Source organism: Amblyraja radiata, chromosome 10 (genome assembly GCF_010909765.2).
Source record: "Amblyraja radiata isolate CabotCenter1 chromosome 10, sAmbRad1.1.pri, whole genome shotgun sequence".
In the NCBI taxonomy this organism is placed as follows: domain Eukaryota; kingdom Metazoa; phylum Chordata; class Chondrichthyes; order Rajiformes; family Rajidae; genus Amblyraja; species Amblyraja radiata.
Window position 1 is genome coordinate 63,283,720 of NC_045965.1, and position 144,179 is coordinate 63,427,898.

Sequence of the window (144,179 nt, forward strand, 5' to 3'; positions counted from 1 at the left end):
ATGCCCCCTGTCCCACTTAGGAAACCTGAACGGAAACCTCTGGAGACTTTGCGCCCCGCCCAAGCTTTCCGTGCGGTTCCCGGAGGTTGCAGGTGGTTGCCGGAGGTTGCAGGTAGTTGAAGCAGGTAGGGAGACCGACAAAAACCTCCGGGAACCGCACGGAAACCTTGGGTGGGGCGCAAAGTCTCCAGAGGTTTCCGTTCAGGTTTCCTAAGTGGGACAGGGGCATAAATGTCCAGCACATGTAGTGTGTAGGATAGTGCTAGTGCATGGGGTGATCGCTGGTAGGCATGGACTCGTTGGGCTTGAGGGCCTGTTTCCATGCTGTATCTCTGAAGTTTAAAGTCCACGTCACTTTATCGTGCATCTGTACACCGTGGATGGCTCGACAGCAATCATTTTTTGCCTTTTGGTTGACCGATAAGCGCGCAACAAAAGCTTTTCACTGACCCTCGGTACTGGTGACAATAACTAAACTAGTCTAAAGATTCGCAACCTGAACACAAATATCCTGGGACTCCATACCTTGCATCTTGTTACTCTTAATGAATGATAGACACAAAGATGTGTAGGAAGGAACTGCAGATGCTGGTTTACACCTAAGATAGACACAAAGTGCTGGAGTAACTCAGCGGGACAGGCAGCATCTCTGGAGAAAAGGAATAGGTGATCTTTTGGGTCGAGTCCCTTCTTCGGACTGAGTCTGGAGTCTGATGAGGGTGTTGACCCGAAACGTCACATCTTCCTTCTCCCCAGAGATGCTGCCTGAGCCGCTGTGTTACTCCAGCACTTTGTGTCTATTTTAGCTGTAAACCAGCATCTGCAGTTCCTTCCTGCACATCTTAATGCTTGTTCCCTTTATATTAGGGGATCTCATTCGGAAAGATATTAAGATGCAAACCTGGAAGCTGAAATCTGACTGGATAAAATGTTACATTGAAAAAGCAACTCTTTTAACACAAAAGAAGTAATTGTTGTAACTGGGCGGCACGCAGCGGTAGAGTTGCTGCCTCGCAGCGCCAGCGACCCTGGTTCGATCCTGACTACGGGTGCTGTCTGTGCGGAGTTTGCACGTTCTCCCCGTGACCTGCGTGGGCTTTCTCCGGGATCTTCGGTTTCCTCCCACACTCCAAAGACGTACAGGTTAATTGGCTTGGTATAAATGTGAAATTGACCATCTTGTGTGTGTAGGGTAGTGTTAATGTGCGGGGGGGGTCGCTGGTCGGCGCGGACTCGAGTTCCAAAGGGTTTGTTTCCGCGCTGCGTCAATAAAAACTAAGGCTTGGAGTTATACAGCTCAGCAAGGAGCGTGTTGGCCCAACTTGCTAATGCCGAACAAGGCCATTAAACAAAAATCGAAGGGAATCCACGTGGAACGGAAGACTAGGTGTGGGATTTGTAAGTTACCTGTGTTTTTTCCACCACCCACTCTATCCCAATGAAGCCCACCCCATAGTAAAGCTCTAAATAAATTATGGTCACAACCCATCAACGTCATTGGCAACTCGTCCGAGCGGTCTATCTTCTCCCATCTCCTGTTGGTTGTCCATCTTCCGTCAGATTTATTTGAGGTACTCAAAGCAGCAGGGCACGTTCTTAAATAATCTGTAGTACTCCTTCTGAATCTGCCAGGGAAAATGAAATAAAACCATGTTAGCAGACAATAGACAATAGACAATGGGAGTAGGCATATATATACATGCCTAAAAATGCCTACATATATACATGCCTAAAATATATATGCGTGTGTGTGTGTTTGTGTGTATATATACATGCCTAAAATATGTATGTGTGTATATATATATGTGTGTATATATATGTGTGTATATATATGTGTGTATATATATGTGTATATATATGTGTGTATATATATGTGTGTATATATGTGTGTATATATATGTGTATATATATGTGTGTATATATATGTGTGTATATATATGTGTGTATATATGTGTGTATATATATGTGTGTATATATGTGTGTGTATATATATGTGTGTATATATATGTGTGTATATATATGTATGTATACATATGTGTGTATATATATGTGTGTATATATATGTGTGTATATATATGTGTGTATATATATGTGTGTATATATATGTGTGTATATATATGTGTATATATATATGTGTGTATATATATGTGTGTATATATATGTGTGTATATATATGTGTGTATATATATGTGTGTATATATATGTGTGTATATATATGTGTGTATATATATGTGTGTATATATATGTGTGTATATATGTGTGTGTATATGTCAGGTCAAGTTAAGTCGAGTCAATTTTATTTCTATATCACATTTTAAAACAACTCTCGTTGACCAAAGTGCTTTACATCAGTGCAGGTACTAACGTGCTACATACAGTGGTACATAGATCGAACAATACATACATAAATACATACATACAGCGCTCCCTCAGAGGACCTCAACAAACGCTTGGGAGTAGAAATAAGTTTTAAGTCTAGACTTAAAGGAGTCGATGGAGGGGGCAGTTCTGATGAGAAGAGGGATGCTGTTCCACAGTCTAGATCTATATATATACATACACACACACGTATATATTTTAGGCATGTGTATATATATATAGACACACACACACACACACACACACACACACACACACACACACACACACACACACACACACACACACACACACACACACACAGAGACACGCACCTGCACACATATGTGTATGTGTGTATAAGTGTGTGTCTGTGTCTATATTCATATTATATATATGTGTGTGTATGTGTGTTGTGTGTGTCTGAGTGTGTGTATATAAATATATATATAAGAAACAGACAAATAAATAAATATATGAGAATTAATATAATATTTATATCAATTAATAATATAATTATTTAATTGTTCTTTTTCTGGACATATGACAGTAAAGCACTCTTGACTCTTGACTCTAGATCGACATTAAGATGTGCAACTGGAAAGCAAGGTCAGAGAGGCCCATGCTGGCCGGTGCGGGCAAGTTGGGCCGAAGGGCCTGTTTCCACGCTGTATCACTCTACGACTCTACGAGGGGACATGCGGAATTGTAATATCTGGGGATCCACAATGGGCATGGGAAGGGTTAATGAATTGCCAACCGTCTAAACGTAGACGGTTGCAATTCCCACTTGTGTTGGAGTGACCTGCACTGACAAAGATTAAACAAGGCACAGAGTGGAGAGAATATTGATAGCATTGATTAAAGGGATCGCATCAAAAAGTAATGATTGCAGGATCAACGTGTCGCGTGCTTGTGAACTTTGACCTTGGCCCACTGAGGATGGTGAACCAGTAATTGATTATCTCCTCTCCACAGCATTAAAAGAGGATTGTTGACAAGCTCGGTTACAGTGACACTTTTGTCCGAATCAATAAAACCTTAAACAACAGCAGAATGTATATTAAGTGCCAAAGTCCATCAGGAAATCCTTGCTAAACAAGATGCATAATTTACTCAGAATGGTGCCAGAAAGATGATTTCAAATCTATTTACTGTTCAGTTCCATTCCGGCCTTCTCTCTCCCTCAGGGGCTGTCCCACTGCGGTGACCTAATTGGCGAGTTTAGAAGAGTTCAGGAAAGTTTAGGGGCTGTCCCACTTGGGCGACATAATTGGCGAGTTTAGAAGAGTTTAGAAGAGTTTGAAAAAATGACATGTTGGAGAACGAGGGGACCACTCTCGAGCATGAAGGAGAGTTATGAAGACCTCCTGTGACCTCGTGTCGACCATGCTGCGAGTATGAGTCGAGAGCAAACTCACCAGAACTCGCGGATTAGGTCGTCCAAGTGGGACGGGCCCTTTTGAAAAAGTGTCATTTTGAAGACCTCCTTCGACTATGTTGAAGACTAGCTACGACTAGCTTTGGAAAAATTGGACACCGAATGGTGGAGAGTGAAGACAACCTCTTTCGATCTCCCTACGACTATGATGAAGATTATCTACGACTACCTTTGATTACCTACGACTAACATGCCGACCTACTACGACCTAGTTTGACTAAACCTACGAGTAAAAAATATATAGATTTTTTCCATGGCGACCTTTTTTTACTCGCGGGCATTTTTCAACATGTTGAAAAATACACCGCGACCGAGCTGAGGCCTCGAGTACGCGGGGACTACTCTCGAGCATGAAGGAGAGTAACGCAGACCTCCTAGGACCTTGTGTCGACCATGCTGCGAGCATGAGTTGAGGGCAAACTCTTCAAAACTTGCCAATTAGGTTGCCGCAGTGGGACAGCCCCTTAAGAACACAATTAGCTCAGATTAATCGCATGCAATGAATCTTTAGGAAGACATAATTCAAGGGGGAGCACAACTAGTAGAGCTGGTATTTCACGGTTCCAACTCTCCAGATTTCAGGGTCTGAAGAAGGGTTCCGACCCGAAACGTCACCTATTCCCTCTCCGCACAGATGCTCATGTTGGGGCTCATGCTGCTGAACTCCCCGCGGTGAGCCCTGTCATCTGACCTCAGTCAGGCCTACGACAACAAACAGAGACAGCAGCAGTCGCCGCAGCTTGGCGCCAACCCGGAGCATGCGCCCTTTTTTAGGGCGGGCACCTACGGATGTCGAAAGCGGATGGCATCGCCGCGCTGCAGACTTCTGCTGCCTCAAACGCAAGAAGGAGAAGAAGAAGCAGAAGAGATGTTGCCTGACCCACTCAATTACTCCAGCTTTTGGTGTCTATCTCCCAGGCTCAATCCTGAGCTGCCCCGGTGCTGCCTGCATGAAGTTTGCACGTTCTCCCCCTGTGACCGAGTGGGTTTCCACCAGGTGCTCTGGTTTCCTCCCACACCCCAGGGAACTTGCAGGTCAATTGGCTGCTGTAACTAGCCTTGTGTGGTGGAATCTGGGAGGAGTCGACGTACATGTGAAGTGAATATATTGGAATTAGGGTAAATGAGTGCTTAAGACCGCACTCCAAAGATGTGCAGGTTCGTAGGCTGATTGGCATGGTATGAATGTAAATCGTCTCTAGTGTGTGTAGGATAGCGTTAGTGTGCGGGGATCGCTGGCCGGCGCGCACTCGGTGGGCTGAGAACGGTCTGTTTCCACGTTGTATCTCTTAATGCAGGGGTGGGGAATCTGCGGCCTTCTAGGCCATTAAGTGCGGCCTTTTGAATGAATCCAAATTTTGTAGAACAAATCCTTTTATTTTTATTAGTATGTTTTTGTTCATCTTTTATGATTTTTATTTTAATCTTAAAATGAACGTATTTAAAATACCAGAGGGTAAAAGAAGATTCAATGAAATAATCCTCCCGGACTGACGGCCACAATTAAAACATTAGTAAGTCATGAGGGCTATTTTAACAAAATAATGTACATTTTGAAGTATATCTAATTAAAGTTTCTTGGATGCGGCCTTATTAGATTACAGCTAACTTAATGTGGCTTTCCAGCATGAAGAGGTTCCCCGCCCCTGTCTTAACGGAAGCATCCTTCCACAACCAGAGAGCAGTGCTGAACTACTATCTACCTCTTTGGTGACGCTCGGACTATCCTTGATCAGACTTTGCTGGCTTTACCTTGCGCTGAATGTTATTCCCTTATCATGTATCTGTACACTGTAAATGGCTCGATTGTAATCACGTATTGTCTTTCCGCTGACTGGTTAGCACGCAACAAAGGCTTTTCACTGTACCTCGGCACACGTGACAATAAACTAAACCAAACTGAACTAATCTAAACTTGTTTGCTGAAATTTGCTGTGGAAGACTGCGGGAGGGAACAAGTCACAAACAAATAAGCCAGCAACTAAAACTTCATTATTGACAACATCAGGGCCCGAGCTATCTCAGAGTCTCACGGTTCCTGGGGTAATAATGCTAATGCTTGTATATACTTTGAATAGCAATGTAATTAGAAAGCTATTTATTTCCAATTATCAGGTGGTCGTTGGAATATAAAGCGATATGTCAGCATGTAATAAAGATGTTGCTATGATACTATTCACAGTGCTAATTATGCAGATCGTTAACAATATTCCAGCTATTTAACTTAGACGCAAGATTTGCAATATCTCACGAGTTGTATCAAAATGTGGAATTTAAAAAAAAACAGATCACCACCTTTTTGTTTTGTTGTGTAATGAAACTTGGAAAATGGAATCCGGGGAGAGACACAGGGAACTGATGGTGGAACCTTGTATAGAACACACAGTGCTGGAGGAACTCAAAGTGTCAATAGTCAATAGACAATAGACAATAGGTGCAGGAGTTCGCGCCAGCACCGCCATTCACTGTAATCATGGCTGATCATCCACAATCAGTATCCCGTTCTTGCCTTCTCCTCATATCCCCTGACTCCGCTATCTTTAAGAGCCCTTTCTTACTCTCTCTGAAAGCATCCAGTGAATTGGCCTCCATTGCCTTCTGAGGCAGAGAATTCCACAGATTTCGCAACTCTCTGGGTGAAAAAGTTTTTCCTCATCTCCGTTCTAAATGGCTTGCCCCTTATTCTTTAACTGTGGCCCCTGGTTCTGGACTCCCCCAACATCGGGAACAGAACTCCCCCAACATCGGGTCAGGCAGCACCTCCGACTCTGAAGAAGGGTCCCAACTTTAAATGTGTTGGAAGGAACTGCAGCTGCTGGTTTAAACCAAAGATAGGCACAAAATGCTGGAGTAACTCAGCGAGGGCAGGCAGCATCTCTGGAGAGACGAAATGGGTGAGGTTTTGGGTCGAGACCCTTCTTCAGACCCAACTTTAAATCTCGCCCATCCATGTCCTCCAAAGATGCTGCTGGTCATAGAGTGATACAGCGTGGAAACTGGCTCCTCAGGCCATCCTTGCCCACGTTGACTAACATGTTCCATCTACACTAATTCACCTGCCTGCATTTAGCCCATATCGCTCTAAACCTGCCCTGTCCACGAGCCTACTGGTTCTTAATTGTTGTGATAGCACCTGCCTCAACTACCATTTCCGGCACCTCGTTCCATACATCCACCATCTTCTTTGTAAAAAACAAGTTACCCCTCAGGTTCCCATTAAATCTCCCCCCCCCTCCTCTCCCCCTCACCTTAAACCTACATCCTCTGGTTCTCGATGTCCCCAATTCTGGGCAAGAGACTCTGCCTGCTTACCCGATCTATTCCTCTCATGATTCTATGTTTCCCATATTGGTCGCTTCAGCCACAAGCGATGCTGCTCTAGCCGAGGTTTGGAGCAAGCGGCCAACTACTAGGATGCATCATCCATGGCCAGTCATGACCGAGGGGGACCTACGACAGGTTTATTCTATCTCACCAACCAAATGGAACATCCACCCCCGCGTCATTTGACAAGCTCTTTGTTCGGAGATTTGAAACTTACCTTCTTTGAAAGGACGCAGAGGAATATAAAGATGAACATCCCTTGGAAGGCATTGGAGATGGTGAAGAGGTACGCTGTCACCAGGGACCCCTTGATAATGTGCAGCACGCCTAAGGTCCAGGTGGCACCGAGGAGGAAGAGCAAGGCCAGAGCACCCCGGGCGCATGACCTGCAAGGGACAGAGAGATAGCATTACTTCACTGCAGGCGCAAGGAACTGCAGATGCCGCCATCTTGCGTAGAACACAGAGTGCTGGAGTAACTCAGCGGGTCAGGCAGCATCGGTCACTGGGCGACACAGCGGTAGATTTGCTGCCATACAGTGCCAGGCACCCGGGTTCGATCCCGACTACGGGTGCTGTCTGTACGGAGTTTGTACGCTCTCCCCGTGTCCTGCGTGGGTTTTCTCCGGGATCTCCGGTTTCCTCCCACACTCCAAAGGCGTATAGACTTATAGGTTAATTGGCTTGGGTATAATTGTAAATTGTCCCTAGTGTGTGTAGGATAGTGTTAGCGTGCGGGGATCGCTGGTCGGCGCGGACTCGGTGGGCCAAAGGGCCTGTTTCCACGCTGTGTCTCTAAACTAAACTAATCTAAACTAAATTTCTGGACGACATGGATAGGTGGCGTTTTGGGTCGGGACCCTTCTGTCGGGACATCGATATGTGATGTTTCGGGTTTGGACCAGTCTGGAGAACAACTGACTCGAAATGTTACCTATCCACGTTCTCCAGGGATGCTGCCTGACCCGCTGAGTTACTCCAGCACTCTGTGAAACATCACATATCCATGTTCTCCAGAGATGCTGCCTGACCCGCTGAGTTACTCCAGCACTATGTGAAACGTCACCTATCCGTGTTATCCGGAGATGCTGCCTGACCTGCTGAGTTACTCCAGCACTCTGTGAAACGTCACCGATCCATGTTCTCCAGAGATGCTGCCTGACCCGCTGGGTTACTCCAGCACTTGGCGTTCTACTCATTAGTTCACCATCCATGCCGAGCTAGACAACGTCTACAAGTAACGTGCTCCCAGAACGTGAAGTCACAGGTTTTAGTTTTTCTTTAGTTTGTGCTACAGCATGGAAACAGGCCCTTCAGCCACTGACTCCTAGCTGATCATCGATCACCTGTACACCAGTCCTATGGCATCCCATTTTTGCATCCTACAGGGCCTGTCGCACTTGGCGATTTTTTTCGGCGACTGCCGGCGTCATTGACTGACGTATCAGGGTCGCCGAAAGATTTCATAAATTCCATAAATTCACAACTCTCTGGGTGAAAAAGTTTTTTCTCACCTCAGTCTTAAATGACCTCCCCTTTTCTTAGAATAAAGGGGAGGTCATTTAAGACTGAGGTGAGAAAAAACTTTTCACCCAGGGAGTTGTGAATTTGTGGAATTCCTTGCCACAGAGGGCAGTGGAGGCCAAGTCAGTCACTGGATGGATTTAAGAGAGAGTTCGATAGAGCTCTAGGGGCTAGTGGAGTCAAGGGATATGGGGAGAAGGCAGGCACGGGTTACTGATTGGGGACGATCAGCCATGATCACAATGAATGGCGGTGCTGGCTCGAAGGGCCGAATGGCCTCCTCCTGCACCTATGATTCTATGTTTCTATTTCGTACATTTCAAAATCCAGCGACGACAAAAAAATGTTGCGGCACTTGAGGGAACGCCGCGCGTCGATACGTCATCGCGCCGTGACTTTTTCGGTGACCTGATATGTCAGTCAATGATGCCGACAGTTGCCGAAAAAAATCGGCAAGTGGGACAGCCCCTTAAATGTTAGGGGCAGTTTACAGAAGCCAATTAACCTACAAACCTGTACGTCTTTAGGATGTGGGAGGAAACAGGAACACACGGAGAAATCCCACGCGGTCACGGGGAGAACGTGCAAACTCTGCACAGACAGCCCCCGTGGTCAGGGTTGATGTTGGGTCTCTGGCGCTGTGAGGCGGCAGCTCTACCTTTGGTAGATAGGGTGGTGAAGAAACCATTTAGTGCATTGGCCTTCATCAGTCAGGGAAGTGTCTAGAGACTGGGACATTATGTAACAGCTGTGCTAAGTGTTGATGAGGAAAGATGTCATTAAGCTGGAACGAATACAGAGAAGGTTTACAAGAATGTTGCCAGGATTTCAGGACCTGATCTACAAGGAGAGGCTGGGCAGCATAGTACTTTATTCCTTGGAGAGCAAGAGGCTGAGTCTAGATTAGTTTACATATACAGCGAGGAAACAGGCCCTTCGGCCCACCGAGTCCTCACCGACCAGCGATCCCCGCACATTAACACTATACGCGCTGGGGACAATTTACATGTATACCAAGCCAATTTACCTACAAACCTGCACGTCTTTGGAGTGTGGGAGGAAATTGAAGATCTCAGCGAAAACCCACGCAGGTCACGGGGAGAGCGTTCAAACTCCGTTCAAAGAGCACCCGTAGACAGGAACGAACGCGGGTGTCTGGCGCTGTGAGGCAGCAACACCACCATTGGTAGATAGTGTGGTGAAGAAGACTTTCGGTACATTGGATCGAACGGAGGTCTCTGGCGCTGTAAGGCAGCAACTCTACTGCTGCGCCACCGTGCCGCCCCAGGTGTAGGGAATAGATAGGATAAATGCACTCAAGGGCCGGTCCCACTTGCCGATTTTTTCGGCGGCTGCCGGCATCATTGACTGACGTATCAGGTCACCGAAAAATTCGCTGTGTGATACGGCGTGACGACGTATCGACGCGCGGTGTTTTTTTCAAGTGCCGCAACGTTTATTTTTGTCGTCACTGGATTTTGAAATGTTCAACATCTTTTGGTGACTCTGATATGACGCCGGCAATCGCCGAAAAAATCGCCAAGTGGGACACAGGCCCTTCAGTCTTTTACCAAGAGTAAGGGAATCATGAACATATCAGTTCCACCACAGCACCTCGTCTTAAAGAAAGACCAGGAGAAGTGGCACTGTTCTCAGGCTGTTCTCAACCCAAAACGTCGCCTATTCCTCTTCTCCATAGATGCTGCTTGGCCCGTTGAGTTAGTCGGGCACTTTTTTGTCTATCAGCGCCTGCAGTTCCTTCCTACACCAGTGGCACTGTGTTTAATCCACCCGCCAGCTGCCTGCTTACTTAGGAGGTGGTTTTAGTTGAATTACAGTGCTGTCACTTCTGCTGCAGGGGCAATTTATCACTTGTAATTAATGAGCTTTCAGCGTTTGCAGGTTTACAGATCTGTGTCCTCACTTGTTCTATTTGGATGGCAGTCACGTCAAGTTCATTGGCATATGTGCACAGGCACGGCGGCGCAGCGGTAGAGTTGCTGCCTTGCAGCGCCACCGACCCGGGTTCCATCCCGACCACGGGCGCTGTCTGTACGGACTTCGTACGTTCTCCCCGCGATTTTCTCCGGGATTTTTAGCTTTAGAGATACAGCGCAGAAACAGGTCCACAGAGGCCACGTTGGCCACACTAACACTACCCTACACACACTAGGGACATACTACATTTACACCAAGCCAATTAACCTACAACCCTGTGCGTCTTTGGAGTGTGGGAGGAAACCGCAGATCTCGGAGAAAAACCCACGCGGGCACGGGAAGAACGTGCAAACTCTGTGCAGACAGCACCCGTAGTTGGGATAGAAGCCGGGTCTTCAATCCCAACCAGGGGCCACGGTTTAAGAATGAGGGGTAAGCCATTTAGAACGGAGACGAGGAAACACTTTTTCTCACAGAGAGTGGTGAGTCTGCGGAATTCTCTGCCTCAGAGGGCGGTGGAGGCAGGTTCTCTGGATGCTTTCAAGAGAGAGCTAGATAGGGCTCTTAGAAATAGCGGAGTCAGGGGATATGGGGAGAAGGCAGGAACGGGGTACTGATTGGGGATGATCAGCCATGATCACATTGAATGGCGGTGCTGGCTCGAAGGGCCAAATGGCCTACTCCTGCACCTATTGTCTATTGTCTATGGCGCTGTAGGGCAGCAACTCAACCGCCCCCAATCTCCGAATCTACGGTTTCCTTCCACATTCCTAAATGTACAGGTTTGTAGGTTATTTGACTTGATATAATTGTAAATTGTCCCTAGTGTGTGTAGGATAGCGTTAGCATGCGGGGATCGTTGGCTGGCATGGACTCGGTGGGCCGAAGGGCCTGTTTCCGTACTGTGTCTCTCAACTAAGGTAAACTTAAGGTACAGGGACAACAAAAGTCTTGCAGCAGCTGCAGCTTCCCAGGCACATAGACTTGGACAACACATGCACAGTTCATACAAAAATTACACACATTTTATCAGACAGCAAAAAGAAAAAAGAGTGCATATAATCACTTTGTGTAAAGCATTATTATAATAATAAGTGTTGTCCATAAGTTATAGGAGCAGAATTAGGCCATTCGGCCCATCAAGTCGACTCCGCCATTCGATCATGGCTGATCTTTCTTTCCCTCTCAACTCCATTCTCCTGCCTTCTCCCTATAACCTGTACTGATCTTCTTACATGAGAGGTTTAAGAAAGAATTGCAGATGCTGGATAAATCGAAGGTAGACAAAAATGTGCCTGTGCGTGACTTTGTTTAACGTGGGGAGACTGGTGCACAGAGAGCCACCACACGGTCCTTGACGGATCTGGGTCATGATCCAGTGGCATGGAGTCCAAGACGACCGGAGACCCTTTTCTGCTGCAGCCTTCATCCAACCGCCTTCCCAGCCGTTGTGACGCTCCACTAAGGTCAGCCATCGTCCTCCGCCTGTTCCACCGTTGAGGTCTTGGTTGGATTGCTCTTTGTCAGAGACCTCCTCCTCGACCAGGAGCATAGCTCCAGACGGCATCGCTCTCAGGTTCTCAGGACCACACAAGCTCTTCCACCACGGCAAGAGAAGTTCCTACACCTACTGTATTGTGAAGCCTCATCTACTTCCAATGCTTGTTTAAATACAATACACGTTAAAATATATCTCTATGCAGCAAAAAGTCTGAAGAAGGGGTTTCGGCCTGAAACGTTGCCTATTTCCTTCGCTCCATAGATGCTGCCGCAACCGCTGAGTTTCTCCTGCACTTTTGTCAACCTACAAGTTTCAATATTACTTGATAGGGAAAAGAAGCTGGATGTTTGCCAATGATAAAGTAATCGCGAGTTTAATTAATTAAACACATTTTCGTTGACGTCTAGCGTAGGAAGGAAGGGTCTCGACCCGAAACATCACCCATTGCTTCTCTCCAGAGACGTTGCTGAGTTACTCCAGCATTTTGTGTCTATCTTCATTTCGGTCTAGGCTAATTATTGCCACATCTAGTGAAGTAAAAGTGAAAAGCTTTGTTTTGCATGCTATCCAAACAGATCAGGTATATGAAGCTAGACAAAAATGCTGGAGAAACTCAGCGGGTGAGGCAGCATCTATGGAGCGAAGGAATAGGTGACGTTTCGGGTCGAGACCATTCTTCAGACCGATATGGAGGTGGGGGGGGGGGGGGGGTGGAAGAAGAAAGGAAGTAGGTGGAGACCAGTTGGCTGTGGGAGAGCTGGGAAGGGGAGGGGAAGGAGGGAGAAAGCAGGGACTACCTGAAATTGGATGTTCATACCGCTGGGGTGTAAACTGCCCAAGTGAAATATGAGGTGCTGCTCCTCCAATTTACGGTGGGGCTCACTCTGGCCATGGAGGAGGCCCAGGAAAGAAAGGTTGGATTCGGAATGGGAGGGGGAGTTGAAGTGCTGAGCCACCGGGAGATCAGGTTGATCAGGTTGCTTTCCTGTTTTTGCAACCAAATGTGAGGTTATCAAAGTGAATGGCCTACTCCTGCACCTATTTTCTATGTATCTATGTTAGGGTGAACCGAGTGGAGGTGTTGGGCGAAGCGATCGCCGAGCCTGCGCTTGGTCTCACCGATGTAGAGCAGCTGACACCTAGAGCAGCGGATGTAATAGATGAGGTTGGAGGAGGTGCAGGTGAACCTCTGCCCCACCTGGAAAGACTGCTTGGGTCCTTGGATGGAGGCGAGGGGGGGGGAGGTAAAGCGGCAAGTGTAGCATTTCCTGCGGTTGCAAAGGAAAGTGTCCGGGGTGGGGGTGGTTTGGGTGGGAAGGGACGAATTGACCAGGGAGTTACGGAGGGAGCGGTCTCTGCGGATATACTATGAATACAATCAAGCAAACTCAAGTACAATCGGTAGAGCATAGGGGAAGATACAGGGCGCAGAATAATGTTCTCAGCATTGTAGCGCACCAGTTCCACAGACAAAGTCCAAAGTCCGCAATGAGGTAGAGGTGAATCGGACAGTACCGCTAGCTTACGGAGGGACTGTTCAGAAGCCTGACAATGGAGGGGAAGAATATTGCAACTTAGTTTAAATGGACAATTTCAGATTTTTAACCTTACCTAATATTTTCGTAGCAACTCACTTCCGGTTTCAACATGGAGGTGTGCCGGAAGACCTTGTAAATAATGACTCCAAATGCCAGGAGATTGACCTGAGAAATAAGCATAGATAAAGTAAGACAGATGACTGAGAGAGGGTTGAAGACATGAGGGAGAAAGACGGTTAGACGGGCGGTATGATGCCAAGCCCAACTCTTATCTTCCTGCACCTAATCCATGTCCCGCCATTCCTTGCATATCCATGTGGCTATCTAAAGGTTTCTGAAACGCCACTATTGTATCTGCCTCCACTACCATCATAGAGTCATAGTCATAGAGGGAAACAGGCCCTTCGGCCCAACTTGCCCACACCGCCCAACATGTCCCAGCTACACTAGTCCCACCTGCCCGCATTTGGTCCATATCCCTCCAAACCTGTCCTATCCATGTACCTATCTAACTGCTTCTTAAATGTTGGGATGGTCCCAGCCTCAACTACCTCCTCTGGCAGCTTGTTCCGTACACCCACCACCCTTTGTGTGGAAAAGTTACCCCTCAGATTCCTATTAAATCCTTTCCCCTTCACCTTAAACCTATGTCCTCTGGTCCTCGATTCACATATGGGCAAGAGACTCTGTGCATCTACCCGATCTATTCCCGCTGAGTTACTACAGCAATTTGTGTGTATCTTATGGATGCAGACACCGGCCCAAGTCACCATGCCGACCAGGATGCCCCATCTAAACTCGTTCCACATGTCCACGTTTGTCCCAATTCCCTCAACACCTTTCCTATCCATGTACCAGTCCTTTAGAGTGTCTTTAAAAAGTTATTGTAGTACCTGGCAACCTGTGTCTCTCAGGTTCATAGTTAATCTTTTCCTCTCACCTGAACGACTGTGCATCCAGGGGTGGAAATCCCAGGGGGGGGGGGGGGGCAGGGGGGACACGTCCCCCTCTGTTCTGAGAGGTAGGGGACATCCCCCCCAGGTTTTTGTAATCCGGATTTTAAAATCTCCGCTCTCCGCGAGACAGTGGGGGTGGGACATTGAAGGCGCCGATTGGACAAGAGAGACGTCGGTCAGCAGGCAATGGGGGCGGAACATGATGATTCAGCGCGATGATTGGGGGAGGGAGACGTGCCAAAACACTCTCGGCACAGACCTGCGCCTCATCCGCAGCCAGGATCGATCCCGGCTCACCGGCGCTGCCCCCCCCCCCCCCACCCGAGTGCCCCCCCCCCCCCCTTCACTGGCGGCCAGAGAGGTCGGGAGTCAGATGGGAGCTGTACCCCCAGTTCCACAGCCAGCACAGACAAGCAGCGCTAAACCCAGCTCAACTTTGCCTGTCCCGCCAGGTTAACCTAGACTGGACTTGCGGGAAATATGGCCCAGGCCCACAGCCAGCGTGGAGAAGCAGCGCTGGTATCCCGTCAGTCCAGGCAGGGCTGTAGGTTAACCCGGCGAGACAGACAGAGTTGAGCTGCATTTAGCGCTGGATTGAGCCTCCGAAGCCTTGCGCGTGTGTGCGTGAGTGTGTGTGCGGCCGGCAAAAAATTGTGTCCCCCCTGTCCCCCGGTCCCCTCCACATTTTGATTTCCGTGCCTGAGTGCATCTACCATTCTTGTTCCATCTATGTACCAATATATCCTCTTTCTTGTCCCGGGTGGCACGGTGGCACGGTGGCGCAGCGGTAGAGGTGTGAAGCACGGTGGTGCCTCAACTCTGCCACTGCACCCGTGGTCGGGGTTCGACCCCGACCACGGGTGCTGTCTGTTCGGAGTTTGGACGTTCACCACGTGACCGCGTGGGTTTTCTTCGAAATCTGATATCCTCTCACACTCCAAAGACGTGCAGGTTTGTAGGTTAATTGACTTGGTATAAATGTAAATTGTCCCTAGTGTGTGCAGGATAGTGTTAGTGTGCGGGGATCGCTGGGCGGCGCGCAATCAATGGACGGAAGGGCCTGTTTCCGCGCTGTATCTCTAAACTAAACCAAATTAAACCTCCGATTTTCCCAGCATCTGCAGTTCTTTCTTAAAAAATGCTGCCTCACCCACTGAGTTTCTCCAGCATTTTTGTCTACCATTGATTTTTCCAGCATCTGCAGTTCTTTCTTTAACTGCTTGCACTGGCCCTAAATCACAGGCTACTTCCAATAGACAATAGACAATAGGTGCAGGAGTAGGCCATTTGGCCCTTCGAGCCAGCACCGCCATTCAATGTGATCATGGTTGATCATCCCCAATCAGTACCCCTTTCCTGCCTTCTCCCTATATCCCCTGACTCCACTATCTTTAAGAGCCCTATCTAGCTCTCTCTTGAAAGTATCCAGAGAACCGGCCTCCACCGCCCTCTGAGGCAGAGAATTCCACAGACTCACAACTTGCGTTATTCTGCAATCCCCCACCCTGGAAAAAGACTTTCACCCTCTCTATCCTCTGATCCTTGATTCACCAACCCTGGGCAAGAGACTTTGTGCATCTACCCGATCTATTCCCCTCATGATTTTATACACCTCTATAAGATCACCCCTCAGCCTCCTGCGCTCCAAGGAATAAAGTCCCAGCCTGCCCAATATCCCCTTATAGCTCAGATCCACGAGTCCTTACAACATCCTTGTAAACAAGGATGTATTTCAGCATGAATCTGGTGGACTGAAGTGCCCTATTTTTATCGACCCTGACTCTATGCATCGCATCTCCGGCTCGTAAGACTCATAGAACATAGAACAGCACAAAGGTAGACAAGAAATGCTGGAGTAACTCAGCGAGTGAGGCAGCATCTCTGGAGAAAAGGAATGGGCGACGTTTCGGGGTCGAGACCCTTCTTCAGACTGATGTCAGGGGAGGGGGCGGGACAGAGATAGAATGTAGTCGGAGACAGTGAGAATAATGGGAGAACTGGGAAGGGGGAGCGGATGGAGAGAGAGAGAGAAAGCAAGGGCTACCTGAAGTTAGAGAACAGTACAACACAACAGTAGGCCCTTTGGTCCACAATGTCTCTGCCAGTCATGATGCCAAAACCAACTCTTATTCCAAGGGTCTGAAGAAGGGTTTTGACCCCTAACATCACCTATTCCTTTCCTCCAGAGATGCTGTCTGACCCACTGAGTTACTCCAGCCTTTTGTGTCTATCTTCAGTTTAAACCAGCACCTGCAGTTCCTTCCTGCACTCTTATTCCAAGGAGTTATCTTAATATAACTCCCTCTCACTGCTCCCCTGCGATTCTGGCCTTGATTTGCCCTTTTCACACCATTCATTCTTTTGTTCTCTATACCTTTTCATACCTCAGCTTTCCCTCTCCCCTGGCACTCAGTCTGAAGAAAGATCTCCACCCACAAGATTACCTATTTCTTTTCTCCAAAGATGTTCATAGGTTCATCAGTGATAGGAGAAGAATTAGGCCATTTGGCCCATCAAGTCTACTCCACCATTCAATCATGGCTGATCTATCTTCCCCCCCTCAACCCCTATTCTCCTGCCTTCCCCCCCATAAGCCCTGACACCCGTACCAATCAAGAACCTATCTATCTTCTACCTTTAAAAATATCTATTGACTAGGCCTCCGCAGCCTTTGGCCCGACCTGCTGAGTTACTCCAGCATTTTGTGTCTATGAATGAATGAATAAGTTTATTGGCCAAGTATTCACATACAAGGAATTTGCCTTGGTGCTCCGCCCGCAAGTGACAACATGACATACAGTGGCAGTTAGGAATGACACATAAAACATTAAACATTAATAATAAAACATTATCGATTAAACATGTGAATTAAATAAAATACCAGAGCAAAAGGAGGCTACAGATTTTTGGTTATTGAGTAGAGCTACTGCTGGTGGGGAAAAGCTGTTTTTACGTCTGGCTGTGGGAGCTTTGACAGTCCGGAGTCGCCTTCCAGAGGGAAGTGATTCAAAGAGTTTGTGGCCAGGGTGAGAGGGGTCAGAGATGATCTTACCCGCTCGCTTCCTGGCCCTTGCAGTGTACAGTTCGTCAATGGGGGAAAGGTTGCAGCTGATAACCTATCAACCCATATCTGCCTGCACCTGGTCCATATCCCTCCATTCCCTGCATAACTATGAGTGTGTGATGGCAATTTCTTCCTTTTACAATGTCCCACTTTCCGTTACCATGACTACACAGATAAAAAGAACAGATCATCCAGCCGCTATCATGAAACAGTACCGTAGCCACTTTCGCTTGCATTGGCAAAGGAAGAAATTGCCATTACATTTGGGATCTGGGGGTCCTTGTTCATCAGTCAATGAAAGTAAGCATGCAGGTACAGCAGGCAGTGAAGAAAGCGAATGGCATGTTGGCCTTCATAACAAGAGGAGTTGAGATTAGGAGCAAAGAGGTCCTTCTGTAGTTGTACAGAGCCCTAGTGAGACCACACCTGGAGTATTGTGTGCAGTTTTGGTCCCCTAATTTGAGGAAGGACATTCTTGCTATTGAGGGAGTGCAGCGTAGGTTCACGAGGTTAATTCCCGGGATGGCGGGACTGTCATATGCTGAGAGAATCTCTGGAACTCCCTGCCACAGAGGGTAGTCGAGGCCAGTTCATTGGCTATATTTAAGAGGGAGTTAGATGTGGCCCTTGTGGCTAAGGGGATCAGAGGGTATGGAGAGAAGGCAGGTACGGGATACTGAGTTGGATGATCAGCCATGATCATATTGAATGGCGGTGCAGGCTCGAAGGGCCGAATGGCCTACTCCTGCACCTAATTTCTATGTTTCTATGTAGAATGGAGCGGCTGGGCTTGTATACTCTGGAATTTAGAAGGATGAGAGGGAATCTTATTGAAACATATAAGATTATTAAGGGATTGGACATGCTAGAGGCAGGAAACATGTTCCCGATGTTGGGGGAGTTCAGAACCAAGGGCCACAGTTTAAGAATAAGGGGTAAGCAATTTAGAACGGAGACGAGGCAACACTTTTACACGCAGAGAGTTGTGAGTCTGTGGAATTCTCTGCCTCAGAGGGTGGTGGAGGCCGGTTCTCTGGATACTTTCAAGAGAGAGCTAGATAGGGCTCTTAAAGATTGGGGAATCAGGGGATATGATGAGAAGGCAGGAACGGGGTACTGATTGGGGATCACATTGAATGGCGGTGCTGGCTCGAAGGGCCGAATGGCCTACTCCTGCACCTATTGTCTATTGCCTATTTAAGTGAGAACTGTGTCTCTCCACCCCTGTGCCTGGTCTGGTCTGGTCTGGTCACTTCCTGTCCGATATGATATATGTCACACCCATCTATGCATCTAATGTCCGCCCCCAAGTGTTGAAACTAATACTGCTAGAAATATCTAGACAAAATTATGTGATATGCCCACAGTAGCTAGCTTTAGCATAAATGGCTCCTAAAATGTGCTTGTCCAAAAGTCTCTCGTATCTGCTCCAACCACCAGCCCCCAGTAGCCATGGTGGTACAGCACAGTAACAAATTCTTTAATAGGAATCTGAGGGGTAGCTTTTTCACACTCAGGACGGTGCGTGTATGGAACGAGCCCGCCAGAGGAGGTCGTTGAGGCAGGGACTATTCCGACGTTTAAGAAAGAGTTAGTCAGGTACATGGATAGTAGACACAAAATGGCTGGAGTAACTCAGTGGGACAGGTGGCATCTCTGGAGAGAAGGAATGGGCGACGTTTCGGGTCGAGACCCTTCTTCAGACTGACATCAGGGGAGGGGGCGGGGCAAAGATAGAATGTTGCAGTGAGAGAGGATGTTGCTGGGCTGTCATCGGAGAGAAGAGGACATGGATAGACAATAGGCAATAGGTGCAGGAGGAGGCCATTCGGCCCTTCGAGCCAGCACCGCCATTCATTGTGATCATGGCTGATCGTCCCCTATCAATAACCCGTGCCTGCCTTCTCCCCATATACCTTGACTCCCCTAGCCCCTAGAGCTCTATCTAACTCTCTCTTAAATCCATCCAGTGATTTGGCCTCCACTGCCCTCTATGGCAGGGAATTCCACAAATTCACAACTCTCTGGGAGAAAAAGTTTTTTCTCACTTCAGTCTTAAATGACTTCCCCTTTATTCTAAGACTGTGGCCCCTGGTTCTGGACTCGCCCAACATAGGGAACATTTTTCCTGCATCTAGCTTGTCCATTCCATTTATAATTTTATATGTTTTTATAAGATACTCCCATCATCCTTCTAAACTCCAGTGAATACAAGCCTAGTATTTTCAATCTTTCCTCATATGGCAGTCCCGCCATCCCAGGGATCAATCTCGTGAACCTACGCTGCACTGCCTCAATCGCAAGGATGTCCTTCCTCAAATTAGGAGACCAAAACTGTACACAATGCTCTAGATGTGGTCTCACCAGAGCCCTATACAACTGCAGAAGGACCTCTCTACTCCTATACTGAAATCCTCTTGTTATGAAGATTTGAGTTACCATGCAGCCATGCGAATGAAAAGAACACAACACACGATAACATGAACATCCCCCACACAGCGGATTCAACGTTTCCCACTGTGAGGGAAGGCAGTAAAGTTCAGTCATCTTCCTCTTTGTTCACCCGTGGCCGGGGCCTCACTCTATGACTCTAACCCAACCATGTCGCACCAAGTTGCCTGCCTGAGCTAGCTCTAGGATTTGTTACCCTGCATGCTGTCTTGTTTCCGAGCTGTGCATCGTCCATTCCCCCTACACAGGCGCCTTAATGCCGAGCAAGTTAGCAGCACGTTTTACGGAGGAGAACTTTAGCAATCTTTAACAGTAATCGAGGCCATTAAAGATGAATTGGTGAAGTCGTCCAAGGGCGATCATTGCTGAACACCAGCACAATAAGTAAGGCAGCCGCCAATTAAGGAGACGACACAAAGCCCGACGAGCCGATCAGTACCACGCCGTCGACTCAGGACTCCACTCAAATAAAAAGTTACACAATCCTCCTTATAAAACCATTATTCAGAGTAATTTGTCTCATAACACCGGGCAATCCACCTTGAATTCGGATTCCATTATGAAGGAAATTGTCGGCTGTTCATTAGTTATCTGAACAAATTGCAGCTGGATCTAAGGACGGGCGATTATTTGTGGTCACCAGGGCCTTCGGATTGCACTGTGCAAATGTTCGACACATTCGCGGGCAATTATTCCAACAGGGGCGCGCGGCATTAAAATCTCTGTCTCAGCGTAATTAACAAAAATCACGAGAGTAATACAGATAATAGCTCTTCGTAGAATGCAAAGTACTTTTCATAGTGATGAAAGATCTTTCAGGGATAGAGGCAGCAGCGTCTTTGCTTCTAACCATTGAAGGATCTTAAAAAACAAAAATCTAATGATTAGCAACAGCATAAAATGTGTGTCAGAGGAATAATCACAAGCGCTCCAAACAGCTGCTGCATCTTCCAGTACCTTTTATCTCCAAGTACACACTCCGATTCCAGGGCTTAGAGTCATAGAGTTGTACAGTGTGGAAACAGGCCCTCTCATCTCAAACTGAACCATCCTACCACAACTAGAGAGCTGTCCTGAACTGATATCTACCTCATTGGAGACCCTCGGACTATCTTTGATAGACAATAGACAATAGGTGCAGGATTAGGTCATTCGGCCCTTCGAGCCAGCACCTGCCATTCAATGTGATCATGGCTGATCATCCCCAATCACTACCCGTTCTGCCTTCTCCCCATATCCCCTGACTCCGCTATCTTTAAGAGCCCTATTTAGCTCTCTCTTGAAAGCATCCAGAGAATTGGCCTCCACCGCCCTCTGAGGCAGAGAACTCCACAGACTCACAACTCTCTGTGTGAAAAGGTGTTTCTAAGTTCTAAATGGCTTACCCCTTATTCTTAAACTGTGGCCCCTGGTTCTGGACTCCCCCAACATAACAGTATTCGCGTTATTCCCTTATCATGTATCTGTACACCGTGGATGGCTCGATTGTAATCATGTGTTGTCTTTCCGTTGGCTGGTTAGCACGCAACAAAAGCTTTTCACTGTATCACTGTACCACGGCTGGGCTTGTACACTCTGTAGTTTAGGATGAGAGGGGATCTTATTGAAATATATAAGATTATTAAGGGTTTGGACACGCTAGAGGCAGGAAGCATGTTCCCGATGTTGGGGGAGTCCAGAACCAGGGGCCACAGTTTAAGAATAAGGGGTAAGCCGTTTAGAATGGAAATGAGGAAACACTTTTTCACACAGAGAGTTATGAGTCTGTGGAAATCTCTGCCTCAGAGGGCGGTGGAGGCCAGTTCTCTGGATACTTTCAAGAGAGAGCTAGATAGGGCTCTTAAAGATAGCGGAGTAAGGGGATATGGGGAGAAGGCAGAAACGGGGTACTGATTGGGGATAATCAGCCATGATCACATTGAATGGCGGTGCTGGCTCGAAGGGCCGAATGGCCTACTCCTGCACCTGTTGTCTATTGGTACACGTGACAATAAACTAAACTATACCAAACTATACTAAACTTAACTTAAACCTATGTCCTCTGGTATTTGATTTTGAAGAATGTGATATTTCCATCCTGCGGAAAAAATTCCAGACTATCTACCCGATCCATGCCTGTCGTAGATAGAGAGTTATAGAGCTCAAGGGAAATGATAGGGAAGGAATTCAATTGGATGACTCTTTCTGTCCTTGCCCGCCTTCCACTCCCTCCCTTCCTATCCCCCCTCTATTGTTCCATTTGCATCCACTCCCTACACACTAGGGGCAATCTAAAGAGGGTCAATTAACCTACAAACCCGCACGTCTTTGGGATGTGGGAGGAAACCGGAGCACCCGGAGGAAACCCTCGAGGTCGCAGGCAGAACATGCAAACTCTGTACAGACAGCACCCGAGCTCGGGATCAAACCTGGGTCTCTGGCGCTGTGAGGCAGCAGTTTAGTTTAGTTTCGAGATACTGAGCGGAAACAGGCCCTTCGGCCCACCGAGTTTGCGCCGACCTGCGATCCCCGCACGCTAACACTATCATACACACATTAGGGACAATTTACATTTATACCAAGCCAATTAACCTACAAACCGGTACGTCTTTGGAGTGTGGGAGAAACATAGAAACATAGAAAATAGGTGCAGGAGGAGGCCATTCATTGTGATCATGGCTGATCGTCCCCAATCAATAACCCGTGCCTGCCTTCTCCCCATATCCCTTGACTCCACTAGCCCCTAGAGCTCTATCTCACTCTCTCTTAAATCCATCCAGTGACTTGGCCTCCACTGCCCTCTGTGGCAGGGAAGTCCACAAATTCACAACTCTCTGGGTGAAAAGGTTTTTTCTCACCTCAGTCTTAAATGACCTCCCCTTTATTCTAAGACTGTGGCCCCTGGTTCTGGACTCGCCCAACATTGGGAACATTTTTCCTGCATCTAGCTTGTCCAGTCTTTTTTATAATTTTATAAGTTTCGATAAGATCGCCCCTCATGAGATCCCGGGGAATACCCACGCGGGTCACGGTGAGAACGTGCAAACTCCGTACAGACAGCACCCGAGGTTGTGATCAAACCCGGGTCTCCGGCACTGTAAGGCAGCAACTCTACCGCTGCGCCACCTTGCCGGACCAGCCGAACCCCCTTCTCTGCTTCTAAATCACAAATGAAGGGACTTTGGGAGCGCCGCGTTCCCATCTGTGACGGGATGAATTTAGCCGCGCTAAGTAAGAATTTCCCAGCTGCGGTTCAGGTCCGTTGCCGAGGACTAGTAAACACAGTTGACTTTTGATGAGCTGGCAAAGCAGCCCTTGTCTGCAACGATCTACAATGGAGGAGAAGCGAGAGACATACGTTCCCACTGCATGAATATGGATGGTTCCAGCTGAAACGTGTCAGGAGCTCCCACTAATTGTGGCTTCACATGACAGAGCCAAAAGTGCCAAGTATTTTTTTTCTTTGCTAGGTGTTCGTACGGAAGGTGCCACTTATGGTTGTCGAAGCAAGCTAATTATCACAGTGAGACTTCGCTTAAAAAGTCCTCCCGAGCTTCTTCTAAGTGCCATTAAAACGGCGGCATCAAAACTTGCCCATCATAGAGTCATCCAATGTGGAGACAGACCCTTCGGTCCATCTTTCCCATGCTGACAAAGGTGCCCCATCTATACTAGTCCCGCCTACCCGCATCTGACCCATATCCCTCTAAATCTTGGATCGACGTAAAATGGTGGGGTTGTGCGGCACGGTGGCGCAGCGATAGAGCTACTGCCTTACAGCGCCAGGGACCCGGGTTCGATCCTGACTACGGGTGCTGTCTGTGTGGAGCTTGCACGTTCTCCCCTAAATGGGTTTTCTCCGAGATCTTCAGTTTCCTCCCACACTCCAAAGACGGTTGTAGGTTAATTGGCTTGGCATAAATATAGATTCTCCCTAGTGTGTGTACATAGTGATATTGTGCGGAGATTGCTGGTCGGCGCAGACAGGGTGGACTGACGGGCCTGTTTCCGCGCTGTATATCTAAACCGAACTAAACTAAAGTTGGGATGTTTCAGAAAGAACTGGAGTTGCACGAAAAATCGAAGGTAGACAAAAATGCCGGAGAAACTCAGCGTGCGATGCATCCTACTATCAAAGTTGGGAGGTCATGTTGCAGTTGTAAAAGACATCGAGGAGGCCACATTGACAGTATTGTGTTCAGTTTGGTCATCCTGTAATACAGGGAAGATGTTGTTAAGCTGGAAAATGTGCGGAGATCTCACAAGGACGGTGCCTGGACTCGAGCGTCTGAGCTACAGCGAGAGACTGGGCAAGTTGGGACTTTATTCCTTGTTGCGCAGGAGGATGAGGGGTGATATTGTACAAGATCATGAGGTTCAAACGTATCATGCACATTACCCCTTTAAATTGAAAGAGATCTGTTGACTTCTAAGGCAAGCTGCTTTTTTAAGTAGTAATTTTAATATCAATGCTGGTCCTGTGATATTCTTAGTGGAATGCAATATAGCCTTTATTTGCTTGACATAAACTCATTCTGCACGAGTTATTTCGTTGTGTTCCACATATTATCTAGGCAGGCATTGAGATGATCGTTCAATCAGCAGATGTTTTGTCCAGAATGATGCCTCATCTAGCACAGCCTTGATTTAATTATAGTTTCGCTCAGGGGATTAAGACTTCCATAAATTTTCAGTAAACAAGAACAGGGACTGCGGAGCTTGCAATGTTTCAAGAGTTTTCTATTTTCTTTTCTGATTCCAATCCAATCCACAGAGGGTGGTGGAGGCCAAGTCAGTGGATATTTTAAAGGCGGAGCTTTCATGATTAGAACTGGTGTCAGGGGTTACGAGGGAAAGATAGATCAGCCATGATTGAATGGCGGAGTAGACTCAATGGGCCGAATGGCCTAATCCTACTCCTATAACTCATGAACAGTCAGCGTGGCATGGTGGTGCGACCTCATAATGCCAGAGACCCGAGTGCTGCCTGTGTGGAGTTTGCATGTTCTCCATAGTGAACAAGTGGCTTCCCTTTGGGTGCTCTGGTTTCCTCCCACATCTCTAAGACGTTACGAGGTAGAGATGAGGTAAAGGATAAGAAAATGTTTTGTAAGAATTACGAACACAAGAGTTTGGGGAGAAGGCAAGAGATTGGGGTTAGGAGGGAGAGATAGATCAGCCACGATTGAATGACGGAGTAGACCATTCAGCATCCTGGGCCATACAGCTCACCCCCTCCATGACACACTGATCAACCTGAGGAGCACCTTCAGCAACAGACTGGTTCCACCAATATAACCATATAACCATATAACAATTACAGCACGGAAACAGGCCATCTCGGCCCTACAAGTCCGTGCCGAACACGTATTCTCCCCTAGTCCCATCTACCTGCACTCAGACCATAACCCTCCATTCCATTCCCGTCCATATACCTATCCAATTTATTTTTAAATGATAAAATCGAACCTGCCTCCACCACTTCCACTGGAAGCTCATTCCACACAGCTACCACTCTCTGAGTAAAGAAGTTCCCCCTCATGTTACCCCTAAACTTCTGTCCCTTAATTCTGAAGTCATGTCCTCTTGTTTGAATCTTCCCTACTCTCAATGGGAAAAGCTTGTCCACGTCAACTCTGTCTATCCTTCTCATCATTTTAAAGACCTTTAACAAGTCCCCCCTTAACCTTCTGCGCTCCAGAGAATAAAGACCTAACTTATTCAACCTTTCTCTGTAACTTAGTTGCTGAAACCCAGGCAACATTCTAGTAAATCTCCTCTGTACTCTCTCTATTTTGTTGACATCCTTCCTATAATTGGGCGACCAAAATTGTACACCATACTCCAGAATTGGCCTCACCAATGCATTGTACAATTTTAACATTACATCCCAACTTCTATACTCAAGATGGTAAGACCAAGATGCAGCTCAGAACGCCACAGGAGATCCTTCTTCACTGTGGCTATCAAACTGTACAACTCCCCCCCCTTCTGTCGTGGGGTAGACTGAGATTGATTGCCCACCCCCCCCCCCCCCTAGCCCAGCCCCTTCCCAATCTTTGCACATCCCCAATCCTGGACCTTCCACTCGTCACTTTAATTTCATGTCTCATGTACCTTGTTTTATGACTGTCGGCAGGACAATTTGTCTCCTGGGATAAATAAAGTTCTATTGTATTGTATCGTATCGAATGGCCTAATTCTGTTCCTGTCACTTACGAACTTATGAAGATAAAGAATTTCACTGTGTTTTAAAGCCCTGTCCCACGGTACGAGTTCATTCCAAGAGCTCCCCCGAGTTTAAAAAAAATCAAACTCGTGGTAAGCACGGAGAATGAACGTAGCGGGTACGTCGGAGCTCGGGGACGTCTCTCAGTGGCTCGTAACGCTATGATCTGTTTTTACAAAATGTTAAATGGTCAGCTCGACATAGATTACAAGACCTACACCAAACCCAAACCAATTAGGAGCAGACGAGGGCATTCGATCCAATTTGTGATCCCAGCTACCAAGACAGATGTGGACAGCAATTCGTTCTTCCCACGCACAATTAAAGCATGGAATAATCTCCACCCAACTATAGTTACCCAACCGGACACAACTACATTTAAAGTAGCTCTTTCTTCCCAATAACCCTTTCTGGCTTAAGTCCTCCCTCCACCACCTCCAGTTTAAATTCCATTTGGAATATTTTGGAGGACCAAGAAACCAAGACCCAAGAACGGCAGGTACTCGGGAAGACTCGCTAACGGCAGGTAAGCACGGGAAGACTCGTGAAGATTTTTCAACATGATGACAAATGTCCACGAGAGCCCCGAGTACCGACGAGCGGCCATTACCGTAAATCTCCGAGTTCGAATCAGGGCAAACTCGGGGAGAGCTCTTGGAATGAACTCGTACCTTGGGACAGGGCTTTTAGCACTTCGCACATCTGACCATAAAAGCACCATCGAACCACTGAGGTGTGCGATTGGGATAACATAGAACTAGTGTAAATAGAGTGATACATTGTGGAAACAGGCCCTTTGGCCCGACTTGCCCACACCGACCAACAATGTCCCAGCTACACTAGTCCCGCCTGCCTGCGCTTGGTCCATATCCCATCCAAACCTGTCCTATCCATGCACCTGTCTAATTGTTTCTTAAACTATGGAATACCCCCGGCTTCAACTAATTCCTCTGGTAGCTCGTTCCATACACCCACCGCCTTTTGTGTGAAAAAGTTACCCCTCAGATTCCTATTAAATCTTTTCCCCCTCACCTTGAACCTATGTCCTCTGGTCCTCGATTCCCCTACTCTGGGCAAGAGACTCTACCCGATCTATTCCTCTCATGATTTTGTACACCTCTGTAAGATCACCCCTCATCAAATGGGTGATCGATGGTCGGCATGGACTCAGTGGGCCGAAGGGCCAGTTTCCATGCTGTCTCTTACAATCAATCATGTGCTGTATCTTTCAATCATTTAGATTTCTGCTTGTTAAAGGAACCAAGGGATATGGTGATTGGGGAAAACAATGGTGTTAGAAACATAGAAACATAGAAAATAGGTGCAGGAGTAGGCCATTCGTCCCTTCGAGCCTGCACCGCCATTCAATATGATCATGGCTGATCATCCAACTCAGTATCCTGTACCTGCCTTCTCTCCATACCCCCTGATCCTTTTAGCCACAAGGGCCACATTTAACTCCCTCTTAAATATAGCCAATGAACTGGCCTCAACTACCTTCTGTGGCAGAGAGTTCCAGAGATTCACCACTCTCTGTGTGAAAAATGTTTTTCTCATCTCGGTCCTAAAGGATTTCCCCTTTATCCTTAAACTGTGACCGCTTGTCCTGGACTTCCCCAACATCGGGAACAATCTTCCTGCATCTAGCCTGTCCAACCCCTTAAGAATTTTGTAAGTTTCTATAAGATCCCCCCTCAATCTTCTAAATTCTAGCGAGTACAAGCTAAGTCTATCCAATCTTTCTTCATATGAAAGCCCTGACATCCCAGGAATCAGTCTGGTGAACCTTCTCTGTACTTTGAGGTATATCTAACATGATCTTGTCGAATGGTGGAGCAGGCAACATTTCATCATTTGATCCACTCCTGAATCTATTTATTTTATTAAATTGTTACCAGCTCTGTTGAACAGAGCATGTGCAGTCCACCCATCTTCCCTCCGGCACCTTAACAGTATCACAGAGACTTCCGACATGTAGCGTGGAGTCAGGCCCTTCGGCCCACCGAGTCCGCGCCGACCATTGATCACCTCATCCGTACACTAGCCTTATCCTACACATTAGGGATAATTTACCAGAGGGCCAATTAACCTACAAACCCGCATGTCTTTGGGATATGAGAGGAAATACATTGTCACAGAAGGCTGTGGTGACCAAGTCATTGTGAATTTTTTTTAAGGCGTAGATTGATAGATTCTTAATTGGTATGGGTGTTAGGGGTTATCGGGGAGAAGGAGTTGAGAGGGAGAGATAGATCAGCCATGATTGAATGGTGGAGTAGACTCGATGGGCCGAATGGCCTAATTCTGCTCCTATGACTTATGACCGTATGAATTTATGAAACCGGAGCCATCAGTAGAAACCCACGTGGTCACAGGGAAAACATGCAAACTCCTCACAGACAGACAGTACTCAAGGTCAGGATTGAATCTGGGCCTCTGGCGCAGTAAAGATGGTAGGTCTAAGGGGTTGTAGACCAAGCTTGGAGAGGCATGGAGCCTAGTTTTATTCATATTTCTAATCATCTTGTGTTCAGCGTGTTGTGTTCACAACCTAAAAGGCATCCATTATTAACCTCTCAACCAAGCAAAACAAAGGTCGTCTGACTTCTGACCTTTGACCTGCTGCCCTTGAGAATGTCGTCATCGGGCAGGAAAAGGCCGATGGGCATGAAGCGTTTCCTAGCAACGACGTTTGGGCCGACAACAGTGGCGCAGTGGCAGAGTTGCTGCCCTACAGCGCAAGACACGTGGGTTCGATCCCGACTACGGGCGCTGTCTGTACGGAATTTGTACGTTCTCCCCGTGACCCGCGTGGGTTTTCTCCGAGAACTTCGGCTTCCTCCCACACTCCAAAGACGTGCAGGTTTGTAAGTTAATTGGCTTGGCATAAATGTAAAAAATTGTCCCCAGTGTGTGTAGGATAGTGTTAAGGGCCTGTGTCCCACTTGGCGATTTCAGCGACCGCCGGCTTCATATCAGGGTGGCCAAAAGATTTTGAAATTTTCGAAATCCAGTGGCGAGAAAAAAAATGTCGCAACACTTGAAAAAACACCGCACGTCAAATACGTCATTACGCATCGTCACGCCGCAAATTTTTCAGTGACCTGATACGTCAGTCGATGACTCCGGCAGTCGCCGAAAAAATCACCAAGTCCGACAGGCCCTTTAATGTGCGGGTCGGTGTGGACTCAGTGGGCCGAAGAGCCTGTTTCCACACAGTATCTATAAACTAAACTAAACTAAGCTCTTGCAACAGGATTACATGGAAGCAACACACACACACAAAAAGGCAAGTTGTTTCCAAGGCAACCTTCTTTTATCTGCTTGTGGCACTTTGTCATTTTGATGGAACATGTCATTACATGAACTGAAGAGATCAGCTCAAAGTTACTATTGAGCCCAAGAGAATAAGTGGGTCAAAAGAACCTTTTCTCCAGCTATTAAGCTGGAAGGGTACAGAGATGATTTACGAGGATGTTGCCAGGACTCGAGGGGCCTGAGCTATAGGGAGAGGTTGAGCAGGCTGGGACTCTATTCCTTTCATAAGATCATAAGTGATAGGAGTAGAATTAGGCCATTCGGCCCATCAAGTCTACTCCGCCATTCAATCATGGCTGATCTAGCTCTCCCTCACAACCCCATTCTCCTGCCTTCTCCCCATAACCTCGGAAACCCGTACTAATCAAGAATCTATCTGTCTCTGCCTTAAATATATCCACTGACTTGGCCTCCACAGCCATCTGCGCCAGCCTTCTTTGGAGCGCAGGAGGATGAGGGGCGATCTTATAGGGATGTACAAAATCATGAGAGGAATAGACACTAGAGTCTTTGCCCAATGTAGGGGAATCGAGAACCAGAGGACATAGTTTTAAGATGAAAGGGGAAAGATCTAGTGTGGATGGAACATGTTAGTTTAATTTAGTCTAGAGATACAGCACGGAAACAGGCCATTCGGCCCACCGAGTCCACACCAGCCAGCGATCCCAGCACATTTATACTACCTTACACACACTAGGGACAATTTACACTTATACCAAGCAAATCAATCTTTAAACCTGTACCTCTTTGGAGTGTGGGAGAAAACCGAAGATCTCGGGGAAAACCCACACGGTCACGGGGAGAACGCACAAACTCCGTACAGACAAGAACCCAAGTCTCTGGCGCTGTACGCGCTGTAAGGCAGCAACATTACCGCTGTGCCACCGTGCCGCCTGATGTTTAGTGGGTGTGGACAAGTTGGGACGATGGGCCTGTTTCCACACTGTATGATTCTATGACCTTTATTGGTTTTCAGTGGGTGTTATTTCTCAGAGAAGGAGCAGCATGAACGATCTGAGCGTGGGGGGGAACCGGAGCACCCGGGGAAAACCCACGCGGTCACAGGGAGAACATGCAACGCACGTACAGACAGCACCGGTAGTCTGGATCGAACCCGTGTCTCTGGCGCTGTGAGGCAGCAACTCAAGTCAAGTCAAGTTTATTCGTCACATACACATAGAAACATAGAAAATAGGTGCAGGAGTAGGCCATTCGGCCCTTCGAGCCTGCACCGCCATTCAATATGATCATGGCTGATCATCCAACTCAGTATCCTGTACCTGCCTTCTCTCCATACCCCCTGATCCCTTTAGCCACAAGGGCCACATCTAACTCCCTCTTAAATATAGCCAATGAACTGGCCTCAACTACCTTCTGCGGGAGAGAATTCCAGAGATTCACCACTCTCTGTGTGAAAAAAGGTTTTCCTCATCTCGGTCCTAAAAGATTTCCCCCTTATCCTTAAACTGTGACCCCTTGTTCTGGACTTCCCCAACATCGGGAACAATCTTCCTGCATCTAGCCTGTCCAACCCCTTAAGATTAGGAGACCAAAACTGTACACATTACTTCAGGTGTGGTCTCACCAAGACCCTGTACAACTGCACTAGAACCTCCCTGCTCCTATACTCAAATCCTTTTGCTATGAATGCTAACATACCATTCGCCTTCTTCACTGCCTGCTGCACCTGCATGCCTACTTTTAATGACTGGTGTACCATGACACCCAGGTCTCGTTGCATCTCCCCCTTTCCTAATCGGCCACCATTCAGATAATAATCTACTTTCCTGTTTTTGCCACCAAAGTGGATAACCTCACATTTATCCGCATTATACTGCATCTGCCATGCATTTGCCCACTCACCCAGCCTATCCAAGTCACCTTGCAGCCTCCTAGCATCCTCCTCACAGCTAACACTGCCCCCCAGCTTCGTGTCATCCGCAAACTTGGAGATGTTGCATTCAATTCCCTCGTCCAAATCGTAAATAGCTAGGGTCCCAGAACTGAGCCTTGCGGTACCCCACTAGTCACTGCCTGCCATTGTGAAAAGGACCCGTTTACCTCCTACTCTTTGCTTCCTGTCTGCCAGCCAGTTCTCTATCCACATCAATACTGAACCCCCAATACCGTGTGCTTTAAGTTTGTATAGTAATCTCTTATGTGGGACCTTGTCGAAAGCCTTCTGAAAGTCCAGATATAACACATCCACTGGTTCTCACTTATCCTCGAAAAATTCTTTAAGATTCGTCAGACATGATTTACCTTTCATAAATCCATGCTGACTTTGTCCAATGATTTCACCACTTTCCAAATGTGATGCTATCCTATCTTTAATAACTGATTCTAGCAGTTTCCCCACTACCGACGTTAGACTAACTGGTCTGTAATTCCCCGTTTTCTCTCTCCCTCCCTTTTTAAAAAGTGGTGTTACATTAGCTACCCTCCAATCCTCAGGAACTACTCCAGAATCTAAAGAGTTTTGAAAAATTATCACTAATGCACCAACTATTTCTGGGGCTACTTCCTTAAGTACTCTGGGATGCAGCCTATCTGGCCCTGGGGATTTATTGGCCTTTAATCCATTCAATTTACCTAACACCACTTCCCGGCTAACCTGGATTTCACTCAGTTCCTCCATCTCATTTGACCCCCGGTCCCCTGCTATTTCCGGCAGATTATTGATGTCTTCCTTGGTGAAGACAGAACCAAAGTAGTTATTCAATTGGTCTGCCATGTCCTTGTTCCCCATGATCAATTCACTCGTTTCTGACTGCAAGGGACCTACATTTGTTTTAACGCATACATTTGTTTTACACATACGAGATGTGCAGTGAAATGAAAAGAAATGAAAAGTGGCAATGCTCGCGGTCTTTGTGCAAAAAGACAAACAAACAACCAACCAAACAAACTACAAACAGAATGGAACAGAGTCACATAATCATTTTCATATTAAATATTGTGGGCGGAAGGAAAAAGGGAAAAAAACAGCAGTTTTAAAAAAAGCAGTATGGTGCCGTAAAGTTAGTCCCTGGTGACTTTACTGTGCCACTCTACTGCTTTTTTAAAAAATTGCTGTTTTAATCTATCGCTGCACCACCGTGCCACACCGTGAAAATTAGAATATAAACAAATGGATTCTATAAAACGTCAGTATATGGAAAGTTCAAACTTACTAAAATGATCAAACAGGCCGGCCCGATGAAACTCCAGATGAAGTTGTTTTCTGTGCTGAGCCAGCAGCTGCGGGAGAGAACCAATGGGGAAAGATGCCTTGTGAGAAAATAATCCCAACAATTCCCAGCCAACAGCTCTCCCCCTCCCTCAAGTCTTGGCCCACTCGGGAAAGCAGTGATCCATTCATTCCCCTCTTGAAGTCGAGCTTCAAACTTATCCCAGTGACGAGCGGAGTTCCGCAGGGATCGATGCTCTTCACGTTGTATGTTGATGCGTTGGACGAGGGGATTGAAGGCTTTGTCAACAAGTTTGCGGATGATACCAAAACAGGGGGAAGGGCTATGCAGTGCAGAGAGAGCAGGGTCTCTGCAGAAGGGCTTGGACAGGTTGGGAGAGTGGGCAGAGAAACATAGAAACATAGAAAATAGGTGCAGGAGGAGGCCATTCGGCCCTACCAGCCAGCACCGCCATTCAATATAATCATGGCTGATCATCCAAAATCAGTACCCTGTGCCTGCCTTCTCCCCATATCCCTTGATTCCGCTAGTCCCAAGAGCTAAATCTAACTCTCTCTTGAAAACATCCAGTGAATTGGCCTGCACTGCCTTTTTTCCCCCCATATCACTTGATTCCCTTAGCCCTAAGAGCTAAATCTAAATCTAAATCTGTGGCAGGTGGAATATAGTATAGCAAAGTGTGGAGTCATGCATTTTGGTAGTAGGAATAAAGGCGTAGACTATTTTCAAAATGCAGTGAGAATCCAGAAATCGGAGGTGCCAAGGGACTTGGGAGTGCTGGCGCAGGATTCCCAAAAAGTTACTCTGCAAGTCGAATCGATAGTAAAGAAAGCAAAGTCAATGCTAGCATTTATTTCAATAGGGATTGTACACAAAAACAGGGATGTAATGCTGAGGCTCTATAAGGCGCTGGTCAGGCCGCATTTGGAATATTGTGAGTAATTTTGGGCCCCATATCTGAGGAAGGATGTGCTGGCTCTGGAGTGGGTCCAGAGAAGGTTTACATGAATGATCCCAGGAATGAGTGGGTTAACCTATGATAGGCGTTTGTCGGCGCTGGGCCTGTGCTCGCTGCAGTTTAGAAGAATGAGGGGTGACCTCATTGAAACATACAGAATAGTGAAAGACTTGGATAGAGTGGATGTGGAGAGGATGTTTCCACTAATGGGAGGGTCTAGGACCAGAGGTCACTGCCTCAGAATTAAAGGACATTCTTTTAGAAATGAGATGAGGTGGAATTTCTTTAGTCAGAGGGTGGTGAATCTGTGGAATTCTTTGCCACAGATGGCTGTGGAGGCCAAGTTAGTTGATATTTTTTAGGCAGAGATAGATAGATTCTTGATTAGTACGGGTGTCAGAGGTTATGGGGAGAAGGCAGGAGAAGGGGGTTAGGAGGGAGAGATAGATCAGCCATGATTGAATGGCAGAGTAGACTTGACGGGCCGAATGGCCTAAATCTACTCCTATCACTATGACCTTATGACCTCATTGTGTCGACAGCATTATGGAATCGTGGCACGGAATGACACTTGACTACTTTTATACCCCTCTGTAAGAACGTCCTTCAGCCCAACTTGCCCACACCGACCAATATATCCCATCTACATTGGTCCCACATGCCTGTGTTTGGCCCAAATGCCTCTAAACCTGTCCTATCCATGTACCCGTGTCTCTTAAACATCGTGATTGTACCTGCAACAACTACCTCCTCCGGCAGCTCATTCCATACACCCACCACCCTTTGTGTAAAAAAGTTACCATTCGGTTTCCTATTAAATCTTTCCACTCCCCTCATCTTAATTGTATGTCCACTGGTTCTCGATTCCCCTACTCTGGGGAAGACACTCTGTGCGTCCACCCGATCGATTCCTCTCATAGATAGGCACAAAGTGCTGAAGTAACTCAAGGGGTTAGGCAGCATCTCTGGAGAGAAAGGATGGGTGGAGTTTCGGGTAGGGACCCTTCCCCAAGTCTATTCCTCTCATGATCTTCCACACCTCTATATGATCAATGCTCATCCTCCTCCAGTGTAGGCAACACCATATTCGCCATGTGTGAAGATATTCACGGGAACTTTTGTTTTATTACGCACCATTTTGAAGGTTTTTTTTTTCAGTTTCGAGATACAGCGAGGAAACAGACCCTTTGGCCCATCAAGTCCACGCCGACCAGTGATGCTACACTAATGCTATCCTGCACACACTAGGGACAATTTACAATTTTACCGAAGCCAATTAGCCTACAAATCTGTGCGTCTTTGGAGTGTGGGAGGAAACCGGAGCACCCGGAGAAAATCCACGCAGGCCACAAGGAGAACCTACAAACTCCATTTCAGACAAGCACCCGTGGTCGGGATCGAACACGGGCCCCTGGTGCGGTAAGGCCTCAACTCTAACGCTGCTCCACCGTGTAAGACAGATGGAACCAAACTGATGGAAACCTCCGAGAAAATCACCTGCACGGTAAAGGAGCTCAATGCCATTGGCGCATTGTCATGGCAACCCCCCCAATGGGCACTTACATCTTATCGGTGCCGTAGTACTTGTACCCGAGCAGGGCCGAGATCCCCACGACGACGGAAGGGCTGCCGTAGCCGAAGATGTAGAAGTTCCGGTGCAGGAAGCCCTTGTTGTAGATGACCCCAACCACGATGAGGTAGAGGTGGATGCCCTCGATGCACATCCAGGCAAATGCAGCCAGGAAAAAGTAATGGAGTAGTCCCGCCACAATGGAGCAGAGGAGCTGGAGGGGGGTTGGGGTGGATGGGTGGTTGCGGCAGGTGGTTGGGTTGCATGTTTGATAGGATGGTTGGGGTGGGCGGTTGGCATGGATGGTTGTGATAGGTGGTTGGAATGTTTGGGTGGTTGAGTAGGATGGTTGGGTTTGATGGGTGGATGGATGGGTGGTTGACATGGATGGTTGGGTCAGGGGGTTGGAGTGTTTGGGTGGGGTGTTGGGTAATTTGGACGGGTGGGTGACATGAATGGTATGGAAAAGATGGGATGGGATGGGTGGTTGGCATGGGTGGTATGGGATAGATGGGATGGGATGGGTGGTTGGCATGGGTGATATGGGATAGATGGGATGGGATGGGTGGTTGGCATGGGTGGTATGGGATAGATGGGATGGGATGGGGGATTGGCATGGGTGATATGGGATAGATGGGATAGGATGGGGGGTTGGCATGGGTGGTATGGGATAGATGGGATAGGATGGGGGGTTGGCATGGGTGGTATGGGATAGATGGGATGGGATGGGTGGTTGGCATGGGTGGTATGGGATAGAGGGGATAGGATGGGGGATTGGCATGGGTGGTATGGGATAGATGGGATGGGATGGGGAATTGGCATGGGTGGTATGGGATAGATGGGATAGGATGGGGGATTGGCATGGGTGATATGGGATAGATGGGATGGGATGGGGGATTGGCATGGGTGGTATGGGATAGATGGGATGGGATGGGTGGTTGGCATGGGTGATATGGGATAGATGGGATAGGATGGGGGATTGGCATGGGTGATATGGGATAGATGGGATGGGATGGGGGATTGGCATGGGTGATATGGGATAGATGGGATGGGTGATTGGGAACAGGGTAGGGGTGGTGCAGAGAATAGACAAAACATTGGATTTTAAAGATAATAATCACATCCTCCACAAAACCCAAACACCAGGAGTGGCTAGAAGTCGAAAATAATAGACCCGGATTTGATCCTGACTACGGGTGCCGTCTGAACGGAGTTGGTACATTCTCCCCATCACCATAGAAACATAGAAAATAGGTGCAGGAGTAGGCCATTCGGCCCTTCGAGCCTGCACCGCCATTCAATATGATCATGGCTGATCATCCAACTCAGTATCCTGTACCTGCCTTCTCTCCATACCCTCTGATCCCTTTAGCCACAAGGGCCACATCTAACTCCCTCTTAAATATAGCCAATGAACTGGCCTCAACTACCTTCTGTGGCAAAGAATTCCAGAGATTCACCACTCTCTGTGTGAAAAAAGTTTTCCTCATCTCGGTCCTAAAAGATTTCCCCCTTATCCTTAAACTGTGACCCCTTGTTCTGGACTTCCCCAACATCGGGAACAATCCTCCAGCATCTAGCCAGTCCAACTCCATGTGGCTACTCTCCGAGATCTTCGGTTTCCTCCCACACTCCAAAAACGTCCAGGCTTGGTAAAATTGTAAATTGTCCCTCATGTGTGTGTAGGATAGTGTTATGTGCGGGGATCGCTGGTCGGTGTGAACTCGGTGGGCCGACGGGCCTGTTTCCGTGCTGTATCTCTAAACTAAACTAAACTAAACTAAACTAAACTAAAAATAGTGAATATTGGAAGCACTCAGCTGGGCAGAGTGGAGAGAGACTTAGGGTTAGTGTTTCTGGTCGATAATCTTTTGGTTTAATTTAGAGATATAGCATGGTTCCAGGCCCTTCGGCCCACTGAGTCTATCCTGGGCACGGGACAATTTACAGAAGCCATTTCATCTGCACTCTCGACATACAGTGTGGAAACAGGCCCTTCGGCCCACCGAATCCGTGCCGACCATGCACTAGTTCTATGCCACACACAAGGGACAATTTACAGAAGCCAATTAACCTACAAACCTGCACGTCTTTGGAGTGTGGGAGGAAACCGGAGCACCCGGAGAAAACCCACACCGTCACTGGGAGAACTACAAACTCTGTACAGACAGCGCCTGTGGTCAGGATCAAAGGACCCGGGTGGGTCTCTGGCGCTGTGAGGCAGCAACTCTACCGCTGCACCACCGTGCCGACCCACGGCGCGTTGCGGGTGAGGGCGGAGTCGGTGTGAACGTACACAGCTTACCTTGTTAGTGTTCACGTTAATCCCAGTAAGGAACAACAGCTCCGCTATAAAGAGGCTGAAGCAGAGATTCTTGTGAATGGTTGTTCTGGTGCTTTGAATCTCGCTGAAGAAGCAGAAAGTAAAGATGCACATTGACAAGCAGATCAAGGACACGATGATTCCCAGCTGGCTGATCCGAGTCAGGATATTATTATGTAGAACATCCTGCAAGGGATTAAGTGACAAGAGCTGTACTTGCAGTGTTGTGACATGCACAGATGAGACAAACAGCTACGGCTTGGTCATAGGATCACGCAGCAGGGAAAGAGGCCCTTCGGCCCATCACATCCATGCCGACTAAGGTGCTCCCATCTACGCTAGTCCCATTTACCAGCAATTAGATCATATAGAATTGTAGAGTCATTCAACACGGAAACAAGCCCTTCGGCCCAACTTGTCCACGCTGACCAAGATGCCCCATCTAAGGTATTCCAGCATTTGGATCGCAAGGAGTCATACAGCACAGAAACAGATCCTTCAGTCCAACCCGCCCATGCTGACCAAGGTGCCCCATCTACCAGCATTTGGATCGTACAGAGTCAGGCAGCACAGGAAACAGGCCCTTTGGCCCAACTCACCCATGCTGACCAAGATGCCCCATTTAAGCTATCCCTCTAACCCTTTCCCACCCATTATCTCCTATCAGCGTAGGTTCACAAGGTTAATTCCCAGGATGGCGGGACCGTCATACGCTGAGAAAATGGATTGGCTGGGCTTGTATACTCTGGAGTTTAGAAGGATAAGAGGGCATCTTACTGAAACATATAAGATTATTAGAGGCAGGAAACATCTTCCAGATGTTGGGGGAGTCCAGAACCAGGGGCCATAGTTTAAGAATAAGGGGTAAGCCATTTAGAACTGAGACGAGGAAACACTTTTTCATGCAGAGAGTTGTGAATCTGTGGAATTCTCTGCCTGTGGAGGCCAATTTTCTGGATAGTTTCAAGAGAGAGTTAGATAGAGCTCTTAAAGATAGGGGAGTCAGGGGATATGGGGAGAAGGCAGGAACGGGGTACTGATTGGGGATGATCAGCCATGATCACAGTAAATGGCGGTGCTGGCTCGAAGGGCCAAATGGCCTACTCCTGCACCTATTGTCTATTGTCTATTGTCTATTGGAAGTAGCCTGTGATTTAGGGCCATTGCAAGCAGTTAGTTTAATTTGTTTAAGAAGGAACTGTAGATTCAAGAGAGAGCTAGATGGGGCTCTTAAAGATAGCGGAGTCAGGGGATATGGGGAGAAGGCAGGAATGGGGTACTGATTGTGGATGATCAGCCATGATCCCATTGAATGGCGGTGCTGGCTCGATGGGCCGAATGGGCTACTCCAGCACCTATTGTCTATATGCTATCCATGACGGAGCAATGGATGGTGCATCCTTGTTCCTCTCCCATCCATGTACTAAGTGCTTTGGGGAAAAAGCATTGTCGGAGGAACTTAATGGGTCAGGCAGCATCTGTGGAGGGGAATGGGCAGAGGATGTTAGCGGCCGGGACCCTTCCCCATAAGGTCTCCGACACTGTAGATCCTCCCAAAGGATTGGACATGCTAGATAGGGCTCTTAAAGATAGCGGAGTCAGGGGATATGGGGAGAAGGCAGGAACGGGGTACTGTTTGGAGCCATGATCACGCTGAATGGCGGTGCTGGCTCGAGCGGCCGAATGGCCTACTCCTGCACCTATTGTCTATTGTCTATTGTCTATAAGCCATGATTGAATGGCGGAGTAGACTCGATGGGCCGAATGGCCTAATACTCCTATAACTTGTGACCGTGAACTTTGGAATGGTGCATCATATATAAATGATCATATTAAATGACGGTGCTGGCTCGACGGGCCGAATGGCCTACTCCTGCACCTATTGTCTGTCGGTAGACAAAAGTGCTGGAGAAACTCAGCGGGCGCAGCAGCATTTATGGAGCGAAGGAAATAGGCAACGTTTCGGGCCGAAACACCTTCTTCAGACCTTATGCACCTATTGTCTATTGTCTATTGTCTATTGATGTAAGTGTCGACACGTCAATGTCGAGCCAAATAACATGAAATGACCAAGAGATTGGCAATGGGCGAGAATTTAAGTAGTGCCTTTGAGAAATATCATGGAGGGAACACTAAGTGCCTGAGACAGGGTGTTTCAGCTGGATGGAAGGGGTGGTCCCAGTCTTCCAACCTGTCAAATGTTGGCATTGGAGGTGGATGTAATGACACGCTTGGTGCAGTCGATGATAACGTTACTGGTATTGTATACGTGTAGTTTGTGAAATAAAAAATACTTCTGGAGAGTAGCAACAGGAATGATGGTGTATAGATCTGTCAGATGGTCGTAAAGTTGGCTGTAATATGGAGGAGGAGTTCCCCCATATATCCCCCATCCCCCACTCTCTCTCGCTCTCTCCCTCCCTCTCGGGGCCCACCCTCCCTTCCTTCCGCTCGGCGGCTAATCACAGCGCGTCGTTCACTGCCCCATATCTCGACTGTGATTGTGCGGCCGTTGAGCGGAGGGGGGGGGAAGGGAGTGTTGTGGGGGGGGGGGGGGCAGTCGGTTTCCGCCGCGGCTGCTCGTGGTTTCACCGTGCGCTCGTTCTGAGATTCTGGATGTCGGAGGTTCTCAGAAGAAGAGCAAAATACGCCTGCGGGCCGGATAATTTCGGGTTATGAAGCATGTCCGGCCAAAAAAATGGAGGGGGTGCAGCCCCCCCCCGCCCCCCCCCCCCCGGTTCCGCGGCCCATGCGAGTGTCATCCGCTCCACACCCACTCTATCCAGGCTCAATGGATAGCGTGTGCGTTTTAACCGCCCGTGATGATGTTCACCGCTTCACCGACACTTACTTTCATCGGGGTAGAGGACATCAAGACCGCAAAGTTGGTCAGATGGTTGCAACGGCAGGAGGTGTGCGTGGCATTGTAATGGAGTCTCTCGCAACCTCCAGTGTCCCACTCCCCTTCCATGCTGAGAGCTGAGTAATTCCAAAACACACAGACAGATTCCTCCTTCTTCACAGGCTAGGGTGGAGAGAAGGAATGAAAAGAGACAGAATGTCACTCAGTGACATAGAAACATAGACACTAGGTGCAGGAGGAGGCCATTCGGCCCTTCGAGCCAGCACCGACATTCACTGTGATCATGGCTGATCGTCCCCAATCAATAACCCGTGCCTGCCTTCTCCCCCTATCCCTTGACTCCACTAGCCCCTAAAGCTCTATCTAACTCCCTTTTAAATCCATCCAGTGACTTGGCCTCCACTGCCCTCTGTGGCAGGGCATTCCACAAATTCACAACTCTCTGGGTGAAAATGTTTTCTCTCAACTCAGTCTTAAATGACCTCCCCTTTATTCTAAAACTGTGGCCCCTGGTTATAGACTTGCCCAACATTGGGAACATTTTTCCTGCATCCAGCTTGTCCAGTCCTTTTATAATTTTATATGTTTCTATAAGAATCCCCCTCATCCTTCTAAACTCCAGTGAATACAAGCCTAGTCTTTTCAATCTTTCCTCATATGACAGTCCCGCCATCCCAGGGATCAATCTCGTAAAGGACACACAAGTTCTGGAGTCATAGCTCAGCAAGTCTACTGCCTCAGAAGGCAGTGGAGGCCAATTCTCTGGATGCCTTCAAGAAAGAGTTGGATAGAGCTCTTAAAGATAGCGGAGTCAGGGGATATGGGGAGAAGGCAGGAACGGGGTACTGATTGTTAACCATAACTATATAACAATTACAGCACGGAAACAGGCCATCTCGGCCCTACAAGTCCGTGCCGAACAATTATTTTCCCCTAGTCCCATCTACCTGCACTCAGACCATAACCCTCCATTCCTTTCCCATCCATATCCCTATCCAATTTATTTTTAAACGATAAAATCGAACCTGCCTCCACCGCTTTCACTGGAAGCTCATTCCACACAGCTACCACTCTCTGAGTAAAGAAGTTCCCCCTCATGTTACCCCTAAACTTCTGTCCCTTAATTCTGAAGTCATGCCCTCTTGTTTGAATCTTCCCTACTCTCAATGAGAAAAGCTTATCCACGTCAACTCTGTCTATCCCTCTCATCATTTTAAAGACCACTATCAAGTCCCCCCTTAACCTTCTGCGCTCCAGAGAATAAAGACCTAACTTGTTCAACCTTTCTCTGTAACTTAGTTGCTGAAACCCAGGCAACATTCAACATCCATTGTTGATGGATGATCAGCCATGATCACAGTGAATGGTGGTGCTGGTGGTGCTGGTGGTGCTTGGGCCAAAGGGCCTACTCCTGCACCTATTGTCTATTGTCTACTCCGCTATTCAATCATGGGCCATCTATCTCTCCCTCTCAACACCATTCTCCTGCCTTCGTCCCATAACCCCAAGAAGACAAGAACCATAGGGTCTTACAGCATGGAAACAAGCCCTTCAGCCCAACATGTCCCATCTATACTAGTCCCACCTGCCCACGTTTGGCCCATATCCCTCCACACCTGTCCTATCCATGTACCTGTCTAAATGTTTTTTCAACTTTAATACGGTTCCTGCCTCAATTGCCTCCTCTGGCAGCTCGTTCCAGACACCCACCACGCTATGTGTAAAAAACAATGTTACTCTTCAGGTTCCCCCCCCCCCTCACCAAAAAGCTATCTCCCCTGGATGTCGATTCTCCTACTCTGGGCAACTCAGCGGGTCAGGCAGCATCTCTGGAGGACATGGACAGGTGACGTTCTGGGTCGGGACCCTTCTTTAGACTGATACCTCAGCTCGGTGAAAGAATGCTGACAAGTTTCCCATCTCCTGGGTACCGTGATCCTTAACCTGTGAAATGCCCAGCGCTCAACCCTTTGTGCCTCTGTTACGGGCAATTACACTGGCCAACTGAGTCCCCGCCGACCATTGATCACCCGTTCACTCCAGTTCGACGTTATTCCCACTTTCACATCCCCTCCCTACACACTAGGGGGCAATTCACAGCAGCCAAAACACCTGCAAACCTGCACGTCTTCGGGATGTGGGAGGAAACCGGAGCACCCGGAGGAAACCCACGAGGTTCCTGCCCATACGAACGTGATGATCCAGTGTGGAGGAAGGAACCGCAGAGGTGCTGGTTTACACCGAAGTTGGACGCAGAAAGCTGGACTAGCTCAACGGGGATGGGCAGCATCTCCGGAGAGAAGGAATGGGTGACGTAAAGGGGTGTCGACCCGAAACGTCACCCGTTCTTTCTCTCCAGTTGTTGCCTGTCCCACGTGACAAACCAGAATGGCTCTGGAATCAAGGGTGATGGAAAATGAGTGGAGCACCTGTAGTATTATCTGGTTTGTTTGGATTGCATGTGAAGCAATGCTATTCATTGTACCGCGGCACACAAGACAACAATGCTATTCACTGTACCTCGATACACACAACAACAATGCTATTCACTGTACCTTGGTACAAAAAACAACAATGCTATTCACTGTACCTCGGTACACAAGACAACAATGCTATCCACTGCATCTCGGTACACACAACAATAATAACCTTAAACACACACATCTGTTCCTATGCTGCACTATTCTGTTCTATGTTTAGTTTTAGTATTAGAGATCCAGCATGGAAACAGGCCCTTCGGCCCCCTGAGTCCGTGCCGACCAGTGATCCCTGCACATTAACACTGCCCTAAACACACTACGGCCAATTTTAACAATTATACCAAGCCAATTAACCGACAAACCTGCACGTCTTTGGAGTGTGGGAGGAAACTGGAGAAAACCCACACAGGTCACGGGGACAACGTACAAACTCCGTACAGACAGCACCCGTGGTCAGGATCGAACCCGGGTCTCTGGCGCTGTGAGGCAGCAACTCTACCGCTGCGCCACCGATAGTCCATCAAATATTTTTTAGCTGGGTGGTTTACTCAGACTGTATTCCATCAGATTTTGTACAGAAAGCAAAGATCAAGGAGGACATTAGATTTGGCGGTGACGGTCAAGATCCAAGATGGCGCTGTTGCCATGGAGACCAGGAGTGAGTGGGTTAACCACTGATAGGCATTTGCTGGCACTGGGCCTGTGCTCACTGGAGTTTAGAAGAATGAGGGGGGACCTCATTGAAACTTACAGAATAGTAAAAGGCTTGGATAGAGTGGATGTGGAGAGGATGTTTCCACTAGTGGGAGAGTCTAGGACCAGAGGTCACAGCCTCAGAATTAATGGACGTTCTTCAGGAAGATGAGGAGGAATTTTGTTATTCATTGAGTGGTGAATCTGTGGAATTCTTTGCCATAGAGGGCTGTGGAGGCCAAGTCAATGGATATTTTTAAGACAGAGATAGATAAATTCTTGATTAGTGCAGGTGTCAGAGGTTATGGGGAGAAGGCAGGAGAATGGGGTTAGGAAGGAGAGATAGATCAGCCATGATTGAATGGTGGAGTAGACTTGATGGGTCAAATGGCCTAATTCTACTCCTATTTCTTATGACCTTTGCCCGCTGATCCCCGTCGTGGATCTGCTATCATTCATTACAATCGCTCCATTCTTTTTCATCTTTATTTCAACAGCCTATCTGTGCACTGTGGACGGCTCGATTGTAATCATGTTTCTCTCTTTCCGCAGACTGGTTAGCGCGCAACAAAAGCTTTCCACTGTACCTCGATACACGTGACGGTAAACAATAAACGGGTGGCAATGTGGCGCAGCGGTAGAGTTGCTGCCTTACAACGCTTACAGCGCCAGAGACCCGGGTTCGATCCTGACTGCGGGCGCTTTCTGCACGCAGTTTGTCTGTTCTCCCCGTGACTTGCGTGGGTTTTCTCCGAGATCTTCCGTTTCCTCCCACACTCTAAAGATGTACAGTGAGGCCCAGCGCAAATTGGAAGAACAGCACCTCATATTTCGCTAGGGTGGTTCACACCCCATTGATTTCTCCAATTTCCGATAGCCCTTGCTTTCTCCCTCCTTCCCCTCCCCCTTCCTACATCTCCTACTAGTCCTACTGTCTCCGCCTACTTTCTTTCTTTATCCCGCCCCACCCCACCGACATCAGTCTGAAGAAGGGTCTCGACCCGAAACGTCACCCATTCCTTCTCTCCATAGATGCTGCCTCACCCGCTGAGTTACTCCAGCATTTTTGTCCACCATCAGTCTGAAGAAGGGTCTCGACCCGAAACGTCACCCATTCATATAACCATGTAACCATATAACAATTACAGCACGGAAAACAGGCCATCTCGACCCTTCAAGTCCGTGCTGAACACTTATTTTCCCCTACTCCCATCTACCTGCACTCAGACCATAACCCTCCATTCCTTTCCCGTCCATATACCTATCCAATTTATTTTTAAATGATAAAATCGAACCTGCCTCCACCACTTCACATTCCACACAGCTACCACTCTCTGAGTAAAGAAGTTACCCCTAATGTTACCCCTAAACTTCTGTCCCTTAATTCTCAAGTTCCTCAAGTCCCCATAGATGCTGCCTCACCCGCTGAGTTACTCCAGCATTTTGAGTCTATGAGGTTTGTAGATTAACTGGCTTGGTATAAATGTAAATTGTCCCTAGTGGAGGATAGTGTTAGTGTGCGGGGATCGCTGGTCAGCGAGGACTCGGTGGGCCGAAGGGCCTGTTACCGCACTGTATCTCTAACCTTAACTTAACTAAACTAAACTAATGCGTCTGTTCCTATGCTGCATTGTGTTCTGCTCTATGTTCCACGTTGAACTGGCATCCTCTCCATTACATTATAAAGCCACTGACCTCCAAATGCCTCAGTGTGAATGTGATGTGGTCCATGCGGTAGAGGGTTGGAGGGTTTGCTCTGATCGCCACGGCAACGATGGGCGAGTTCAAGGCGTATTCCTTCCGAGCCGCTGTCCCGTTCACCTCCCTCTCCCGCGAGCTGTTGGAGGCATCCAGCAGCGAGCCAATACTATCGTACTGAAGGAAAATGATTGCAACAGTCCCTAATGACACACAGAAACATTTTCAGTGGGTAGCTCCGACAAACAAGACACAAATTCATTCTCATTTCATCCCCCCCCCTCCCACCCAACTGTGAAAACACACCCACGCCTCTACTTGCTACGAAGGCTTGGGACATTCGACGTGTCCCCAACAACTCTCACCAACATCTACAGATGCGCCGTCTAAAGCATTTTATCGTGATGCATCGCAGCACGGTTTGGGAACAGCTCCGTCCAAGACCCGCAAGAAATTGCAGCGAATTCTGGACGCAGCCCAGACCGTCACACAAACCAACCTCCCTTCCATTGACTCCATCTACACCTCACGCTGCCTCGGCAAGGCCAGCAGCACAATCAAGGACCAGTCTCACCCTGGCCACACCCTCTCCCATCGGGCAAAAGGCACAGAAGTGTGAAAATGCACACCTCCAGATTCAGGAACAGTTTCTTCCCAGCTGTTATCAGGCAACGGAAGCATCGGCCACAAACAGAGAGCGGTCCTGAACTACTATCTACCTCATTGGTGAACTATCTGGGCCTTTCATTCTTCTTCTTGATACAGGGGACGATAATAAGGCTATACCTAAACCTACTTACCATTAGAGACGGATCTATCTGCCTTCCGTTGGGAAATGCGTATATGATTATGCTCCAAATTCGCTTGAGTTTGAAGTTGCTCATCTTGACTTAGATCAAAAGTGTACAGTTTGAGGGCTGGGGAATCAGGAAAACATGTTATTAATAAGTCATGAATCAGTAAAGCTCAGCCTGTGTAGACACTTCTAAATATAAACACACACACACATCCCACACCCATCAGCACAAATATAACAGGACCCAGTAAATATTCACAGGCCGCGCTGCGCGTGGAGAATGATGCAGAATTTAAAGAACTAAGATTGATAGTTCTGCATGTTTTGCATTTCCCAACAGTTGAGCCGTTAGTCAAGGCGGTCGGTGGAATACCGTCAACTAGGGACGGCACGGTGGCGCAGCGCCAGGGACCCCGGTTCGATCCTGACCACGGGTGCTGTCTGTACGGAGTTTGCACATTCTCCCCATGACCTGCGCGGGTTTATTCCAGCTGCTCCGGTTTCCTTCTACACTACAAAGACTTGCAGGTTTGTAGGTTAATCAGATTTGAATCGTGTCTGGTTCTATTGCCAGGATAGAACTAGATAATAGACAATAGACAATAGATAATAGACAATAGGTGCAGGAGTAGGCCATTCGGCCCTTCGAGCCAACACCGCCATTCAATGTGATCATGGCTGATCGTCCACAATCAGTACCCCGTTCCTGCCCTTTAAGTATAAGGGGTAAGCCATTTAGAACGGAGACGAGGAAACACTTTTTCACACAGAGAGTTGTGAGTCTGTGGAATTCTCTGCCTCAGAGGGCGGTGGAGGCTGGTTCTCTGGATGCTTTCAAGAGAGAGCTACATAGGGCTCTTAAAGATAGTGGAGTCAGGGAATATGGGGAGAAGGCAGGAACGGGGCACTGATTGGGGATGATCAGTCATGATCACATTGAATGGCGGTGCTGGCTCGAAGGGTCGAATGGCCTACTCCTGCACCTATTGTCTATTGTCTATTGCCTCTAAGGCAGCAATTCTACCGCTGCGCCACTGTGCGGCTCCGGTTTCCTCCCACACTCCAAAGCCGTACAGGTTTGTAGGTTAATTGGCTTCGGTAAAATTGTCAATTGTCTCCAGTGTTTAGGATAGCGTTAGTATGCGGGGTGATCGCTGGCCAGTGCGGACTCGGTGGGCCGGAAGGCCTGTTTCCGCGCTGTAGTGAAATTTAAATGGATACGGCAAAGGGCATAGGGCAGGTGGGACTAGCGTCGATGTGGCATCTTGGTCGGCATGGACAGGTTGGGCCGAAGGGCCTGTTTCTGTGCTGTATGACTCTATGACTATAAATTGTGATGGTTCTCATTTCTTGCTGCAGTTCGCTGTTCATTTTTACCACCCTGTTTACAGGAGCTGCCTAAGTTTGAGTCTGTCGTTGGTATAAACCAGCATCTGCAGTTCCTTCCTACATATTTTGTATCCTCCGTTATTTGCTTTAGCATCTGATTTCCAGTTATTACCTCTGCAAATCAGCTGCCATGGGGGTTTATTTACAGTGCTTGGAAATTATATGATCCGTTTCTCTCTCGAATTGATTCAAACTATTTGCTTTTAAAAGCGTAGTACGTGTCCGCCCACAGACCTACATTTCCATTTTTTCTGTGTATCAATGGCATTTTTATCCCCTTGGAAATATTTTTATTTTAATCATTTGCAAACTGAAATGTCCCACTGTTGCAGAAATATTGTCAGTCAAAATGCTGCCAGCAGCCACTCGATTGCAGAGTTTTGTCTACGATCCAGGTTTGGAGAACCTGCTTGATGAGGCAGAGGGACAGACAGATGGAAGGATTTTGTTCAGATTTAAAGCCCTGTCCCACGGTGCGAGTTAATTCCAAGAGCTCTCCCGAGTTTAAAAAAAAATCAAACTCGTGGCAAGCACGGAGAATGAACGTAGCGGGTACGTCGGAGCTCGGGGACGTCTCTCAGCGGCTCGTAGTGCTAACGGCAGGTACTCGGGAAGACCCGTTAACGGCAGGTAAGCACGGGAAGACTCGTGAAGATTTTTCAACACGATGAAAAATGTCCACGAGAGCCCCGAGTACCGACGAGCGGCCATTACCGTAAATCTCCGAGTTCGAATCAGGGCAAACTCGGGAGAGCTCTTGGAATGAACTTGTACCGTGGGACAGGGCTTTTAGTCCGGTTGAGTTTGCAGCGTGGAAACAAACAGGCCCTTTCCGCCCACCGTCCAACCATCACCCCCGTACACTAGGTCTATCCCACGCGCTTGGGACAATTTACAGAAGCCAATAAACCTGCAAACCTGCACGTCTTTGGAGTGCGGGAAGAAACCGGAGGACCCGAGGAAAACCCACGCAGGTCACGGGGAGAACTTACAAACTCCGTACAGACAGCACCTGTGGTCAGGAAGGTTCGACCAGCCCCAACCAGGGGTTTGATTGCCCGGCGCGGGGGATCTGACATCCCCCCCCCCGATGCAGGAGCTTGATCGCCCTGACCACAGGAGGGCCTGACAGACGGCTACGGGAGCCAAGATCGTCCCGTCAGCGGAAGGCCTGAGGCCTCCGAACGCGGAAGAACAAAGAAGAGAAGAGATTGAACTTTTTTTCGCCTTCCATCACAGTAATCATCCCCAATCAGTACCCCGTTCCTGCCCTCTCCCCATATCCCCTGACTCCGTTATCTTTAAGAGCCCTATCTAGCTCTCTCTTGAAAGTATCCAGAGAACCGGCCTCCACCGCCCTCTGAGGCAGAGAATTCCACAGACTCACAACTCTCTGTGAGAAAAAGTGTTTCCTCGTCTCCGTTCTAAATGGCTTACCCCTTATTCTTGAACTGTGGCCCCTGGTTCTGGACTCCCCCAACATCGGGAACATGTTTCCTGCCTCTAGCGTGTCCAAACCCTAAATAATCTTATTTGAATAAGATTCCCTCTCATCCTTCTAAACTCCAGAGTGTATAAGCCCAGCCGCTCCATTCTCTCAGCATATGACAGTCCCACCACCCCGTGAATTAACCTTGTAAACCTACGCTGCACTCCCTCAATAGCAGGAATGTCCTTCCTCAAATTAGGGGACCAAAACTGCACACATTTTTCCAGGTATGGTCTCACAAGGGCCCTGTACAACTGCAGTAGGACCTCTTTGCTCCTATACTCAAACCCGCACATCTTTGGGACGAGAGAGGAAACACACAGTGTCACAGGCAGGAAGTGAAAACTCCACAAGGGCAGCATCTGAGTCAGGACTGAAGCTGGGTCTCTGGTGCTGTGAGGGAGGGGCACTACCAGCTGTGCCACCGTGCCACCCACATATAGACCTACAGCAGTACAGGGCAATGTTTACCTCCCAACCAATATCGCGATAAAAACAGATGCACTTGCTCATCATCCGCTTGCTTCTCCTGCGCTTGCTGTCATTGTTCTTACTTTGTCCCCCATAAAAATACCTTGCTGGCAGCAAAACAGTTCCGGGAATATCTTAAATTGCCAAAAGATGCCGAATGAATGAAATCTTCCCATTGTCGAAACAAAAACAAAAAAAATTGCTGTGCTGTATCAAGTCCCCATACTGGCGTAGACCTGCTGGGAGTGACAGCCTTAAAATAAAATATATATCAGCTAACTTGAAGCATTCAAGTTACAAAACTAACAAAATTCTTAGAGGGTTGGACAGACGAGATGCAGGAAGATTGTTCCCGATGTTGGGGAAGTCCAGGACAAGGGGGTCACAGTGTAAGGATAAGGGGGGGAAATCCTTTAGGACCGAGATGAGAAAAATATTTTTCACACAGAGAGTGGTGAATCTGTTGAATTCTCTGCCACAGAAGGTAGTTGCGGACAGTTCATTTGCTATATTTAAGAGGGAGTTAGATGTGGCCATTGTGGCTAAAGGGGATCAGGGGGTATGGAGAGAAGGCAGGTACAGGATACTGAGTTGGATGATCAGCCATGATCATATTGAATGGCGGTGCAGGCTCGAAGGGCCGAATGGCCTACTCCTGCATCTATTTTCTATGTTTCTATGTTTCTATTCTTTCGAGTGTTGTAACTTTAGTAGGTGTAACCACTGATGGATTGAATTGATTCGTTTAGTTTAGAGATACAGCGCGGCAAACAGGCCCTTCGGCCCACCGAGTCCGCACCGACCAGCGATCCCCACACGTTAACACTGTCCTACAGTAAGGGCAATTTTTACATTTTTACACCAAGCCAATTAACCTACAAACCTGCATGTCTTTGGAGTGTGGGAGAAAACCGAAGTTCTCGGAGAAAAACCCACGCGGGTCACGGGGAGAACGTACGAACTGCGTACTGTTGGCAGTCGGGATCGAACCCGGGTCTCCGGAGCTGTGAGCATTGTCAGTCAGCAACTCTACCGCTGCGCCTGATCGATGGTGTCCGACTAGGAAAAGGGGAGATGCAGCGAGACCTGGGTGTCATGGTACACCAGTCATTGAAAGTGGGCATGCAGGTGCAGCAGGCAGTGAAGAAAGCAAATGGTATGTTAGCTTTCATAGCAAAAGGATTTGAGTATAGGAGCAGGGAGGTTCTACTGCAGTTGTACAGGGTCTTGGTGAGACCACACCTGGAGTATTGCGTACAGTTTTGGTCTCCAAATCTGAGGAAGGACATTATTGCCATAGAGGGAGTGCAGAGAAGGTTCACCAGACTGATTCCTGGGATGTCAGGACTGTCTTATGAAGAAAGACTGGATAGACTTGGTTTATACTCTCTAGAATTTAGGAGATTGAGAGGGGATCTTATAGAAACTTACAAAATTCTTAAGGGGTTGGACAGGCTAGATGCAGGAAGATTGCTCCCGATGTTGGGGAAGTCCAGGACAAGAGGTCACAGCTTAAGGATAAGGGGGAAATCCTTTAAAACCGAGATGAGAAGAACTTTTTTCACACAGAGAGTGGTGAATCTCTGGAACTCTCTGCCACAGAGGGTAGTCGAGGCCAGTTCATTGGCTATATTTAAGAGGGAGTTAGATGTGGCCCTTGTGGCTAAGGGGATCAGAGGGTATGGAGAGAAGGCAGGTATGGGATACTGAGTTGGATGATCAGCCATGATCATATTGAATGGCGGTGCAGGCTCGAAGGGCCGAATGGCCTACTCCTGCACCTAATTTCTATGTTTCTATTCAAGGATACTGCATGGAAAAGGCCCTTCGGCCTATCGAGTCCACGTCGATCATCAATCACCCGTTCATAGAGTCACAGAGTGATACAATGTGGAAACAAGACCTATGGCCCAACTTGCCCACACCGACCAACATGCCTCATCTTCACTAGTCCCTCCTGCTTGCATGGAGATGTTGGGAGAATGGTTTGTTTCTGTGCTATGTACCTTGATGACTCTGTGGCATGTTGGCCTTCATAACAAGAGGAGTTGAGTATAGGAGCAAAGAGGTCCTTCTGCAGTTGTACAGGGCCCTAGTGAGACCACACCTGGAGTATTGTGTGCCGTTTTTGGTCTCCAAATTAGAGGAAGGACATTTTTGCTATTGAGGGAGTGCCGCGTAGGTTCACGAAGTTAATTCCTGGGATGGCGGGATTGTCAAATGCTGAGAGAATGGAGCGGCTGGGCTTGTACACTCTGGAATTTAGAAAGGTGAGAGGGTATCTTATTGAAACATATAAGATTATTAAGGGTTTGCACATGCTAGAAGCAGGAAACATGATCCAGATGTTGGGGGAGTCCAGAACCGGGGGCCACAGTTTAAGAATAAGGGGTAAGTAATTTAGAACGGAGACGAGGAAATATTTTTTCTCACAGAGAGTTGTGAGTGTGGAATTCTCTGCCTCAGAGAGCAGTGGAGGCCGGTTCTCTAGATACTTTCAAGAGAGAGCTAGATAGGGCTCTTAAAGATAACGGAGTCAGAAGATACGGGGAGAAGGCAGGAACGGGGTACTGATTGTGGATGATCATCCATGGTTACATTGAATGGCGGTGCTGGCTCGAAGGGCCGAACGGCCTACTCCTGCACCTATTGCCTAGTGTCTATTGGGTTGGTGGGTTTATTGGCCGTTGTGAATTGATTTTCAACGTTGTAATTTTTGGCGGCCTGCAACGAACTATGACGGGTGCCGGCAGTCGCCGAAAAGTCGCGTAAGTGGGACAGGTCCATAACGTAGAACTAGTGTGCAGGGTGATCGTTGGTCGGCCCGGTCTTGGTGGGACAAATGGCCTGTTTCCACGCTGTGTCGCTAAAACTAAAACTAGTTTCAGGGCAGTCACGGTGGCGCAGCGGTAGAGTTGCTGCCTTACAGCGCTTGCGGCACTGCGGACCCGGGTTCGATCCCGACCATGGGCGCTGTCTGCACGGGGTTTGTACGTTCTCCCCGTGACCTGCGTGGGTTTTCTCCGAGATCTTCGGTTTCCTCCCACACTCCAAAGACGTACAGGTTTGTAGGTTAATTGGCTTGGTACAAATGTAAAATTGACCCTAGTGTGTGTGGGTGCAGGATAGTGTCTCAGTTTGCGGGGACTGCTGGACTAGGTGGGCCGAAGGGCCTGTTTTCGCGCTGTGTATCGAAACTAAGACACAGAACTCACCAACGTCAGTCTCTTTGAACTCCAGCTCCGTGGTTCTCCTCAAATGTTGGGAGATGCTGATGGCTGATGTCTCCATCATGTGCAGCAACTTTGTGGCACTTCTCCTCCTCTCGTCCTCCGCGATTTCACTCCACACCACCATCTCGCTCGGCTTTAAAAGATTGTTCACTGTTTTCACAATGGCCTAGAACGTTCGTGTGGGGAAAAATGAGTTGGACTTTCAACACAGAACATAGCATGTTATCCCATTCCCACACTGACCTTTCTGTCCTGGGCCTCCTCCACTGTCAGAGTGAGGCCCAGCTCAAAATGGAGGAACAGCACCTCATATTTCGCTTTGGCAGCTTACAGCCCAGTGGTATGAACATTGACTTCTCTAACTTCAAGTAGCCCTTGCTTTCCCTCTCTCTCCATACCTCCCCCATCCTCCTTCTCCTACTAGTTTCAATGTCCTCCTGATTAGACAATAGACAATAGACAATAGGTGCAGGAATAGGCCATTTGGCCCTTCGAGCCAGCACCGCCATTCACTGTGATCATGGCTGATCATCCCCAATCAGTACCCTGTTCCTGCCTTCTCCCCATATCCCCTGACTGCTATTTTTATAATTAAATTTTTATGTAATATAATTTTTATGATTAAATATTGCCTACTATTCGCCTCGTTGTCACTTTCCCCTCAGTCGACAATGATCCACTCTACATTTTCCTTAATCCACGTCCCCTTTGATCTCTCATTTTCACTCCTTTACACACACCATAGCCTTCCATATCTCTATGTCTCCCTCTACCCTGCCTCTTAGTCTGAAGAAGGGTCTCGACCAGAAATGTCACCCATTCCTTCTCTCCAGAGATGTTGCCTGTCCCACTGAGTTACTCCAGCAATTTGTGTCTATCTTTGTTTTAAAGCAGCATCTGCAGTTCCTTCCTGAACATAACGTATTAAAAATTCTGTATTCATGAGGATCTGCATATAGAAACATAGAAATTAGGTGCAGGAGTAGGCCATTCGGCCCTTCGAGCCTGCACCGCCATTCAATATGATCATGGCTGATCATCCAACTCAGTATCCCGTACCTGCCTTCTCTCCATACCCTCTGATCCCCTTAGCCACAAGGGCCACATCTAACTCCCTCTTAAATATAGCCAATGAACTGGCCTCGACTACCCTCTGTGGCAGGGAGTTCCAGAGATTCACCACTCTCTGTGTGAAAAAAGTTCTTCTCATCTCGGTTTTAAAGGATTTCCCCCTTATCCTTAAGCTGTGACCCCTTGTCCTGGACTTCCCCAACATCGGGAGCAATCTTCCTGCATCTAGCCTGTCCAACCCTTTAAGAATTTTGTAAGTTTCTATAAGATCCCCTCTCAATCTCCTAAATTCTAGAGAGTATAAACCAAGTCTATCCAGTCTTTCTTCATTAGACAGTCCTGACATCCCAGGAATCAGTCTGGTGAACCTTCTCTGCACTCCCTCTATGGCAATAATGTCCTTCCTCAGATTTGGAGACCAAAACTGTACGCAATACTCCAGGTGTGGTCTCACCAAGACCCTGTACAACTGCAGTAGAACCTCCCTGCTCCTATACTCAAATCCTTTTGCTATGAAAGCTAACATACCATTCGCTTTCTTCACTGCCTGCTGCACCTGCATGCCCACTTTCAATGACTGGTGTACCATGACACCCAGGTCTCGCTGCATCTCCCCTTTTCCTAGTCGGCCACCATTTAGATAATAGTCTGCTTTCCTGTTTTTGCCACCAAAATGGATAACCTCACATTTATCCACATTATACTGCATCTGCCAAACATTTGCCCACTCACCCAACCTATCCAAGTGCTGGTTTACAAAAAAAACTCTTGAGGTCTCTAAACTAAACTAAACTAAACTAAACTAAACTAAACTAAACTAAACTAAACTAAACTAAACTAAACTAAACTAAACTAAACTAAACTAAACTAAACTAAACTAAACCAGACTAAACCAGACTAGACTAAACTAATCTAAACTAAACTAAAAAGATGGAATTCTAAACACTCTTGTCTGGCTCCAGCACTTTTTATTCAATGCAAGATTCCAGCAGTTCCTTGTATCTCGAAAAAAGACACAAAGTGCTGGAGTAACTCAGCGAGTCAGGCAACATCTCTAGAGTACATGATTTCTCCCCTCCACTCCCCCAAGACCTCCAGATTCAGGGACAGTTTCTTCCCAACTGTTATCAGGCAACTGAACCATCCTACCAACAACCAGAGAGCAGTCCTGAACTACTATCTACCTCATTGGTGACCATCGGACTATCCTTGATCGGACTTTGCTGGCTTTACATTGCACTAAACATTATCCCCTTATCATGTATCTGTACACTGTAAGTTGCTCGATTGTAATCATGTATTGTCTTTCTGCTGACTGGTTAGCACGCAACAAAAGCTTCAAACTGTACCTCGGTACACGTGACAATAAACTAAACAAAACTAAGCTAAATTCCTTCCTCTGGCTTCACAATTCACAACTCTTCAAATTAGACCATAGAGTCTACTTTACTCCAGAGATGCTGTGTCGCCCACTGAATAACTCCAGCATTTTGTGTCTACCTTTGCAACTCTTCAATCCTGTTATCCATCTTTATCCAACCTGATGCCTATCAAACCCCTGAGATATCTGGAAGAGAAGAAGGGTCCCGGCACGAAATTTTGCCCGTCCTTTTCCTCGAGAGACCCTGCCTGACCCGTTGAGTTACTCTAGCACTTTGCGTCTACCTTTGTCATCGGGAGAATATTGTCCATTTGGAATAACGTACGTTGATGGTGACGTTGGCAGCTGCGGTTGGATTGGGTAGGCTCTCGTTGATTGCACTAAGTGACGGTGCAGACTTGGAGAGGACTTCGACGTACAGAAGCAGATCGGTGGCGGTCAGACCTCCCGTGGTGTTCTTGGCCATCTCCTCCAGGGCCATCTGCGGTTCACTGAAGCTGCTCAGCTGTCAAAAGCCACCAGATTACAAAATAACATTAAAAAAAAAACAGCACGGAGTCAGAGACATGAAGTGGATGCGGAGAGGACGTTCACACTAGCGGGAGAGTCTAGGACCAGAGGGCGCAGCCTCAGAATTCAAGGACGTTCCTTTACGAAGGAGATGAGGAGGAATTTCTTCACCAGAGGGTGGTGAATCTGTGGGATTCATTGCCACAGAAGGGTGCGGAGGCCAAGTTAATGGATATATTTTCAAGGCAGAGACTGATAGATTCTTGATTAGTGAGTAGTACGGGTGTCAGGGGTTGCTGGGCAAATAGACAATAGGAAATTGGTGCAGGAGTAGGCCATTCAGCCCTTTGAGCCAGTACCGTCATTCAATGTGATCATGGCTGATCATCCACAATCAGTACCCCGTTCCTGCCTTCTCCCTAAAGGGAGGAGAATGCAGTTAGGAGGGCGAGATTGATCAGCCATGATTGAATGGCGGAGTAGACTTGATGGGCCGAGTGGCCTATTTCTGCTCCTGGAACTTATGAACTTATGAGCATGAACGAGATTCTCTCTCATCCGCTTCCATCCCACTAATGTTTGCATCCAGCACATGATCCCTTGTCATTTTCACCAACTGCAGTGGGATCCCACCACCAGCAGAAAGACAATACATGATTACAATCGATACATGATAAGGGAATAACATTTAGTGCAAAGTAAAGCCAGCAAGGTCCGATCACGGATAGTCTGAGAGTCATCAAAGGGGTATAGACCAGCGCTGAACTACTATCTACCTCATTGGTGACCCTTGGACTATCCTTTGATCGGACTTAGCTGGCTTTACCTTGTACTAAACGTTATTCCCTTATCACGTATCTATACAATTGTAATCATGTATTGTCTTTCTGCTGACTGGTTAGCACGCAACAAAAGCTTTTCAACGTATCTCGGCCGGTGCTCGTGACAATAAACCAAACTGAACTAAAAAAAAACGAAACTAAAGAGGAAGGAATATTTTCCTCCCTTTGTTTCTTGATCTTGATCTCTTGTCTCCTTGCACAACCAATATTACCTGTTGCAAAGTGTCATTAATCCTCTTGGACAGGCAGTCGCTGATTAAGTAGCAGGGCATCACCGAGATCCCTGTAAATGGAGCAGGAGATAAATATAATCAAACACCCGGCTAACATTTGTACAGTTTAATTTCATAATCAACCATCTCTTTATCTCCGACATCAAGGCCATTCCACTGGCTCCGCGCCAACATCTTGACAACTGATAGCAAATTAATTACCTGTCGTATAATCTAATATATTTTTATTACTGACTTGGAACTTTTACCCTGTAAAGTTTCCGCTTCATTAATATATTGGAGCAAGACTCTTTTCCTTCTTCTTGCGTAAGGCGCGCACAGCCTAAAGGGGCTGTCCCACTGCAGGCGACCTAATTGGCGAGTTTAGAAGAGTTTGAAAAAGTGTCATGTAGAAGACCTCCTTCGACCTCCTTCGACTATGTTGAAGACTAGCTACGACTAACTTCGGGAAAATTGGTACACCGAATAGTGGGGAGTGAAGACGACCTCCTTCGATCTCCTTCAACCTCCCTTCGATTATTTTGAAGACTATCTACAACTACCTTCGACTACCCTCGATTACCTACGACTAACATGCCGACCTACTACGACCTACTTCGACTAAACCTACGAGTAAAAATCGTATGGCTTTTTTCCATGGCGACCTTTTTTTACTCGCGGGCATTTTTCAGCATGGTGAAAAATACGGCGCGACCTAGCTGAGGCCTCGACTACGCGGGGACTACTCTCGAGCATGAAGGAGAGTTACAAAGACCTCCTAGGACCTTGTGTCAACCGTGCTGCGAGTATGTGTCGAGGGGAAGCTCGGCAGAACTCGCAGATTAGGTCGCCACAGTGAGACGGCCCCTTAAAGTTGATGTTATTTGACCTTATTTGATTGCGCACGCCAGGTTGATTGCATTCGTCGAAACAGGGCGGACCACGTGAAGGTTGCAATCTCCCACCCCAGCAACACTGTGTCGATAGTGACTCTCAGTATTAGTAAAGGAACACTGAAGATAGACGCAAGAGGCTGGAGCAGCTCAGTGGGTCAAGCAGCATCTCTGGAGAACATGGACAGGCAACGATTCCGGAGGGGGCCCTTCTTCAGTTTAGTTTAGTTTGTTTTATTTATTTAATGTCACCTGTACAGTGTAAAGCTTTTGCTGCGTGCTAACCAGTCAGCGGAAAGACATGATTACAATTTGGAAGACTGAGGGGGGAACCTCATTGAAACATACAGAATAGTGAAAGGCTTCGATAGAGTGGATGTGGAGAGGATGTTTCCACTAGTGGGAGAGTCTAGAACTAGAGATCATAGTCTCAGAAATCAAAGGACGTTATTTTAGGAAGGAGACGAGGAGAAAATGTATTTTGTCAGAGGGTGGTGAATCTGTGGAATTCTTTGCCACAGAAGGCTGCAGTGGCCAAGTCAAGGGCCTGTTCCACTTGGGCGTCATTTGCGCGTGAAGATTTTGTACATCACAAAATCCTGGGGCTCCGCGCGCGACACTGCCTACGTCACCACACACCATCGTGACGCATAAATGATGCCGCGTAAAATACACGCAAATGACGCCCAAATGGGACAGGCCATTTAGTTGATATTTTTAAGGCAGAGACAGATGTCAGAGGTTATGGGGAGAAGGCAGGGGAATGGGGTTAGGAGGGAGAGATAGATCAGCCATGATTGAATGGCGGAGTAAACTTGAAGGGCCGAATGGCCTAATTCTACAATTATTCTTTATGGCCTTATGACAATCGAGCCATTCACAGAGTACAGATACATGATAAAGGGAATAACGTGAATAACCTTTAGTGCGAGGAATAACCGATTATGGTGGGGTGGGATTGGCGGGAAGCTGGAAGAGAGGAGAGGATGGGACAAAGCCTGCTGAGTGATAGGTGGACACAGGTGAGGGAAGGTTGAGAGGTAGATAATTGGACAAAAGCCGGAGATGAAAAGACAAAATCTGTGAGATACAAATGGAAGAAGTGGCAATTGTCAAGCCAAGGCCGAAGGGGAGGGGGTTGGGAGAAATATAGCAAAGGGAAAAGGTGGGAGAAGAGGGGGTTGTAGGTTAGATATAGAGTCATGGAGTGATACAGCGTGGAAACAGGCCCAACTTGCCCACACCGGCCAACATGTCCCAGCTACACTAGTCCCACCTGCCCGTGTTTGGCCCATATCCCTCCAAACCTGCCCTATCCATGTACCTGTCTAACTGTTTCTTAAATGTTGGGACAGTCCCAGCCTCAACCACCTCCTCTGGCAGCTCGTTCCATACACCCACCGCCCCTTGTGTGTGTTGGCATTCATGTGCCTTTTTATATTTGCACTGTGCCATTGCATCCATCGAGAATATTTTCTTTAAAGCAAGTTTAAGTTCTCGTTTTATCTTGTTTGCTCGCTGTCCCCTTCGAGGCAGCGAACATCTTTTACTTGCTAACACAGTTCCCATGACACAACGTTGGTGGAAATATTGGCAATGCCAGGATCCATTAGGATAATTGTTTCAGAATTCAACCGTGCAATCTGCAGTCTCCAGTTCAATAGCTGGACACTTTAATTTAGTTTAGATTAGAGATACAGTGCGGAAACAGGCCCTTCGGCCCATCGAGTCCGCACCGACCAGCGATCCCCGCACATTAACATTATTCCACACACACCGGGGAGAATTTGCTTTTTTTTTTTCATACCAAGCCAATTAACCTGCAAACTTGTACGTCTTTGGAGTTTCCTCCCACACTCCAAAATGTTTTGTAGGTTCCATCAGTCTGAAGACGGCCTGAAACGTTGCCTATTTCCTTCGCTCCATAGATGCTGCTGCACCCGCTGAGTTTCTCCAGCATTTTTGTGTACCTTCGATTTTCCAGCTTCTGCAGTCCCTTCTTAAACACAAATGTTTTGTAGGTTAATTGGCTTGGTATAAATGTAAATTGTCCCGAGTGTGTGTAGTTTACTTTAGTTTAGAGATACAGCGTGGATCAAGGCCCTTCGGCCCACCGAGCCCACACCGACCGGGGATCCCCGCACAACAACACTATCCTACACACACCAGGGACAAATTTTACATTTACCAAGCCAATCAACCTACAAACCTGCACGTCTTTGGAGTGTGGGAGGAAACGGAAGATCTCGGAGAAAACCCACGCAGGTCACGGGGAGAACGTGCAAACTCCGTACAGACAGCGCCCGTAGTCGGGATTGAACCCGGGTCTCTGGCGCTGTAAGCGCTGTAAGCCACTCGATACTTCCAGCATTTTGTGTCAGGAATAATTTAGTCACGTTTAATACTTTTATACTTATTATAGTGTCTCCTATTGTTGTGACTGAGTAATTTGCTGGCCATTTGGGCAGGTAGTTAAAAGATATTTTTTATGAGTCGACAGAGACAGATTTCTGATCCAGTGCTAGTGAACCGACTGAGTCTTAACGGCACTGCCTGTGGTTTTATGGTTATCTAATGTTTAATTTTTATTGATTTTTAATTCCCCAACTACCACAATGGGATTCAATCTTATTCACCCGGATTTCTACAATATAATTTCTGTTTCATTAGTGCTGCCGGTGACTCAGGTAGGAAATGGAACCAATATGCAGACAGAGAATTCAGTTTCTAGCTTAGTTTAGCTTAGAGATTCCGGAGAGATATAGAGGTGGATGCGGGGAGGATGTTTCCACCAGTGGGAGAGTGCAGGAATAGAGGCCGCATCCTCAGAATTAAAGGACGTTCTTTTCGCAAGGAGATGGCGAGGAATTTCTTTAGTCAGAGGGTGGTGAATCTGTGGAATTCTTTGCCACAGAGGGGTGGGAGATTGCAACCTTCACATAGTCCGCCCTATTTTTTTTTTTTTTTTTTTAATTAAAATATTTTTATTAAAAGCATATGTACAAATAGTAATAAACGCCAAATTGGTTACAGAGTTCTTACATAGCTTCGATTTTTAAAGTTTTTTTTCAAGTAAAGAAATAAAGAAAGAAAGAGATAAGATAAACTATAAACTAATAGAAAGAAAGAAAGGAGATTACAAATATAAAGATTAAGGAGAAAGAACCAGGAGACATTGAGAATAGTTGTTCATCCAACCCCAAACTCTAGTTTTGATTTTAATTTTGTGTTAAACCAGTTTACTTTTTTAAAAATTCAATAAACGGAGACCATATTAAAAAAAAAAAAAAATAGTTCTTGTTTGTCACTTAAGACAAATCTTATTTTTTCCAAATGCATTTCCGTAATCCACATTTTAATTGTGGGGGTTGCTGTTTTTTTTCCAAAATGTAAATATTAATTTTTTCGCAGTTATTAAACCTGTCTGCCCTGTTTCGATGAATGCAATCAACCTGGCGTGCACAATCAAATTAGATCAAATAGAACAAGTTGTCCTACAACTTTAGGCTGTGCACACCATACGCCCCAAGAAGGAGATGCTCGCCACAGACGGCTGTGGAGGCCACGTCAATTATATTTTTAAGGCATTGACAGATATATTCTTGATTAGTACGGGTGTCAGGGGTTATGGGGAGAAGGCTGGAGAATGGGGTTAAGAAGGAGAGATAGATCAGCCATAGAAACATAGAAACATAGAAACATAGAAAATAGGTGCAGGAGTAGGCCATTCGGCCCTTTGAGCCTACATCGAAGGGCCGAATAGCCTACTCCTGCACCTATTTTCTATGTTTCTATGTTTCTATGGCTGATCTATCTCTCCTCCATGATTTAGTGGCAGAGTATTGATGGGCTGAATGGCCTAATTCTGCTCCTATCACATGACCTGATGAACATGACAGACATTCTCTCTCATCCCCTTTCATCTCGCTAATGTTCGCATCCAGTTTCGCCAACTGCAATGGGACCCCTCCACCAGTCACATCTACCCCTCCCTGCCCCAACCAGTCTTCAACAGGGACCGCTCTCTTCAAGACTTCCTTCACTCTCACTGTCTCCGTGCTGTTCAGAGGCATAGAGTCACAGAGTGATCCAGCGTTGAAACAGGCCCTTCGGCCCAACTTGCCCACACCGGCCAACATGTCCCATGTGCAGTTCCTTGCTCCAAAGAAGCGGAGCCCGAGCCGTCCTTACCATGGCAGGTGGTCCCGTCGTTGGGGGTGAACACCTGCTTCCCATGCGACGACTGGTAGCCCTGGACGCAGGTGCAGTAGTAACTCCCGAAGGTGTTGGTGCAGGTCGCATTCTGCCCGCAGGTCAGAGTGGCATTCTGGCACTCGTCATCATCTGTGGTGGAGAGCAAAAACAGAATGACCCCCTCGGCAAGGCCAACACTGGGAAGAGAGAACTTAAACGAGGATACACCATGACCTTGCTGCCTTACCATGTTAGAAGCATAGAAACATAGAAAATAGGTGCGGGAGGAGGCCGTTCGGCCCTTCGAGCCAGCACCGCCATTCATTGTGATCATGGCTGATCGTCCCCTATCAATAACCCGTGCCTGCCTTCTCCCCATATCCCTTGAGTCCACTAGCCCCTAGAGCTCTATCTAACTCTCTCTTAAATCCATCCAGTGACTTGGCCTCCACTGCCCTCTGTGACAGGGAATTCCACAAATTCACAACTCTCTGGGTGAAAACGTTTTTTCTCACCTCAGTCTTAAATGGCCTCCCCTCTATTCTATTTCTTTGCACCAAACTTGATGCCAAGACCACCACTAACCCAATAGACAATAGACAACAGGTGCAGGAGTAGGCCATTCGGCCCTTCGAGCCAGCACCGCCATTCAATGTGATCATGGCTGATCATCCACAATCATTACCCCGTTCCTGCCTTCTCCCCATATCCCTTGACTCCGCTGTGTTTAAGAGCCCTATCTAACCCTCTCTTGAAAGCATCCAGAGAATTGGCCTCCACTGCCTTCTGAGGCAGAGAATTCAACAGATTCACAACTCTCTGGGTGAAAAAGATTTTCCTCATCTCAGTTCTAAATGGCCTACACCTTATTCTTAAATCCAGTTTAGGGAGTAACCGCGGAGGCTTGTTTAAACCGAAGATAGACACGAAATGCTGGAGTAACTCAGTGGGAGAGGCAGCATCTCTGGAGAGAAGGAATGGGTGACGTTTCGGGCCGAGACCCCAAATCTGAGTCAACTGGCGAACAACAACTAGAGAACTGTCCTGAGCTACTACCTACCTCACTGGAGACCCTCGGACTATCTTTAATCGGACATAAGCTTACCTTGCTCTAAACATTATTCCCTCTATCATGTATCTGTACACTGTGGACGGCTCGATTGTAATCATGTATAGTCTTTCCGCTGACTTGTTAGCACGCAATAAAAGCTCTTCACTGTACCTCGGTACACGTGACAATAAACTAAATATCTGTGGAATTCTCTACCACAGAAGGTAGTTGAGGCCAGTTCATTGACTATATTTAAGAGGGAGTTAGATGTGGCCCTTGTGGCTAAAGGGATCAGGGGGTATGGAGAGAAGGCAGGTACAGGATACTGAGTTGGATGATCAGCCATGATCATATTGAATGGCGGCGCAGGATCGAAGGGCCAAATGGCCTACTCCTGCACCTATTTTCTATGTTTCTATGTTTAAACTAAACTATTTTTAGGTAGACAAAAATGCTGGAGAAACTCAGCGGGTGAGGCAGCATCTATGGAGCGAAGGAATAGGTGACGTTTCGGGTCACCCGAAACGTCACCTATTCCTTCGCTCCATAGATGCTGCCCGTCCCGCTGAGTTACTCCAGCATTTTGTGGCTAATCCAGTTTAGTTTATTACGATCACAGGCACCACAGTACAGTGAAAGCTTTTTTGTCCAGTCAGCAAAAAAAACGACACATGATTACAATCAGGTCGTCCACAGGATAAAGGGTATAATGGTTAGTTGAAGATAAAGTCCGATTAAAGATGATTCAATGTTTTCCAACGAGGTGGATAGGAGGTCAGGACAGCTCTCCATCTGGTGAGAGAATGGTTCAGTTTACTTAGAAACATAGAAACATAGAAAATAGGTGCAGGAGTAGGCCATTCGGCCCTTCGAGCCTGCACCGCCATTCAATATGATCATGGTTGATCATCCAACTCAGTATCCTGTACCTGCCTTCTCTCCATACCCTCTGATACCTTTAGCCACAAGGGCCACATCTAACTCCCTCTTAAATATAGCCAATGAACTGGCCTCAACTACCTTCTGTGGCAGAGAATTCCAGAGATTCACCACTCTCTGTGTAAAAAATGTTTTTCTCATCTCAGCCCTAAAAGATTTCCCCCTTATCCTTAAACTGTGACCCCTTGTTCTGGACTTCCCCAACATCGGGAACAATCTTCCTGCATCTAGCCTGTCCAACCCCTTAAAAATTTTGTAAGTTTCTATAAGATCCCCCCTCAATCTTCTAAATTCTAGCGAGTACAAGTCGAGCCTATCCAGTCTTTCTTCATATGAAAGTCCTGACATCCCAGGAATCAGTCTGGTGAACCTTCTCTGTACTCCCTCTATGGCAAGAATGTCCTTCCTCAGATTAGGAGACCAAAACTGTACGCAATACAGCTTGATAACAGCTGTGCAAGGAAGTGTCCCTGAATCTGGAGGTGTGCGTTTATATACTTGATGGGAGATGCCTGATGGGAGAGGGGAGAAGAGGGAGTGACCGGGGTGAGACTACACTGTGATTATGCTAGGTACACAAAAATGTTGGAGAAACTCAGCGGGTGCAGCAGCGTCTATGGAGCGAAGGAAATAGGCAACGTTTCGGGCCGAAACCCTTCTTCAGACTCTGCTGGCCTTGCCGAGGCGGCGTGAAGTTCTACCTAGGGTCCGTATTCCATCCATTCACTGCATATCCACGTGCCTGTCCAAACATCCCATGCACGCCACTATCGTATATCTGCCTGAACCACCACCCCTGGCAGCGCGTTCCAGGTACTCGTTACTAGGGACAATTTACACTTTATGAAAGCCAATTAACCTACAAACCTGCAGGTCTTTGGAGTGTGGGAGGAATCCGGAGCACACGGAGAAAACCCACGCAGGTCACGGGGAGAAGGTACAAATTCCGTACAGACAGCACCCGTAGCCAGGATCGAACCTGGGTCTCTTGCGCTGTAAGGCAACAACCCTACCGCTGCGCCACCTGCTTACTCAGCAACCTCTGTGTAAAAGAAATTGCCCCACATATCTCCTTTATTAAATTTAAATTCCTAGAAATATTACATTAAAAACAGGAACTTTTTGAGGGAGAGATTTCTATGTTTTCACTCTCCTTCATGCACTGGTTTGAAACCTTCCCTTGAAGGCCTTGTTTAGTTTAGTTTAGTTTAGTTTAGTTTAGTTTAGTTTAGTTTAGTTTAGTTTAGTTTAGTTTAGTTTAGTTTAGTTTAGTTTAGTTTAGTTTAGTTTAGTTTAGTTTAGAGATACAGCACGGAAACAGGCCCTTCGGCCCACCGAGTCCATACTGACCAGCGATCCCCTCACGCTAACACTATCCTACACACACTAGGGACAATTTTACATGTATACCAAGACAATTACATAGAAACATAGAAACATAGAAAATAGGTGCAGGAGTAGGTCATTCGGCCCTTCGAGCCTGCACCGCCACTCAATGTGATCATGGCTTATCATCCAACTCAGTATCCTGTACCTGCCTTCTCTCCATACCCCCTGATCCCTTTAGCCACAAGGGCCACATCTAACTCCCTCTTAAATATAGCCAATGAACTGGCCTCAACTACCTTCTGTGGCAGAGAGTTCCACAGATTCACCACTCTCTGTGTGAAAAATGTTTTTCTCATCTCGGTCCTAAAAGATTTCCCCTTTATCCTTAAACTGTGACCCCTTGTTCTGGACTTCCCCAACATCGGGAACAATCTTCCTGCATCTAGCCTGTCCAACCCCTTAAGCATTTTGAAAGTAATAATTTGTAGTTACAACAAGTAACAGGTTGTAACAATTAACCTACAAACTTGCACGTCTTTGGAGTGTGGGAGGAAACCGAAGTTCTCGGAGAAAACCCACGCAGGTCACGGGGAGAACGTACAAACTCCGTACGGACAGCACCCGTAGTCGGGATCAAACCCGGGTCTCCGGCGCTGCGAGGCAGCAACTCTACCGCTGCGCCACCGTGCCAGTGTTTGGACATTGAGGCTGGGCCCCACTTGTACTGGACTCCCACCTCAACAGAGGAAAAAAAAACCTGGCAAATCCTTTGCTCTTTTGAAACCCATTAATTAAATCTCATCCTGATGTTCCCACTCTCAAGGATGCAGGTCCTTACATTGAATTCTTTGGCCCTGGCACAGAATCATTTTGTCGAATGGGCTAACACATCTTGCGCGACCAATATGTTTCAAAGCTGTGTACTTTTACCTATTATGAACGATAGCCGTGAATCTTTCATTTTGTGTTCAGTGTGTGTTCATTTTCAAGGGCATAATGGGCAAGGTGAACCATCCACAGTGTCAGAGAGCCTTTCTTTGGGAATTCTAAGTAACCTTATTGAGGTAATGTACGTCGAAAATTGTATGGTTGAATGGCAGGTGGCTGAATCTAACGTGCTAAATTCGATATAAAACCTTGATTTTCTTTCCATGTGTGTGGTTCAGCTGCTACTTAATCACTTCAGCTAATTTAACTCTTTCTGAAACCATTTTTTTCAATAGAGCAGCAATATTGAGGGCGCCACGGTGGCGCAGCGGTAGAGTTGCTGCCTCACAGCGCCAGAGACCCGGGCTTGATCCTGACAACGGTTGCTGTCTGTAAGGAGTTTACACGTTCTCCTCGAGGACCCACGGGTTTTCTCCGGGTGCCCCGGTTTCCTCCCGCACTCTAAGGACGTGCAAGTTTGTAAGTCAAATGGTCTCGGCAAAGACGGTAAATTGTCCCTAGTGTGTGTAGGATAGTGTTGGTGTGCGGGGATTATTGGTCGGCACGGAATCGGTGGGCCGACGGGCTTGTTTCCACGCTGTATCTCGAAACTAAACTAAACTAGACAATAACTGTATATGTGACATTTCGGGTCGAGACCTTTCATCAGACTCGACCCGAAAGGTCACCTATTCCTTTTCTCCATCTGCCGGACCTGTTGAGTTACTCCAGCATTTTGTGTATATCATCAGTGAAAATATTCAACTGCAGTTCAATTAAACAACAACTGTGCTCAATATCATGGGTTGCCCATCAAGTCCCTTCCATTGACTCCATCTACACCTCACGCTGCCTCGGCAAGGCCAGCAGCACAATCAAAGACCAGTCGCACCCTGGCCACTCCCTCTTCTCCCCTCTCCCATTGGGAAAAGGTACAGAAGTGTGAAAACGCACACCTCCAGATTCAGGGACAGTTTCTTCCCGGCTGTTATCAGGCAACTGAACCATCCTGCCACAACCAGAGAGCAGTCCTGAACTACTATCTACCTCATTGGTGACCCTAGGACTATCTTTGATTGGACTTTGCTGGCTTTGCCTTGCACTAAACGTTATTCACATATCATGTATCTGTACACTGTGAATAGCTCGATTGTAACCATGTATCGTCTTTCCGCTGACTGGTTAGCACGCAACAAAAGCTTTTCACTGTACCTCGGTACATGTGACAACATACTAAACTGCAGATAATTGAAGCAAACTGAACCAAAACAAACCAAACCCAACCCAACTCAACTCAACCCCAACCCCAACCCAACCCAACCCAACCCAACTCAACCCAACCCAACCCAACTCAACCCAAACCAACCCAACCCAACCTCAACTCAACCCCAACCCAACCCAACCTCAACCCAACCCAACCTCAACCCAACCCAACCTCAACCCAACCCAACCTCAACCCAACCCAACCCCAACCCAACCCCAACCCCAACCCCAACCCCAACCCCAACCCAACCCAACCCAACCCAACTCGGGTATGGTCTTAGCCAAAGCCAGGAGATGGCAGTGGGTGGCCCTGTGCCAGATGTGGGCACTGGACAGAGATGGGAGCGGCCCTGTGACTTCTGCCCCACCTCTACTTTCCTGATACGTTGGTACGTGAGGCCCTCAGAAGCTGTGGAAGGCCGGCAAACAAGGTTTAGCTTCGTTTAGTTCAGAGATAGAGCGCAGAAACAGGCCCTTCGGCCCATCGTGTCCACTCCGTCCAGCGATCCCCGCACACTAACACTACCCTACACACATTAGTTACAATTTTACATTTACACCAAGTCAATGAACCTGCAAACCTGTACGTCATTGGAGTGTGGGAGGAAATTGAAGATCTCAGAGAAAAACCCAGACAGGTCACGGGGAGAACGTACAAACTCCGTACCGACAGCACCGGTAGTCAGGATCGAACCCGGGTCTCTGGCGCTGTGATGCAGCAACTCTGCCACTGCGCCACCGTGCCGCCCTTATCGAGGTGGGGCCCTTTATCAAACACACCGCCCCCATTTCATTCAGCACGAGTGTGCCACACACCATCCATAATGATGACTATTGTCCTGCTGAGTTTCACCGTCGGTATAACTCCCCACAGCCAACAATGGACCATTGTGGACTCCACCATTCATTGATCATCGTTGCTGGCTTTGATTTGTCCTTTTGCATATAACATATAACCATATAACAATTACAGCACGGAAACAGGCCATCTCGGCCCTACAAGTCCGTGCCGAACAATTTTTTTCCCTTAGTCCCACCTGCCTGCACTCATACCATAACCCTCCATTCCCTTCTCATCCATATGCCTATCCAATTTATTCTTAAATGATACCAACGAACCTGCCGCCACCACTTCCACTGGAAGCTCATTCCACACCGCTACCACTCTCTGAGTAAAGAAGTTACCCCTCATGTTACCCCTAAACTTCTGTCCCTTAATTCTGAAGTCATGTCCTCTTGTTTGAATCTTCCCTATTCTCAAAGGGAAAAGCTTGATCACATCAACTCTGTCTATCCCTCTCATCATTTTAAAGACCTCTATCAAGTCCCCCCTTAACCTTCTGCGCTCCAGAGAATAAAGACCTAACTTATTCAACCTATCTCTGTAACTCATATCTCAAATTCATTTCTTCTACCTTTTCATATCTCTCCCCAGACTCTCAATCTGAAGAAAAGTCACCCATTCCTTCTCTCCAGAGGTGCTGCCTAACCCGCCGAGTTACTCCAGCATTTTTGCGTCTATGGTCGGAGTGAACCAGCACCTGCGGTTCCTTCCTACAGATCCATGATTTGTATATCCATAATCAGTGGTTAAACATGTGCAGCAGATGGTGTTGTGTTAAAGGAGTGGGGGGAAGGAAGTACAACATGAAAGGCTGGGGAGATGTTTAGCAAGCAGCCCCAGCCAAAGTACACATCGGGCAAACGCAGGCAGGATGTATCTGTGCACATGATGGGGATGTCCTGTGACTTCTCCCCTCAACTGGATTTGTTTTTCTCTCACAGTCTTTCCTCGTCCCACCCCTGTCATTCCATTCTCTCCCCGCTCCCGCCCAGCCGACCGTACGGAATCTTGAAAGCGCGCACCACCAGACTCGGGACACAAAATTGCTGGAGTAACTCAGCGGCTCAGGGGGCAGCATCTCTGGAGAGGAGGAACAGGTGACCTTTTCGGGTACCTTCCCCTGCCGTCGACTCCATCCACACCCCGCGCTGCCTCGGCAAGGCCAGCAGCATAATCAAGGACCAGTCGCACCCCGGCCACTCCCTCTGCTCCCCCTCTCCCATCGGGCAAGAGGGACGGAAGTGCGAAGACACACACCTCCAGATTCAGGGACAGTTTCTTCCCAGCTGTTATCAGGCAACTGAACCACCCTCACCACCCGTAGTCATGTTCAAACCCGGGTCTCTGGAGCTGTGAGGCAGCAACTCTACTGCTGCTCCACAGTGCCGCCCTATCTTGTGAAAATCTATATTTTTCTAATCTGACGCCAACGTTGTTTTTGTTGCCCTGATTGTGAGAAGCTTCAAGAGGCACGAATACGGTCATAAGGTCTTTAGTGATAAGAGCAGAATTGGGCCATTCAATAGACAATAGACAATAGACAATAGGTGCAGTTTTAAGCCATTCGGCCCTTCGAACCAGCACCACCATTCAATGTGATCATGGCTGATCATCCCCAATCAGTACCCCGTTCCTGCCTTCTCCCCATATCCCCTGACTCCGCTATTTTTAAGAGCCCTATCTAACTCTCTCTTGAAAGCATCCAGAGAACCTGCCTCCACCGCCCTCTGAGGCAGAGAATTCCACAGACTCACCACTGTCTGTGAGAAAAAGTGTTTCCTCGTCCATGTTCTAAATGGCTTACCCCTTATTCTTAAACTGTGGCCCCTGGTTCTGGACTCCCCCAACATCGGGAACATGTTTCCTGCCTCTAGCGTGTCCAATTCGGCCATTCGGCCCATCAAGTCTACTCCGTCATTCAATCATGGCTGATCTATCTCTCCCTCCTAACCCCATTCTCGTGCCTTCTCCCCATAACCCCTGACACCCGTACTAATCAAGAATCTATCTACCTCTGCCTCAAAAATATCCACCGACTTAGGCCTCCACAGCCTTCTGTGGCAATGAATTCCACAGATCCACCACCCTCTGACTAAAGAATTTCCTCCTCATCTCCTTCCTAAAGGAACGTCCTTTAATTCTGAGGCTGTGACTTCCGGTGCTAGACTCTCCCACTAGTGGAAACATCCTCCCCACATCAATGATATCAACGGCAAACCGTCAAGTAAACAGGACTTTGATCCAGGCATAATATCCCTTGAACAAATAGCTGAGTTACGTGCTGATGGACACAACTTTAGACAGAGGGCTTGATGAATGTTGACCACAACTGACGTTTCTCCCTGATGGTTATCTTCCACTGTGTTCCATTAAACATTATTTACCAAAAACCAGCAATTTGGACTTAGATCAAACCATCCTAAAAAAAAGATATTTCAGAAGGAACTGCAGATGCTGGTTAACACCGAATATAGACGCAAAATGCTGGAATAACTCAGCGGGACAAGCAATAGACAATAGGTGCAGGAGGAGGCTATTCGGCCCTTCGAGCCAGCACCGCCATTCAATGTGATCATGGCTGATCATCCCCAATCAGTACCCCGTTTACCCCGTTCCTGCCTTCTCTCCATATCCCTTAAATTCACTATCCCTAAGAGCTCTATCTAATAGCCCTGCCCCACGGTACGAGTTCATTCCAAGAGCTGTCCCGAGTTAAAAAAAAATCAAACTCGTGGTAAGCACGGAGAATGAATGTAGCGGGTACGTCGGAGCTCGGGGACGTCTCTTAGCGGCTCGTAACGCTAACGGCAGGTACTCGGGAAGACTCGCTAACGGCAGGTAAGCTCGGGAAGACTCGTGAAGATTTTTCAACATATTGAAAAATGTCCACGAGAGCCCCGAGTACCAACGAGTGGCCATTACCGTAAATCTCCGAGTTCGAATCAGGGCAAACTCGGGAGAACTCTTTGAATGAACTTGTACCATGGGACAGGGCTTTCACTCTCTCTTGAAAGCATCCAGAGAACCAGCCTCCACTGCCCTCTAAGGCAAAGAATTCCACACACTCACCACTCTCTGTGTGAAAACGTTTTTTCCTCAACTCCATTCTAAATGGCTTACCCCTTATTCTTAAACTGTGGCCCCTGGTTCCGGATTCCCCCAACATTGGGAACATATTTCCTGCCTCTAGTGTGTCCAAACCCTTAATAATCTTATATGTATCAATAGGCACCATCTCTGGAGAAAAGGAATAGATGATGTTTCGGGTCGAGACCCTTCATCAGACGGAAATCAGAGTGAGAATGAGATCCTAAAATAAAATTTGGTTTAGTTTATAGTCACGTGTACCAAGGTACAGTAAAAAGCTTTTATTGCGTATTAACCAGTCAGCGGAAAGCCAATGCATGGTTACTATCCGAGCCATACACAGTGTACAGATACATGATGGAGGGAATAATGTTTAGAACAAGATAAAGTTATGTCCGATTAAAGATAGTCCGAGGGTCTCCAATGAGGTAGATAGTAGCTCAGGACTGTTCTCCAGTTGTTGATAGGATGGTTCAGTTGCCTGATAACAGCTGGGAAGAAACTGTCCCTGAATCTGGAGGTGTGCGTTTTCACATTTCTATACTTTTTGCCCGATGGAAGAGGGGGAGAAGAGGGAGTGACAGGAGTGCGACTGGTCCTTGATTATGCTGCTGGCCTTGCCGAGGCAGCGTGAGGTATAAATGGAGTCAATGGAAGGGAGGATGGATTTTGTGTGACGGTCTGGGCTGCGTCCACAATTTGCTGCAATCTCTTGCGGTCTTGGATGAAGCTGTTCCCAAACCGTGCTGTGATGCATCCCGATGAAATGCTTTCTACGGCGCATCTGTAGAAGTTGGTGAGAGTTGTAGGGGGGACATGCCGAACTTCCTAAGCCTTCTGAGGAAGTGGAGGCATTGGTGTACTTTCATGGTCGTTGCTTCAACATGGGTGGTCCAGGAGAAGTTGTTGGTGATCAAGCTTTTCCCTTTGAGAATAGGGAAGATTCAAACAAGAGGACATGACTTCAGAATTAAGGGACAGAAGTTTAGGGGTAACATGAGGGGGAACTTCTTTACTCAGAGAGTGGTAGCGGTGTGGAATGAGCTTCCAGTGGAAGTGGTGGCGGCAGGTTCGTTGGTATCATTTAAAAATAAATTGGATAGGCATATGGATGAGAAGGGAATGGAGGGTTATGGTATGAGTGCAGGCAGGTGGGACTAAGGGAAAAAAGTTGTTCGGCACGGACTTGTAGGGCCGAGATGGCCTGTTTCCGTGCTGTAATTGTTATATGGTTATATGGTTATATGATATTGACTCCTAGGATGTGGTGATTTAACTGCTATGTAACTGTGGCCCTAACATCTGCGTGGGCTTGTCCTGCTCTTGAATGAGGAACAAACGATTCACGATACTCAACGATGACTTTAAACACATTTCTATTAGAAATCTCTGTTCTATCTTGGAAACCCAAATGATCCCGAGGCGCTGCTTCAGGGATGAGCAACTGAGTTATTCCTGGAAATTATCTCTCAATCAACTTCACTAATATAGACATCTGGCCATTTATCACATTGTAGTTTGTGGAAGCTTTGGAGTGCAGCTGCTAATGTTCTTGCATTTTAACAGCACCAAGAATACTTCGAAGATAGTCACAAAGTGCTGGAGTAACTCAGCGGGCCAGGCAGCGTCACGGGAGAGAAGGAATTGGTGACGTTTCGGGTCGAGACCCTCCATCAGACTGAGTGCCGGGGGAGGGGTGAATCTAGAGGTGTGGGAAGGCGCAGAACAAATCAGAGCCGGCACCGATGACTCAGGACCGGTGGAGCCCACAATGGTCCGTTGTTCGCTGGGGGCAAACAAAGTGATGCACACAGTGAAATGAGCAAGAGGACCGCCAAGACGGGCGGTCACAGTGGTGCGATGGTAGAGTTGCTGCCTTAAAGCGAATGCAGCACCGGAGTCCCGGGTTCGATAGCACCGTCTGTACGGAGTTTGTACCTTCTCCCCGTGACCTGCGTGGGTTTTCTCCGAGATCTTCGGTTTCCTCCCACACTCCAAAGACGTACAGGTTTGTAGGTTCATTGGCTTGGTAAATGTTAAAAAAAATTGTGACTAGTGGATCGCTGGTCGGTCCGTGCAGATATCTCTTGGTTTCCTGGTCCTCCAAAATATTCCAAATGGAATTTAAACTGGAGGTGGGTCTAAAGTAAACTAAAAGCAGACTAGGATGGGAGAGAGGGGATGGGAGAGAGGGGATGCAAGGGTTACTTGTAGTTAGAGAAATCAATATTCATGCAGCTTGGTTGTAAGCTGCCGAAGCGATATATGAGGTATGAGGCATCAATCGTAGACTAAGCGTAGGTTGGGCGATCGTTTCGCCGAACACCTCCGCTCAGTCCGCAATAACCTACCTGAACTCCCGGTGGCTCAGCACTTCAACTCCCCCTCCCATTCCCAATCCGACCTCTCTGTCCTGGGTCTCCTCCATTGCCAGAGTGAGCAACAGCGGAAATTGGAGGAACAGCACCTCATATTCCGTCTGGGGTCCTTGCGCCCTCATGGCATTAACATTGAATTCTCCCAATTTTGCTAGCCCTTGCTGTTTCCTCCCCTTCCTTAACCCTCTAGCTGTCTCCTCCCACCCTCCCATCCGCCCACCCTCGGGCTCCTCCTCCTCCTCCCCTTTTCCTTCTTCTTCCCCCCCACCCCCCATCAGTCTGAAGAAGGGTTTCGGCCCGAAACGTCGCCTATTTCCTTCGCTCCATAGATGCTGCTGCACCCGCTGAGTTTCCCCAGCAATTTTGTGTACCATCAATACTTAGTTGGGTTTAGTTTTATGCCCCTGTCCCACTTAGGAAACCTGAACGGAAACCTCTGGAGACTTTGCGCCCCACCCAAGGTTTCCGTGCGGTTCCCGGAGGTTGCAGGTGGTTGCCGGAGGTTGCAGGTAGTGGAAGCAGGTAGGGAGACTGACAAAAACCTCCGGGAACCGCACATAAACCTTGGGTGGGGCGTCTCCAGAGGTTTCCGTTCAGGTTTCCTAAGTGGGACAGGGGCGTAAGGATTGTATCATAGTTGTATAGTAGTTTATTACATGTTTGTATTGTATTATGGTGGTGGGTTCTGGCTTGTTTTATTGTAGTGTAATATTATTTTTTAATAATTGAATAAATTTATATTAAAAAAAAAAAAAAAATAGAGGTAACCAATCTACCTACAAACACATACAGGTTTGTACAAACTGAGTGGGTTTTCTCAGGGATCTCTGGTTTCCTTCCACACTCCAAAGACGTTGTAAGTTAATTGGCTTTGGTAAAATTGTAAAGCTTCCCTATTGTGTAGGATGGAGCTAGTGTACAGGATGGTCGGAGTGGACTCGAAGGGCCGAAGGGCCTGTTTCTGCGCTGTATCACTAAAGACTGAAATAATTGGGCTTGTGAGAGCTTGCTGAGTGATAACTAGCCTACGTTAAAATAGAAAACGCAACATGTACTCCTGAACAGATTAGCGTGTAAGAAGGAACTGCAGATGCTGGTTTAAACCGAAGATAAACATGAAGATAGTCTGAAGAAGGGTCTCGACCCGAAACGTCACCCGTTCCTTCTCTCCAGAGATGCTGCCTGCCTGTCCTGCTGAGTAACTCCAGCTTAACAGATTGGTTTCTTCTTAGTGTAGAGATACAGCACGGAAACGGGCCCTTCGGCCCAACGAGTCCGCACATTAACATTATCCTACACGCATTCGGGACAATTTACGATTACCCTACAATCCTGTACGTCTTTGGAGTGCGGGAGGAAACCGAAGGTCTCGGAGAAAACCCACGCAGGTCACGGGGAGAACGTACAAACTCCGCACAGACAGCGCCCACGGTCAGGATCGAACCTGGGTCTCGGGCGCTGTGAGGCAGCAACTTTACCACTGCACCACCATGCCCCCCCCCCCCCCCCCACCCATTTATTGTTAATTGTCACGTGTACCGAGGTACAGTGGAAAGCTTTTGTTGCGTGCTAACCAGTCAGCAGAAAGACAAAACATGATTACCATCGAGCCGTCCACAATCTGCTGTTGAAATAAAGGTGAAAAAGAATGGAGCGATTGTAATGAAAGATAGCAGATCCACGACAGGGATCAGCGGGCAAAGAGTCGCCCTGGCAACAGCGCCATCTTGGATCTTGAACACCACCAAATCTAACGTCTCTGGCGCTGTGAGGCAGCAACTCCACCGCTGCGCCATCGTGCCGCCCAATCCGCCACAGTTCAGATAAAGGTCTAATCTTCCTTCTGTCCCTCCTTTCACAAACTCCCATCTTCCTTTCTGCACATTCTGTGGGATAAATCTGGCTGATATGAAGCAGCTACGGACTGAGTCTTTAGTTTAGAGATTGAGCGCGGAACCAGGGCCTTTGGCCCACCGAGTCCGTGCCGACCAGCAATCCCCACACTTTACCCCTAATGAAACATAGAAACATAGAAACATAGAAAATAGGAGTAGGCCATTCGGCCCTACGAGCCTGCACCGCCATTCAATATGATCATGGCTGATCATCCAACTCGGTATCCTGTACCTGCTTTCTCTCCATACCCCTGATCCCTTTAGCCACATCTAACTCCCTCTTAAATATAGCCAATGATCTGGCCTCAACTACATTCTGTGGCAGAGAATTCCAGAGATTCACCACTCTCTGTGTAAAAAATGTTTTTCTCATCTCAGTCCTAAAAGATTTCCCCCTTATCCTTAAACTGTGACCCCTTGTTCCCCCAACATCGGAAACAAACTTCCTGCATCTAGCCTGTCCAACCCCTTAAGAATTTTGTAACATTTAAGATTATTAAGTGTTTGGACACGCTAGAGGCAGGAAACATGTTCCCGATGTTGGGGGAGTCCAGAACCAGGGGCCACAGTTTAAGAATAAGGGGTTAGCCATTTAGAACGGAGATGAAGAAAAACTTTTTCACACAGAGAGTTGTGAGTCTGTAGAATTCTCTGCCTCAGAGGGCGGTGGAGGCCAATTCTCTGGATGCTTTCAAGAGAGAGTTAGATAGAGCTCTTAAAGATAGCGGAGTCAGGGGATATGGGGAGAAGGCAGGAACGGGGTACTGAGTGGGGATGATCTGACATGATCACATTGAATGGCTGGTGCTGGTTCGAAGGGCCGAATGGCCTACTCCTGCACCTATTGTCTATTGTCTATTGTTTATTGCCTACATGCACTAGGGACAATTTAAACTTATCCCAAGCCAATTAACCTACCAACCTGTACGTCTTTGGAGTGTGGGAGGAAACCGGAGAACCGGGGGAACAACTTGTACACGGGTCACGGGGAGAAGGTACAAACTCCGTACAGACAGCACCCGTAGTCGGGATCGAAGCCGGGCCTCTGGCGCTGTGAGGCAGCAACTCTACCGCTGAGCCAGCGTGAAGCCCCAGTCGACAGCCTCCCTGGGTCTTGGCAAGTTGCTGCTCTATTGTTGTCCCTGGGAGGCGGCCAGTTCCCCACACAATGTCCGTCCGCATCACAAACAACTGTGTCTGCATGTGTGGCAGCCAAGAACGAGGAGTGCTGACCATTGAGGTGACCCTTTCAAACATAGGAAAGATATGCTTGTATGTATAAATAGCCAGGGACTCTGGAAGAGAGACTCGTTGGCAGTGGGGAATCGTGGGGGATGGTTGAGTTTAGTTTGGAGACAAACGGCGTGGAAGCAGGCCCTTCGGCCCATCGACTAAGTGTCGACCAGCATTCCCCCACACAATATATTTATGTAGCACATTTTTAGTCAACTTGCATTGACCCCAAAGTGCTTCACATAATTACATCCACACACACAGGCAAAGGTGGGTGAAGTGTCTTGCCCAAGGACACACACAGGCAAAGGTGGGTGAAGTGTCTTGCCCAAGGACACAACGACAGTATGCACTCCAAGCGGGATTCGAACCAGCTACCTTCCGGTTGCCAGCCGAACACTTAGCCCATTGTGCCATCTGTCGTCCCAATAACACCAACTAGGGTGAAGAAGGGTCTCGGCCCTGAAACGTTACCCCTTCCTACTCTCCAGAGAGGCTAGGCTGCCTGTCCCGCTGAAGTTACTCCAGCATTTTGTGTCTATTTTCACACTGGGGAACTGCACGGAAACAGGCCCTTCGGCCCACCGAGTCCGCACCGACCAGCGATCCCCGCACACTAACATTATCCTACACACACTCGGGACAATTTGCATTTACACCAAGCCAATGAACCTACAAACCTGAACATCTTTGGAGCGCGGGAGGAAACTGAAGATCTCGGAGAAAACCCGAGCAGGTCACGGGGAGAACGTACAAACTCCGGACAGACAAGACATGCTTCCTCGAGGTTGTCTCTTAGTTTTTAGTTTTAGTTTTAGCGAAACAGCATGGAAACAGGCCCTTCGGCCCAGCGAGTCCATGCCGACCATCGATCACCAGGGGAGAAAGCGAGAGATTGGGGTTAAGAGGGAGAGTTCGATCAGCCATGATTGAATGATGGAATGGGCTTGATGGGCCGAATGGCCAAATTCTGTTCCTACTACACATGAACGTATGGTCCCATTCACACGCTTCAAAGGATTTACAAAAGTACTGGGCACAGTGGCGCAGCTAGTAGAGTTACTGCCTCACAGTGGAGGAGACCTGGGTTCGATCCTGACCACAGGTGCTGTCTGCATGGAGTTTGTACGTTCTCCCTGTGACTGCGTGGGTATTCCTCCGGGTGCTCGGGTTTCAGTTCAGAGACACAACATGGAAACAGGCTCTTAGGCCCACTGAGTCCACGCTAGGGTTGCCAACTGTCCCGTATTAGCCGGGACATCCTGTATATTGGTCTAAATTGGTTCTTGTCCCGTATTTGACCGCTACTACTCGGGTCGAGGGGACTGTCGGGTTGGAGCGCCGCGTCCGGCCCTGCCTCACCCATCCTGATGTAGTGCAGCCCATGGAGTGCAGCAGCAGCAGCAGCAGCAGCAGCGGCTCCTCGCCCGTGGCCCCGTCCGTCGGCAGTCCGGCCAGCTGTCCGACCTTCGGACCTTCGCTTACCGCCAACACCACCACCACCCCTCCTTCTCACGGCCGATCATCGGCTCACGAGTTGGATGGGGCGCCGGACTAGCCCGCTGGCTGGGCTTTGTGTGCAGTCCAGCACCCGGGCCAACTCATCATTCACCCAGCCACGGCCGAGTCGGTCAACGAATTGCTGTTGGGAATTTGTCCCGTATTTTGACCTTTTGTCCCTTATTTAGGAGTGAGAAAGTTGACAACCCTAATTCCTACTGTCTTACTGAACCAGACCCTGGTCTAACAAACCAGCCCTCCAAGTCCTATTTTAGTTTTCCTTTTTAGTTTAGAAATACAGAGTCCCTTTGGCCCACCGAGACCTCGCCGACCAGCGATCCCCGCACACTTACACTATCCTACACACACTATAAGGGCAATATTTTTTTTGTACATTCATACCAAGCCAATTAACCTATAAACCTGTACGTCTTTGGGGCGTGGGAGGAAACTGAAGATCTCGGAGAAAACCCACGCGGGTCGCGGGGAGAACGTACAAACTCCGTGCAGACAAGCTCCCGCAGTCAGGATGGAACCCGGGTCTCTGGCGCCGTAAGGCAACAACTCTACCTCCGCGCCACCCTGCCGCCTGTTCTTGTTTTCCAACCTATCTCACGGCCGTCCCGTAAACAGCAGAGCCGAACTCTCTGCAGCTACACAAAATCTCCTTTGACAGGCATTGCAGAAAGGATATTATTCAAGCTCCGCGTTCCAAAACAAATTGGTCGCTTCCTTCCACTCTGGTGATTGCGGGTCCCGATTAGCCATTGGGAGGTAGGGTGAGAGGTTCAAGGGGAAGAGAGGCACAAGGTCTCGGAACAAGTTACAAGCCAATTAACCTGGTCAAGGCACAATCCACTCCACCCTGCATGCCTGAAGGGAGGTGCACTGAGGAGATTCATTAAAGGTAGGGCCTGCACAATGGTTGGATCAAGTGTGACCTATTCCCACTCTGGTGTTATGGATTCTGACAGCTGTAAACTTTGGTTTAATTGAGTTCAGTTTAGTTTGGTTTAGTTGCGTTCAGTTTAGTTTAGTTTAGTTTAGTTTAGTTTGGTTTAGAGATACAGCACACAAACAGGCCCTTCGGCCCACCGAGTCCCCCCCGACCAGCGATCCCCTCACACAAAGACTACTCTACACTATGGACAATTTTACATTTACACCAAGCCAGTTAACCTACAAACCTGCACGTCTTTGGAGTGTGGGTGGTAACTGAAGGTCTCAGACAAAACCCACGCGGGTCAAGGGGAGAACGTGCAAACTCCGTACAGACAGCGCCCGTAGTTAGGATCGAAACCGGTTCTCTAGCGCTGTGAGGCAGCAACTCTACCGCTGCGCCACCATGACTGCCGACTGCGAATTTGTAAACTGAGTTGGGTTTGTATTTGGCGGCACAGTCGTGGGTGGACAAAGAGTATAGAAGGGGGGCTGAGAACGCGGTGTTGAGGAATTATCGTGGAGGGTGATTTGTCATCTATCATCACTGTTTGTGGTCTGTTGGTCAGGAAGTTGTAGGTTCCGTTACAGGGTGACCGTCATCCATAGTGTACAGATACAGGATAAAGGTATCTCAGCTGGCTCCGTTCCTACCTTTCCAACAGATCCCACTTCATCTCTCTCCACAACCACACCTCTGCTACAGCCACAGTCACTCAAGGCGTTCCCCAAGGCTCCGTACTCGGCCCCCTCCTCTTCATCATCTACATCCTCCCCCTTGGTCAGATACTCCGCCACTTCAACCTGGACTTCCACTGTTACGCCGATGACACCCAGATCTATCCTCGGCACCAAATCCCCCCACAACCCCCCCCCCCCCCCCCTGCTCTCCCATATCAACTCCTGTCTGTCAGCTATAAAAACCTGGATGCAACATAATTCCTCAAACTCAACAGCGATAAGACAGAATTCCTCCTCATAGGCTCCAAAGCCACACTCAGCAAAATCAATAACCCCACTCTCACCATCGACGGCACCACTGTCTCCCCATCTCCCAAGGCCCGCAACCTTGGCGTGATCTTTGATTCCACCCTCTCCCTTGAGCATCACATCCGCCATGTCATTAAAACCTCCTTCTTTCATCTACGCAACATCGCCAAACTCAGACCCTCTCTCACACCGCCCGCTGCTGAAAGACTCATCCATGCCTTCATCTCCTCCCGACTGGACTATTGCAACTCATTTCTCCTTGGCATCAGCTCCACCTACATCAACCGACTCCAACTGGTCCAGAACGCAGCCGCCCAACTCATCACCCACACCAAATCCTGGCATCACATCACTCCAGTCCTCAAACAACTTCACTGGCTTCCCATCTCCCACCGGATCACCTACAAAATCCTGATCCTCACCTACAAAGCCCTCCACCATCTGGCCCCCCCATATCTCACTGACCTCCTCTCCCCCTACCAACCCTCATGGTCCCTCAGAACCACATCAGCCGGTCTCCTCTCCATCCACAAGTCCAACCTCTGCAGTTTTGGGGACAGAGCCTTCTCCAGGGCAGCTCCCAGGCTCTGGAACTCCCTCCCCCAACTGATCCGCAATTCCGTGTCCCTAACCATCTTCCAGTCCCGCCTCAAGACCCATCTCTTCACCTCTGCCTATCCTTAGCCCCACGTCCCCCTCCCTTTTCATCTGTGCATTAATTGCCTCATATTGTGTTTTGAATTGAATTCTGTCTTTACTTTGTGTACTAGTCATGTCTCTACTATTTATTTCATTCCCCTTACATGTTTTTCCTCTAACTGCTAAATTTTTGTAAGGTGTCCTTGAGACTCTTGAAAGGCGCCCATAAATAAAATTTATTATTATTATTATTAAAGGGCACAGCAAGGGGACGTTTCCGGTCAAGACCAGAATCTGCAGTCTAGTTTAGTTTTAATCATAATCATAGTCATAGTCATACCTTATTAGCCAAGTATGGAAGTCTGTGGAATTCTCTGCCTCAGAAGGTGGCAGAGGCCGGCTCTCTGGATACTTTCAAGAGAGAGCTAGATAGGGCTCTTAAAGATAGCGGATATGGGGAAAAGGCAGGAACGGGCTACTGATTGGAGATCGGGTCGGGGGCCTTGAGCCTTCCGTTGACGGGACGATCTTGACTCCAGTAGCCGGCGGCGGGGCTCCTAGTCGGGGCGATCAAGCTCCTGCATCGGGGGATGTCAGCTCCCCCGCGCCGGCGATCGGACCCCGGGTCGGGGCTAGTCGAACGTCGTGCGGTTTTGGAGCTCCCGACTCAGTCTCTCCGAGATTGCGAGCTCCTTGGTGTTAAAGTCCGCGGGCCGTGGTTGGAGCGTTGATCCCAGGCAAGGAATCGGCCCCGATGGTAAGTCCACAGCCCCGCAGTGGGGCTCGAAGTCAGTCCCGAGCGATGCCGCCAGCTCCATGATGTTAGGCCGCAGAGCGACCGGAGATACGATCCGGAAAACAATCGCATCTCCGGCAAGGTAGGAGATTTTAAAACGTTTCCCCCGATCCCCTCCCCCACCCCCCACATAAAATAAACCAGAGAACATTAACACAAACTTTTAAAACATACTAAAAATAATTTAAAAGACGAAAGGCGAAACAGATTTCACACAGAGAGTGGTGAATCTCTGGAACTCTCTGCCACAGAAGGTAGTTGAGGCCAGTTCATTGGCTATAGTTAAGAGGGAGTTAGATGTGGCCCTTGTGGTATGGAGAGAAGGCAGGTACAAGATACTGAGTTGGATGATCAGCCATGATCATATTGAATGGCGGTGCAGGCTCGAAGGGCCGAATGGCCTACTCCTGCACCTATATTTTATGTTTCTATGTTTCTATGAAAGGACAGACAGACTGTTGGCGAGGCTGCCATCGCGGCGCCACCTGGTGGAACATAGATTAGCGATACAGAGTGGAAACAGGCCCTTTGGCCCACCAGCGATCACCCTTACACTAGTTTTATCTAACAAACTAGGAACAATTTTTACTGATGCCAATTAGCCAACAAACCCGCACGTCTTTGGAGTGTGGGAGGAAACTGGAGCAGGAAAAATGTTCCCGATGTTGGGGGAGTCCAGAACCAGGGGTCACAGTTTAAGAATAAGGGTTTGGCCATTTAGGACTGAGATGAGGAAACATTTTTTCACCCAGAGAGTTGTGAATCTGGAGAATTCTCCGCCACAGAAGGCGGTGGAGGCCAATTCACTGGATGTTTTCAACATAGAGTTAGATATGGCTCTTAGGGCTGACAGAATCAAGGATTATGGGGAGAAAGCAGGAAGTGGGTACTGATTTTGGATGATCAGCCATGATCATATTGAATGGCGGTGCTGGCTCGAAGGGCCGCATGGCCTACTCCTGCACCTATTTTCCATGTTTTTATGTTTTCATGTTTCACCCGAAGAAAACCCAGGCAGGTCACGAGGGAAACGTACAAACTCCGTACATATGACAGGATGGAACCTGGGTCTTCTTGCTATTGAGGGAGTGGAGCGTAGGTTCACAAGGTTAATTCCGGGGATGGCGGGACTGTCGTATGCTGAGAGAATGGAGCGGCTGGGCTTGTATACTCTGGAGTTTAGAAGGATGAGAGGTTATCTCATTGAAACATATAAGCTTATTAAAGGTTTGGACACGCTAGAGGCAGGAAACATGTTCCCGATGTTGGGGGAGTCCATAACCAGGGTCCACACAGTTTAAGAATAAGGGGTAAGCCATTTAGAACGGAGATGAGGAAACGCTTTTTCACACAGAGAGAGTTGTGAGTCTGTGGAATTCTCTGCCTCAGAGGGTGGTGCAGGCCGGTTCTCTGGATACTTTCAAGAGAGAGCTAGATAGGGCTCTTGAAGATAGTGGAGTCAGGGGTTATGGGGAGAAGGCAGGAACTGATTGTGGATGATCAGCCATGATCACATTGAATGGCGGTGCTGGCCCGAAGGGTTGAATGACCTACTCCTGCACCTATTGTCTATTGTCCATTGTCTGGCGCTGTGAGGCAGCAATTCTACGCTGCGCCACCGTGCTTCGTCTGTGGAAGCCTCTTCGCCACCCGTGTTAAACCGTGAGAGGCGCAACTGCGGAGTGACGTGACCTACCTTCGCAGTATTTCACTCCGTCACCCGTGAAACCAGCATTGCAGTAGCAGCCGAGCTTGCCCGCCACCTGCTTGCATGTGGCGTTCTTGTGACATTCGTTGCCCTTGCACCTTGCGTCGGCGTGTGGTCCGGGACTCAGCGAGAAGGAGCAGAGGTCCAGCAGACTGGACAGCCACACTGCAGTGGACCAACAGGGGGGGAGAAAGAAACGCTGATGAACAACACAGGACATACTTTCGTTTCGCTGGACTCCTCCGCTCGTTCCACCAAACCCGATCTCCCAAAAACTTACATTCCTCCCCCCCCCCCCTCCCATTCCCACACTGACCTCTCTGTCCTGGGCCTCCTCCACTGTCAGAGTGAGGCCCAGCGCAAAATGGAGGAACAGCACCTCATATTTCGCTTGGGCAGCTTACACCCCAGCGGTATGAACATTGACTTCTCTAACTTCAAGTAGCCCTTACATTCCCTCTCTCTCCATCCCCTCCCCTTCCCAGTTCTCCCACCAGTCTGACTGTCTCCGACTACGTTTTATCTCCGTTTGCTGTGTTGTTACCTTCATATTTTACCTTTAATTTAGTTCAGTTTATTATCACAAAAGCTTGTCTCAACAAAAGCTTTCCACTGTGCCTCGACACACGTGACAATAAACTAAACTGAACTGAACTGTGTAACTGTCTTACAATTACAAGACAATTAACCGACAAACCTGTACGTTTTTGGAGCGTGGGAGGAAACGGGAGCACCCGGAGAAAACCCACGCAGGTCACGGGGAGAACGCTTAGTTTAGTTGAGTTTAGTTTATTGTCACGTGTACCGAGGCACGGTGAAAAGCTTTTTGTCACGTGCTAACTAGCCAGCGGGAAGACAAAGAAGAAGGGTTTCGGCCCGAAACGTCGCCTATTTCCTTCGCTCCATAGATGCTGCTGCACCCGCTGAGTTTCCCCAGCAATTTTGTGTACCAGCGGGAAGACAATACCTGATTACAATCGAGCCATTCGCAGTGTACAGATACATGATAAGGGAATAACGTTTAGTGCCAGGTAAAGCCAGCCAAGTCCGATCAAAGCCGTGGATAGTAGATCAGAACTGATCTATAGTTGCGACAAAGAACCTATAGCGGAGCAAGATAGACCACTCCTGCTAAATGCAATGGGCTGATGTGTAGTACGCAACGGAGCGGAACGTGGGCCTTTTTTTCATCCATTTCCGTAACCCGACCCGACCCGACTCCCAGTGTAATCAACGTTGTGGGGGAACAGTTTGTGTTAATAAATTAAAATTCTGAAAATGAGGAGAAGATTTTTACCAAATAACTTTTATTTTCACGAGGATGTTTCCGTAACCGGCTTCCGTCTCCGACTTAGTATCCTATGGGATCTTTGGTGCGGAGGCGGAAGCTGGTTATGGAAATGGGGCCGAAAATTACCCATGAATCTGCCCATGACCGTACTACGTCTTTTCCGTCGAGTGATCTATCTCGCTCGCTACATAGAAACATAGAAAATAGGTGCAGGAGGAGGCCATTCGGCCCTTCGAGCCAGCACCGCCATTCATTGTGATCATGGCTGATCGTTCCCTATCAATAACCCGTGCCTGCCTTCTCCCCATATCCCTTGATTCCACCAGCCCCTAGAGCTCTATCTAACTCTCTCTTAAATCCATCCAGTGACTTGGCCTCCAGTGCCCTCCGTGGCAGGGAATTCCATAAATTCACAACTCTCTGGGTGAAAAGGTTTTTTCTCACCTCAGTCTTAAATGACCTCCCCTTTACTCTAAGACTGTAGCCCCTGGTTCTGGACTCGCCCAACATTGGGAACATTTTTCCTGCATCTAGCTTGTCCAGTCCTTTTATAATTTTAAATGTTTCTATAAGATATCCCCTCATCCTTCTAAACTCAAGTGAATACAAGCCTAGTCTTTTCAATCTTTCCTCATATGACAGTCCCGCCATCCCAGGGATCAATCTCGTGAACCTACGCTGCACTGCCTCAATCACAAGGATGTCCTTCCTCAAATTAGGAGACCAAAACTGTACACAATACTCGAGATGTGGTCTTACCAGAGCCCTGTACAACTGCAGAAGAACCTCTTTAATCCTATACTGAAATCCTCTTGTTATGAAGGCCAACATTCCATTAGCTTTCTTCACTGCCTGCTGTACCTGCACGCCAACTTTTAGTGACCGGTGTACAAGGATCTTTGGTTGTGGAGGATGGTTCAGTTGCCTGATAACAGCTCCAATGGGTCAAAGTTTTACAGACAAGATTGAGGTATATTGGTCAAACATGAGTAAATGGGAATAGATTAGATGGAGTGTCTTGGTCGGCATGGACGAGTTGTTTGAAGGGCCTGTTGATGTTCCCCTCCATATTTTAGAAATGTCGGCCACTTCTTCCACACAGTCATACAGCACATTTTAGTTTTAGTTTAGAGGCACAGCTCGGGAACAGGCGCTTCCAGCCATTGAGTCCACGCCGACCCAGCTATCCCCCCCCCTGTACACTCATTCTAGCCTACGCTCCAGGGACGATTTACAGAATCCAATTCACATGCATGTGTGGGAGGAAACCGGAGCACCCGGAGAAAACCCACATGGTTACAGGGAGAAAGTACAGCACAAACTCTGTACACGCAGAACCTGGGGTCAGGATCGAACCCGGGTCTCTGGCACTGTAAGGTGGCAACTCTACCGATGCACCACGGGAAAAGGCCCTTCGGCCCATCTCATCCATGCCAGTCAAGATGCCCCATCTAAGCTTTTCACTACTCCCATTTACCTCTGTTTGACCCATATACCTCTTCATCTTTTCTATTGCACCTGAGTTTGACTTGAATCAGATATGATTGTATTTATGTACAGTAATATCTGATCTGATTAGATAGGCAGCATGTTCCGTTGACAGTACATAGGGCAATGAGACTGAAGAAAGGTCTCGACCTTTCCAGCAGCTCCATTCTCTCAGCATATGACAGTCCCGCCATCCCGGGAATTAACCTTGTGAACCTACGCTGCACTCCCTCAATAGGAAGAATGTCCTTCCTCAAACAAAATCACCTCTTAACATAGGAAGGGAATTGAACGATCTGCCTCAGAGGGCGGTGGAGGCAGGTTCTCTGAATGCTTTCAAGGGAGAGCTAGATAGGGCTCTTAAAAATAGCAGAGTCAGGGGATATGGGGAGATGGCAGGAACGGGGTACTGATTGGGGATGATCAGCCAAGGTCACATTCAATGGCGGTGCTGGCTCGAAGGGCCAAATGGCCTACACCTGCACCTATTGTCTATTGTCTATTGTCTAACTAACAATTAGGCACAAAGATAACATAATAAGCAAAAAAATAATAATTAAAAGAGCCTAATAATATTGCAAATGCCTAATGCCCTTAGTGTACCCAAAACATTTTGTAGTTCATTGTTTAGTAAAGGGCCTGTCCCACTTTCCCGAGTTAACTCACAAATTCCTACGGACTCGTTACGAACATTCTGCGAGTTTGAAAACTCGGGAGAATTTGTGAATAACTCGGGAAAGTGGGACAGGCCCTTTAGTATTTGTAGTGTTCAAGAGCCTGATTGTTGTTTGGAAGTAGCCCCCCTTGAAGCTGGATCTTCCGAGCTTCCTGGAGTCCTGGAACATGGAGTTTCCTGACTCCTGTACCTTCTTCCCGATGGCAGGAGTGAAATGAGAGCGTGGCCAGGGTGGTGTGGGTCTGTGAAGATGCTGGCTGTCTTTCTGAGGCAGCGACTCCTGCAGATTAGTTTGGTGTAACTTTGTCGGCCCTCTTGATGTGGTGAATAATTGCATACCGTGCAAGCAAAGAATTTCACTGTGACAATAAAATATTCGTTCATTCATTGGAGATAAAGAGCGGAAACAGGCCCTCCGAATCCGTGCCGACCAGCGACCTCCGCACACTAGTACTATCTTACACACCAGGGAGACAAAAAAAAGCCGGAGAAACTCAGTGGTAGCAGTAACTGAGTCTCTCCATCTTTTCCATCATCTGCAGTTCTTTCTTAAACATCTTACACACCGGGGACATTTTGCAATCGTACCAAAGCCAATTAACCTACAAAACCTGCACATGTTTGGAGGAAACCGGAGCACCCGTTGAAAACCCACTCAGGTCACGGGGAGGACGTACAAACTCCGTACAGGCAGCGCCCGTGGTCGGGATCGAACCCGGGTCTCTGGCGCTGTAAGGCAGCGACTCTACCCACTGAGCCACCGTGCCGTCCCACGTATTTTTGTTGGTGGGGAGGTCAGTACCCATGATGGGGCGGGGTGGCACAACCCACACGCTCGTTTTAACAGTCCCGCCCGCAAAATGCTGCATGCGATGATTTTGTTTTTGCATTGGCAGCAGAGATAGACAAAGTAACTTAGCCTTACAGATAAATAAAGGTGCCACTAAAATTACTTTATCATTTGATGTTTAACTCCAGCAGTGATTGCCGCAGAGGAGTGCGTCACCAGGGAGGGGAATCTTTCTAATCACTAGAACATTATAAACATGACTGCAGGATTTCCTGCCACCTTTGTTTTCAAGCTAAGCTGCAAAGCCACATTTCCAGATTCCCGCGGGTTGCTATAATAGAATCGCGGAGTCCAAGAGCACGGGCAGTATCGGTGGGGGGTGGGGGAGTGGGGGGGGGGGGGGGGGGGGGGGAGTTGGGGAGGGAACTTGACCCACTGTAGCTGTGTTCAAAAGGGTTAGTCGTAGTTCTTTCCACACATTGCATCTCATAGAATCATAGAAACATCGGGACAGGAGTAGGCCATTTGGCCCTTCGAGCCAGCACCGCCATTCAATATGATCATGGCTGATCATCCCCAATCAGTACCCCGTTCCTGTGTTCTCCCTACATGCCTTGATTCCGTTAGCCCTAATAGCTATATCTAACTCTCTCTCTAATGCATCCCGTGAATTGGCCTCCACTGCCTTCCGTGGCAGAGAGAGGGAACTTGAGATGGGGAGGGAACTTGACCCAACGTAACAGTGTTACAAAAGGGTTAGTTGTAGCTATTTCCACACATTACATCTCCACCTTACTTGTCCACTACATTTCCAAATCCAACCCAAAAACAACTATTGAATCTGATCCCCACTCAAAAGCTTTTCACTGTACCTCGGTACACGTGACATTAACAATACACTAAACTAAAGGACCCATCCTACCACAACCAGAGAGCAGTCCTGAACTACTATCAACCTGTTCAAAAGGGAACTGCAGATGCTGGAATATCGAAGGTACACAAAATTGCTGGGGAAACTCAGCGGGTGCAGCAGCATCTATGGAGCGAAGGAAATAGGCGACGTTTCGGGCCGAAACCCTTCTTCAGACCTATCAACCTAATTGGTGACCCTTGGACTATCCTTGATCGGACTTTGCTGGCTTACAAGCCCTGTCCCACTGTACGAGTTCATTCAAGCGCTCTCCCGAGTTAAGAAAAATAATCAAACTCGTGGTAAGCACGTAGAATGTATGTAGCGGGTACGTCGGAGCGCGGGGACGTCTCTTAGCGGCTCGTAACGCTAACGGCAGGTACTCGGGAAATGCGGTAAGCTCGGGAAGACTCGTGAAGATTTTTCAACATGTTGAAAAATGTCCACGAGAGCCCCGAGTACCTACGAGCGGCCATTACCGTAATTCTCCCAGTTCGAATCAGGGCAAACTCGGGAGAACTCTTGAATGAACTCGTACAGTGCAACAGGGGTTTTACCTTGCGCTAAACGTTATTCCCGTATCATGTATCTGTACACTGTAAATGGCTCGATTGTAATCACGTATTGTCTTTCCGCTGACTGGTTAGCACACGACAAAAGCTTTTCACTGTACCTCGGTACACGTGACAATAAAGTAAAGACAACAAATCACTGGGTACAGATTAACAATATCCCCCTCATCTTCCCTCTCAATCTTTGTCCAGTTATCTTAAATTTGTGGAGACCTATTGCCTTCATTTTCTGAATTGTGAAAAAATAATTCGCAAGGGCGGCACGGTGGCGCAGCGGTAGAGTTGCTGCCTCACAGCAACAGAGACCCAGGTTCGATCCTGACTGCAGGCGCTGTGTGCAGAGTTTGTACGTTCTCCCCGTAACCTTGTGGGATTTTTCTAGCAGCTCCGATTTCCTCCCACACTCCAAAGTAGTGCGGGTTTGTAGGCTAATTGACTTCTGTAAAGTGTTGGTTAGAACTAGTTTCGAGTTTAGTGTTTACAGTGCAGAAACAGGCCCTTCAGCCCACCAAATTTAAGTCTTCCTTTCCCTGTTGAAGTAACAGCATTGAAGCTAACAGATAGATTAAATGCTAAATAAGTGACTGTTCCCTTCCAATTACCAAGCACTTTAACTCCCCCTCCTATTCCCACACTGACCTTTCTGTCCTGGGCCTCCTCCACTGTCGGAGTGAGGCCCAGCGCAAATTGGAGGAGCAGCACCTAATCTTTCCCTTGGGCAGCTTACACCCCAGCGGTATGAACATTGATTACTCTAATTTCAAGTACCCCTTGCTTTCCCTCGCTCTACATCCCTCCCCCACCCATGTCGTACCAGCTTCAAAGTCGTCTTGTTGAGTCTCATTGTCTGTAACTAGTTTTCACCTAGCTCACAGTGAACAATGGCCCGTTGCCTCTATCATCGTTACTTTTTTGCATATATTTCATTCATTTGTTCTACATCTCTCTACATCACTGTCTATATCTTTCCCTCCCCCCCCCCCCCTCCCCCCCGACTCTCAGTCTGTAGAAGGGTCTCGACCCGAAACGTCGCCTATCCCTTTTCTCCAGAGATGATGTCTGACCTGTTGAATTACTCCAGCTTTTTGTGTCTATCTTCAGAAAACTTCCACTGACATTTCTGGGCCCCATTAAGTGGAGCAAAAAGGAAATAACTTAACAGTCCTTAATAGAAACAAGGAAAGGCTTTACAAAACAGCGATTATCTACATACACACACGCACATACACACACACCACACACACACACACACACACACACACACACGCACACACGCACACTCGCACATGTACACACACACACCACACACACACACACACACACCACACCACACACACCACACACACACCACACACACACACACACACATGTACACACACACCACACACACGTACACACACACACACACACACACACACACACACACACCACACACACACACACATACACACACACACACACACACACACACCCACACACACCCACACCGCACACACCACACACACACACACACACACACACACACACCACCACCACACCACACACACACCACACACACTTACACACCACACACACCACACACACACACACACACACACACACACACACACACACACACACACACACACACACACACACACACACACACACACACACACACACACACAGACAGACACACACACACACACACACACACACACACACACATACACACAGACACACACACACACACACACACACACACACACAGACACACACACGCGCACACACCCACTCACACACGCACACAGACACACACAAACACAGACAGACAGACACATACACACACACACACACACACACACGCACACACACACTCACACACAGACAGACAAACAAACACACACACACACACACAGACAAACAGACAGACAAACACACATATATATATATTTTCTGATCGATATAGAAAATAAACAGACAACTATATAGACAATAGTGTTGCAAAGTAAAAAAAGAATGTCCTCAAGTATATAGTTCGGAGTCTATTTGGAGGTTGTAGTGTTTAATAGCCTGATGGCTGCAGGGAAGAAGCTGTTCCTGAACCTGGATGTTACAGTTTTCAGGCTCCTGTACCTTCTTCCCGATGGCAGGGGTGAAATAAGATGGTGTCCAGTGGTGGGGAGGTTTAGAGGATAAATTCTGCAATCGAGGCTTTGCAGCGCTGACCAATGGTGGGGTGACTGAGAAATATATAATATATCGGGCTGCCATACTGGAGCACAGCAAACACAACGAAACGTGTTGGAAGGAACTGCAGATGCTGGTTTACACCGAAGACAGACACAAAATGCTGGAGTAACTCTGCGGGTCAGGCAGCATCTCTGGAGAGAAAGAATGGGTGACGTTTTGGGTTGAGGCCCTTTTTTCAGACGGAGAGTCAGGGGAAAGGGAAACTGGAGATATGGAAGGGTACAAAAAGCGCATGTAAGGTGTGAAAAGGTCAGATCAAAGCAAACGATGCTCCGGGAATGGCTCATTGTTGGCTGAAGGGGAAGCTGACAACGAGGCATACAAAGAGTAAAATTAATCAGGAGGACAGTGAAACTAGTCGTCGAACTAGGGTGGGGGAGGGACGGAGAGAGAGGGGAAGCAAGGGTTACTTGAAGGTCTGGAATTCAATATTCATGCTGCTGGGTTGTAAGTTAATTGTCTTGTTAAAACTGTAAATTGGTAAAATCAGATGACGGTTTCAACCGAAGATAGACACAAAATGCTGGAGTAACTCAGCGGGATGGGCAGCACCTCTGGAGAGAAGGAACGGGTGACGTTTCGGGTCAAGACCCTTCTTCAGACTGAGAGTTTGAAGTGCCCTTCTCTTCCATCAGTCTCACCTCAGCACTCCTAAGCTGAGGTAGAAACATAAACACATGGAAAATAGTGCAGGAGTAGGCCATTCGGCCCCTTCGAGCCAGCACCGCCATTCAATATGATCATGTCTGATCATCCAAAATAAGTACCTCGTTCCTGCTTTCTCCCCATATCCCTTGATTCCTTTAGCCCTAAGAGCTGCATATATCTAACTCTCTCTTGAAAATGTCCAGTTAATTGGCCTCCACTGCCCTCTGTGGCAGAGAATTCCACAGATTCACAACTCTCTGGGTGAAAAAGTTTTTCCTCATCTCAGTCCTTGGAAAATAGTTTTTCCTCATCTCAATCCCTGGGAAAAGATTTTCCTTATCTCAGTCCTTGGGAAAAAGTTTTTCCTCATCTCAATCCCTGGGAAAAGATTTTCCTTATCCTCAGTCCTTGGAAAAGAGTTTTTCCTCATCTCAATCCCTGGGAAAAGATTTTCCTTATCCTCAGTCCTTGGGAAAAAGTTTTTCCTCATCTCAGTCCGGGCGAGGAACAGCAGAACAACGGGACAACATCTCAATGAACAACAGGGTCGGGCCCGTTTGTTAAAGGCAGTCGGTGGAAGGGTTACACAGGGTGAAATGTCCCGCTAACCCTCACTCACCGCACAGTAGAATGCACTTCATGGAGCCTCCAGCCAGCAGGCAGTCCTGTGCTCACAGTCGGGTCGTGCAGGCTCAGTTCTCTCGCTTCCCGGGCAAGCGTTGGTTTCCTGAGGATCTGAGATCACTGCATCCTGCCCGGCCTCAGCAATCCACGCAGCAGGAAAAATGTTCCCCATGTTGGGGGGGGGGGGGGGGGGGGGGGGGGGAGAGTCCAGAACCAGTGCATTCTTGCGATTGAGGGAATGCAGCGTAGGTTCACCAGGTTAATTTCCGGGATTGCAGGACTGACATACGATGAAAGAATGGATATTCTGGGCTTGTGTTCACTGGAATTTAGAAGGATGAGAGGATATCTTATTGCAACATATCACATATTTAAAGGATTGGACAGGCTAGATGCAGGAAAAATGGTCCCGATGTTGGGGGAGTCCAGAACCAGGGTCACACAGTTTAAGAATAAGGGGTAGGCCGTTTAGGACTGAGATGAAGACAAACCTTTTCACCCAGAGAGTTGTGAATCTGTGGAATTCTCTGCCACAGAAGGCAGTGGAGGCCAATTCGCTGGATGTATTCAAGAAAGAGTTAAGGGCCTGTCCCACTTGGCCATCATTTACGCGACAGGCCAGTAGCGACTGACGCGCGACTGTCACGCACGTCTTCATGCGTCCGCACAGCCGTCTGGACCGCGTGACGTCATTTGAATAACCAGAATGATGTGTCGGAAGGAACTGCAGATAGATGCTGGTTTAAATTGAAGATAGACACAAAATGCAGGAGTAACTCAGCGGGACCGGCAGCATCTCCGGAGAGAAGGAATGGGTGATGTTTCAGTCTGAAGAAGGGTCTCGACCCGAAACGTCACCCATTCGACTCGAAACGTCACCCTGTCCCACTTGGCCGTCATTTACGCGACAGGCCGGTGGCGCGCGAAGATTTCGTACAGGATGAAATCCTGGCCGCGCCGCGCGATGCCGCGCGCAACTCCACGCTACCCACACGCTACCAGGTCGCGTAAATGGCGCGCAAATGACGACCAAGTGGGACAGGCCCTTTAGATTTAGCTCTTAGGGCTAACGGAAACAGGGGATATGGGGGAAAAGCAGGAACGGGGTACTGATTTTGGTTGATCAGCCATGACCATATTGAATGGCGGTGCTGGCTCAATAGACAATAGGTGCAGGAGTAGGCCATTCGGCCCTTCGAGCCAGCACCGCCATTCACTATGATCATAACTGATCATCCACAACTTAACCCCGTTCCTGCCTTCTCCCCATATCCCTTGACTCGAAGGGCCGAATGGCCTACTCCTGCACCTATTATATATGTTTCTATGTTTCTAATCCACGCAGATGAAGGGGCCTTACATCTCCTCCCAGATATTCACAACAACGCTGGGGTGAAAATTAAATGACCTCAATGCAGGGAAGGAATCTAACTAATGATATTGATGCAATTTTGCCACAGGTAACATTTGAATTGATCGAGCGATACAGCATGAAAACAGGCCCTTCGGCCCATTGAGTCCATGGTGACCATCGATCACCCGCTCACTCTCTATATAAGAACTTGCCCTGCATGACTACTTTAACCTTTGTCCCTCTCACCTCTGAAGCTGCGCCCTCTCGCCTTTGACATTTCCACCCTGGGCAAAATGATTCTGACTGCCTAACCTATCTACTGCCACATAATTTTATACACCTCTATCAGGTCTCCCTTCAATCATCATCCGTCCAGGGAAAATAACACAAGTCTGACCAACCTCTCCTTGTTGCTAACACTACCTAACCCAGGCAGCATTCTAGTTTAAAAAAGACACAAAGTGCTGGAGTAACTCGGCGGGTCAGGCAGCATCTCCGGAGAACATGGATAGGTGATAGGTGGCGTTTCCGGGTAGGGACCCTTCTTCAGGCTGACTGGGCAAAGTATTCTAGTAAACCTGTTCTGCAACATCTTCAAAGCATCCTCATATATTCACAAGTCATCGGAGCGGAATTAGGCCATTCAGCCCATACAGTTTACTCCGCCATTCAATCATGGCTGATCTATCTTTCCATCTCAACCCCATTCTCCTGCCTTCTCCCCGTCACCTTTGACACCCGTACGGTCAGAGGTAACTCAGCGGGACGGGCAGCATCTCTGGAGAGAAGGAATGGGTGATGTTTTGAAGAAGGAGTCTCGACCAGAAACGTCACCCATTCCTTCACTCCCGAGATGCTGCCTGTCCCGCTGAGTTACTCCAGCTTTTTGTGTCTATCAAAGGAAGGGAGGTTGGTTTGTGTGATGGTCTGGGCTGCTTCTTCAATACCATATTTCTCGGGTTTAATTTCCCCAGCTGCCATTGCAGGATTTAAATCCACTTCTGCAGCTCAAGTTAACCAGCAACATATCACAGTGCCACTAAGTTCAAGAATCGAGAGTATATTAATGATTTGGACGAGGGAATTGAATGCAACATCTCCAAGTTTGCGGATGACACGAAGCTGGGGGGAGGATGCTAGGAGGCTGCAAGGTGACTTGGATAGGCTAGGTGAGTGGGCAAATGCATGGCAGATGCAGTATAATGTGGATAAATGTGAAATTATCCACTTTGGTGGCAAAAACAGGAAAGTAGACTATTATCTGAATGGTGGCCGATTAGGAAAAAGGGAGATGCAACGAGACCTGGGTGTCATGGTACACCAGTCATTGAAAGTAAGCATGCAGGTGCAGCAGGCAGTGAAGAAAGCGAATGGTATGTTAGCATTCATAGCAAAAGGATTTGAGTATAGGAGCAGGGAGGTTCTACTGCAGTTGTACAGGGTCTTGGTGAGACCACACCTGGAGTATTGCGTGCAGTTTTGGTTTCCTAATCTAAGGAAAGACATTCTTGCCATAGAGGGAGTACAGAGAAGGTTCACCAGACTGATTCCTGGGATGTCAGGACTTTCATATGAAGAAAGACTGGATAGACTGGGCTTGTACTCGCTAGAATTTAGAAGATTGAGGTGGGATCTTATAGAAACTTACAAAATTCTTAAGGGGTTGGACAGGCTAGATGCAGGAAGATTGTTCCCGATGTTGGGGAAGTCCAGAACAAGGGGTCACAGTTTAAGGATAAGGGGGAAATCTTTTAGGACCGAGATGAGGAAAACATTTTTCACACAGAGAGTGGTGAATCTGTGGAATTCTCTGCCACAGAAGGTAGTTGAGGCCAGTTCATTGGCTATATTTAAGAGGGAGTTAGATGTGGCCCTTGTGGCTAAAGGGATCAGGGGGTATGGAGAGAAGGCAGGTACAGGATACTGAGTTGGATGATCAGCCATGATCATATTGAATGGCGGTGCAGGCTCGAAGGACCTACTCCTGCACCTATTTTCTATGTTTCTATGTATTTTATTGACATATGTACCAAAAACAGGACCATGTAAATTTTAACTTTCAGCCACACACCAGGTTTGTAAACACAGACCTCATACATAACAGAAATATATTAAATAAATTAAAATTAGGGGCGGCAAGGTGGCGTGGCGGTAGAGTTGCTGCTATACAGCGCCGGAGACCCGGGTTCGATCCCGACTACAGGCGCTGTCTGTACGGAGTTTGTACGTTCTCCCCGTGCCCCGCGTGGGTTTTCTCTGAGATCTTCGGTTTCCTCCCACACTCCAAAGACATACAGGCTTGTATGTGAATCGGCTTGGTGTCAATGTAAATTGTCCCTCGCGTGTGTGGGATAGTGTCAGTGTGCGGGGATCGCTGGTCGGCGCGGACTCGGTGGGCCGAAGGGCCTGTTTCAGTGCTGTATCGCTAAAACCAAAACTAAAACGAAATGACTGATGAACGTATGAATTTATTTGCCCCAAAATTGCATCGACCCTCAATCCTGTAATCAATAATAGACAATAGACTATAGAGGTGCAGGAGTAGGCCAATCGGCCCTTCAAGCCAGCACCGCCATTCAATGTGACCATGGCTGATCATCCACAATCAGTACCCCGTTCCTGCCTTCTCCCCATATCCCCTGACTCCGCTATCTTTAAGAGCCCTATCTAGCTCTCTCTTGAAAGCATCCAGAGAACCGGCCTCCACCGCCCTCTGAGGCAGAGAATTCAACAGACTCACCACTCTCTGTGAGAAAAAGTGTTTCCTCATCTCCGTTCTAAATAGCTTACCCCTTATTCTTAAACTGTGGCCCCTGGTTCTGGACACCCCCAACATCGGGAACATGTTTCCTGCTACCTGTTCAACCCGCAGCCCCTTTGCCTTCCCCCTCCCTGGGGCTGGTTCCTCTCTGTACGTTGGCTTCCTGTCCCACCTTTAGCTTTGTGTCAAAGATTGCGAACAGGAGCTTTCCATCAGGTTAATGCCGCCACGACATTGTTGTTCGGACACCGGCTCCAGCCCGGAACGGCGGGGCCGATTGAAAAGGGAAAACAATGGCAGGGAAGGGCTCCGTGCTGGGACGCATGAAGTCAGGCGCTTTGATCTGAGGAGGAAAAGTGAAACCAACCTCTCTGTGTTCTCCGCTGGAAGACCAGAGTCCGGTGGAGGAGAGAATGGCTTGAATGTTCCCCGTTCGCACGCGGGCGGCTAAAGGGCCTGTCCCACCTGGAGATTTTATTCCGCGACTGCCGGCGTCATTGACTGACGTATCGGGGTCGTGGATATTTCAAAATCCAGTGGCGACAACAAAAAATGTCGCGACACTCGAGGAAACGCCGCGCGTTAGTATGTCGTCACGCCGCGATTTTTTCGGTGACCTGAAACGTCAGTCAATGGTGCCGGCAGTCGCCGAAAAAAACGCCAAGTGGGACAGGCCCTTAAGTTAGCGAGGGTTACAGGGAATGTTTAGCGTTAACAGCGGGGTGAGGAGCATGTGGGCAAACCAGTTCAGTTCAGTTTATTGCCGCGTGTACCGAGGTACAGTGAAAAGCTTTTGTTGCGCGCTAATCAGTCAGCGGAAAGACAACACATGATTACAATCCAGCCGTTTACAGTGTACAGATACATGATAAGGGAATAACGTTTAGTGCAAGGTAAAGCCAGCAAAGTCCGATCAAGGATAGTCCGAGGGTCACCAATGAGGTAGATAGTAGTTCAGGACTGATCTCTGGTTGTGGTAGAATGAGGGTTCTTTACAATGGTGGAACATGACCCAGAGTAGCACTTCCATTTGAGGCCTTTGACCAGACTATTAATGGTTCACTTTGCTGGTTTTCATCTGTCATCGATGTGTCTCTTCTACCTATTCTCTCCCACTCTCCCTCCCTAATTTTTCTCACTCCCTCTCTCTCTTGTACATTCTGGAGTTTAGAAGGATGAGTGGGGGCCTCATTGAAACATATAAGATTGTTAAGGGTTTGGACACGTTAGAGGCAGGAAACATGTTCCCGATGTCGGGGGAGTCCAGAACCAGGGGCCACAGTTCAAGAATAAGGGGTAAGCCATTTAGAACGGAGGCGAGGAAACACTTTTTCTCACAGAGAGTGGTGAGTCTGTGGAATTCTCTGCCTCAGAGGGCGGTGGAGGCCGGTTCTCTGGATACTTTCACGAGAGAGCTAGATAGGGCTCTTAAAAATAGCGGAGTCAGGGGACATGGGGAGTAGGTAGGAACGGGGTGCTGATTGGAGATGATCAGCCATGATCACATTGAACGGCGGTGCTGGCTCGAAGGGCCAAATGGCCTACTCCTGCACCTATTGTCTATTGTCTATTGTCTCCCCCACCCTCTCTCTCCCTTTCTCCCAACCCCTCCCTTACTACTCTCTCTCTCCCTCTATCCCTCTAGTCTGAAGAAGGGTCTCTGCCCGAAACGTCACCCATTCCTTCCCTCCAGAGAGGCTGCCTGTCCCGCTGAGCTACTCCAGCATTGTGTGTCTACCTTCGGTTTAAACCAGCATCTGCAGTTCCTTCCCTGCACATCATTCTGAGCCGATGTGTTTTATTACACTTTTGAATACATTGTGTTATCTTTCGATTGTGACAGATATATTCCCTTCAAGGCCCTTGTTACACGTTTCACTTGAGCCGTGGGCATCCATTAAATCTCCGACTCGATTTTCGTTTGATTCCCTTCCATCAGCACAGCAATAGGTGTAAGTGTGATTATTTGACGCCGCTATTGAGGTGAACGATCAGGAACTGCGCGGCAAATCACTCTGCATGTTCCTAATCAGTATTTCACCAGAGGCGTTTTTGTTTATCTCGGTAAGTGGCGCCCTCGCCGACATGAATGACAGCTTTGATCCAGACTGCAACTGGGTTAGACGTGACGGGGATGCATTTTGCTCTGCGAAATACGCACCTTTACCCGACTCTGACTTGTCCTGGCATGTAATAATAATAATGGATGGGATTTATATAGCGCCTTTCTAATACTCAAGGCACTTTACATCGCATTATTCATTCACTCCTCAGTTACACTCGGTGGTGGTAAGCTACTTCTGTAGCCACAGCTGCCCTGGGGCAGACTGACGGAAGCGTGGCTGCCAATCTGCGCCTACGGCCCCTCCGACCACCACCAATCACTCACACACATTCACACACAGGCAAAGGTGGGTGAAGTGTCTTGCCCAAGGACACAACGACAGTATGCACTCCAAGCGGGATTCGAACCGGCTACCTTCCGGTCGCCAGCCGAACACTTAGCCCATTGTGCCATCTGTCGTCCCTAGAACAGGCAACGATAAGGCAGAGAGACTGGTCTGAGCATTGCATCCCCCCCCTTGCTTGGGGACCTCCAAAACTCTTTCTCCTCCCCCTCCCCTTTCTTCCCCCAACCCTCTCCTCCTTTCCTGGCCCCCCTCTCGCCTCTCCTTCACCTCCCCTTTCATTCAAGAGTCAAGAGAGGCAAGAGAGTTTATTGTCATGTGGACAATGACATTCTTACTTGCTGCAGCACGACAGAATATGTAAACATAGTACATATCGGGGGAAGAAAAAAGTTCAGTGTGTGTATATACACATGCACGCCTCCCCAATAAATAACAAATATCGTGCAACAACAATAATAATAATAGTCTGTTATTGTTCAGAGCTTATTTGTTGTATTGTTTAATAGCCTGATGGCTGGGGAAGAACCCCCCTCCACTTACCCCCTCTCTCCCCCTCCCCTTTCCCTCCTCCCCTCTTCTCTGCCCTGCCCTCCCCTTTCACTCCCCCCTCTTCCCTGCCCTCCACTCCCCTTTCTACCCACACCCCCCTCCTCTTTCTCCCCCCCTCCCCTTTCCCTCGCCCCCACATCAGTCTGAAGAAGGGTGTCAACCCGAAACGTCACCTATTTCCTTCGCTCCATTGATGCTGCCTCACCCGCTGAGTTTCTCCAGCATTTTTGTCTGCCTCCTATCTCTCTAATAGTTTTTTCTATTTTTCTTTCAGGGCCCCCCCACAACCTCCAACCTGTCCCTATAGCTCACGCCTTCTCATCAAGGAAGCATTCTGGTAAACCTCTCTGCACCCTCTCTAAAACCCCCATATCTCTCCTGCAATGGGGGCGACCAGAACTATGGGCGGTCACAGTGGCGCAGCGGTAGAGTTGTTGCCTTACAGCGAATGCAGCACTGGAGACCTGGGTTCAATCCCGACTACGGGCGCTGTCTGTACGGGGTTTGTACGTTCTCCCCGTGACCTGCGTGGGTTTTCTCCGAGATCTTCGGTTTCCACCCACACTCCAAAGACGTACAGGTTTGTAGGTTAATTGGCTTGGTGTAAATGAAAAATTGACCCTAGTGGGTGTAGGATAGTGTTAATGTCGGAGGATCGCTGGTCGGCACGGACCCGGTAGGCCGAAGGGCCTGTTTCCGCTCTGTATCTCTGAACTAAGTAAGTAAGTAAGTGCGTAAGTAAGTTTATTGGCCAAGTATTCACATACAAGGAATTTGCCTTGGTGCTCCGCCCACAAGTAACAACATGACATACAGTGACAGTTACTAAACTAAACTAAACTAAACTAAACTGCATGCAACACTCCAGGTGCGGCCAAACCAAACTCCGTAATAAAATTGTTTCCTGACTTCTTGACTCTTCTACTCAATGGCCCATACCGATGAAGGCAAGCATATCGCACGCCTTCTTTACAAGTCTATCTACCTTCGTGAGACACAAAATACTGGAGTAACTGAGGAGTCTGAAGAAGGATTTTGACCCGTATCATCACCTATTCCTTTTCTCCAGGGATGCTGCCTGACCCGCTGAGTTACTCCAGCATTTTGTGTCCATCAGCGGTAGAGTTGCTGCCTCACAGCACCGGAGACCCAGGTTTGATCCAGACCACGGGCGCTGTCGGCAGGAAGATTGCACGTTCTCCCTGTGACCTGCGTGGGTTTTCTCCAAGAGCACAGGTTCCCTCCCACACTACAAAGACGTACAAGTTTGTAGGTTAATTGGTTTCAGTAAAATTGTCCCTAGTGGGTGTAGGATAGTGTTAGTGTATGGGGGGGGGGGGGGGGGGGGAAATCGCTGGTCGGCGTGGACTCGGTGGGCTGAAGGGCCTATTTCCGCGCTGTATCACTCTAAAACAAAAATAGAACTCAGATATGTAAGGTAGACAAAAATGCTGGAGAAACTCAGCGGGTGAGGCAGCATCTATGGAGCGAAGGAATAGGTGACATTTCGGGTTGAAGCCCTTCTTCAGACATGTGCAATGGATGGTGAGCACAAAACTACTCCCGTTCCTTGTGTCAGCAGAAAAAGCTTATTGGTTGCTTACTTCACATGCTTTGTCACTTCATCAGTCAGAGTATTGAGTATAGAAGTTGGGAGGTCATGTTGCAGTTGTATAAGACATTGGTGAGGCTGCATTTTGAATATTGTGTTCAGTTCTGGGCTCCATGTCAAGCTGGAAAGGGTTCAGAGAAGATTTACGAGGATATTGCCAAGGCTCGAGAGTCTGAGCTGTTGGGAGAGGTTGAGCCAGGGCCGGCGTTAAGCCGATTTGACCGATTGCTCCCAATTGGGCCCCGCGCCTAATGGAGGCCCCGCACTAATGTTCAGTATTTCGTACGGAAATACGAATTCTCTTTGTTAAATAAAGATGTTTTTTAATTCGCCATCCGGATTTTTTTTAAACGAACATGCATAACAACCGCTGCACGGCCATCATACACAAACGATTTGTTAACTAGTGCTGTTAGCACTTCTTAACGGTAAGTAGTTAACACCTTGTTATGCGATTTCATGAATCTGCATCTATCCACATTCCTCAGTAAATGTTATAGTGTTTTGAACAAGTATTAATGACGCCGTGTTCAAAAGGGAACTGCAGATGCTGGAATATCGAAGGTACACAAAATTGCTGGGGAAACTCAGCGGGTGCAGCAGCATCTATGGAGCGAAGGAAATAGGCGACGTTTCGGGCCGAAACCCTTCTTCAGACTCATTTAATGACGCCGTGTTCCTTTGAATAAAATTCACGCGGCGTCATTAATACTTGTTTAAAACACAATTACATTACTGAGGAATGTAGATCGATGACACGTTGAGAATTTCATTTAACTCACCATCATGAGTGAGGGCCCCGGACCGCGAGAAGGGGCTTCTTCCTGGTGTGCAGGTTAGTCATTCACCTACCGACCCACGTTGTGTCTCTCTGTCTTTTGCTCACTCCCTCCCTCCCTCTTTCTCTCGCGCTCTCTCTCCCGCTCCCCGTCTCGTCTCTCTCTAGCTCTCCCACTCCCTCTCTATCACCCTGTCCCCTCAGCATTCCCGGAATCATTGATGTTTAGCGGTAGACAAAAATGCTGGAGAAACTCAGCTGGTGAGGCATTCGCCTGGCCCGCTGAGTTCCTCCAGCACTCTGTGTTTTTTGTTTGGCTCTGAAGTTGAAGGTGGCTCAGCGGGACGGGCAGCGGCTCTGGGGAGAGGGTTGTGTTTCTGGTCGAGACCCTTCTTCAGACAATCACAAGTACTCTCACCGACGCGAGTTCAGTTCGGTCTGAAGAAGGGTCTTCTCTCCAGAGTCGCTGCGCTGCCTGTCCTGCTGAGTTACTCCAGCTTTATGTCTATCTTCAATTTCAGAGAAATACAATTTCTCACGGGGGGCTTATAACGTCTCTAAACCCCTCTGGGACCCTCTGAACACCTCTAAACCCCCTCTAGCCCCCCTATTTCCTTCTATTCCCCTCTAAACAATTGTAAACACACCTGAACCCATCTGAAGCCCTCTAAACATCTCTAAACCAATTAAACCCCCTAAGGCCGGCCATGCACGCACACACACAGACGCATACACACAAACACACACACTCAGTCACACAGACACAGAGACACAATCGCATACACTCATAACACACACACACACACACACACACACACACACATTCAATCTTTCAAAGTGCCGCTCATTTTATTAGATGTGTGACACTTTCATGTAGTTTTTCAAAATTTTAGTATATCAAGCATTTAATGTTTTTTTTGGTTAAAGACGAGCATACTACACGAAATATAAACATACATAAATTTTTACTTTTCTAGAGTAGGGGCCCCGCCATCAATTTTCTAATTGGGCCCCGCAATTCCTAGCACCGGCCCTGGGTTGAGCAGGCTGGGTCTCTATTCTTTGCAGCGCAGGAGAATGATGGTTGATCTTATAGAGGTGTATAAAATCATGAGAGGAATAGATCGGGTAGATGCACAGAGTCTCTTGCCCAGAGTAGGTGAATCAAGGGCAAGAGGACATGGGTTTTAGGCAAAGGGGGAAAGATTTAATAGGAATTTGAGGGGTAACTTTTTCACACAAAGGGTGGTGGGTGTATGGAACAAGCTGCCCGAGGAGGTAGTTGAGGCTGGGACTATCCCAACATTTAAGAATCAGTTAGACAGGTACATGGATAGGACGGGTTTGGAGGGGATATGGACCAAATGCTGGCAGGTGGGACTAGTGTAGCTGGGGCATGTTGGCCGCTGTGGGCAAGTTGGGCCGAAGGGCCTGTTTCCATGCTGTGTCACGCTCTGACTCGACTTAAAACTATGACCCTACTCCTGCACCTATTGTCTATTTGGGGAGAAGGCAGGAACGGGGTACTGACTGGGAATGATCAGCCATGATCAGCCATGATCACCAGACTCATTCCTGGGATGGCAGGACTTTCATATGAAGAAAGACTGGATAGACTCGGCTTGAACTCGCTAGAATTTAGAAGATTGATGGGGGATCTTATAGAAACTTACAAAATTCTTAAGGGGTTGGACAGGCTAGATGCAGGAAGACTGTTCCCGATGTTGGGGAAGTCCAGAACAAGGGGTCACAGTTTAAGGATAAGAGGGAAATCTTTTAGGACCGTGATGAGAAAATCATTTTTCACACAGAGAGTGGTGAATCTGTGGAATTCTCTGTCACAGAAGGTAGTTGAGGCCAGTTCATTGGCTATATTTAAGAGGGAGTTAGATGTGGTCCTTGTGGTTAAAGGGATCAGGGGGTATGGAGAGAAGGCAGGTATGGGATACTGAGTTGGATGATCAGCCATGATCATATTGAATGGCGGTGGTGCAGGCTCGAAGGGCCGAATGGCCTACTCCTGCACCTATTGTCTATTGTCTATTGACCCTGTGACATTACCAATGTGATTGGCAAGATTAATAATTTGAAGTCTTTAGGCTTCAACTCTGACCAAATTCAACGTGACGATATTTTCTTTATCGAACAGGGAATTGCGAGATTGAAACACACACAAAATTGCTCTGCAAAATCTTGCCTGAGGATTTATAACTGGAAAGAAGGGAATTAAATGATGGCTTTATTTGGTAAGTACAGAATACAGACAGAGCAGGTCCTAGAGGAGGTCTAGGTATTAAATTATATTAGGCAAGTGACCTGTGATGCTGCTGATATGGTCTTGCATTGATTTTTGTTTTTTCCTCATACTCGTTATTATTGATTGAATCACACTTGCCCGCTGCCAAGTGAATTTCTATCCCACGCCTACTCCCGCACAAATCTCCAGCAGGTAAAATGTTTGGGAAGGAACTACAGACGTACAACAAAATGCTGGAGTAACACAAAATGCTGGAGTAACTTTGTACGTTGTTGGGGGTAAAATTAGGCCATTCGGCCCATCGAGTCCACTCCGCCATTCAATCATGGCTGATCTATCTTTCCCTCTCAACCCCATTCTACTGCCTTCTCCCCCCCCCCCCCCCATAACCCCTGACACCCGTACAATCTCCACCTTAAAAATATCCACTGACTTGGCCTCCACAGCCTTCTATAGTAATGAATCCCACAGATTCACCACCCTCTGACTAAATACATTTCATAGAAACATAGAAACATAGAAAATAGGTGCAGGAGTAGGCCATTCGGCCCTTTGAGCCTGCACCGCCATTCAATATGATCGTGGCTGATCATCCAACTCAGTATCCCATACCTGCCTTCTCTCCATACTCCCTGATCCCTTCAGCCACAAGGGCCATATCTGACTACCTCTTAAATATAGTCAATGAACAGGCCTCAACTACCTTCTGTGGCAGAGAATTCCACAGATTCACCACTCTCTGTGTAAAAAATGATTTTCTCATCTCGGTCCTAAAAGACTTCCCCCTTATCCTTAAACTGTGACCCCTTGTTCTGGACTTCTCCTCGTCTTTCTCAAGGCATGCCCTTTTTATTCTGAGGCTGTGACATCTGGTCCTAGACTCTCCCACTAGTTGAAACATCCTCTCCAAATCCAATCCAATCCAAGCCTTTCACTATTTGGTGAGTTTCAATTAGGTCCCCCCCACCCCCTCACCCCCCCCCCCATCCTTCTAAACTCCAGCGAGTACATGCCCAGTGCCGTCAAACGCTCATCATACGCTACATTTCGGGTGTCGAGACACTTCTCCAGAGGTATAAAATCATGAGAGGAATAGATCGAGTGGATGAACGAGGTCTCTTGCCCAGAGTAGGTGAATCAAGGACCAGAGGACATGGGTTTTAGGGGAAGGGGAAAAAATGTAATAGGAATCTGAGGGGGTGACACCTTTTTGTTTGGTATTTTGGAGTCATACATCGTGGAAAAAATCCCTCAGTCATCAGACTTCTTATGCTAGTCTAACCCCATGTTTTAGGTTTGTTGTCAGCCAAGTTGGCACAGAGTTTTGAGACAACAGATCACCACACAATGGATAGACTCAACCTCTGCTACAAGAACACGTCGCCAAATCCAATCCAATCCAATGTATTGACATAATACATATAAGTGGGCAGCGCGACTCTTGTCAGCAGCGGCCTCCGCAGTCCGTCTGTCTTTTTTTATTGTTTTCTGTCTTGTTCTATGTAGTTTTTATTGTTTTTTTTGTCGGGGTATGTGTGTGGGGGTGGGGTGGGGTGGGGTGGGGGAACTTTAAGGTCTTTCCCCTGCACGGGAGACCCGACCTTTTCTTTGTCGGGTCTCCGTTGTCGTTGGGGCTGCAACGTGGAGCGGCCTCCAACAGGAATGACCTGGGGCTCCAGTCGCGGAGCTGCGGATTTACTCACCATCACGGAGCTGGCCGAGTCCGGAGCGGGTGGAGCTGTGGTGGACGCTGCTGTGACCCGACACCCAGAGATTCGGAAGCTCCTACCGCAGGTCTGTGGACAGTAATACCGGGAGCCCGCGGGTCCCTGGTGGGAGACCGCTTTTCGGGGCTTCCGCAACGGCGACTTCTCCCGCCCGAGTTGCGGGGTTGAAGAGCACCTGAGCGGGGCCCCGCGTGGCTTGGAATGGCTGCGGGACTTTGTGAGCACCCGCCGGGGCTCCAACACCAAGAGCCCGCCGGGGCTCCAACACCAAGAGCCCGCCGGGGCTCCAACACCAAGACCCGGTGCGTGGCCTTGCATCACCCGGCGTGGCTTTAATGGCTGCGGGACATTTAACATCGCCCGCCGGGGGCTTTGACTCTGTCTTTGACTCTGACATGGGGGGGAGAGGGGAGTGCAGGGGAGAGATATGTTTAAGTTTTGCCTTCCATCACAGTGAGGAGGACTCACTGTGATGGATGTTTATGTGAATTGAATTGTGTTGGTGTGTGTCTTGGTTCTTTTTTTTGTATGGCTGCAGAAACCAAATTTCGTTTGAACCTCATGTGAGGTTCAAATGATAATAAAAGGTATTGTATTGTATTGTATTGTATAAAACAGTATTATTTCGTGCCTTATCTTCAAAAGCATATGTTTCCAAGTCTCTTATCACCACACACAAACTTGGAATAATTTTGCAACTGGGCCCATTGAAATTCCTGTTCTCTTCTGAATGTTGATACTGATATGAAAACCTCTCTACGGCGTTGGCGGCATGGTGGCGCAGCGGTAGAGTTGCTGCCTCACAGCGCCAGAAATCCTGACCACGGGTGCTGCCTGTACGGGGTTTGCACGTTCTGCCCGTGACCAGCGTGGGTTTTCTCCGGGTGCTCCGGTTTCCACACACGCTCCAAAGACGTGCAGGATTTTGGCTTCAGTAAAGATTGTAAATTGTCGCTAGTGTGTCGGATCGTGCCAGCGTGCGGGGATCGCTGCTCGGCGCGGACTTGGTGGGCCGAAGGGCCTGTTGCCGCGCTGTTTCTCCAAACTGACCTGAACTGAAAACAATTTCAGTCTTGGCCCTCTCCTGTGCAAGGCAGGGTTAATAAGTGTAATCACCACACGGTGTCAAAGGAAAGGTTGTGGGGATGCATTGCATCCGTTTAAATGAGCATCTATCCAAACTCAGATTTATTAGGACAAGATACCGACAATCAGATTAAAAAGGTACGCCAAGGGAAGTGATTTACGGAGAAGCGTTAAAGCTGGAGAACAAGGAAACAGTGGAGGTGCAGTTGGTAGATCCACAGCCTCACATGGCCAGAGATGCAGGTTCTATCCTGACCTCGGCACGGTGGCGCAGCGGTAGAGTTGCTGCCTCACAGCGCCAGAGACCCGGGTTCGATCCCGACTACGGGTGCTGTCTGTACGGAGTTTGTACGTTCTCCCCGTGACCTGCGTGGGGTTTCTCCGGGTGCTCCTGTTTCCTCCCACACTCCAAAGACGTGCAGGTTTGCAGGCTAATTGGCTTCAGTAAATTGTCCCTAGAGTGTATGGCATAGAACTAGTGCGTTGGTCGGCGCGGATTCGATGGGCCGAAGGGCCTGATTCCACGCTGTATCTCCAAATCTAAACGTCAAAGCAACGGTGTAGTTAGCAGAGCCACAGCCTCACATCGCCAGAGATCCAGGTTCATTCCTGACCTCAGCCGCCGTCTCTGTGGAGTTTGCATGTTCTCCTTCGTAACTGCGTGGGTTTCCTCCAGTTGCCTCCCACATCCCAAAGACGTACGGATTGGCATTTGGCAATTGTACATTGCTCCTAGTGTGGCAGTGAGTGGTAGAAACTGTGTGTGTGGGGGGCTGGGGGTCATAGAAACATAGACAATAGGTGCAGGAGTGGGCCATTCGGCCCTTCGAGCCCGCACCGCCATTCAATATGATCATGGCTGACCATCCAGAATCAGTACCCCGTTCCTACTTTCCCCCCACATCCCTTGATTCCGTTAGCCTCAAGAGCTAAATCTAACTCTCTCTTGAAAACATCCAGTGAATTGGCCTCCGTTGCCTTCTGTGGCAGAGAATTCCACAGATTCACCACTCTCTGGGTGAAAATGTTTTTCCTCATCTCAGTCCTAAATGGCCTACCCCTTATACCTAAACTGTGACTTCTGGTTCTGGGCTCCCCCAACACCGGGATCATTTTCCCTGCAACTGGTCTTTGTCCAACCATTTGGCCTATGAAGTCCCTGCACCCCCCCTCCACCCCCCCCTGTCTGTATTCACCTATCTCCTGCCACGCTTTGCCCTGCCCCTTGTCTTCTCGAGCTTTCTTTTCCCCCCACACCTGCAATCGGCCTGAAGAAGTTTAGTTTAGTTTGGAGATATAGTGTGGGAACAGGCCCTTCGGCCCTCCGAGTCCCTGCCAACCAGCAATCCCCGCACACTGATGCCCCTGTCCCACTTAGGAAACCTGAACGGAAACCTCTGGAGACTTTGCGCTCCACCCAAGGTTTCCGTGCGGTTCCCGGAGGTTGCAGGTGGTTGCCGGAGGTTGCAGGTAGTGGAAGCTGATAGGGAGACTGACAAAAACCTCCGGGAACCGCACGGAAACCTTGGGTGGGACGCAAAGTCTCCAGAGGTTTCCGTTCAGGTTTCCTAAGTGGGACAGGGGCTTAACACTATCCTCCAGACACACACTAGGAACAATTTACAATTATATCAAGTCAATTAACCTACATAGAAACATAGAAAATAGGTGCAGGAGTAGGCCATTCGGCCCTTCGAGCCTGCACCGCCATTCAATATGATCATGGCTGATCATCCAACTCAGTATCCCGTACCTGTCTTCTCTCCATACCCCCTGATCCCTTTAGCCACAAGGGCCACATCTAACTCCCTCTTAAATATAGCCAATGAACTGACCTCAACTACCTTCTGTGGCAGATAATTCCAGAGATTCACCACTCTCTGTGTGAAAAATGTTTTCCTCATCTCGGTCCTAAAAGATTTCCCCCTTATCCTTAAACTGTGACCCCTTGTTCTGGACTTCCCCAACATCGGGAACAATCTTCCAGCATCTAGCCTGTCCAGCCCCTTAAGAATTTTGTAAGTTTCTATAAGATCCCCCCTCAATCTTCTAAATTCTAGCGAGTACAAACCGAGTCTATCCAGTCTTTCTTCATATGAAAGTCCTGACATCCCAGGAATCAGTCTGGTGAACCTTCTCTGTACAGACCTGTACGTCTTTGGAGTGCGGGTAGAAACCAGAGCACCCGGAGAAAACCCACGCGGTCACAGGGAGAACGTACAAACTCGGCACAGGCAGCACCCGAGGTCGGGATCGAACCCGGGTCTCTGTCGGTGTGAGGCAGCAACTCTACCGCTGCGCCCTTTGTGTTCTCCAATGTTGCTGCCTGACCCGCTGAGTTACTCCAGCGCCTTGTGCCTTTTCGCCCAGTTTTACTTCTCTTTAATGCAGGCTCCTCTCTCCCGCGCATTTGGCAAATGGAGTTTGACATGTTTACAGAGGTAATAGAAAACGGGAGCCTGCAACGCTGGAAAATGGCAAGCAGAGCCATTAATCATTCTTCTTTATATTTAATCATCGGCCCAAAAAAAAGATCGCAATAACGGGGGAAGGATTCCAAGAAACAGCTTTGAAGGACTGTTGAAGAAATCCACTTCCACTTCATTGAATATTGCCAATATCCGGCAGGTGTATATTACAGGCTCAGATGCATAAACTACTCCGCCAAAAGCCGCCTCTTCTCCCCTTTATCACTGCAATTAAAATCCTGTGACCTGCGTTTCATATCCAGCCTCGTTGGCTCCTGAAAGGGGGATTGAACCGTCTCCCAGCCATCGACTAATGATCTGATATTAGCGAGACTATTGTGGAACATCTCAAAGAAACGCCGCTCGGACCGGGCAAATAGCTGGAAACTACGCGGGCATCTGATGAATGACTCCCGAGATGAGGCTGGATGTTAAATTATGCAACAGCCAGATAAAGTTTGCAGTTTTCCCACTCACATGCACCGACACAGCCCTCAGCTAAAGCAAGGTATTGAGGATAATTTTTTGTTTAAATCCGCGGTGAATACATTTAAAGTTAACTTTTGTCATCTCCAGACATGTCTGCCACAGTACATGCCTTTCCGCACTCCATTGTAGGCGTAGGTTCACGAGATTGATCCCTGGGATGGCCGGACTGTCACATGAGGAAAGATTGAAAAGACTAGGCTTGTATTCACTGGAGTTTAGAAGGATGAGGGGATATTTTATAGAAACATATAAAATTATAAAAGGACTGGACAAGCTAGATGCAGGAAAAATGTTCCCAATGTTGGGCGAGTCCAGAACCAGCGGCCACACAGTCTTAGAATAAAGGGGAGGTCATTTAAGACTGAGGTGAGAAAAAACGTTTTCACCCAGAGAGTTGTGAATTTGTGGATTTCCCTGCCACAGAGGGCAGTGGAGGCCAAGTCACTGGATGGATTTAAGAGAGATACTCTAGGGGCTAGTGGAATCAAGGGATATGGGGAGAAGGTAGGCATGGGTTATTGATTGGGGACGATCAGCCATGATCACAATGAATGGCGGTGCTGGCTCGAGGGGCCGAATGGCCTCCTCCTGCTCCTATTTTCTATGTTTCTATGTTTTGTATGTTTCTATTATCTGATAACATGGCACCTCGCAGGACATGCCCTCAATATCCCTTGACCTACGCACCCGCCACACCCTGCACTTACTGGAGGCAGACACAAGATGCTGGAGTAACTCAGCAGGTCAGGCAGCATCTGCGCAGAAAAGGAATAGGTGATTTAGTTTTAGCTTCAAGGGCTCAAAGGCCTTTTATTGTCACGTGAACCAATTAAGGTACAGTGATATGCGAATTACCATACAGCCCTACGAAACAAAAGCAACAAGACACACAACTACATGAAAGTTAACATAAACATCCACCACAGCGGATTCCCCACGTTCCCCACTGTGATGGGAGGCAATAAAGTCTAATCTTCTTCCCTCTTTATTCTCCTGCGGTCGGGGCAGTCGAAGCTCCTGTGGGCTGGAGCTCCCGAAGTTGGTCTCTAGTGGAAACATCCTCTCCACATCCACTCTATCCAAGCCTTTCACTATTCTGTATGTTTCAATGAGGTCCCCCCCCTCATTCTTCTAAACTGCAGCGAGCACAGGCCCAGTGCCGGCAAACGCTCATCATAGGTTAACCCACTCATTTCTGGGATCATTCTTGTAAACCTCCTCTGGACCCTCTCCAGAGCCAGCACATCCTTCCTCAGATATGGGGCCCAAAATTGCTCACAATATTCCAAATGCGGCCTGACCAGCGCCTTATAGAGCCTCAGCATTACATCCCTGTTTTTGTATACAATCCCTCTTGAGAGAAATGCTAGCATTAAGTTTGTTTTCCTTACTACCGATTTAGATGATTTAGTTTTAGCTTTGTTTAATGGTCAACGGTTCAATGGATATTTATTGTCACATATGCAAATAAACATTACCCAGTGAAATTCATTTTGCATATAATGCTGGCGTCATTTCACAGATAGTTTAGAGATACAGTGTGAAAACAGGCCCTTCGGCCCACCGAGTCTGAGCTGACCAGCGATCCTCCCGTACACCAGCACTGTCCTAACCACACGAGGGACAATTTACACCTTCTACCAAAGCCAATTCACCTACAAACCTGCACGTCTTTGGAGTGTGGGAGAAAAGATACTAGATACAAGATACATTTATTTGTCACATGTACCAATTGGTACAGTGAAATGTGTTGCCACCAAAGATCCTATAGCAGAGCAAGATAGTCCAGTCGACGAAAAAGACGTAGTGCGGTCAAGGGCAGATTAATGGGTGATTTTCGGCCCCATTTCCGTAACCGGCTTCCGTCTCCGCACCAAAGATCCCGTAGCGGAGCAAAGATACTAGTGCGGAGACGGAAGCCGGTTACGGAAACATCCTCGTAAAAATAGAAGTTCTTTGGTAAAAAACTTCTCCTCATTTTCAAAATGTATAATTTATTAACACAAACTGTTCCCCCGCAATGTTGATTACACTGCGAGTCGGGTCGGGTCGGGTCGGGTCAGGTCACTAAAATGGATGAAAAAAAGGCCCACGTTCCGCTCTTTATACTACACGTCAGCCCATTGCATTTAGCAGGAGTGGTCTATCTTGCTCCGCTATAGGATCTTTGATTGTTACCATTAGCCATATGAATAATAAAGAGCACAGAACACGATAGACTTTAACACAGACGTCCCCACAAAGCGGAATCAAAGTTTCCCACTGTGAGGGAAGGCTCTAGAATTCAGTCACCCTCCTCTGTTGTTCACCCGTGGTCGGGGGGCTCCCGAACCCCTCGCAGTCGCCACTACGGGCGGCCCGATGTTCAGGCCCTCTCGCCGGCATGATGGAACTCCTACGTCGGAACAGGAGAGCCACCTCAACGGCTTGGACATCCGAATCGGCCACTTCCTACTGGAGTCCGCGGCTCCCGAAGTCCACAGGCCGCGCTGGTCGGAGATTCACGCTGGTGGCCCCCGGCAAAGGGTCCCAGGACTCCGCGATGTTGGTCAGCGCCGCCCACGCTGGGAGCTCTCCAAATCCCAGCTCCGAGATGTTGAAGTAGCCGGCCCAGCACTGCGGAGCTCCAAACGGCGATCCAGGTAGGCATCCGCCCGCTCCGTGGTGAATCCAGCGCTGCGCCGCCGCCGCTGAAGCTTTGGTCCGGTCCCCGGCAGGAAAGGCCGCTCCAATCCAGTTGGTAGGCCGCGAGGGGGGGGAGGGGGGCGAGGACGCGACTCGGAGAATAGTCGCATCCTCGCCAGGAAGTGACTGGGAAACGGTTTCCCCCTTACCCCTCCCCCCCTCCCCCACATAGAAAAACGAAGGAATCCTCCAAATCACACTTTTAAAACAGACTAAAAATTAAAAAAAAATTGAAAAACTGTAGGCAGAGGCTGCCATCAATGCTGCGCCACTTATGAAACCGGAGCGCCCGGAGGAAACCCACGCAGGTCACGGGGAGGGGGGGGACGCACAAACTCCCGATAAAGTTTCGCCCTCTAAACCGAGTCAATCTCGTTCTTTACTGAAAACCAATGTAATCGTGAAGACACTTGAACTGCAGATGCTGGGAATCTTGAGCGAAACACAAAGTGCTGGAGGAACTCGGTTGGCCAGGCAGCGTCTGTGGAGGCAACGGACAGGCGATGTTTCGTGTGGGGTCTAGATGTTCTTTGCTGATCCAAAATTCAATGGGAGGCAAAAAAATAGTGAAAAATAATTTTATTTCTTAATTGTGCCTGGAACCAGGCAATCCAGGTATAAATTATGGAGAGATAATTTATTTCAAAATGCTTCCATTCTTTTGAAAATGTAATAATTTAACAAAGTCTTCATATTCGCCCAAAGGGAAGTCTGGACTTTCCAAATATGAATTGCCTCCTGACGGTATAATGTGTAGCAGATGAAACATCCCCCTTGGTCAATAATTACTCCATGCCTTGTTTAACGGGATTATGTAGTAAACTCACATTGTGTCTGCGTTCAAGCAAGATGCAGTACAGAGTCTTTCTCTCAGTTGGGCGGCACGGTGGCGCAGCGGTAGAGTTTCTGCCTTACAGTGCTTCCAGCGCCAGAGACCCGGGTTCGATCCCAACTACGGGTGCTGTCTGTACAGAGTTTGTACGTTCTCCCCGTGACCTGCGTGGGTTTTCTCCGAGAACTTCGGTTTCCTCCCACACTCCAAAGACGTACAGGTTTGTAGGTTATTTGACTTTCTAGGAATGTAAATTGTCCCAAGTGTGTGTAGGATCGTGTTAGTGTGCGGGGATGACTGGTCGACCCAGACTCGGTGGGCCGAAGGGCCTGTTTCTGCGTTGTATCTCTAAACTGAAATAAAATAAACAAGTTGAGCATAAATGTGCTTTGATTGATTGATTCATAGGTTCACAGGTAGTAGGAGCAGAATTCTGCCATTTGATCTATCTCTCCCTCACAACCCCATTCTCCTGCCTTCTCCCCATAACCCCTGCCACCCTGTACTAATCAAGAATCTATGAATCTCTGCCATAAAATATCCATTGACTTGGCCTCCACAGCCATCTGTGGCAATTAATTCTGCAGATTCACTACCCTCTGACTGAAGAATTTCCTTCTCATCTCCTTTCTCATGGTACGTTCTTTTATTCTGAGGCTGTGCCCTCTGGTCCCAGACTCTCCCACCAGTGGAAACATCCTCTGCACATCCACCCTATCCAGGCCTTTCAGTATTCGGTAAGTTTCAATGAGGTCCCCCCTCATCTTTCTAACCTCCAGCGAGTAGAGGCCTGGTGTCCTTTCTTTCCTAAGAAATTCCTCCTCATCTCCTCCCTTCATGTGCACCTCCTCAAGTGTTCTCTCCTGCCTTTGGTGCTCTTGATGTGGTCTCCTCTACATCGGCGAGACCAAGTGCAGACTAGACGCATCAGATGATGACCCACAGACGGAAACAAGGGTGCAAAAATGACCATCAACTATCTACCTCTCTGATAACCCTCGGACTATCTTTGGTGGACAAAAATTCTGGAGAAACTCAGCGGGTGAGGCAGCATCTATGGAGTGAAGGAATAGGTGACGTTTCGGGTCGAGACCTTTCTTCAGACTGATGTGCAGGTGGGGGGGGGGGGGGGGGGCGGGAAGAAGAAAGGAAGATGCGGAGAACAGTAGGCTGTGGGAGAGCTGGGAAGGGGAGGGGAAAGAGGGAGAAAGCAGGGACTACCTGAAATTGGAGAAGTCAATGTTCATACCGCTGGGGTGTAAACTGCCCATGCAAAATATGAGGTGCTGTTCCTCCAATTTCCGGTGGGACTCACTCTGGCCATGGAGGAGGCCCAGGACAGAAATCGGATTCGGAATGGGAGGGGGAGTTGAAGTGCTGAGCCACCGGGAGATCAGGTTGGTTAATGCGAACTGAGCGTAGGTGTGGGGCGAAGCGATCGCCAAGCCTACACTTGGTCTCACCGATGTAGAGCAGCTGACACCGAGAGCAGTGGATGCAATAGATGAGGTTGGAGGAGGTGCAGGTGAACCTCTGCCTCATCTGGAACGGCTGCTTGAGTCCTTGAATGGAGTCGAGGGGGGAGGTAAAGCGACAAGTGTAGCATTCCCTAGACAAAAATGCTGGAGAAACTCAGCGGGTGAGGCAGCATCTATGGAGCGAAGGAATGACTAGGTGACGTTTCGGGTCGTGAGACTCTTCTTCAAGACAAAAATGCTGGAGAAATGCTCGGACTGTCTTTGATCGGACTTTCCTGGCTTTACCTTGCACTAAACGTTATTCCCTTATCATGTGTCTGTTCAGTGTGAACGGCTCTAAAAAATGAATGTCTTTCCGCTAACTGGTTAGCACGCAACAAAAGCTTTTCACTGTACCTCGTTACACGTGACAATAAACTAAATCGAACTAAACTAAATCAGTCCTTTCCGCTTCCACTCTATCCAGGCTTTTCACCGTTTGGTGTGTCTCAATGTGTTTCCTTCTTAGAAAAAATCCATTAACTTGGTCTCTGTTTTATTACGAATCGCAATTCTGCGCAGTAAAATGCCAGCGCCTTCTGCCAGATAGCCATAACACATTGCTCAATTATAAGGTCAAACGAGGCAGGTTTTGGCTCCCGATAATCAGCCTGCTCTCTGCCCCGCTGCCTGCGAGGGAAATGAAGAAGGAAAGAGAGTCTGCCTTGTCCAGAGGATGGGAACAGGTCCCATTCATCACGTTCGAAAGTCCGCTCGAAACGGTTATGGTGAGGATGACAGATTTTCATCTCCATAATGGGCTTCACATCCTCTAACCATTCCGAGTGCTTTGAAATATTGCTCTTTGAACGCAGTTTATTGCAGCTGTGCTGTGTGGGAAACTGTGCCAGGACCCCTGTGCCCATTGGACTCTCAGCAATAACAATGATGTCCAGATTACATGCCCAGTCTGAAGAAGGGTCTCGACCCGAAACGTCACCCATTCCTTTTCTCCAGAGATGCTGCCTGTCCCGCTGAGTTACTCCAGCATTTTGTGCCTATCTTTGGAGGTCATGTCATAAGGTCACAAGGTCATAAGTGAAAGGAATAGAATTATGCCATTTTGGCCCATCAAGTCTACTCCATCATTCAATTATAGCTGATCTATCTCCCTCCTAACCTCATTCGCCTGCCTTCTCCCCATATCCTCTGACATCTGTACTAATCAAATAATGATCTATTTCTGCTTTAAATATACAGTATCCACTGACTTGGCCTCCACAGCCTTTGTGGCAAAGAATTCCACAGATTCACCACCCTCTGACTGAAGAGATTTCTTCTCATCTCCTTCCTAAAAGAACGTCCTTTAATTCTGAGGCTTTGACCTCTAGTCCTAGACTCTCCCACTAGTGGAAACATCCTCTCCAGAAAACACTCCATCCAAGGCTTTCACAACTCTGGCACTATCTCGTCGTGCCATGGACCCAGATCACCTCCTCCATCAGGCTATCAGCAGAGAGCAGAGGCCACCCCGACTGAAGTCCCATCACCCCTTTGCTCCACATGGAAAACAACTCCTAGCATCCATCCACCCAACTGGGACAAAAGCAACACTGGATAGCCACCAAGTGGTCACAGGAGTGGAAGGCAACCTCATCTCCATTACACAGCGACATCTCTTCACCAGATAAATGCTGTCCAGGGTCTGACCTCCCCAGAGGAGCATGGGTGAAGATCAACAGACTTGGTACTGGAGTTGGGCGTTTCAACGTCAGCGTGTGGAGATGGGGGCTCCCTCCGCCAGAGCCCAGCCTGTGAATGCGGAGCAGAACAACAGACAGCCAACCATGTCATCTCTGGGTGCCCGCTCTACCACCCACCCAATGGAGCTCAGGGCCTGGCAGACATTGACGCCAACACAGACAACAACCTGACTGCTCAACACCCGGCTTGAGATCGAACTATTCCTTTGGTTTATGTTTCATTCGCAAGACAAAGACTATTCTGTATTTCAATGAGGTTTCCCCCCTGATTCTTCTAAACTCCAGTGAGTACAGGCTCAGTGTGCAGGGAGGAACTGTTGATGCTGCTTTACAGCGGATCGACACAAAATGCTGGAGTAACTCAGTGGGACTGGCAGCATCTCTGGAGTGATGTTTCGGGTTGAGACCCTTCTTCGGACTGAGGGTCAGGGAAGAGGGAGACTAGGGATATGGAAGGGCAAGGTGTGAAAACAGCAGACAATAGGCAATAGGTGCAGGAGTAGGCCATTCGGCCCTTCGTGCCAGCACCGCCATTCAATGTGATCATGGCTGATCATCCCCAATCAGTACCCCGTTCCTGCCTTCCCCCCCATATCCCCTGACTCTGTTATCTTTAAGAGCCCTATCTAGTTCTCTCTTGAAAGTATCCAGAGAACCGGCCTCCACCGCCCTCTGAGGCAGAGAATTCCACAGACTCACAACTCTCTGTGTGAAAAAGTGATTCCTCATCTCCGTTCTAAATGGCTTACTCCTTATTCTTAAACTGTGTGGACCCTGGTTCTGGACTCCCCCAACGATGATCAAGAAAGTGCAGAATAATTCATTGTTGGCTGATAAGATGAAAAGCAAGGGTTGCTTGAGGTTGGAGAAATCAATATTCGCACCGATATATTGATTCATATTGATTTCCCTCCCTCCCCATCCCTGCCGCACCCTAGTTCTCCGACTAGTCTCACTGTCCACCTGATTAATTTTACTATTTGTACGCCTCGTTGTCACAGTCCCCTCAGATCCGGGTTCGATCCTAACCATGGGTGCTGTCTGTACGGAGTTTCCCAGGTGGGTTTTCTCCGGGTGCTCCGGTTTCCTCCCACATTGCTCAGGTTTGTAGGCTAATTGACTTCGGCAAAATTGTAAATTGTCCCTAGTGTGCGTGCAGGATAGTTCTAGTGTACGGGGTGATCGCTGGTCGGCGCGGGCACGGTGGGCCGAATCGTCTTTCTCCATGCTGTATTTCCAAAGTCGAAAGTCTGAGAATGTATGATTATTAATAACACAAAAAACCAGGGAAAAGAAAACACCCTTATGCAATTGAATATCCAGGCAACTATGTTCATAATGAAACACGGGAATGGGTGGCAACAGCACATTGTTTCTGTAGTCATGGTTACCTAGATGTGCCTACAGAAAAAACACATGACTGGGAAATGACCATTGCCAAGTACAACATACCTAGAAAAGATGGAGGTGAATAGGCTGGAATTAGAGTTATGGAGCCATACAGCCTGGAGAATAATCTCAATCAGACACGCCATCTACCCACGTTCAGTTTAGTTTAGAGATACAGCGCAGAAACAGGCCCTTCAGCCCACCGAAGGTTGACACTAAATGCTGGAGGAACTCGGCAGGACAGGCAGCATCTCTGGAGAGAAGGAAGGGGTGACGTTTCTGGGCGAGACCCTTCTTCAGACTGATGTCGGGTGGTGGGATGTCAGTAATACTGGTGGGTGAACTGGGAAGGGGGAGGGGATGGGGAGGGAATGCAATGGCTATTTGGAGCCCTCAGCCCGCCGAGTCCGCGTCGGCCAGCGATTCCCGCACACCAACACCATCCGACACACACTCGGGACAATTTACAATTATTCCGAAGCCAATTAACCTACAAACAAACATGGTGGCGCAGCGGTAGTGTTGTTGCCTCACAGCGCCAGAGACCCGGGTACGATCCTGACTGTTAGAGGAGTTTGTACGTTCTCTCTGTGACCTGCGTGGGTTTTCTCCGGGTGCTCCGGTTTTCTCCCACACTCCAAAGACCTACAAGTTTGTAGGTTAATTGGCTTTGTACAAATGTAAAATTGTCCCTAGCGTGTGTAGGATAGCGTTAATGTGCGGGGATCGCTGGTCGGCGTGGACTCGGTGGGCCGAAGGGCCTGTTTCCGTGATGTATCTCTAAACTAAACTAAACTAAACTAAACTAAACTAAATTAAATTGGCTTTGGAATTATTTGTAAATTGCCCCTTGTGTGTGTGTGTAGGATAGTGCTAGTGTGCGGGGATCATGGGTCGGTGCAGAACCAGTGGGCCGAAGGGCCTGTTTTTGCGTTGTGTTTCTAAAACAAAAGCTCTCATTCTTTTTACACGGCTAATTTTACATTCTTGTCCGTACCGGTGGTTTGTTAAAGATGTCTGTGTTTTATATCACCCAGGTTTGTGTTGACCTCAGCATTATTAATTGAGATTGATTAATAAAGGTCTTCACTGAAGATAGCTCACTGAAAGATGCAGTCTGTCCTCCACCCATGAGCCACAAATTTACCATAAGGTTGAGAATAACATCAATCGGATACATAACCTATCCATGTTTAGTTTAGTTTAGAGATACAGTGCAGAATCAGACCCTTCGGCCCACCGAGTCCGTGCCGACCAGCGATCCCCCGCACACTAATGGATGGGATTTATATAGCGCCTTTCTAATACTCAAGGCGCTTTACATCGCATTATTCATTCACTCCTCAGTCACACTCGGTGGTGGTAAGGTACTTCTGTAGCCACAGCTGCCCTGGGGCAGACTGACGGAAGCGTGGCTGCCATTCTGCGCCTACGGCCCCTCCGACCACCACCAATCACTCACACACATTCACACACAGGCAAAGGTGGGTGAAGTGTCTTGCCCAAGGACACAACGACAGTATGCACTCCAAGCGGGATTCGAACCGGCTACCTTCCGGTCGCCAGCCGAACACTTAGCCCATTGTGCCATCTGCCGTCCCAAACACACTAACACTATCCTACACACACTGGGGACAATTTACAGTTATACCAAGCCAATTTACCTACAAACCTGTACGTCTTTGGAGTGTGGGAGGAAACCGAAGATCTCGGAGAAAACTCACGGGGAGAACGTACAAACTCCGTACAGACAGCGCCCGTAGTCTGGGACAATTTACAACTTATCATAATTTATCAAATTTAACATAATTCTTGTGCAATCATATACAGGTTTGCCACGTTTTATATTCATTGCTTTAACGCAGCTTTTTAATGGGTATGAAGACAGGACAAGATAATAAGTTATCATAGTTGGCACTAGCTTACAATGATCTTAATTACTACGATGCAATAAACATTAGATGTGATGTTTCTGCCTCTCCTGATTGCCCCAGAACTGTCAAAGCAGTTAAATTAAATTTACAGATGAAGCACATGCGGGAGTCTAGATTAGTTTAGTTTGGAGATACAGCGTGGAAGCAGGCCTTTCGGCCTACCGAGTCTGCACCGACCAGCGATCCTTGTACACTAGTTCTATCCAGCGCACTACGTACAATTTACAGATTAACTCTTGCAATCTGCACATCTTTGGGATGTGGGAGGAAACCGGAGCACCCGGGGAAAACCCATGCGGTCACAGGGAGAACGTACAAACTCCATACAGACAGCACCTGTAGCCAGGATCGAACCAGGGTCTCTGGCGCTGTGAGGCAACAACTCTACCGCCGCGCTGCTCTGCTGTCCTACATATTTTAGAACGGAGTCGAGGAAACACTTCTTCTCACAGAGAGTGGTGAGTCTGTGGAATTCTCTGCCTCAGAGGGCGGTGGAGGCAGGTTCTCTGGATGCTTTCAAGAGAGAGCTAGATAGGGCTCTTAAAGATAGTGGAGTCAGGGGATATGGGGAGAAGGCAGGAACGGGGTACTGATTGTGGATGATCAGCCATGATCACATTGAATGGCGGCGCTGGCTCGAAGGGCCGAATGGCCTACTCCTGCACCTGTTGTCTATTGTTTATTGGGTCAGGACCCTTCTTCAGACATGGCTTAGATTTCTAAACGGGCGGCACGGTGGCGCAGCGGTAGAGTTGCTGCCTCACAGCACCAGAGACCCGGGTTCGATCCTGACTACGGGTGCTGTCTGTACGTTCTCCCAGTAACCTGCGTGGGTTTTCTCCGGGAGCTCCGGTTTCCTCCCACACTCTAAAGACGTCGAGGTTTGCAGGATAATGGGCTTTGGAAAATTGTAAATTGTCCCTAGTGTGTGTAGGATAGTGTTGGTGGGCGGGGATCGCTGGTCGGCGCGGATTCAGTAGGCCGGAGGGCCTATTTCCACCCGGAGTCTCAAAACCAAACTAAACTAAACTAAACTTTTGAATCCTTTCCAGTGTGAATTTCAAAACTTGATACCAACTTGTTGTAAACTACCCCCTCATTGAATTCAGGCAATGATTGATGATGGCACCCTGCCCTTTCCCTCTCCCCACCCTTTATAATGGACACATCCATTGTCAGTGAGTTTCCCCAGGGCTGGTACAGTGCCAAAGGCAGGAGATTAAACAAAACAGTTTGTTGCTATTTGTGTAAAGGGAGAGGACACCAAAGAGTTGAATTGAAAAGATTTGCTAATTGTTGGCAATGGGTAATATTTATTTACAGGTATTGGTAGAAATAACTTCGAAAATGACCAACGAGCCACAATTCATATAGCGCTTCCTCAATAAAAAAATGATTTTGGATTAAAAAAAATATTTTCTAAACATACACCATGGCCGCCTGAACTTTGATTTGCAACCAGGCTCTGTGCATTTAAAACATGGGATTAGGTGGACCTGTCGTCAATATGTTAGATAGACATGTCCCCAACACATGTCATCCGCTCCACTACAAAATCTCCTCATTGTACGCCTACTGTGAAGAGGTTCTCCTCCTCTCTCTGACGGGAGTCTCATTTTAGTTTGGAGATACTGCGCGGAAACAGGCCCTTTGGCCCGCCGTGTCCGCGCCGACCAGCGATCCCCGCACATTAACATTATCCTACAAGGGACAATTTACATTTATACCAAAGGCAATTAACCTACAAACCTGCACGTCTTTGGAGTGTGGGAGGAAACCGAAGATCTCGGAGAAAACCCACGCAGGTCACGGGGAGAACGTTCAAACACCGTGCAGGCAGCGCCCGTAGTCAGGATCGAACCCGGGTCTCCGGCGCTGTAACTCTACCGCTGCGCCACCGTGCCACCACTTGTATGACCCACATTGACCGTGGTGCTCCAAGCTCCTGTTTTAGATATCAATTTTCACTGTGATTTCACTTCACAGCTCTCAGTGTAATTTCTTTTGGTCATTTTCGGAAGGATACCAAGCTGGTCATAGAGTCATAGAGTGATACAGCCTGGAAACAGGCCCTTCGGCCCAACTTGCCCACACCGGTCACCATGCCCCACTTGCCAGCGTTTGGTCCATATCCCTCCAAACCTGTCCTATCCATGTACCTGTCGAACTGTTTCTTAAGGATAAGGGGGAAATTTAAGGATAAGGGGGAATCTTTTAGGACCGAGATGAGGAAAACATTTTTCACACAGAGAGTGGTGAATCTCTGGAACTCCCTGCCACAGAAGGTAGTTGAGGCCAGTTCATTGGCTATATTTCAGAGGGAGTTAGATGTGGCCCTTGTGGCTAAAGGGATCAGGGGGTATGTAGAGAAGGCAGGTACAGGATACTGAGTTGGATGATCAGCCATGATCATATTGAATGGCGGTGCAGGCTCGAAGGGCCGAATGGCCTACTCCTGCACCTATTTTCTATGTTTCTATGTTAAACGTTGGGATAGTCCCAGCCTCAACTACCGCCTCTGGCGGCTCGTTCCATACACCCACCACCCTTTGGGTGAAAATGTTACCCCTCAAGTTCCTATTGACTCTTTCCCGCCCTCACCTTAAACCTTAAGTCCTCTGACTGCCGTCTACAGCTGCCTGCCGTCTTGTCTGAAGCAGTGCGGCACTTTGTAATTCCCTGAGGCCATAAGAAGTGCCTCAGAAGTGAAATACACTTTACTGTTGCATACGAAGCCTGCTTAAAAGTAATCAGTAGCGATCCATCATATTAACGCTGGTAAAACAGGTTAATAAGCCATTATCACATTGATGTGATCCTGCCTGGTAGTAATAGGTGCCTTGTAGTCTGCGACTGGGACAACACTTGCAACGTAATCCACCATGTATTGTATTGTATTGTATTGTATTGTATTATTCATTCATTCAATCAAACACATGCAAGGGGTCACTAACCATGTTAATTTGATGCTGGTATCGCCTTTGAGCGCCTGTGGTGTTGCTGCTGCTCCTCAGAATGTCATTGTTCCATTTCGGTTCATATGACAATAAAACACACCCGAACTCTGGTGATAGAGTGATGGAAATACAGCATGGAAACAGGCCCTTCCCAACCCGCCCATACCGGCCAACAATGTCCCAGCTACACCTGTGCCATTTGGCCCGTATCCCATCAAAGACCCACACCATCCTGGCCACACACTCATCTCTCCGTTGCCATCGGGAAGAAGGTACAGGAGCTTGAAATCTGGAACATCCGGGTTCAGGAACAGCTCCTTCCCCACAGCCATCAGGCTATTAAACACAACATCAAACAAACTCTGAACTGTAACAACACTTTATCTGTTTATTTATGTGTGTATATATATGGTCGATGCTATATAGACACACCGAACTGTTCTGTATTTATGCTTACAATATTCTGTTGTGCTGCAGCAAGCAAGAATTTCATTGTCCTATGTGTCCCATATCTTGACTCTTGACTCCCCCTCCAATCCTGTCCTATCCATGTACCTGTCTAACCGTTTCCTAAACGTTGGGATAGTCCCAGCCTCAACTACCTCCTCTGGCAGCTCGTTCCGTACACCCAACGCCCTTTGTGTGACAAAGTTACCCCCCAGATTCCTATTAAATCTTTTCCCCTTCGCCTAAAACCCATGTCCTCTGGTCCTCGATTCCCCTACTCTGGGCAAGAGACGTTGTGCTTCTACCCGATCTATTCCTCTCATGATCTTATACACCTCTATAAGATCACCCCTCATTCTCCTGCGCTCCAAGGAATAGAGTCCCAGCCTGCTCAACCTCTCCCTATAGCTCAGACCCTCGAGCCCTAGCAACATCCTCGTAAATCTTTCCTGTACCCTTTCCAGCTTTTTCCCTTCACCTTAATCCTATGTCCTCTGGTCCTCGACTCACCGACTCTGGGCACGAGACTCTGTTCGTCATCTACCTGATCTATTCCTCTCATGATTTTGATATTGTCATGATTTTATGAAATTATGCAGGAAGGAACTGCAGATGCCTGAAGAAGGGTTACGACCCGATACGTCACCTATTCCTGCCTGACCTGCTGAGGCACACCTGCATTTGTCGCTTTACCTCCTCACTCGACTCCATCCAAGGACCCAAGCAGTCTTTCCAGGTGAGGCAGAGGTTCGCCTGCACCCCCTCCAACCTCATCTATTGCAACCGCTGCTCTAGGTGTCAACTGCTCTACATCGGTGAGACCAAGCTCAGGCTCGGCGATCGCTTCGTACGACACTTCCGCACAGTTTGCATTAACCAACCTGATCTTCCGGTGGCCCAGCACTTCAACTCCCCCTCCCATTCCGAATCTGACCTTTCTGTCCTGGGCCTCCTCCATGGCCAGAGTGAGTCCCACCTCAAATTGGAGGAGCAGCGCCTCATATTTCACTTGGGTAGTTTCCACCCCAGCGGTATGAACATTGACTTCTCCAATTTCAGGTAGTCCCTGCTTTCTCCCTCCTTCCCCTCCCCTTCCCAGCTCTCCCACAGCCCACTGCCTCCGCCTCTTCCTTTCTTCTTCCCGCCCCCCACCCCCACCCCCACCCCCACATCAGTCTGAAGAAGGGTCTCGACCCGAAACGTCACGTATTCCTTCGCTCCATAGATGCTGCCTCACCCACTGAGTTTCTCCAGCATTTTGACTCTTGACTTTCTTGACACTTGGGGAGTACTGCAAGCAGTTGAACATAAAAACGTAGAACAGTAACGGCGCAGGAATAGGCCCCGTTCATACATTCTACATTCAGAATTAACGCACGTTCTTTTAGGAAGGAGATGAGGAGACTTTTATTTTAGTCAGAGGGTGGTGAATCTGTGGAATTCTTCGCCACACAAGGTTGTGGAGGCCAAGTCAGTGGATATATTTAAGGCAGAGGTAGATAGATTCAGTACGGGTGTCAGGGGATATGGGGAGACGGCAGGAGAATGGGGTTAGGAGGGAGAGATAGATCAGCGATCACCCGTACACTAGCTCTATCCTGCACACTAGGGACGATTTACAGAAGCTAATTAACCTGTACACAAACCTGCACGCCTTTGGAGTGTGGGATGAATCCGGAGCAACCTGGAGAAACCCAACGCAGATCACGGGGAGAACGTACAAACTCAGCACAGGCAGCACCCGTAGGCAGGACTGAACCGGGGGTCACTGGCGCTGTGAGGAAGCAGCTCTACCGCCGTTCCACCGTGCCGCCCAGAATTTCCACGCTGAACAAACGATTCTGACTGCCAACCCTGTCCATGCCCCTCTTCATTTTATGAAAGAAAGAAGGAAGGAATGGATAGAAGGAATGGGTGACGTTTCGATTCGGGACCCTTCTTCAGACCTGAATACTGTGTTCAGTTCTGGGCACCATGCTGAAAGAGGAAAGATATTGTCAAGCTTGAAAGGGTTCAGAAAAGATTTCAGAATCAGAATCAGAATCAGAATCACACTTTATTCGCCAAGTATGCCTGTTTTCATACTGTAGCGGCGAGGCCAAGCGTAGGCTCAGCGATCGTTTCGCCGAACACCTCCGCTCAGTCCGCGTTAACCAACCTGATCTCCCGGTGGCCCAGCACTTCAACTCCCCCTCCCATTCCGAATCCGACCTTTCTGTCCTGGGTCTCCTCCCTGGCCAGAGTGAGTCCCACCGGAAATTGGAGGAGCAGCACCTCATATTCCTTGGGCAGTCTGCACCCCAGTGGCATGAACATTGACCCCTTATTGTCTCCTCCCCTTCTCAGCTCTCCCTCAGCCCTCGGGCTCCTCCTCTTCCTTTCTCCTTTCTTCTCCCTGCCACCCCCACCCTGCATCAGTCTGAAGAAGGCTTTCGGCCCGAAAAGTTGCCTATTTCCTTCGCTCCATAGATGCTGCTGCACCCGCTGAATTTCTCCAGCACTTTTGTTTACCTTCGATTTTCCAGCATCTGCAGTTCCTTCTTAAACATCAATGACTCAATGACTCTTATGCCCCTGTCCCACTTAAGAAACCTGAACGGAAACCTCTGGAGACTTTGCTCCCCACCCAAGGTTTCCGTGCGGTTCCCGGAGGTTGCAGGTGGTTGCCGGAGGTTGCAGGTAGTGGAAGCAGGTAGGGAGACTGACAAAAACCTCCGGGAACCGCACGGAAACCTTGGGTGGGGCGCAAAGCCTCCAGAGGTTTCCGTTCAGGTTTCCTAAGTGGGACAGGGGCATGTTCCCGATGTTGGGGAAGTCCAGAACAAGGGGTCACAGTTTAAGGATAATGGGGAAATCTTTTCGGACCGAGATGAGAAAAACACTTTTCACACAGAGAGTGGTGAATCTGTGGAATTCTCTGCCACAGAAGGTAGTTGAGGCCAGTTCATTGGCTATATTTACGACGGAGTTAGATGTGGTCCTTGTGGCTAAAGGGATCAGGTGGTATGGAGAGAAGGCAGGTACTGAGTTGGATGATCAGGCATGCTCATATTGAATGGCGGTGCAGACTCGAAGGGCCGAATGGCCTACTCCTGCACCTATTTTCTATGTTTCTATAAGGGTCTCGACCCGAATCATGACCCATTCCTTCTCTCCAGCGATGCTGCCTGTCCCGCTGAGTTTTCTCCAGCTTTTTGCGCCTATCTTCGGTGTAAACATTTCTCTTAAGGCCTCTTAGACTCGAGCAGCTGTTACTCTGGGAAAGAGATAAACGCGAAAGTCTCCCTAGAGCACCGGTCGCCGAGACGGGTCTCAGCACTCAAGGAGCGCAGTGGGAAAAAGGCTCGATACAATTTGCACCTTATCTACTGCCTTCCACTAAATCTCGCCTACCAATTGATTTAGCCCCGCTCGAAGTATTGCAGTCAATTCCCCAGGCCACACACTAATGATTGTCTCCGAGGCTCCCCGTATACTTTGTCCTTCACCGTTGATGTCTTCAGCCAAATCTCCACGGTTCCCCCATTTCCACACCGAGGTTGCCGGGTTACGCTAACAGCTCCGTAATTACTTTTGAGACTTTCATAATCTATATTCCACTCCTCCGTCCGCAGCCTCTGAATTTATCGAGCTCCTGAAATATTAAACCAGAAAGCTGCTCTTCCGTCGCAGATTTCCTGTGAGAATTGGCAGATGGATCTCGCCCTGTTGAAATACTCAATCTTGGAAGTGTGTCTTATCAAACGCAAGAGGGGCTTTTCGACCCAGATAGCTAATATCATCAAACCTTTTCTGCCAAGGACGCCAGGTCTCGATGAAAGGGAGAGTTTTCGCCCATTGACTGCTGGCGAGTGAATTGAAAAAGAATAACTGATTGACACGAGGCTCTCTCCGTCTCTCAAAGCACTTTACAGAGAGAAAACGAGGGGAGATTAAATAAAAAAAAATCCTATGTAAGAGACTCAAAGCCTGTGAGTTCATAGAGTCACGGAAACATACAGCGCGGAAATAGACCAATCTGACCAATTTGCCCCCTTTAAGCCGGTCCCATTTGCCCACAGACGGACACAAAAAAGCTGGAGTAACTCAGCGGGACAGGCAGCATCCCTGCAGAGAAGGAACACTAGACAATACACAATAGGTGCAGCAGTAGGCCATTCGGCCCTTCGAGCCAGCACCGTCATTCAATGTGATCATGGCTGATCATCCCCAATCAGTACCCCGTTCCTGCCTTCTCCCCATATCCCCTGACTCCGCTATTTTTAAGAGCCCTATCTAGCTCTCTCTTGAAAGCATCCAGAGAACCGGCCTCCACCGCCCTCTGAGACAGAGAATTCCACAGAGCCACAACTCCCTGTGAGAAAAAGTGTTTCCTCGTCTCCGTTCTAAATGGCTTACTCCTTATTCTTAAACTGTGGCCCCTGGTTCTGGACTCCCCCAACATCGGGAACAAGTTTCCTGCCTCTAGTTTGTCCAAGTCTTTAACAATCTTAACAGTCCCTTAAGTGCCCTTAACAGTCCAAGTCCTTAACAATGAATGGGTGACGTTTCTGGGTTTGAGACCCTTCTTCAGACTGGTTAGGGATAGGGGGAAAGGAGACATGCACCAGAGATGCTGCTTGTCCCACTGAGTTGTAGGTGGTTTTGGCGTTAACTCCCTCTCTGTAAACCTTGCAACAGAAGAGGCACGGTGGCCCAGCTTGTAGAGCCGCTCCCTCACAGCGCCAGAGACCCGCATTCGATCCTGACCTTGGTTGCTGTCTGTGTGGAGCTCGCATGCTCTCTCGTGTGGGTTTCCTCCCGCATTCCAAAGATAGTTTCCAAGAAGGCGGCCAGCCCAGGCGACTATTTGCGTGCCAGTCGCAGAAGCAGATCTGCAGACTCCTATTACAATCGCTCCACTCTCTTGAATCTCTACGCTTACAGCAGCATTTCATACTTTAGCTATGATCTTCTTATCATGAATCTGTACGCTTCAAATGGCTCGATTGTAATCATGTATTGTCTTTCCGCCGACTGGATAGCACGCAACAGCAAAAGCTTTTCACTGTACCTCGGTACACGTGACAATAAACTAAACTGAACTGAGACAGTGCGGGGTTTGAAGGTTAATCGGCCCTCTGTAAATTACCCGTAGTACGTTAAAAGTGGGTGAGAAAGTGGGATAGGATAGAACTTGTGTGAGCGGGTGATCGATGGTCAGCATGGACTCGGTGGGCCGAAGGGCCTGTTTCCCTGCTGCATCTTTCAATCGATCCAAACACAACCACATTGAAAGGTGATTTATTGCCCGCAAAGCACTTAAGTATGCCCGTAAAATTAGTCATTATTTAAATTCATCACCCTTTTATTACCGGTGTGGCTGAAACTGCACTGACATCCCGAATTATTTCACTGCACTGGAGATTTATTAGCTTTCCTGGATAAAACCTTCCTTTGTCCCCATGTAAATCTGCTGTGATCCTTTTATATTTTCCGTAAGGGATGGTTGGTTTATGCCTTTCTTTAAGGCAATGAAAAGATGAGCAGCATTGTACTCAAACACTTGCATCATATGTAAATAGTAACATAATAAATATCAGTAACTTGGTGTCATCAAGCAATCTTTTTCAGCCTCCAGAAGCACCGTGGCGCAGCGGTAGAGTTGCTGCCTCACAGCGCCCCGGGTTCGATCCTGACTACGGGTGCCGCCTGTAAGGCGTTTGCACGCTCTCCCCGTCACCTGCCGTGGAAGAAAACATGAAAATCCTTTCTTCTTTAATTTTGATTGGAATTGTACAAGGTAGCGACAGGGTGTTTGGATGTGACAATTGGCATCTCTCGCTTGACCAGATTGTAGAAGAGCTTCGTGGGAATCAGCAAAGCAAGAATAGACGTGTTACCTCGTGTCAAGGAATGTGTTGAAGGGTGGACGGTAAATGTAAACGTGAAATAGTCGACGGAGATAAGGAAGCTTGTTTCTCTCAGCAGGGTGTTACAGTAGACCACCCGCAACCCGCACCGCTCGTAGCGTAGTTACGTGGCAGTAAATGGGGGGCTTATGGTTGGATCGGAGAGGGGATTGTGGCGCGGACCGCCTAAAAGGTGAGAGAGAATAATGTCAAGATGTCCTTGTGTTGTGTTTGATGCATTAACCATCCATGTCCTAATCTGAGGAAGGACATTCTTGCCATAGAGGGAGTACAGAGAAGGTTCACCAGACTGATTCCTGGAATGGCAGGACTTTCATATGAAGAAAGACTGGATAGACTCGGCTTGTACTCGCTAGAATTTAGAAGATTGAGGGGGGATCTTATAGAAACTTACAACATTCTTAAGGGGTTGGACAGGCTAGATGCAGGAAGATTGTTGGGGAAGTCCAGAACAAGGGGTCACAGTTTAAGGATAAGGGGGAAATCTTTTCGGACCGAGATGAGAAAAACATTTTTCACGCAGAGAGTAGTGAATCTGTGGAATTCTCTGCCACAGAAGGTAGTTGAGGCCAGTTCATTGGCTATATTTAGGAGGGAGTTAGATGTGGCCCTTGTGGCTAAAGGGATCAGGGGGTATGGAGAGAAGGCAGGTGCGGGATACTGAGTTGGATGATCAGCCATGATCATATTGAATGGCGGTGCAGGCTCGAAGGGCCGAATGGCCTACTACTGCACCTATTTTCTATGTTTCTATGTTTCTATCTGTTGTTGAATAAGATTGACATAAACAAAAAGTATGTAATGACTAATTAAATAATTGGCACCCATGTAGGAGATAGTATATTTTCGTATAGTTGTATCTAATAAAAAAAAACAGAAGTTGTTTACTGCACAGTATAACTGTCGGCTAATTTGGCTGTGAAGTCAGGGAACTGATGAGCAGTTAAGGGCCTGTCCAACTTTCATGACCTAATTCACAACCTTTTTTACTCGTGGGCATTTTTCATCAGGCTAGAAAAACGCCCCCGACCTACTCGATGCCACGAGTACCTACGACCAGCATCACGGCCTGCTACGACCTACCCACGACCTCCTACGACCTAGTGACGACCATGCTGCGAGTATGAGTCAAGGGCGAACTCGGCAGAGGTCGTGAATTAGGTGGTGAAAGAGGGACAGGCCCTTTAACTGCCTCCATCTCTCCATGACATCGTGCCATAAAATCTCTTGAAACAAACCTGCAAAGTCTCCGCATTTCATTTTCTTTTAATTTCCCTCGAAATTAATTTCTTCCGCACCTGCGTTCCGTTTTTTTTTTTTTTTTCCGGGAGCTCCGGTTTCCTCCAGCACTCCGAAGACGTACAGGTATGTAGGTTAATTGGCTTCGGTAAAAATTGTCGAATCTTCCCTCGTGTGTGTTGGATGGTGTTAACGTGCGGGGAAAGGTGCAAGAAACAGACGGAGGACAATTTCTATAGGGAGTCATCGGCAGACGACTTGATCAAAACATCAGGGGTAACGTGTGAACATGCCTCAATGTGTGCAAACCTCACAACTGAGAAACATCTGCGTGAAGTGGGCTAGAACAGGATTAGAATAATCAAGTCCACACTTGACAAAAGAAGATGTTTGATTTGCCTGCAATTTATTTTTACATTATAATTTATGCCCTTCTTTAATTCTGTTGCCTAAACTGGTGATTAAAAGTTGCACACAAGGAGGATAAGAGAGTAATCTATTGTTAAATTAACCAACCTTGGACATCTCAGATGTATGTGCAATTATTTTTTGCAATTATAATGAATGCTTTGTTTATTGCATTGTCTAAAATCTCTTCACAACAAATAAAATTGGTATTTGTAATCTGCCAGCTAGTAAATTTTTTTTTTTAACAGGGTCCTTAAATGAGTCTCGCATTTTAAGAACTAAGTTTCTACTGAGCATCATAGGTCTTTGGGTTTAAGAAGGAACTGCAGATGCTGGAAAATCGAAGGTAGACAAAAATGCTGGAGAAACTCAGCGGGTGCAGAAGGGTCTTGACCCGAAACGTTGCCTATTTCCTTCGCTCCATAGATGCTGCCTCACCTGCTGAGTTTCTCCGGCATTTTTGTCCACCATAGGTTTTTGGGAGTTTATTTGCATGTGGTGATGAGTTTACTTTTAGATTAGAGATACAGTGCGGAAACAGGCCCTTCGGCCCACTGAGTCCGCGCCGGCCAGCGTTCCCAGCACTGCACGCCCGGGACTATTTTTCATTCAATTTTACCGAAGCCAATTAGCCTACGAACCTGTACGGCTTTGGAGTGTGGGAGGAAACCGGAGCACCAGGAGAAAACCCACGCAGTTCACGGGGAGACCATTTAGTTCAGTCTCCGCATTTCATTTTCTTTTAATTTCCCTCGATATTCCCTAGGACATTGAGGGAAGTTAGTGTAGAAATAGCAGGGGCTATGACAGAAATATTTCAAATGTCATTAGAAACGGGAATAGTCCCCGAGGATTGGCGTACTGCGCATGTTGTTCCATTGTTTAAAAAGGGTTCTAAAAGTTAACCAAGCAATTATAGACCTGTTAGTTTGACTTCAGTGGTGGGCAAATTAATGGAAAAGATACTTAGAGATAATATATATAAGCATCTGGATAAACAGGGTCTGATTAGGAACAGTCAACATGGATTTGTGCCTGGAAGGTCATGTTTGACTAATCTTCTTGAATTTTTTGAAGAGGTTACTAGGAAAATTGACGAGGGTAAAGCAGTGGATGTTGTCTATATGGACTTTAGTAAGGCCTTTGACAAGGTTCCTCATGGAAGGTTGGTTAAGGAGGTTCAACTGTTGGGTATAAATGCAGGAGTAGCAAGATGGATTCAACAGTGGCTGAATGGGAGAAGCCAGAGGGTAATGGTGGATGGCTGTTTGTCGGGTTGGAGGCAGGTGACTAGTGGGGTGCCTCAGGGATCTGTGTTGGGTCCTTTGTTGTTTGTCATGTACATCAATGATCTGGATGAAGGTGTGGTAAATTGGATTAGTAAGTATGCAGATGATACCAAGATAGGGGGTGTTGCGGATAATGAAGAGGATTTCCAAAGTCTACAGAGTGATTTAGGCCATTTGGAAGAATGGGCTGAAAGATGGCAGATGGAGTTTAATGCTGATAAATGTGAGGTGCTACACCTTGGCAGGACAAATCAAAATAGGACGTACATGGTAAATGGTAGGGAATTGAAGAATACAGTTGAACAGAGGGATCTGGGAATAACCGTGCATAGTTCCTTGAAGGTGGAATCTCATATAGATAGGGTGGTAAAGAAAGCTTTTGGTATGCTAGCCTTTATAAATCAGAGCATTGAGTATAGAAGCTGGGATGTAATGTTAAAATTGTACAAGGCATTGGTGAGACCAAATCTGGAGGATGGTGTACAATTTTGGTCGCCCAATTATAGGAAGGATGTCAACAAAATAGAGAGAGTACAGAGGAGATTTACTAGAATGTTGCCTGGGTTTCAACAACTAAGGTACAGAGAAAGGTTGAATAAGTTAGGTCTTTATTCTCTGGAGCGCAGAAGGTTAAGGGGGGACTTGATAGAGGTCTTTAAAATGATGAGAGGGATAGACAGAGTTGATGTGGACAAGCTTTTCCCTTTGAGAATAGGGAAGATTCAAACAAGAGGACATGACTTCAGAATTAAGGGACAGAAGTTTAGGGGTAACATGAGGGGGAACTTCTTTACTCAGAGAGTGGTAGCGGTGTGGAACGAGCTTCCAGTAGAAGTGGTGGAGGCAGGTTCATTGGTATCATTTAAAAATAAATTGGATAGGCATATGGATGAGAAGGGAATGGAGGGTTATGGTATGAGTGCAGGCAGGTGGGACTAAGGGAAAAAAGTTGTTCGGCACGGACTTGTAGGGCCGAGATGGCCTGTTTCCGTGCTGTAATTGTTATATGGTTATATGGTTAGTTTATTGTCACGTGTACCGAAGTACAGTGCATGCTAACCTGTCAGCGGAAAGACAATACATGATTACAATCGAGCCACTTACAGTGTACAGATACAGGATAAGGAAATAACATTGAGTGCAAGATAAAGCCTGCAAAGTCTGATCAAGGATAGTCCGAGGTAGATAGTAGTTCAATGAGGTAGATAGTAGTTCAGGAATGTTCTCTGGTTGTGGGAAACAATAGACAATAGACAATAGGTGCAGGAGTAGGCCATTCGGCCCTTCGAGCCAGCACCGCCATTGACTGTGATCACGGCTGATCATCCACAATCAGTACCCAGTTGGTCCCGCTGCCTAATAAACAGCTGGGAAGAAACTGTCCCTGAATCTGGAGGTGTGCGTTTTCACACTTTGCTACCTATTGCCCGATAGGAGAGGGGAGAAGAGGGAGTGGCCAGGGTGCGACTGGTCCTTGATTATGCCGCTGATCATACAACCTCCGTACAGACAGCACCCGTAGTCGGGATCGAACCCGGGTCTCTGGCGCTGTGAGGCAGCAACTCTACCGCTGCGCCACCGCGCCGCCCAACACCCACCACAAATGCTTGTGCCATTATATTCTGCTTCTTCCATGAGAAAACCCTCTGGGATGTAACTCACTTTGCATGATGAGGAAAGAGCGCCAGAGGTTCACAACTTGAACTTATTTTTATTGAAGCTTCGTTAAAGACCCAAATCCCAGGGGTAATTAAGTTTCGAATATCTCGCTGATATATGTCTATTAAAATGACTTCCGTCCCGAGTTGTATTAATTTTTGGATTTCCATAATGTCCCAAATATTCGAGACTCTACAATCATCCGTAATTGTTGCAAACAAGCATTAAGGCAACGTGAGGGGCTGAGAGACAATGCGAGATATGCAAATTCTGGTGTTTTAATAGTTCCGCCACCGTAATAATTTTCGTGGACGGGAATTGAGTTTCCTTGCTTTATGCAAATCGTTGCTGGTTAAATCAGGTTTCTCCGTGAAGGAGGGTGGGAGCAAGTTGTTGAGAGTGGGACATCGTGCAGGGGGGATGAGAACAGAGAAGGGCTGCACGGTGGCGCAGCGGTGGAGTTGCTGCCTCACAGCGCCACGGACCCGGGTTCCATCCTGACCGTTTGTACCTTCTCCCCGTGACCTGCGTGGGTTTTATCCGGGCGCTCCGGTTTCCTGCCGCACAGGTTAATTGGCTCGATAAAATTTGTACATTAGAGTCAATAGACAATAGGTGCAGGAGTAGGCCTTTCGGCCCTTTGAGCCAGCACCGCCATTCAATGTTATCATGGCTGATCATCCCCAATCAGTACCCCGTTCCTGCCTTCTCCCCATATCCCCTGACTCCGCTATTTTAAAGAGCCCTATCTAGCTCTCTCTTGAAAGCATCCAGAGAACCGGCCTCCACTGCCCTCTGAGGCAGAAAATTCCACACTCGCCACTTTCTGTGAGAAAAAGTGTTTCCTCTTCTCTGTTCCAAATGGCTTACTCCTTATTCTTAAACTGTGGCCCCTGGTTCAGTCATAGACTGATACAGTGTGGAAACAAGCCAAACGGCCCAACACGCCCACACCGGTCAACAATGTCCCAGCTACACTAGTCCCACCTGCCTGCGCTTGGTCCATATCCCTCCAAACCTGTCCTATCCATGCACCTGTCCAACTGTTTCTTAAACTATGCGATAGTCCCAGCCTAAACTACCTCCTCTGGCAGCTCGTTCCATACACCCACCACCCTCTGTGTGAAAAAGTTACCCCTCAGATTCCTATTAAATCTTTTCCCCTTCACCTTGAACCCATGTCCTCTGGTCTTCGATTCCCCTACTCTGGGTAAAAGACTCTGTGCATCTACCCGATCTATTCCTCTCATGATTGTATACACCTCCATAAGATCTCCCCTCATCCTCCTGTGCTCCATGGAATAGGAGAGTAGACAAATCCATTGTCCCTCGTGTGTAGGGTAGTGCCAGTGTGCGGGGATCGCTGGTCGGCACGGACTTGGTGGGCCGAAGGGTCTGTTTGTATCTCTAATCCAATCTAAACAAAACTCTCTCTCCCTCGCTCTCTCTCTCTGTCTCTCCCTTCCTCTATCGCAAACCAATGAACCTACAAATCTAGGTGCGCTGCATAGATCTTCGGTGTGGACGGCTCTATTGTAATCATCTATAGTCCTTCTGTTGACTGGTTAGCTCGTAACAAAAGGCTTTTCACAGTACCTCGGTACACGTGACAATTAACAATAAGTTAAAGATTTCATAAATCTTTATATAAATGCTAAGGTATAAACCTTGTGCCGTTAAACTTTATAACTTTAAGGAAACACAGTGCTGGTGAAATTCAAGGGCGTCTACTTGGAATGGAAGCGATTAAAATGATTTCCATTCCAAGTTGTATTAATTTTTGGATTTCCATAATGTCCCAAATATTCGAGACTCTACAATCATCCGTAATTGTTGCAAACAAGCATTAAGGCAACGTGAGGGGCTGAGAGACAATGCGAGATATGCAAATTCTGGTGTTTTAATAGTTCCGCCACCGTAATAAGTTTCGCGGACGGGAATTGAGTTTCCTTGCTTTATGCAAATCGTTGCTGATTAAATCAGGTTTCTCCGTGAAGGAGGGTGGGAGCAAGTTGTTGAGAGTGGGACATCGTGCAGGGGGGATGAGAACAGAGAAGGGCTGCACGGTGGCGCAGCGGTGGAGTTGCTGCCTCACAGCGCCACGGACCCGGGTTCCATCCTGACCGCGGGTGCTGTCTGTACGGAGTTTGTACCTTCTCCCCGCGACCTGAGTGGGTTTTATCCGGGCGCTCTGGCTTCCTCCCACACAGGTTAACTGGCTCGGTAAAAGTTGTACATTAGAGTCATAGAGTGATACAGTGTGGAAACTGGCCATTCGGCCCAACTCGCCCACACCGGCCAACAATGTCCCAGCTACGTTACCTATCCACACTCTCCAGAGTTGCTGCCTGATCCGCTAAGTTACTCCAGCACTTTGTGTCCTTTTGTGTATTAACCAGCAGCTGCAGTTCTTTGCTTCTACGTTCTAAGATGATACCTTTATTGATACCTGCCTTGAGAAAAACACAGTGTGCTGGAGGGACAGACAGCATCTTGGGTGGTAGACCACAAAAAGCTGGAGTAACTCAGCGGGACAGGCAGCATCGCTGGAGAGAAGGAATGGGCGACGTTTCGGGTCGAGACCCTTCCTCAGACTGATGTCAGGGGAGGGGGCGGGACAGAGATAGAATGTAGTTGGAGACAGTCAGACTGGTGGGAGAACTGGGAAGGGGAGGGGATGGAGAGAGAGGGAAAGCAAGGGCTACTTGAAGTTATTGCAACTTGGGAGGTAATTATTTTAGTGTTTAGCTTAGAGATGTAGCATGGGAAAGGCCCACTGGGTCCACGCTGACCATCGATCACCCATTCACACTAGTTCTAGAACATCCAGCTTTCTCATCCACTCCCTTATACTTTAAGGCTAATTTACAGAGGCCAATTATCCTACAAACACACACGTCTTTGGGATAACGAGAGTCAGGTGTTTGGGATTATGGGGAGAAGGCCTCAAGACCCATCTCTTCACCTCTGCCTATCCTTAGCCCCATGTCCCCCTCCCTTTTCATCTGTGCATGAATTGCCTCATATTGTGTTTTGAATTGAATTCTGCCTTTACTTTGTGTACTAGTCATGTCTCTACTATTTATTTCATTCCTCTTACATGTTTTTCCTCTACCTGCTAAATTTTTGTAATGTGTCCTTGAGACTCTTGAAAGGCGCCCATAAATAACATTTATTATTATTATTATTAAGGCAGGAGAATGGGGTTGAGAGGGAAAGGTAGATCATCCATGATTGAATGGCGGAGTAGACTTGATGCGCTAAATGGTCTAATTCTGCTCCTATCACTTATGAACTTATGAAGTAAAATGTGAAGCCAGAGGAAAGGATGCAATTTTAAAGGGCACAGAGGGAGTGAGGGGGGGGGTGAAAGGGAAGCGGGTTAGTGGGAGAAATGTGTAGCGTATCCTTACGGGGCGCAGGGAAGAGGCTTTCAGAATCAGTTTAGTTTATTGTCACATGCACCGAGGTACAGTGAAAAGTTTTTGTCTCATGCTAACCAGTCAGCAGAAAGACAATACATGATTACAATTGAGCCATTCACAGTGTAGAGATATATGATACGTGAATAGCGTTTAGTGCAAGGTAAAGCCAGCAAAGTCCGATCAAAGATAGTCTGAGGGTCACCAAAGAGGTAGATAGTAGTTCAGGGCTGCTCTCTGGTTGTGGTAGGATGATTCAGTTGCCTGATAACCGCTGGGAAGAATCTGCGTTTTCACACTTCTATAGCTTTTGTCTGACGGGAAGAGGGAGTTGCCGGGGTGAGACTGGTCCTTGATTGTGCTGCTCGCCTTGCCGAGGCAGCGTGAGGTGTAGATGGATTTGATGGAAGGGAGGTTGGTTTGTGCGATGGTCTGGGCTACGTCCACAATTCGCTGCGATTTCATGTGGTCTTGGACGGAGCTGTTCCCAAACCGTGCTGCGATGCATCCCGATAAAATGCTTTCCACGGCGCATCTGTAGAAGTTGGTGAGAGTTGTAGGGGACATGGCGAATTCTAGGACGGGGGTTGGGAGGGAGGGCGTGTGGGGGGGAGGGGGCGGGTGGGGGGGAAATAGGGTCGGGTGAGGGGGAGAGGGGGCGGGTGGGGGGAGAGGGGGGGGGGCGGTTTGGAGTGGGAAAGATCCACTCTAATCTTCTGTTGTGGAGAGTAACAACTGTGGATACAAGGAGATACAGCCACTTGTATCTGGTCTCCGGATGTGGTTCACAAGTTCACAATTTATAGGAGAAGAACTAGGCCATTCAGCCCATCGACTCTACGCCGCCATTCAATCATGGCTGATCTCTGCCTCGCAATCCCATTTTCCTGCCTTCGCCCCATAACCCTCGACACCCATTCCAATCAAGAATGTGTCTATCTCTGCCTTAAAAATATCCACTGACTTTGCCTCCACAGCCCTCTGTGGCAATGAGTTCCACGGATTAACTACCCTCTGACTAACACAGTTCCTCCTCACCTCCTTTCTAAAAGAGCGCCCTTTAATTCTGAGGCTATGACCTCTGGTCCAAGACTCTCCCACCAGTGGAAACATCCTCTCCCCATTCAAGGTTCACAGGAGCCGAGAGATGTAGGAATGATTGCACAGTCAATGGTGAAAGAAGTTGAGTCGAAATTCCTTGCTAGACTGCTAATTATGTTCTGACAACTTCGCACCTTAAGAAACTCAGGCATATCCAAACTCTGGTTACTGTGTACCAACTCCCACCATGAGCCATCAATCCATCACCCTGAGGCTCCCCGACCCATATTGGCTCCGAGTTCCGCATTCTTTATTGCCACAGACGTTTTGTTTGGAAATTGATTTCAAATCCACAGGGTGCCTTGGAAATGCTGGAGTAACTCAGCGGGTCACCCAGCATCTGTGGTTTAGTTTAGAGATATACGCAACGGAAAAAGGCCCTTCGGCCCGCCGATTCCGCGCCAACCAGCGATCCCCGCACACTGACAATATCCCACACACACTAGAGAACTTTTTTTCAAGCCAAATTAACCTCCAAACCTGTACGTCTTTGGAATCAATAAACAATAGTGCAGGAGTAGGCCATTCGGCCCTTCGAGCCAGCACTGCCATTGAATGATCATCCCCAATCAGGACCCCGTTCCTGCCTTTTCCCCATATCCCCTGACTCCGCTATCTTTAAGAGCCCTATCTAGCTCTCACTTGAAAGTATCCAGAGAACCGGCCTCCACCGCCTTCTGAGGCAGAGAATTCCACAGACTCACAACTCTCTGTGAGAAAAAGTGTTTCCTCGCCTCCGTTCTAAATGGCTTACCCCTAATTCTTAAACTGTGGCCCCTGGTTCTGGGCTCCCCCTACATCGGGAACATGTTTCCTGCCTCTAGCGTGTCCAAACCCTTAACAATCTTATATGTTTCAATAAGATACCCTCTCATCCTTCTAAACTCCAGAGTATACAAGCCCAGCCGCTCCATTCTCTCAGCATATGACAGTCAATAGACAATAGACAATAGGTGCAGGAGTAGGCCATTTGGCCCTTCGAGCCAGCACCACCATTCAATGTGATCATGGCTGATCATCCCAAATCAGTACCCCCGTTCCTGCCTTCTCCCCATATCCCCAGGAATATCCCGGGAATTTTATCCCTTGATACCAGCTGTAATTGAGTTTTCATTCATGGAGTGTGGGAAGAAACCGAAGGTCTCATGGAAAACCCATGCGAGTCTCGGGGAGAACGTCCAAACTCCGTACAGACAGCGCCCGTAGTCGGGATGGAACCCATTGAACCATTCCTGTCCATGCACCTGTCCAGGTGTTATTATATGTTCCCAATACAGGTCCACCACCGACTTTCCGTCAACTGGTGATCCGGCACCTCCGTTAATCCGGTCTAAATTATGGGACCGCACTTGAAATCCTCCTCCCCCCCCCCCCCATCCCCGGAAGTACCCCCGAGATTGTTGTGGCTGGGCCAGGTGAGGGGACCAATCTCAACCACATTGGGTCTTCCGCGGCCGATGAGCGGGTGGAATTTTATCCCCGTGGTCGGGGCTCCGGAACTCCTGTCCGGCCGGATCCGGTAGATCCGTTCCCAAAGCCGACTTCCGGGGCCGAATTTGCGGGCTGGTAAATCGGCCCCTTGGTGGAACCTTCCAGTACCGTGGACTCCTCTCAGAGGCTGTGAACTCTATTCTTGGTTCTTGGTTCTTGGTTTCTTGGTCCTCCAAAATATTCCAAATGGAATTTAAACTGGAGGTGGTGAAGGGAGGGAGGGCTTAAGCCAGAAAGGGTTATTGGGAAGAAAGAGCTACTTTAAATTTAGTTGCATCTGGTTGGGTAACTATAGTTGGGTGGAGATTATTCCATGCTTTAATTGTGCGGGGGAAGAACGAATTGCTGTACACATCTGTCTTTGAAGCTGGGATCACCAATTGGGTCGAATGCCCTCGTCTGCTCCTAATTGGTTTGGGTTTGGTGTAGGTCTTGTGATCTATGTCGAGCTGACCATTTAACATTTTGTAAAAACAGGTCAAACGGTGAGCTTCACGTCTGTCTTGCAGAGGGTTCCACCCCAGAGAATTCAGAAGTTTGGTGACACTCGCTTCTCTCTCATAGGTGTTAGTAAAAAATCGAGCTGCCTGTCTTTGGACACGTTCGATGGAAGAAATGGTTTTACTTGGGTATGGGTCCCATGCTGCAACTGCGTAGTCCAAATGAGGTCTAACGAGGGTGAAATACAGCTTCTCCTTGACAGAAGTTGAACAATGATGAAAGTTGCGGCTCTGAAAGTTTAGGACACCTGTTGCTTTCACCGTTGCATGATGAGTCTGACCATTCCAACGCAGATCATTCTGCAATTTGATGCCAAGATACTTGGTTTATTTGGATTCTTCAAGGGTGGCACCAAGTATGTGACGCCTGGATTCCTCTTTCTGGTGACACGCATGGTTTCACATTTGGAAGGGTTGAACTGCATGCCCCATTGTTGTGACCACTCGACCATAGTATCGAGATCCTTTTGGAGAACATCTTCATCATCAGCTGACTTAATTGGACGGTACAGCAAACAATCATCAGCGAATAGTCTGGTCGTACTTGTGACTTTTTCATGGATGTCATTTATGTAAAGCAAAAATAGGTGTGGGCCAAGTACTGTGCCCTGGGGTGTACCACTCAACACTGGATGCCAATTGGAGCTCTTTCCGTTCACACACACACGCTGAAGACGTTTTGTGAGGAAACTAGAAGTCCATTGTTTCGTGTTGGAACGAATACCATAGAAGTCAAGCTTCCGAAGCAGTCTCTGGTGTGGGATGACATCAAATGCTTTAGAAAAGTCCAGCACAACTAATTCCGTGATGACGTTACTATCAAGGTGCTTGGCCAGGTCATTTGTCGTCAGGATAAGCTGAGACTCGCATGATCTATGCCTCCTAAATGCATGTTGGCTGTCAGCAAGAATGTTATGTTTGCTTACGTGTCGCATCAGATTACTATCAATTAAATGCTCCAGCAATTTGCAGCAAGTACTTGTTAAATGGATAATGGATAATCTAGAGAGGCTCTGGACAGGGGCGGCGCGGTGGCGCAGCGGTAGAGTTGCTGCCTCACATCCCCAGAGACCCGGGTTCGATCCCGACTACGGGTGCTGTCTGTACGGAGTTTGCACGTTCTCCCCGTGACCTGCGTGGGTTTTCTCCGGGATCTTCGGCTTCCTCCCATGCTCCAGAGACGTGCGGGTTTGTGGGTAAACTGGCTTGGTGTAAATGAAAAATTGTCCCCAGTTGCTGTAAGATACTGTTAGTGTGCGGGGGTCGCTGGTCGGTGCGGACTCGGTGGGCAGAAGGGCCTGTTTCCGCGCTGTATCTCTAAACTAAACTAAAAGGTGTATGGACAGGAAAGGTTTAGGAACATCGGTGGTGGATCCGTATTAAGAAGTCCCAATCCATGCCGAATTAAAGCCAGGTGCCTGGATATGTTTTAACTCCTCGATACCAGCTGTAATTGAGTTTTCATTCATGGGGGTGGTGTTCGTGAAACAAAGCTGGTGATCAGAGCAACCGAGTCTGCACAAGGATGAACATGACTCCATTGAACTCATCACAGTCTGGAAAACCCAATGGTTCCAGGCGGTCTAACCCCTGCACCATCCGAGCGTTCAAGCCCAGAGCCATTAATGATCTTTTAATAATTATCACCTTTGAGTGCCTTGAATAAGAATGAGGCATCTAGGCCTCATAAGAATGAGGCCGACTAGGAAAAGGGGAGATGCAGCGAGACCTGGGTGTCATGGTACACCAGTCATTGAAAGTAGGCATGCAGGTGCAGCAGGCAGTGAAGAAAGCGAATGGTATGTTAGCTTTCATAGCAAAAGGATTTGAGTATAGGAGCAGGGAGGTTCTACTGCAGTTGTACAGGGTCTTGGTGAGACCACACCTGGAGTATTGCGTACAGTTTTGGTCTCCAAATCTGAGGAAGGACATTATTGCCATAGTGGGAGTGCAGAGAAGGTTCACCAGACTGATTCCTGGGATGTCAGCACTGTCTTATGAAGAAAGACTGGATAGACTTGGTTTATACTCTCTAGAATTTAGGAGATTGAGAGGGGATCTTATAGAAACTTACAAAATTCTTAAGGGGTTGGACAGGCTAGATGCAGGAAGATTGCTCCCGATATTGGGGAAGTCCAGGACAAGGGGTCACAGCTTAAGGATAAGGGGGAAATCCTTTAAAACCGAGATGAGAAGAACTTTTTTCACACAGAGAGTGGTGAATCTCTGGAACTCTCTGCCACAGAAGGTAGTCGAGGCCAGTTCATTGGCTATATTTAAGAGGGAGTTAGATGTGGCCCTTGTGGCTAAGGGGATCAGAGGGTATGGAGAGAAGGCAGGTACGGGATACTGAGTTGGATGATCAGCCATGATCATATTGAATGGCGGTGCAGGCTTGAAGGGCCGAATGGCCTACTCCTGCACCTAATTTCTATGTTTCTATGTTTCTATCTCACGTTTGGGATGCTTTAAGGGCCTGTCCCACTTGACGATTTTTTTCAGCGACTGCCGGTATCATTGACTGACGTATCAGGTCACCGAAGAATTTGTGGCTTGACGCTGCGCTATGCGGCATGACGCGGAGTGATGTGGCGTGGTGCAGTGTGATGCGCCGTGATGACGTATTGGTGCGCGATGTTTTTTCAAGTGTCGCAACGTTTTTTTTGTCGCCGCTGGATTTGGAAATGTTCAAAATCATTTGGCGACACTGATATGACGGCGGCAGTCGCCGAAAAAATCGGCAAGTGGGACACAGGCCCTTTAGACCTGTGCTTCTTAAACTGGTGAATGGTTCACCCAAGGGTGAATGAAATTATTTTGTGGTGAATGAAACTAGAGGGGTGAATTCTGGGCAAATGACCAGGTTCAGGAACAGCTACTTCCCCACAGCCATCAGGCTATTAAACACAACAAATAAGCTATGAGTTCCGAACTGCAAAAGACTATATTATTATTTATTATTTGCACTATATTTGTTATTTATTGGACTTTTTCTTTTTTCCCCCATTACATACAATGTTTACATATTCACATGTTCTGTTGTGCTGCAGCAAGTAAGAATTTCATTGTCCCGTCCAGGGCATATGACAATAAAACACTCTTGACTTGAAAATAAATTATACTAGACTAAGTGGGACCCGTTGGGTCCCAGCATCACACGGGAGGGCTGGTCACCAACGCAAAATTCCACCTCTCCACCAATTCCAATATTGCTCGCCAGTGGGGGGGCTGTCTGTTGCGCTAGTATGGGTGTTGCGGGCTGAAGGTACTGGTTTCCAGAGGGCTAGTATAGACATTGTGGGCCGAATGTATTCTTGGGCTGGCATCCAACTGTTGCAACGATTTTAAAAGTCAAGCCAAGGCAAACAATTGGGCTGCAGCCCCCTGACAACCAAAATTCATTTTGTGAACACAAACTTTTTAAAAAGGCGAGGCAAAGAATTGGGCAGCAGCCACTTTACAGCCGCATCGATGGGACTTACCGTGGAGTCGACGTGCGTTCAGTGTTATTCGCAGCTCAGAGAGCCGTGATCCTCTCGCTCCCTGTGTCTGGCAGAGACTGAGTGAGGGACTACA

At 48.0% G+C, this 144,179-nt stretch overlaps 1 protein-coding gene across 1 annotated transcript; it reads right to left on the bottom strand.

The window, feature by feature from the left end:
* Nucleotides 1-1,175: 1,175 nt before the first annotated feature.
* On the bottom strand, nt 1,176-92,724 carry adgrl4 (adhesion G protein-coupled receptor L4). The gene is made up of 15 exons (XM_033029071.1): nt 92,622-92,724; nt 83,384-83,560; nt 61,875-62,027; nt 56,791-56,861; nt 55,552-55,731; nt 52,757-52,940; nt 46,197-46,313; nt 45,394-45,599; nt 40,514-40,687; nt 37,645-37,848; nt 35,333-35,553; nt 32,794-32,860; nt 13,697-13,788; nt 7,341-7,509; nt 1,176-1,625 (listed from the first exon to the last, which is right to left on the bottom strand). Exons 1-15 carry the CDS (start codon nt 92,641-92,643, stop codon nt 1,563-1,565), a joined length of 2,100 nt encoding a protein of 699 aa, XP_032884962.1. The 5' UTR covers nt 92,644-92,724; the 3' UTR covers nt 1,176-1,562.
* Nucleotides 92,725-144,179: the final 51,455 nt, after the last annotated feature.

Bases quoted from the DNA above. Each gene is read 5' to 3' on its own strand.
- adgrl4 (XM_033029071.1), bottom strand. From the start codon at position 92,643: ATGAAGTGCATTCTACTGTGCG. The intron at 62,028-83,383 runs GTAGGTCACGTC...TCTCCACCACAG, and splicing joins CGGAGTGAAATACTGCGAAG to ATGATGACGAGTGCCAGAAT. The intron at 35,554-37,644 runs GTAAGCTGTGTA...ACCCCCCTCCAG, and splicing joins TTAACGTGAACACTAACAAG to CTCCTCTGCTCCATTGTGGC.